This window comes from Impatiens glandulifera, chromosome 3, assembly GCF_907164915.1.
Source record: "Impatiens glandulifera chromosome 3, dImpGla2.1, whole genome shotgun sequence".
Lineage (NCBI taxonomy): Eukaryota > Viridiplantae > Streptophyta > Magnoliopsida > Ericales > Balsaminaceae > Impatiens > Impatiens glandulifera.
In genome coordinates, this window is record NC_061864.1 from 24,959,562 (window position 1) to 25,103,740 (window position 144,179).

The 144,179-nt window shown below is 32.6% G+C and overlaps 2 protein-coding genes, 18 non-coding genes and 3 pseudogenes across 23 annotated transcripts; 14 read left to right on the plus strand and 9 right to left on the minus strand.

The window, feature by feature from the left end:
- Nucleotides 1-15,788: 15,788 nt before the first annotated feature.
- Nucleotides 15,789-30,892, minus strand: LOC124931475 (transcription initiation factor TFIID subunit 2-like). 4 transcript variants are annotated; one of them, XM_047471944.1, is made up of 25 exons: nt 30,785-30,892; nt 30,229-30,562; nt 29,425-29,570; nt 29,267-29,333; nt 28,620-28,813; nt 28,384-28,537; nt 27,315-27,399; nt 27,145-27,236; nt 26,490-26,615; nt 26,352-26,405; nt 25,239-25,307; nt 23,989-24,086; nt 23,616-23,900; nt 23,449-23,536; nt 22,221-22,343; nt 22,075-22,131; nt 20,746-20,825; nt 20,627-20,669; nt 19,291-19,377; nt 18,283-18,372; nt 17,918-17,976; nt 17,744-17,834; nt 17,027-17,192; nt 16,747-16,936; nt 15,789-16,493 (listed from the first exon to the last, which is right to left on the minus strand). In XM_047471944.1, exons 1-25 carry the CDS (start codon nt 30,805-30,807, stop codon nt 15,932-15,934), a joined length of 3,363 nt encoding a protein of 1,120 aa, XP_047327900.1. In that variant the 5' UTR covers nt 30,808-30,892; the 3' UTR covers nt 15,789-15,931. The 4 variants fall into 4 exon arrangements, with proteins under 4 accessions (XP_047327900.1, XP_047327901.1, XP_047327902.1 ...); XM_047471945.1 differs by lacking the exon at nt 30,785-30,892 and having other exon boundaries at nt 30,000-30,369; XM_047471946.1 differs by lacking the exons at nt 28,620-28,813; nt 30,785-30,892 and having other exon boundaries at nt 30,000-30,369.
- TRNAN-GUU lies at nt 17,295-17,368 on the minus strand. Its single transcript has one exon. It is a non-coding gene; the product is annotated as a tRNA-Asn (tRNA).
- A 23,010-nt stretch (nt 30,893-53,902) lies between the features above and the next one.
- Nucleotides 53,903-54,046, plus strand: LOC124933232 (annotated as a pseudogene).
- A 35-nt stretch (nt 54,047-54,081) lies between these two features.
- Nucleotides 54,082-54,165, plus strand: LOC124933230. Its single transcript, XR_007098932.1, has one exon. It is a non-coding gene; the product is annotated as a small nucleolar RNA U36a (small nucleolar RNA).
- Nucleotides 54,166-54,191: 26 nt separating this feature from the next.
- Nucleotides 54,192-54,283, plus strand: LOC124933162. The gene has a single exon (XR_007098873.1). It is a non-coding gene; the product is annotated as a small nucleolar RNA Z223 (small nucleolar RNA).
- Nucleotides 54,284-54,334: 51 nt separating this feature from the next.
- LOC124933177 lies at nt 54,335-54,450 on the plus strand. Its single transcript, XR_007098887.1, has one exon. It is a non-coding gene; the product is annotated as a small nucleolar RNA Z278 (small nucleolar RNA).
- A 50-nt stretch (nt 54,451-54,500) lies between these two features.
- Nucleotides 54,501-54,607, plus strand: LOC124933205. The gene has a single exon (XR_007098912.1). It is a non-coding gene; the product is annotated as a small nucleolar RNA snoR97 (small nucleolar RNA).
- A 21-nt stretch (nt 54,608-54,628) lies between these two features.
- On the plus strand, nt 54,629-54,743 carry LOC124933176. Its single transcript, XR_007098886.1, has one exon. It is a non-coding gene; the product is annotated as a small nucleolar RNA Z278 (small nucleolar RNA).
- Nucleotides 54,744-70,948: 16,205 nt separating this feature from the next.
- On the plus strand, nt 70,949-71,092 carry LOC124933234 (annotated as a pseudogene).
- Nucleotides 71,093-71,127: 35 nt separating this feature from the next.
- Nucleotides 71,128-71,212, plus strand: LOC124933228. The gene has a single exon (XR_007098931.1). It is a non-coding gene; the product is annotated as a small nucleolar RNA U36a (small nucleolar RNA).
- A 19-nt stretch (nt 71,213-71,231) lies between these two features.
- LOC124933160 lies at nt 71,232-71,324 on the plus strand. The gene has a single exon (XR_007098871.1). It is a non-coding gene; the product is annotated as a small nucleolar RNA Z223 (small nucleolar RNA).
- A 53-nt stretch (nt 71,325-71,377) lies between these two features.
- LOC124933171 lies at nt 71,378-71,493 on the plus strand. Its single transcript, XR_007098882.1, has one exon. It is a non-coding gene; the product is annotated as a small nucleolar RNA Z278 (small nucleolar RNA).
- A 50-nt stretch (nt 71,494-71,543) lies between these two features.
- On the plus strand, nt 71,544-71,650 carry LOC124933202. Its single transcript, XR_007098910.1, has one exon. It is a non-coding gene; the product is annotated as a small nucleolar RNA snoR97 (small nucleolar RNA).
- Nucleotides 71,651-71,671: 21 nt separating this feature from the next.
- LOC124933172 lies at nt 71,672-71,786 on the plus strand. The gene has a single exon (XR_007098883.1). It is a non-coding gene; the product is annotated as a small nucleolar RNA Z278 (small nucleolar RNA).
- A 3,294-nt stretch (nt 71,787-75,080) lies between these two features.
- LOC124930060 lies at nt 75,081-75,599 on the plus strand. The gene has a single exon (XM_047470428.1). The coding sequence runs from the start codon at nt 75,081-75,083 to the stop codon at nt 75,597-75,599; it is 519 nt and encodes a 172-aa protein (XP_047326384.1).
- Nucleotides 75,600-85,741: 10,142 nt separating this feature from the next.
- On the minus strand, nt 85,742-85,815 carry TRNAN-GUU. Its single transcript has one exon. It is a non-coding gene; the product is annotated as a tRNA-Asn (tRNA).
- A 31,636-nt stretch (nt 85,816-117,451) lies between these two features.
- On the plus strand, nt 117,452-117,525 carry TRNAN-GUU. Its single transcript has one exon. It is a non-coding gene; the product is annotated as a tRNA-Asn (tRNA).
- Nucleotides 117,526-127,954: 10,429 nt separating this feature from the next.
- LOC124933174 lies at nt 127,955-128,069 on the minus strand. The gene has a single exon (XR_007098885.1). It is a non-coding gene; the product is annotated as a small nucleolar RNA Z278 (small nucleolar RNA).
- Nucleotides 128,070-128,090: 21 nt separating this feature from the next.
- Nucleotides 128,091-128,197, minus strand: LOC124933203. The gene has a single exon (XR_007098911.1). It is a non-coding gene; the product is annotated as a small nucleolar RNA snoR97 (small nucleolar RNA).
- A 50-nt stretch (nt 128,198-128,247) lies between these two features.
- LOC124933173 lies at nt 128,248-128,363 on the minus strand. Its single transcript, XR_007098884.1, has one exon. It is a non-coding gene; the product is annotated as a small nucleolar RNA Z278 (small nucleolar RNA).
- Nucleotides 128,364-128,416: 53 nt separating this feature from the next.
- LOC124933159 lies at nt 128,417-128,509 on the minus strand. Its single transcript, XR_007098870.1, has one exon. It is a non-coding gene; the product is annotated as a small nucleolar RNA Z223 (small nucleolar RNA).
- Nucleotides 128,510-128,534: 25 nt separating this feature from the next.
- Nucleotides 128,535-128,618, minus strand: LOC124933227. The gene has a single exon (XR_007098930.1). It is a non-coding gene; the product is annotated as a small nucleolar RNA U36a (small nucleolar RNA).
- A 35-nt stretch (nt 128,619-128,653) lies between these two features.
- Nucleotides 128,654-128,797, minus strand: LOC124933233 (annotated as a pseudogene).
- Nucleotides 128,798-144,179: the final 15,382 nt, after the last annotated feature.

A 144,179-nucleotide genomic window follows, 5' to 3' on the forward strand; every position in this document is an offset into this window, starting at 1 on the left:
TTTTCAAACTTTCTATGGCCATATGTAGTGGGTGAGACTTTCATTTGGGTTCGTGTAACGCATTACAAAATATCGATCAAATGTGTTTCTGGAAGAAAACCCATAATTTTTTGTTTTGAAAAATATTGATGGGCAAACAAGAGAAATGAGAATGAGATGAAATAAATATTCATATTTGAGGAATATTTTAAACATGAGTTGTGTTTTGGAATGTAAGGATAATGGAACAGATTCAGTGGTGTTTCGGCTAAAGGAAGGGATGATATAGTACAGACATCATAATGTAGGAATGGGAAAGTAAAAGTACTCAAAGACAAGGAATTACAATGAAGCAACCAAATTTGACTTTAAAATTGTTACTAACATACTTATAATTATCATTCAAAAAATAAAAATAGGTGAGGAAGGTCTTTTTAGGTCAAAAATATGATTATTTGTAAAAACAACATTATTTAATTATATTGCAAGAGTAACTCTGTCAATTTTATTATACATGTTTTATTTTTGGTAAAAAAATAAGCATTTTGTGTTAAAGCATCACCCAAGGGTGTGAATTTCATATTTAGTTTAATTGAGACATTTTATTAAGGAAAAGCTTGTTTTTATTTGGTTTATATAAATTATCAACTAATATTTTTATTAAATTATTAATTTATAGCTAAGAGACTAAAGTGTTATTTTTTATATATATTATAAATGTTTAAATTAAAGAAGGAGCAATATATTGATGTAATCTCGTGTTAACTTTCTTAAAATTTAGTTTATTTGAGAAACAATACTAAAGAAAAGCTTATTTTTATGTGGTTTATATAAACTATCAACTAATATTAATTTATATTAAATTATTAATTAAGATATTATTAATTTATACTTAAGAGACTAAAACAGTTAATTAGTTTGATACATATTAAAAATGATAACTGAATGAATGAAATGTCTTAGTTTATTTAAATGACCATACTAATAAAATTTTATTTTTATGTGGTTTATATAAATTATCAAATAATATTTTTATTAATTTATACCTAAGAAACTAAAGCAAATAGGTTTGATATTTACTAAAAATGATTTTAAGTTCGGAAAAAAAAAGGTAATTATAACTGAATATAAGGTCATTCTAACTCCCTTAGAAATTTAAAAATATTTATTTATTTTATTATTTTGAAAATTTTGAAAATAATATAATATTATTCAAAATAACTATTCAAATTATTTTTTTTAAATTATCTGGTTGGAGAAGAATCGTAAAACTTTTAATGACCGTATTCGTCTTATAAATATAATTCATAATATTATTATTATGATGCTTTTTAAGATTCGTTCAGGAAAGACAATAAAATTTGTCGGGAGTTAATCGTTGTTCTTGAAGATTTACAAGTTCGATAACGTATTAAGTACCCTTTTTTTCATGTCATGTTTTGTTATTTTGTTTAAACATTTTTTTTTTAATATACGTGGACCTTCTTTAAAAAAATTTATTCAAAATAAACCCAAACAACATTTCATTTTGAAAATGAAATCCCAAAATCAACCTAGCTCTAAGTTGGAGATAATACATTAAACCACTTAAATATTTAGGGTTTTGGTCAAAATAAATATAATTGAATTATTTTCAAATAATTCAAGACAAATAGGAGCATTATTGTATCATAATAAGTTTCATATTTAATGAAGAATTGATTAAAGAAGAAAGAATGTGATTAACTACGCCCATAGCTAAACCCTAACCCTAATTAAATTACCCTTGATTGTTTTTAAGTGATAAAGTTGGAATTTCGATGGAGATGAAAGAAAGATAACCGACTAAAATCTTCTTCATCTCCCCTGTTAATGATGAAGATTGTAAAAAGAGAGAGGGGAGAGAGAATGCGATTACGGCGATGATTATTCGAAAAAATCAATCTGCTGCCCTGTAAAGACATTGAATCCTCTCAAAGTTTCTTTCTCAGGTAACTATTTCTCGCTTCTATCACACAATGTATTTATTTCTTAAGATCCACATTTTCTATGTTAGCTAGCTATGAAAATTAGTTCTCTCTTGATCGGATTTTGATTCTTAATCCCGATCTGGACCAAATTGTATGTTTTGATGTTTTTAGTTTTTCATTTTCGAAAGATCTGACTTAAGTATGCGAGAAATCAGTCATTTATTCTTCTTCTTCTACTTCTTCATATGAAGGTAGATCGTTACATTTGACTGAGATGAAGAATATGGATGATAATGTTCTAAATTATTTTCATATTAGAGAGAGAGAGATAGTTTTTGTTGATTGGGATTCGTTGGAATTGGACCTAATGTTTCTTCATCAATAATAAGTGGTGGGTGAAGAATTGATGGTGGCCATTATTTCCACTCAGTTTTCTCTCTCTTTCTCTGTGCCTAAAAGCACTGGCCATGGCCATGGCCATAGCCAAGTGTCACTTTGTTGAGTATGGCCAAATTTTTCAGTCTTCAACATTTTAGGGTTCATTTTTATTAAAGGACATAAATTATAACCATTTTAGGGTTATCTTCTTTGTCCTTCATTAGACATACTTTCTACTTTTATTTATCTATTTATATCTACTATTTGTTTTTTTTTTTAAGAAATTTGACCCTTTGTATTTTACTTTATTTGAAAACCTAATTTTTTTTATCAATCTATTACAATTAAAGTTTTTCGACTATACATGTATTAATAACAAATTATGCATTCGAATATAATATAGTTTAAATGACAAGAATATATCTTTATTTCTCATAAAAAAACGTTCTGATTTGAAAGGTATGTTAACAATCCGTACTAAATCTGGGTCACAAAATAAAAAATAAAAAAAATAGTCTTCTCCAACAATAATGATTATAATATCCTTAAGGATTGGTTTGGTAGGAGGAGTCATGTTGGTTCAATTTCAATTATAGTTTGTTTTGAATTAAGTATGGTGATTAAGTTTTCAATGGTTGATTATATGAAGATGCCATTATCTGGGTTGATCAAATGTACAAATATTAAGATGGGTTGGTGATAGGTTGGCTGCAAAAACACATTAACTAAATCATTAAAATTAGTTGAAAATATTAAGATTAAGAGTTTGTTTTAAGTCATTTTAAATCAAATCATGCAATGTCTATCTTTTAGTTACTCTAATATCTGAATCTATTGAACAAAATAATTGGTGATTTTAGGTGGAGTTGGGATCCCCAAATTTTAAGGCTACTCAGTCATGGGTTAGGGTTTTAAAAGATATATATATATTTTTTAAGAGTTGCTTTTTTTTATATATTTTATTAAACACTCATATATTATATCTTATTTATTTTCAACTATCAAAATACTTAATTAATCAACTAAAATTCAACATCAATACAAACAATTTTGTTCCAACTATCAAATTGCTATTTTATAAGAATTTGTGACCCATATGTGATGATGATTGAAGACAATTGGACATATACTATATTCAGAGGTAAGTGGACAAGGTTCATCTAACTAAATGTTATGTTTGACATGAAAACCATTCCTTTATAGCTCTAAATTTGATCAAGTGGTTAGAATATGTTTTGAATATATTGATTTATTAGAAATTGTTGACTTTTATATATGTTTTGCCAACCTTAATTTTACTTTAAATATGAAGCCATGTGCAAAAATTGTTCATTTACAGTTTTCAAGACTAATATGGATTACAATTTATTAGTATGGTGACCTGTAATCATAAATTAATTTTATTTTAAAATTTTAGAAATCAACACATCTCCCAAAGTCAACTTAATTTAGATGAAGCAATTCTTTAAGCAAGTGAATTTAGATGAAGGAATTAATTTACTAAATCTGAATTTTTACTAATTCTTTCAAAAATACTAAATCTGTTTTGGAAGGGAAAGGAAACTAAATTAGATTTGAAATATATATTATAATTTGAATTTAAGAAAAGATTGTAAATGTTTCTAAATATATATAGCCTCACTGAATTCCAATTTAACATGATATAGTGAAACATATATTCAAAAGAAACCTTTTAGAATATATATCACTTCGCTATTTCGAAAAGCCACAATATTTTTCTAAATATATATAGCCACTTCTCAAAAAAAAAATATATATCACTTCGCTATTTCGAAAAGCCACAATATTTTTCTTTTAAGAGTGAGAAGCGGCTACAATAAATTAATATATATATATATATATATATATATATATATATATATATATATATATTAATTAAAGGTTGATAATATTGTTAGGTATATGATATCATTCACTAAAGAATGAATGTATAAACTTTACAATTAATGTTTGCATGGTTTAGGGTTTCTTTAAAGAACCCAGAAGATCAATTTTGAATGTGATTTATTATGCATTATTATTGCTGTCATATTCAAGACAAACTATCTTTTCCAAAAAAAAAAAAACTGAAAAACTCATCAAATCTAAAGCTTAAAAAATTAATAAAAAAAAAGGATAGGGTTTAAAATAAAGTTGTTACCTCATAACATATAGATTCAATCATCTCTCCAGTCTTATCTTGGCAACAAGCTGAAAATAAATTATTTTTTACTTTAAGACTTTCTTTATCTTCTTTACTATCATTTAGAATTACTACATTTAAATGAGTTATAAAAGTTTTTGAACTTATTAAGAACAATATAATTTAAAACTTATTACAAAACAAACAAAATAAAAAATAAAAAGAAAGAGACCGAACCTGAAATGTAATATTCTCTCTCTTCGTTCCTGAGTTTGATGAAGCATTTGTGGTATGTAATCTAATATTAATAGAAGTTTGAAGTTGAAAATATAAAATTTTATTTATTTATTTTTCATTTAAAAAAAAGAGGAACCGACAAAAATAAGGAAAAGGACAAATACGGAAAGCAACAAAATCCAGTGGCGAGATCACATACGCCTTCCTACTCTGCCGCTACACTACACGCTTGCCCTAAACCCTAATTCCCCCTCTCTACTTTACCTTTTTTATTTTTATTCAAATATTTACCTTTTTTTTGGATTGGTCAAGTATTATAATGTGAATCTTGTATGATTCAATGTTTTTCATTTAGATCCAATAATGGTAACTTTCCCTTAAGTTTGTTTGAATGGACTGTTATAAGGATGTGTCACTATTAGGGATGACTATTATAATTTGTCTTACCGTTTTCAATTCGAATCAACCGTTATGCCGGTTTTTTCCAATTTGTTCGGATGGGTATGGGTGGATAATATTTATGTCTTTTGTCTTTATTTCACTATTTTTTTTACCTAACTAATACAAATAAATATATACCATCACTAACATATTTATTTATTCTTATTTTATAAGATTTTTAAATTTATTTATAATAATATAAATTTGTAATATTTTACGGACAATAAAAGTAGAATAAAACGAAAATGGTAAATGCAACCGGTATCTATACTACCACTGTCATCCTACATCACAAGACTTACTATGGGGTTATTTCAATTTTCTTTTTCAAACCATTATTGGAATTTCATTTACAATCATTAGACCATCTTCAACCCACAAACCTATTCTCAAACCCAAAATGCAGTAAACGTCACATTAAATAGTAATTCATCTTCGACCCAAAAACTCATTTCCAAACCCAAAAAAATATTCTTAGAATATTCCTTTCTTACACAAACTTTTTAACCTTATTAATATTATCTATATATTTATCAATTTTACATATTTAATCCCAATCTTTTTTTATTCATTCCATAAAATTAAAATAAAATTAATTATATATCAATACTTTATAATAAATCAATAATATATTTAAATAAACGAACATATTATATAATAACAAACATTATTAATAAAAAAAATACTTATACACATAGATATAAATAAATTAGATAAATTTAAGTATAATAAATTTAATGATTTAATTATACATTTAAAAAAATATAATTTTGTATCTTAAGAGTAAAAAAAACATAAATTAAATAATTAATTTATATGTAAAAAAATTAGAAGTAAAAAAAAAAAAAAAAAGTGTGAGGGCTTTTTTTTAAAAATGGCCAAAATGGTGATAATGAACCGTCCAAATGCATATTTGCGTCTGAACCGAAGAGAGAAGGTTGATACGCATTATAGGTTTTTTTTTGGTGGGTTGGAGGAGAGTTGGTCTTACTCAATACAAAAAGATTGTTTCAATTTTCTTTAATTAAAAAATTAGCATAATCTAATTTATAGTTATATATTTCAATTCAATTTAAGGGTGTTATAAATGAGAATTTAATCATTTTGATTTTTGTGCATTGATTCCTATCTCTTGACTAGTGATCAATCAATTGTTTGAGTCTTACTTGCATGTAGATTGTAAGAATAAACTTATATGTTTTGTAAATGGAAGATCTAAATCATCAAAAACTTGATTTACCTACTCAACTTACTAGATTCATTTTGCACTCAAATTACACTTGTTAATTTTTTTATCTTTGTTAAGGATTGTTTGATCTTGGTTTATTTATTTGGTGGAGAGGAAGGATTTTATTTTTTATTTTTTATATTTTTTAATAAAAAATATGTAATTTGAGTTTTTAATTTATTGAATTTGTATAATTAATGACATGTATTTGAAATTTTAATTTTATTAAATAAAGTAAGGATTATTTAGTATTTTGATTGATAAATAATAAATTGATTACTTGTGAAAAAAAATGAATTTATATAAATTTTGAATAAAAATTTCTAAATAACCAACATCAAATTAACTACCTCTAATTTAAAAATAGAAAAAGAAAATAATAGTTTAACTAATTAAAAATAAAATAATTTATTAAACATTAATAAGTAAAAAAAAAATTAAAATTAATAATGTAGAGTTAATTTAAGAATTCAACATAGTTTAGTCAAGATATGTATGTCATTTGAATAGTTTTTAAAAATATAGCAAGCAGAAACAAATCAGATCTGTGTAATTGTTTTTTTTTTTTAGTTTTATTTGGGATTTTTTCAGAAACATTTTATTTGATTGAAAGTAAGAAAAAATTGGTTTTTATTTATTTTTGACCAAATTATCTTTTATCTCTATAATTTTTTATTTAATAATTAATTTATATTAAAAAAAAAAAGAGATAATTTTAGTATTTTAATAGATAAATAGATTGATTAAATTGTTAATGTGATGATTATATTTTACGATAAAAACTGTGTTTTATCCCAATATCCTATTTATCAAATAAACCCCGTGTTAAGAGAGTAAAAAAATTTATTTGATGATTAAGCTATTTGAACTCAAAATATTTTTATTTATTTTTTCATTAATCACATTATTTATATAATTGTTCAAATATTCAAACAATCTATTAATTTGTCTATTTTAATATATATATATATATATATAATTATATATCAATACATTTTAATTTGTAAATCAAATTATATTTAAAAATTTACTTACTTCACTCAGGTAATTCAAATGAAAAAGTGGTTCTTAAAAGTTTCAATTTTCACCAAGTACTCCATAAATAAAAGTTAAGTTGAAATAATGTGATTTGTAATGCTAGCCTTTTAAATAAATAAAAATAAAAAAATGTTTAAATAAAACTGAATCTCATTCCAGGCCCTATGTATGATCAAATTAAGCTATGTACTACAATGACAGTTGTTGCATTTTATAGGCCTATTATAGTTAGCTTGTAGAGCACTAGTGATGAACATAACCTATTGCCATTGTCAGGATATAACAAAGGGTTGAGGGTTTAATATTATAAGAAAAATGAGATGATAAAATGTGTTGATGGGCTGCGTTTGGTTTGATCTTGATTTCTAGGATTTTTATGAGTTTTGTCAAAAAGAAAAAAAAATGTGTTGATAAAAAATTAAGTTATTTGAGATTTATATTTTAAAAAATATATTTAAAATTTAAATTTAATAAAATTAAATTAAAGGTTAGAATGATATTAATGTTAAGGAAATTGAGTTCCAAAAAAATTCATACAAAATTAAAAAAATATTTATTTTAGAATCAGTAAAACCAATTCTATATTTTTTTTATAACACTGAATCTGAAGGAACTTGAGATCCCACCATTCTTGCACACGTGACATAAAATTGTCCTGGATCAACTACTTATTTTTTAATCTAAAAGGTATTCAACGTATAATATCGGAATTTATCGTTTGTTGTTGGAAAGTGTGGATAAAACGGTGAATTCGGTTGGTTAAAGTTGTTGGCTCATATCTTGTTTATCTTCTGGTGGATCATTTGGTTTAAAAGAAATCGTAGAACGTTCATTGATTGTGGTCGATCGATGCATTTAATATATAATTATATTATTATGACAATTGAGGTTATTTTATTGAGTAAACCGGTTGATGCGGTTAGAGAATTCATTGATCTTTTTGAGGACCTTCGTGATCCTTAAAATTATTATTTCTTTTGGTTTATTTATTCTTTGACCATTGTTAACATTTGTGTGTTGTGCTATTTTTTATTAGTTTTTTCTTTCCATTTTTTTAAATACTTTTGTTGTTGATTGCATTATCTTTTCAAAAGTAGCTCATCAGAGGAAATGAATTATTTATTTATTTATTTTGGAGGATTTTATTAGTTTTTTTTTTTAATTTGTTTGATAAACTAAAGAAATTAATAAGTATTTTGGGTTAATATACAATAAACATCATATATATATATATATATATATATATATATATATATTTCTCTATTCTTATTTTTTTTTTAATAAAGGATAATTTTTTGTATTTTAACCTATAAAATAAGTGATTATAGGAATGGGGTGAAATTAAATTTTAGATAAAAATTGTTAAGAAAACCTAAAACCTAATTACAAATATCAAACCAGCTATTCTTTTCTAAAGATACAGAACTACATTAATATTCAGATTGCATTAATATTTATAGTGCGAATTAAAAAGTTCTCTCTTCCAAAATAAAAATCAAAGTTAACCCTAATATGTAAGAATGTTTTTCTTGAAAAATAGTAATAGCTCAAATATAAAGAGTTTATAGAAAAACATAAATTTTGTTTTATTATTTTTTTTGTTACATCACTATAAAACATAGTAATTATTCTTCATTCTCCAAATCAATATTTCAATATTATTAGTTAGGAAGGATCAATATTTTTTTATTTTTGTATTTTTGAAATAGTTTGAATTAATTTTGGTTTAAATTTTAATTTTAATAAAACTGTTTCGCTGCTAAGAGATAGTCTAGTTTTACTCTACATAATTAATGATATACACCCTAATGTTAACACTCAGATCGGGACGAATCCATAATTTAGAGTTTGAGTTAAAAAAAATTATGGTGCATAAAAATATAAAATGATTTTTTTTGGATAAAACGAGTGAATAAAAGTAAGTTTTACAAATTTTTTAATAATTATATTAAATTTTTTTAAGAAATGAGGGTGCTGTTACATTTCTATATCGTAAAAAAGATTTTTTTTATTTTTGGGTGGACCAAGCCTCTATATACATCCGGCACTGGTAAAAAAATGACATTTACCGACGGTTTTTACCGAAGGTTTTGTAAAACTCTCCTAAATACTCCCAAGAGGAACAAATCCTTCGGTATAAAAAATAGATTCCGAGAGGGGTGTAAAACCTTCGGTTTTATTAATCATTACCGAAAGTTCTACAAAGAACTTTCGGTTTTTACATTCCCAAAAAACCCAAAAAAATTCTAAGTGTTGGATGTGGGTTAATTGCGAAGGTTTTTGTAAAAACCTTCGGTTTTGAATTCCCTTGGTTTTTTAATTACGAAAGTTATTAAAAGAACCTTCGGTTTTGCCTTTTTTGAAAAGTTCATTTCCGAAAGTTTTACAAATAACCTTCGGTTTTGCTCATTAAAAAAAAATTCTAAATTTGGTATTGGTTTTTTCCGAAGGGTCTTTAATAAACCCTCGGTTTTGACTAATATCAAAACCGAAAGTTTTATGAAAACCTTCGGCATCAACCTCTATAAATACAAACCCTAACCCTTCTCTTTTTCATTTCACTCATCTCTCCTTTCTCTCTCTTCCGCGCCGCCGCCGCCTGCTTCCTCCAAGCCGGTTCTTCTCCTCTTCTTCTCCTCTCTCGTTCAGGTAATTTGTTTCATTTGATTTTTTTTATTTTGTTTATTATAAGATTTAGATTTCTTAAGTTTATATATATTTATTATAGATCTAGATTTATGCTAGTTTACGTTATTTTTTTTATTAATATATATATACATATATCTGAAAATGCATTTAGGATATGGGTGATTCGACATGGAAGAGACTTCGACGTACACCGGAGAAACTGCATCCGTTTTACCAGAATCTGATAGCACAATTAGAAATTGCGGCACGTGAGGAAGAGGTAAGACAAATGACGCTGGAAATGGAACAAATCCGATTAAGGGATGCGGAAAGAGGTCGTTTGCTTAGTGAAATTAAAATGGACAGGGCCGAAATGGCCCAGAGATTAGAGAATCTCGAACAGGAACTTGTGGTGTTGAGGAGTCGACTGAATCAACCACCCCCTCCTTCCACCCCATCTAATAATTAATTAATTTCTAGATTTATTATGTTTTTATTAGTTTTTTCCGTACGAACGATGACAATATTTGTATGTGTTTTGTTTTAATATTCATGAATTATTAGTATTATGTTTGGTTGGTTTGGTTTGGTTTGAATATGTTGTTAATTAATTATATGTTCTATTTGTTTACTTTTAATCTTTAAAAAAAAACAGCATGGCCAAAACCGAAGGTTTATTTCAAAACTTTCGGTTTTGACCCTCTTTTAAAAAAATCTAAAGGATAAAAACCGAAGGTTTTCAAATAAACCTTCGGGTTTGCCCTTAGATTAAAAATATCTGAAAATTTTCTAAGTGTGGGGAAGGGTAAAAACCGAAGGTTTATTTGAAAACCTTCGGTTTTGACCCATGTATAAAAATATCTGAAAATTTTCTAAGTCTGGGGAAGGGTAAAAACCGAAGGTTTTCAAATAAATCTTCGGTTTTGCCCTTAGATTAAAAATATCTGAAAATTTTCTAAGTGTGGGGAAGGGTAAAAACCGAAGGTTTATTTGAAAACCTTCGGTTTTGACCCATGTATAAAAATATCTGAAAATTTTCTAAATGTGGGGAAGGGTAAAAACCGAAGGTTTTCAAATAAACCTTCGAGTTTGCCCTTAGATTAAAAATATCTGAAAATTTTCTAAGTGTGGGGAAGGGTAAAAACCGAAGGTTTATTTGAAAACCTTCAGTTTTGACCCATGTATAAAAATATCTGAAAATTTTCTAAGTGTGGGGAAGGGTAAAAACCGAAGGTTTTCAAATAAACCTTCGGGTTTGCCCTTAGATTAAAAATATCTGAAAATTTTCTAAGTGTGGGGAAGGGTAAAAACCGAAGGTTTATTTGAAAACCTTCGGTTTTGACCCATGTATAAAAATATCTGAAAATTTTCTAAGTCTGGGGAAGGGTAAAAACCGAAGGAAAAACAAGGGAAAAACAAGAATATTGCGTTATCTAAGAGACCAGCGGGGACAAGGATTCCTCTCACTTTTAGAGAGGTAGATGGGAGGCCGGGCGGTGTTGACGTTGGAAGAACAAGGTGGTCTAGACATGTGGGGTCGGTTGTGCGGGATCCCTCAGCCGTCTCGCACCGTCTTTTGAAGTGGAATGCATTAAGTGCTGACCAATTGGATTACATTTGGAATGCTGTGAAGGTAAAGATTAATTAATTATACATTGATCATTCAATAATTATTTTAAAACATTTGAATGTTTTTATTTTTAGGATCCGTTCGAGGCTATTAATGGTCCTATTGATTCTTTTCGAAAGACCGCAATGGGACACGTCAGACAGATATGGGATAGATGGCGCTCGGATTTGCACAAGGAATATATCCGCATCCATAAAGGAGACGAGGCCGCGGTACTTGACAATCCTCCACCAGACTACGATTGAGATGATTGGGAGTTTGTGTGTCGCAACCATTTCTTTACGGAGAAATTTAAGGTACGGTTTCATAATTCAAATAAAATATGATATTAGTTATTCTAACTTCAATTTTTTTATTTGAATTTCAGAAAAATAGTAGCACAAATATAGCTAACAGAAAGCAGCTGAAATTCCCGCATCATACGGGAAGTAGACCGTTTGCTCAAATTGAAGAAGAGTTGGTAAGATTGTTATGAGTTATATAATAACTTAATATAAAGATTGTTATGAGTTATATAATTTTTTTTTTCAACAGGCGATTGAAATGGGACGGGCTCCATCTGTCGTTGAAGTGTTCAAGAGGACCCGTACCCCAAAACCGACAAAAGAAAACCCAACTCCCGTCCCGGACGACCGCGTTCAAGAGAAAATTGTAAGTGAATTGAATTTAATTAAATTACTTATAACTAGTTTATAAATTATTATATAATTGACAAATTATTTCAAATTTGCATGTTGAGATGGAGGAAGTTCTAAGTAACGAACCGGAAATATCAGACTTTGAGTTGACGGAGAGAGTATTCGGACCCCAAAAACATGGGGGAGTATTCGGTATGGGATCAGGCGTCCGACCCACACACTTTCGTCAGGATCTACGAAGTTCTAACAATTCTCAACGAGCCACTGATCGATTGTTTGAGGAGAATCAAAGAATGGCGATGGAACTTGAGGAATTGAAGAAAAGGGATGAAGAAAAAACACAAAAGATTAATCAAATCCAAGCGGAAAAGGTAGAATTGATTTCAAGAATGGATAGGGAAAGTGCAAAACAGGAGAAGGAAATGTTAGAATTGAATGCAAGATTAGAGAGTTTTGAAATATTTATGCGGCAATATCAACCACCCCCTCCCCCCACCAGCTAGTTCTAAGACGTTTCGACTATATGAATTGATTGAATATGTTTAATGGTTTAATGTAAAACTTGTTGTTGGGATGATTGATTGGAGAATTTTGGAATGATGATTTTGTTTTATGAATTGATTGGTTTGGCTGAACAGGTTTAGGTTTCGGTATGGGGTTTCGGTTGAGCACAAAACAATAGGGCTATTTTGTAAATTTTTAAGAGAAACCCCGAAAGTTAAATGGAAGCTTTCGGTTTTTCTTTAAAGGGAAAAACCGAAGGTTAAGCTAATAACTCTCGGTTTTTCTTTAAAGGGAAAAACCGAAGGTTAAGCTAATAACTCTCGGTTTTTCTTTAAAGGGAAAAACCGAAGGTTAAGCTAATAACTCTCGGTTTTTCTTTAAAGGGAAAACCGAAGGTTAAGCTAATAACTCTCGGTTTTTCTTTAAAGGAAAAAACCGAAGGTTAAGCTAATAACTCTCGGTTTTTCTTTAAAGGGAAAACCGAAGGTTATGCTAATAACTCTCGGTTTTTCTTTAAAGGGAAAAACCGAAGGTTAAGCTAATAACTCTCGGTTTTTCTTTAAAGGGAAAACCGAAGGTTATGCTAATAACTCTCGGTTTTTCTCTAAAGGAAAAACCGAAGGTTCATTCAATAACTCTTGGTTTTTCTTTTGAGGGAAAAACCGAAGGTTAAGCTAATAACTCTCGGTTTTTCTCATTTGAAGAAAACCCGAGAACTAGAGGATATCTTTCGGTAAATACACAATTATTTTTAACGACGGAGTCAATACCGAGGGATGGCGACAGTTACCTTAACTCTCGGATTTTGGTCTATACCGAAAGTTATAGGCTCAAAACCGAGAGTTTTAACTCTCGGTTTTGACCATTTTTTACCGGTGCGGCCTTGTTCGCTCAAGAAGTGAATGAGACATTGAAATAAAATATATTCAAGTGATTATTTCTCCTCTACATAATGTACACAAAATAATATAAGTTGAATTTACTAATATTAATAAGTGTGAGTCTAACCCGAGAAACATTTTTTTTTTTTAAGGTATCTCTAGTTGCATTTTTTATTAACAAGTCTAACGAAAAATTAATTTATAATTTAAGTTTTATATTTTTTATATTATTTATATTTTAAAAAATATTTATATTTAATTATAAATAATAATATCTTTTTTTTATTTAAGATATCTAATAGACGATTCATATTTATCCCATCAACTCATAATGTTTTAACTATCATGCTTTTCATTTTAATAATTAAAAATTATAAATAAAAATCTCTTAATATCTTAGTATTTGTTTACAATAATTTAAATATTTTATTATTATTTTGTTTTATTCTTACAATTTACATCATGTTTATATTTAGTTTAATTAATATTTATACATAAATGTAATTTTTTATAAATTATTTAAAAATAATTCAAATAATTTACAAGCATATTTTATATATTTTTAATTGTAACATTTAAAGTATTTTATATTATATATTTATATTTTTTAAAATTATATAGAAACTTTAATCATTAGTTAATTATTTTATAATAAGTTTTTTTAGTTTTATAATTTAATATTAGTTTAATTTAAAAAAAATATATAAAATTAAAACATTTATGTTTCTTGTATATTTTATTTATAATATAATTACATTAATTGATAAAATAAAGTTAAATTTTAAATTAATTTAAATAAGATTATAAAAGAAATATTATTTATTTTAGTTTAAACTTAAATAAGAAAGTTCACAGGAAGAGATAGAGTATCATTTCACTCCTTTCTTATCTATCACTTCACTTAAAATATTAAAATATCCTATATTTTAAATTATTATATTTAATTTATTTATATATTAATATTCTTTACGTGTTTTTATCAAAAAAATAAAATAAAATAATAATAATCACTTTCAAATCATTAAAAATCATTATTCTTTTTCTCCCTTTATATTAAAAAAATAAAAAATCAATTCGAACAAAGCCATGAATTGATTCAAAAATGGTTTTAAATGCATACTTTTAGTGTAATAATAGGTGTTTTCTTAAGCGACATTTTGAGATATTATTTGAGAACCAAACCGTCTAGTTTTCAATTTATTTTATTGTTTGCTTTCAATAATTTTTATTTTTATGATGGGTGAGTATTTATTTCTGATTACTGTTTTATGAGCTAGTTATCCCTCGTTTTGTTTGAAGTGTTTGGCAACATCTTTTATTTATTTATTTTGTCGTATTTCCTCATTTATATCGTAAAAGTTATAAATAAAATATTTCTAAATGAATTTAACACTCTTGAAAGTCAGAAATTCTAATAACTTTAGATATAGCTATCTAACTATGGTGAATATTTAAACTTTCATTTGTCAATATCATAATCAAAGTTGTTACAAGTCATTACATTAATTATATATTATGAATCAATTAAATAAAAACACAATAAAATCTTTGTGTGGTACCAAGAACATAAATGATGATGAATTAAAAATTGGAGATATATAATATTTCAAAACTAATAAAATAAAAAAAATACATTGTTTAGGTTCAATATTCCGGACCTCTATTGACCATTAAATTATCTAATATATTTTTCTGAAAAATAAGGGAGTATGCTAGTTCTTGTAAAAGCATTGAAGCTATTTATATTTAAAACCTAAAATAGATCACATTTAAAAATAGGGTAAAAGTCAAAACCCTAAGACCTAGTTTGATGTATTTTTTTGAAATTTTTATTCAAAATCTTCAAATCAATCTACTCATCAACTATAAACTACTTAAATAACCTTACTTCATTTTTATAAATTTTAAATATTAAATATAAAATAATATTATAATAATTCAATCAATTAAAAAACCCAAATAACCTATATTTTCATCAAATAATTTTTTTAATTTATTTTTGATAAAAAACCTCAAATAACTAACATCAAAATATAATCTCTAATTGTTCCCTCTTAAATCCTAAAATGTAAATTTGGCAAATATGTGACAAGTCACAAATATGAAACACCAAATGAAGTAAGAATGACAATAGCTATAGGAGGCTCATGTATACAAGCAGTTAGTTAGTTAGTTCCTCTGTCACATTTCTAAAATGTTCAAGAAAAAAATATATGTACAAGAATCTGAAGCAAAAAAGACATGAACAAATTAAGCCTTATCTCTCTTTAAGTATAAACCGAATTTTGCGATATGAACCAGTCACCGCAGCATCGGGTGGTCTTGTTTCCGACGTCGTCGGAGGAGTAACCTCTTTCGTCGTCTCCTGTTTCTCTTTTTGGTCTGAAGAAGATGCCAACATTCTGCTTTCAGTTAACTCAACTTCTTGCCTTTCAATCTTCATTCGCTTCCTTTCTACATTGTAATCAGAATCTTTCTCTTCTCCACTTCCTCTGTTTTCATTCTTCTGCTCTTTATTGCGCTCAATTTGGGGGGCATAGAGAGCACTAAGACTTTTGAATTTCAACTTCGTCACACCATTATCAGAAACATTGCCATTACTGGATTTGAACTTAATCTTCATCTTTTGGTGACTTTCTGTCCTGACTGTTGAAACCGTGTCATCTTGTAATGGTGAATTTTGCTCCTGAATGGATAAATTCTGGATGACCAATGATTTATTTTCCTGATAATATTCTGCAAAAATGCTCTTCAATTCTCTTAGAATCTCTGTATGACATCTTATTCCATCTCTCGAAACTCCAAAAAGTGTTGGCGCCCTGTAATTTAGGAAGTTTTACATCTTAAAGTTAAGACAGATCCCACAAGAGACTTAAATCTGAAAGTTGAATTGATAAAATATGAAACTAATGTCGAAAAAGTACTTAAAAACTATTCTATCATTGCATTAATGTAATTTAACTAATTTTCAAGAATTAAAGTTGTCTTTTCTATGATGATAATATACTACAGAGTAGCTTACCTAGCTTAATTTGAGCTGATTAAATGATAAGCAATTAGATTTGATTTTACCTTCCTGCGAGAATTTGAAGAATGCAGAAAATGTAGTGTCGAAGAAACATATTGTTGAAAGACATGCGAGTTTGAAGCAGATGAATCAAGGCATTTAAGGTTCCAGCCTTTACATCATCAACAGGATCATGAGATCCACCACCTCTTATCTGACATAGCAGACTCATATGAACACTCAACTTCTTTTGCCCTATCATTTTTCACAAAAAATTATACGATTATTAATATTTTTTAAATACCAGTTTTATTTTTCAATGGGAATTGAATTTGAGGCCTAAACCTCTAAAGGTTGGTTCTTCTTTTATGAATTTCATGAATAACTGTAGTGCAGCATCAATTCCGTTATAGTGGAATTGAAGGTCAAGCATAGCTTTGCTTGCCACAATCCGAACAAACCATCTTCCCTTCAAGTCCCGAAATGGATTAATCAGTTCAGTCACTTGATCCTGCATTAGAAAAACACATGGAAAAAATAATAATTGAAAAACTTGATCCTGCATTAGAAAAACATATGGAAAAAATAATTGAAAAGGATAAAAACAAATTCACGCTAGAAGAAGGGGTTGAACCTTCGACCTTGTGGTTAACAGCCACACGCTCTAACCAACTGAGCTATTCCAGCTTGTGTTTAAAATATAATGAAAAGTATATAGCACAAAAAATCATTGAATTGTTCTATTTTAGTTTTTATCAAGTTCAGAGACCAACTCTAACTGAAATTAAGCCTCTGGAAAGAAAATAGGGCAATAAACAGTATAGTTATAAAAAAGTAAAGAAGAAAGTTAGAGTGAATGAGAAACAATCTATTTCTGGTTTGTGGGAATTTTTTATTGAGGTGAGTTGAAGCATGGCTTAATCACCAGCCCATCAAAAAGAATCCTATTCTATAGAAAGTTATAAGCTTATTATATGGTAGATATGATTAATTAAGTATAAGTTGAATAAGAATTGCTTCAGTTATGATTATTCCACAAAGAACACATATAACAACACTTACTATATTTATGTATTGAGAAAGCTTCATAGCAACTTGAGTTAATGTTCTGATGCAGCTGGTTGTCAGGATTGCATTATGGCTAGGATTAAACCTGATATATGAAATTTTCCAGATAAACAAACTTAGCTTAATTTTTCACCCCATTACATACAGAACAAATAATCAGCTCCATACCTGTCTAGTTGGATAATGTGGTCAATCCGCTTAAGAACTGATGGCAATAAGAAAATATTCTGCCACAAATTATGAAAACATGTCAAAATATGTCTAACATCCTCATTGGTTCATTTCTACAGTTGACGTGGTCTTTGTGTTCAATAGTTTCAACGAAGTTTATCTTTTCGAAAGACAAATATCCTCATACCCTCATACATATTAGAGAATTTAAAAGGCATTGAACCAATGAGTGAATGAGCTATGACTGCTAAAGCAACAACTTTTGGATGTCATATAGAAGCTTCATCTCTAGTCTTAAATAAATTGATTCCATAAAGGGGGATTTTTCTAATGCTAGATGGGAAAGAATAATGATTGCAAACCTGTTTCCCAAATTCAAGTTCACCCATTGACTGCACCAATGCAGCAATCCAAAACACATCAGAGAATGGATTTCCAGTGTTATCATTATACTGAATTGAAACAAGGAAAAGAGAACAAAACGTTAGAACCCCATTAATTTAAATTAATTTTCTTGCTTGCCTTATTTTTTACTTTATGAATCAGAGTCTAAATTGACTAGAGAGAGTTTTCAGATAACCATTACTCAGTTACAAAATACTAATGGATATAATCCAATGGCATGGACAATGTATTTGCTCCAAATTTATGCTAAGACAAACAGCCATAGAAAAGAAAGAAGGCCTAAAAAATAAGTACATATTGGATCATCATATGAATAACTTAAGCTTTAAATGAATGGTTTAAGAATTAAATTCTATGCTCTGAAGAAAATATGGGTTAACAATGTAGCAGCATCTTACAAGGCCAGGAAAATTCAATTAGGCTCAGCTTTATAGCCATCAGATCTCGAAACAAGAAAGCAGGTCAATTCATCAATGTGAAACTTAATTACCTCAATTTGTGTACACTTTTGTTTCTCTAATTGTATTTGACATAGAAACACCCACATTTGTTTTAGATATAACTCAACCTTTAGAAACTGATGACTAATGATCTCAAAACAGAAATTTAATAGATTAGTTATATTGCATTTCCGTAAATGCATCAAGTAAAATCATTTTTAAATTGAGGGGAAGAAAAGAAGCTAGTCATTTTCCAGATTCCCAATGCAGCTTTCCCCCATTTGGAAACATTTTTATTTTATCTTTGGATCCAGATAAAGAAATGTGTTGGAAACTATATTGAGTCAGAGACTTTATTTCTGTTTATGTATATCCAGATACAGAAACATATTCAAAATGTGTTTTAAAATCAAGCAAATCATTAAGATTTAATTAATTTTTAGTAGAAGAGCAAAACTTCAGCTAATTAAAATTTGCATGTGTGCTAAAACAAATGAGACGGAGCCACTGAGGCAGATTGCATACCTTCAAAAGTTTTAAAATGAACTTCACAGCCTCTGGTGGGCTTTTCTTATCTGCTGCTCTAACCATGGCAATGGCATTTGGAATGGCCTGCACAAATCAAAGATAAGACCTATACAAGGCAACTGAAAAACTCGCTTTAAACAGATAACAATTTTAGTCAGTTATAAAAGGACAAAGACTGCAGCCTACAGATGGCCACTAGTGGAACCCATAGATCACAACTGACAAGCACCATATACAACAATAATATATCGATCAGATCATTTGTTTTGCATAATGTCAGCTCAAATATGTGTCAATTATAATTGTTCTAGAACTAAGACTTCTTACAAGCATTGAATGAAGGGATTAACTTGGAAACTATGGGCCTTTTCAACATCTACAGAAATAACTAAAGGTTTTAAGGTTAGGTATTTAAGAGGGGAATATTTCTTGAAGATAGAATATGTAAAGTAGTCCTCTAAGTTATAGTTATGAAATAAAACGAGTACACAAGTTAGTTTGGGATACAATTGATATTCTTGATTAATGATGTGTTTTTTATTGTATTTTTTTCTGCAAACTGTTTAGGATCGTTTCCTGTGTTCCACTCTCGATTTCAATAAAAAGTTAACATCTTTACAAAAAATAAAAATGAACAAATAGGTGATGACAGACTAGTATAGAGTTTATGCATGAAATGATATAGAATGGAAAGTCATACTACACCCTCTCATCTCAATTCTCTATAATCTTTATCCCAATTCTTCCCTTTATTGAATCGTAATAGAAGATTTGAGCCTATTTGAAAAACTGATATTTTATCACTATTTCATGCAAAATCATGATCTTATTGAAAAATCATCAAAGTTAAAACTGAAAGTTATTTTTGGATCATGAGTCAAATTATTTTCTAGATCACAGTCCATATTATAATATATTTTTTATTTTATTGTTATAAAGATTATTTTGTGGATCATGATTCAGATTATTTTTTACATCATTATGATTTTTGGCAAACATAACAAATATAGATTCAATAGAATAATGATCCGGATAACAAAATTGGCCCCATCTTAAAAGATATTTGGCATCTTTCTTCTCTAGTGTAATAAATTTAGTTTTTAATCAATCACTTGTGATGTCTAATTTCTTGTACCGGACATAATTGTAAATCTTTCTTCTCTGAAGAAGCATGGAGGACTCCTGAATAACTGATGGGTAATTGAAATAAAATAAAATAAATAATGCATAGTCCATTTGTGATTATTTCTTCCCCAATTATTGGCTTTGCTTTTGTTTTGAAATGCTTATGGCATGAGACATACCCAATACCGATCCTATCTCATTGCATTACCTCAAGTACAAAATGCTCCGCAAAATCACTGAAGTCATTTGGCCTGTAAAACAAAGTCAATGTCTCATTAATTAAACAATTCTAGATACTGAGGATAGAAATATCAATGGAAAGCTCACTTTGGAAGTCTAATATAAGCATCAAATCGTCTACTCTTGTAGAATTCAATAAGATGAATTAATCCAGCCAAATCAGTATCCTAAAAACAATGTTAGAGATCATGTATGCATATACAAAGCATTTACGAAAAGTAGAATCTATAAATTTGCAGAACTATAGAGGGCAATCCAGTTTCTTTGATCTTTGTGAAATGCAATGCGAAGAAACAGAAGATATAAAGCTTCTAAATTTCTTTATGTTCAGAGATGAAGAGTCCTTAAATTACAACAGTACTTAAGCATGTTTCCTTTAGTCCCTTTGAACTTAGCAATCATTCAGTTTTTTTTTTTAAACAATTGGAACAAAAGCTATAAAAGTACAAAGTTTATAAAAATTGCCTTAGTTCATTCTAAATCAACAATGCAGCTTTTACCTATTCACAGTATTCTTATTACTTGACTCCAACCACTTTATTATGTGTACCATGAGATACATACCATTTGGGGATTGTTGTATGGTGAAAAGTCAAGAGTAGTGATCTACGACTTGTCATGTGTTAGGATGTTCCCAAGTAGATTTTCACATGGGAAGATGAAGATGTTTGGGATAAACATATGGAGAAGGTTGATCATGGTCAAAATCAGATTGAGCTAATTGATCATCAATTGAATCAAGCGAATTGATCATCAACTGAATCGAAATAAAAAACACTAGAGATGATGAAGCTGACAGAATTGGCTCTAGAGATGATGACTCTCAATGCAACAATTCACGTGTGGGGTTCTACCTCTGAATTGTAGTATTGGGGTAGTATGAAACGTTTTTGAAGAACGTATCATATATAGAATGGTAAAATTTCTTAATAATGGAATAGTAAGCACTTATAGAACTTGTATGGTGTGCATTACGCAGGTATGTAATTATCTATTTGGATTGAATATGAGGATGTTGTCCAACCTGAAAGAATTTAAAGAAGGTGGGAGGCAACTTTATCTTTAATTTATTGATTAATAGTATATCATTATAGAGAATAATATAATGATGTACTTTTTTTAGAGCTCCTCTTCCACTTTGTCTTGCTTGTTGTGTTTGCTTTTTGTTTTGAACTCTCTTGTATTTGGGGCTTTGTCATTCTTTGCTTACATGATCCTTTATTGCTTTTTTTACCTTTTTAAAAAAAAAACATATATATATAAACAAAATAATAATTTAGGAATTTGAGAATCACTTAATATCTTCCAAATCAATTACAATCAGTCAAATATTATTAGCCTAACTAATTATGACAATCAAAAAATGTTATCTAATCAATCAAGTATTAGGTTGATTCTCTACAGTAAGTATAATACCTTTATTGTCGTATTAGCCAATGCAACTGCTGCCTCGATGCGGACTCTCCAAAAGGCCTTGTCATCATTAGAGAAGAATCACGATCCAACAACATGAGATGTATATCAGCATCTTCAAAGTACATTCAGAAAGAAGAAAAACAAACCTCTGAATCATTGAGAAAAATACTCAAAGCATTCACAACAGAAAATGAGAGCGGCAGTGTCTCCAAGACAGCGATTGCCTGTGCCTCAGCAACTACATCTTTATCCTTACTCAGTTGATTTAACTGAAAATAACCCACATTCTTAAGTCAGTCAAGTAATGGATGAAAAGAAAGGGAAGACTGGTCCAGTGAAAAGGTTGAATGCATAATGATCATTCTGGCATCCGATACATAACAGAAATATACACAAAGACAATTAGCTAAAAAGTTCAGTTACATTTGTCCTCTCCAATTTCCGGCAACTGCGCACAAGGACAACCAAGGGAATTCACAGATTATCAACAACAACAAAAATTGTTCTCTCCAATTTCATGAAAAAATTTGGTCAGCTGTCAACAAAGGTAATTGAAATTGAAGATTATGACCTTGCAAGATCAAAGAATAAAGACTAGCTGTATTTAATATATTCTGGGATAGCATTACCATGAACTAGCATATTTATACACAAAAGAAAGACTAAGCAATAAATATTCCTCAACATTAATTCTTCAGAAATATTGTGTTTACTTTGCTGTCTTTCTGCTGTGAAAATAGTTTTCATTTGTCCTGACAGTTTGTTTTGATAATCTAGAAGTCACATTTGAATGATCAGTGCCACTAACTGAACCTTAATGAACCAACAAAGCAGGATAACCAAACAAGAGAAGTTGAGTCCACCAAAGTCCTCTAAATTTCAAGCCCATGGTTCTCTTTTGTTTTCTCATCAAGTTCTTGAATATAGTATGGCCTAGATTGTCTAATACTGGACAATACAACATTTACATAAATCAAGCTCAATAAAAATTGCACCATGACTAGGATGACGTTTCCTAACAACTTACACTGTTTGGACAAATGAGGGAATTACATTTCTGTTATAGATCCTAAGATTGGAGCTTGCAAATAGGGTATACTTCCGTATATTTTTCTGATAATTATCTCCAAATGGAACTAAGGTTGCATGAGAGAAAAGTTGTTTCTTTGATATCATTGCCTAAACAATTCAGCATAGAAGAACAAGATAATCCAATTCACTTGGTTCATTCCTCAATAAATTAAACTTAGATGGGTACAAAACCTTTAAGGGTTTCAAAAAAATCAATAATGTTTATGGAACAAACCCTGCGATGGATGCATGTAATAAATCATTTCCACAGTTAGAACACAAGAAGATCCAGATGATCCTTACCCACATTTGCACAGGTTGGTAGAAGTGAATTTCAGCAAGATACTCCATTTCTGGATCTGCTCTAAGCCAAAAAAATTGGGAAACCACACTGCAGAAACATTCAAAACCTCAATTTTACTTGTTCTTTAACAAATAACTTTATAGAAGCCTGTCAAGCAATTACATACTCAGATCCCTTATGTAAGCCTGGTAGGGCAACACCTCCATCGTCATATCCAACAGATTTTAAACTATTTTTTGTTGAATGACATTTTATTTCGAAGAGCTCCAATGTATCTCCATACATTGGTAAAATAGGATGATCATAATACATGCCATCTATGTCATGAACCCTTATGCTCATCATTCCAGGCCATTCTATATTGCTTTCTCTGCTCTCTGGTGGAGCTGTACAGCCACGCAATGTAGCTAATTTAATCATGATATTCCTTTTGCGATAGGAATATCCCATCCTAATTAGCAGGAAAAATGAATATAATGAGATAAATGTCTGCAACATTAAAGCACAAAAGTGCATCACATTGGCCACAAACATAGTACCTAAGCTCTGGACACCCACAACATCCCACCCAGCTATTAAAGAAGTCCTTAAGAAATGAACGATCCAAATTGCCAAACTTCTTGGCAAAATGGCGGAACTGCAGTTAACAAGTTAATGTAGAAAAATGAGCCTTTTGAACACTCAATTGTCTAAAGATCAAAACTATATCATCATACTGAAGAGTTTCAGTTGCAAGAGAGAGAGAGAACAGTTGATATGACTTTTGTTTTGCTAAGAGTTAATATGACTTGACTAGTTTAAAAGACATCAATCTCTAATTTTGAAAAGGACATGCCTCATCAGCTAACAAAACAAAAGGTTGAGAAGGTCACACCAAAATATTCTCTTTTGAAAAAGGTCAACTTTTATTAAAAAGAGCGCAAGATACGTTCAAACGTTACAAAAGGGAAGGAAAAAACAAAACAATAAATAAGATAACAACATTAGAATTTTAAATGCTAATAAGATCGAAAAATTCTCATCCCGTACAAGCTCCTCTTTTTCGGATTGAGGCGAACGCGTGTAACATAAATCCTTTGAGACGCTCGTATCCAAAAGATTCTCATTATACTGTTAAGAACATTATTTTCGTAAAAGCAGAAATAAAAGACAGAGAGAGTGCAGCTTTAAAATTCCCATACTAGTCTTGTTTCAAGCTACACTCTTGGTAGGAGAATATCATGGTTTATTGAGTAATAAATAGGATCAGAAACTACTGTAACCAATGAAAGGAAAACATTTACTGATTTTTAACAACAATAAGTTTTCCATTATTTCATGCTTTCAAGCAAGCACAATACATTTGTATAGAAAGTACATTGCCCCATCCTGGTGTTATGCCAGACTTTAAAGGCAGCAGAAGTTGAGGAGATTTTATCTCTGTCTGAGATCAAGTCCAAATTTAGAAATACTCTACCATTACTTAGCTGGAACAGCGAGCCACATATAAGATTATTTCTAAGGGTACATTTGTGACTAAGAGATTACAGAAGTATAGAGGAGGACAAAATGCATGTGAGTTAGACCAATACCTGATCATATCTGTATGAACAACTCTTTCTTCAAATAAAAGTAGATATATCATATAGAGCTGTCGGTATTACTGTGACAGCTTGACACAACAGAAACGCAATGCAGAAGATTAAATGGTTTCTCTATGATTCCAAAGGATGAATTGCTATTTTTAAAATACATTTCTAAGGTGATAGGAGAGGTAGGGAATTAATCATATTTAAGATAAATAAATCACCTCGTTTGTACTTAAAGTCCGCAAAGAATGGTTAGTCTCTGGTGATGGCAAGACAATTGTTTGCAAAATCTGCACATTGAGAAATTAAACCATCCACATGAAACAATTTTGCATGAACAAATAAAAGAGAGAGAAACAATTTTTCCATGTGCATGTTGATTACCACCCCATCACAGATTTATAAACAACCTTATTCACTAAAATGAAGAGAATAGTGAAAATCAAAATAGGAAACGCTTCTTCTTCTCATGACCCAAGAGCATACTAATGTTTTTACAAATTCAAGACATTGCTTGAGGTCTATCAAATTTGGGAATTCAAAATTCATTCTGAAAAATTAACTGGACCAACATGATTTGGCTGGCGTGTTTGATTGTGAAACACCTGCAACGAGCTGAGGAATAATTAATTTTCTTAGGATACATATGCAAATTCAATTAAAATAAAAACAGAAAAGTTTTTCAGCTCAGTTTCCATGAATCATGATGCCATATTTTAGTGGTTTTCATATGAATTCCTACTTGATTCATTTAAGGTTGCCACATTGTAGAATCTTGTAGGGAAGTGATTTTCTTCATATATTTTCATTGATGAACTATTACAAAGGAGACTATCATTTATAGGCAATATTAGAATAAACTAAATCAAATGATAAAACAGCTTCTTAGACAAGCATAAATGATTGAAGACAAACAATTCCCAACCACTTTCTTAGAAAAGAAAAGGTGTGCAATGGAGATATTTTCACACACACCCTTATATTAGGTGGTAAATTCAAGCATGAACGAAGAGGCCCGAAACAAATAAATGATAAATAACTTCTACAGTAATGAACAATTTCACCATGAAAGAATAAATTAGGAAGTGTTTTACCAAAAAAATTAAAAATAAATAAATCTGCAGCATTTATGTTTAGATATAAGAATACAAGAGGATAACACAACTTTTTTACGAGAAACCGTCAAATCCTGATACCACCCTAACTAAAACTTGCTAAGAAAATCCATCTCACAAAAACAAAAACAATTTTGAATATGTTGATCGAAAAAGGTACCTCGTTTGTAGAACATGAACAACAAATAGCAAACAGAACACCACTGAAAAGATTCTTACTTTACGAAAGGACTCAGGACCCATTTGCTTCTCTAGCATTTTAAGGACTGCCACCTACAAGCATAAATGAGTGAACAAAGTGAATAACAATACATGATAAGACAAAAAATGCAGAAGATGTTTGTAATATTCACTCACAGATTTCCATGATCTTATTTTTCCATAAAGACCAATGCATTGGGTTCCATGCAAATTCTGATAAGCAGCAGAAGAGCTTAAAATAGTTGCCCCACTATCATCAACTTTGCAGACAGCATAGTTTTCCTGTTAAACAAAAACCAAATTAATAAGTTTAAGACTCAAGACTAAGAAATGTGTTTATGATACTTAGGATATTATAAATTTCTTTTTAAGAATTTTTTGAATAAGAATTACGAGCTTCAGGAAGCCCCTCTTTGCATTTTTTGTGATTCACGTCATAAAGTTTATAAATGAATCGAACCCAATAACAGTTAAATGAGATAAAATTTTGCATTTTGGCTTAAATTCAATCCAACTCGAACACAATCAGTGAGCTCAAATCGCATGTAAGGCTTAATTCAAATACTAACAGATTTTACCTAAATAGATACAAATGCAAAGATATTGATTCAACTCATGTCAATATTCATAGAATTAAGTCTCAACAATGCCTCATAAAACCAATATTGGAATGATCATTCACAACTAACACTAAAAAATTCCTAAATTAACCATACAAGCAAGCTTAAATTACGTTCTTATTAGTATAATAGGCAGTGTGATATAGATCTTTCAATAAAATCAACATGTTTTGCAATGATGCCAATCAAACCTTGTAACGCCGGTAACGTGCTTCATTATGGCCAAGAAATTTTTTAACAAATGAATTAGTGAGGAACCAAGCAAGACCATCCAATAACCACTCTGCCAAAATCAAACAGCCCTATTAGACCTAACAACATTCAAGAAAAGATGCAGGACCAATATTTAACAGCAGCTCACCATCATTTGATGACTCAGCAGTGATATACACACCAAACCACTGTCTTGCCAAGGCATATGCAAGTTTGATTCTTGTCTCTATCACCTAGAATAGGAACACAAGCCAAAATTAGTGGGATAGACAGTAGAGTTCCATATAAATATACAAACATCAAATTGGCCCCATTTCGAAACAGCTTTTATTTTTGTTTTTGTATCCGAATCTGGATCAAAACATTTGAAAACTAAACTTAGTGTGAGAGAGATTGAAAAGTATTGATTGTTTCTCATCTGGATCCGGATTCGAAAAAATTGTAAGTGTTTTCAAATGGGATGTATCATGTATGTAAGAAAGCATTTTTTTTAAATGGTCCGAGGTGAAGATTTGAACCCATGACCCTAAGGACATGAGGTGTAAGAACGCATCTATGTTAAAGTTTTGAACATAATAGCATGCCCTATCTTGTTTTGCCAACATTTAGGTATAAAATGGGCATCTCAAGAAGCCTATTTAGAATTCAGACCATTTCTATTCTTTAACATATTTCTATATGAGAACCACCCAAGAATTCTCTCTTCTTCCCCATGTGCTCTCATTGCCTCACTATATTTTTCTGATGTCATTTAAACCAGGAAACATTCCATATCTACAGACCACTACCCAAACACCTTCAACTAAACAAAGGTCACTAGCATCAATGTAGTTCATTGTCATAAACATACACACGCATTTGACATCACAAAGAACTAATAGTAATTACAACAAGTTTTTGTAAACTCTAAACCAAGACATTCAGTTGAATTTGTTGCAACATTTAAATGCTTGTCAGTTGTCACCCAGACGAGAAGCAAGTTGCTTGAATGATTCTTAAACCATCACTACTATGAAAAGAAAGTCTGGAAGAAAAGAAACCATGAGGTATATACTGCAAGGTTTGGAAGTTGGTAAATTTCCTTTTAGAGATATTTTCAGTACGGGAGTGATAAGAAGTTCAAATAGATGGAAAGGGTAATAATGGAATAAAGTATCAAAATGAATCAGTTTTATATCAATCTCAAATTCTCAATAACAAGAATATTGAGAGCATACCTGATCAATAACCTTGTCATCAAACAAAAGATGAGAACTGAATATGGTCATTGAAGCTCCCAAACTCATGGAGGATATTGCCATCTCAGTAGGAATGAAAACTTGTGTGTAGGACCCCAAAGGAAAAGATGTTTTAAGGTACTCTTCATAGTGACTGAAAACAAGTGAGACTCAAGAGTAACTAACTTAACAACTTAAAAACTTGAATCAACTAGTATATCCATAAGAAGACAAACCTAAATGCACTATGGAAAAATTCAACAGTATTTTGCAACTTTGGCAGATTGCAAGGCATACAAAAATGAGACAGATTGTCATGATCAGCAAAGATTGCAAATGATGCAACTGCCAATGATATCCAACTAGCAGTGACTGGAACATTGAGCCTATATACATAGGTTGTACGTGGAGGATCATCATTGCTTAGAACCTGCAAAATAAAACTGATTGTGACAAAATATGGGCACAGGTTACTAGTCGGATGCCATGCCTTGAGCAGCAATATAGCTAATATCCGAACTTCCGCATGATGAGATGATATCTTGTACAATAATGGCTCATTAAAGAGCTTTTAATTATTCTTGCACTAAAAAGAACAATATTCAAATCAAAATCAAAACTGAAGAAGTGATTGTCTTGTACCGCCATGATAAAATGCAAGTCAAGGAAACATTTCCAGACAAGACAGATTGAGCTAAAACATACATCTTTAAAGACAGAAAAAAGTATCCAAAATGGTCTTCAATGGAAGCACTGACCACTAGTAGGAAAAGTAAGTGACGATGATCCACATACATAATGATCCATTAATCCTAAATGATCTATTAATTATTACCTAAATAAGTTAATAGTGCAAAGAAGATACAATCAGATACAATCCCACCTTAAATAATAGGTTTCCTGTGCTGATAGCAACAAGATTGCTAGCAACTGTGAACTCCATATCATAACTGAACAATGAAGACAAAAGAAAAAGGCTTTATTAGATATATATACTAATAGCATATGGTCAATTGCTGCTCCATTTTAAATTGGTCATACCAGCAACGTTGCGTACTGTCATCCATACAAGGGAACCAGCAGCCTGACCGCCTTAACTGATTATCAGTGTGTAGAACATTGTTCTCAAAATGGATTCCTGTTTCAGCCGTCTCCACTGAATAGTCAATATGAACAAGTTTCACATTCTGCACCCAACATGGCCTCTATGAGAAAACAGGCAAATAGATAGATTCATAACAAAAAAATGTTAAGAGTTGGCTCTTATTTCTTTCAATGCTTATACACGGATACAAAAGTGAACCGTGTCCAGTAGAACTTCCAAAAGCATTTGTGACATCTTGATCTTACTACTTACTATGAGAGGATTTCCCATGTGAGATCAGCCCAGTGTAACTACTTATTTTATAGTTATCATCTCAGCTACAAATACAAAATATTATGAACCATTTTCTCTAGCACTTTCAATAAAATAGTTCTATTGCATGTATATTTTATAGTTGGCAGTTTCAAAAAGCCCACCCAGTATAACAAGAGGCAAACTGTTACATTCTAAGAATGTAAATTAGTGATAGATAGAATTAAAGATGAGAAATAGTAAGAAGATAAGACTATACTTCATGTCATTACATTCGTAATTATTGTATGATATCATCCTTCTTGTAAAGAATACCCCAGATAACTTGTATTCTCTATTTGCACTCTAGTCGATACAGCAGGGACTAGTTTAATACTTTTCACAAGAATGTTTCTTGATCTCTTCTATTAGATCTCATTCCATCCTATGGTTCCCATCTTTAAATGAATCAAAGTTTTCTTTACAATTCCAAGAAACTAAACCATGACCTGCTTGGATTCATTCAATGGTTGCAGCTCATTCTCATACTGTTTTTGTCCTTTCTCTTCACTTGATGATTTCTCATTTCTGGAACACATGACAAGCAAATTGGGAACACATTCATATTCAAGTGTTGATATATATACTGATCCTGCGGCCTGTGCAGCAAAACTAGCTGAGGAGACAAAGCACTGCCTATTTTTATCTTGCAACTCATCATAATGTGGGTACATTTGAAACCTGGCCGGTTCTCCATCTACCAAAACATTGTGAATAACCAGATTGTCAGCATGTAGCCCAATAATCCCATTATCTGGTACAACAATCTGGAGCTCTGTAAATCTGAGTAAACAACAAATACATGATGAAAGAAGGTTAATAATGGAGAAAAAAGAAGGATGGGACTAAAAGCAAAATTTTCTTCTTTCTTGTTTTCTAATAACCAACAAGCTGTCCCAGATTATCAAGAAAACAATCCGAACGATAAACTTGGTGATAATGGCCTTTATAAAGAATATTACAGAGTTTTGAAATGAGAAAATGAAGCAGAAAACAGACACCAACCCGTAGATTATGCGCTTGTCCATATCGATTGCGAGGCATAGCTTTTGATGCCGGAGAACTTCTTCTGAAATGTCATCAGGTTTCTTCTGGTCTTCAGACTTACGATGCTTCACCAGGGAAATTTGATGGAATAACCCTCATAAGAGGGGAATTTCCACTTTTAACATGTGGTTAATAAATTTTTCATTTTTGACCTTTTGCCAAGGCAAAAGGTCACTTTTGCCCTTTACTAAAAAAAAAAAAAAAAAAATTTGATTTTCACCTTCTCCCCCGTCTTCCTTTCCCTCGAACCCAGTTCTCCTTTCACTCCCCCGTCTTCCTTTCCCAGTTCTCCTTTCACTCCCTCTCTCGTTTCCAACTTCGACGACGTCCTCTCCCTCAACCCTCCCTCGAACCCCGACGAGCTCCGACGACAAACAAGAGCCCCCGACAATCTTCCCCGTTTCTATCCTAGTTCTCCGTTTTATTGTTTAGGTTTAGTTTTGGGTTTAAAATGCTGGAAGGCTGTTGCAGGGTTTTGGGTTTATTGTCGATGGCGACGATGCATTTTCGCAGGCGACAGTGCATCTGTCGCAGACGACAGTGCATCTGTCGCAGACGACAGTGCATCTGTCGTAGACGACAGATGCATCTGTCGCAGGAAGAATAGTGTATTCTTCCTGCGACAGATGCATCTGTCGTCTACGACAGATGCACTGTCGTCTGCGACAGATGCACTGTCGCCTGCGACAGATGCACTGTCGCCTGCGAAAAATGTCATATTTCCTTTAAATTAATGGTATTTACTTTCATTATTCTGACTTATTGATTTTTTGCAGATGGCACCTGCTTGTTGGTCTTATGGAAAGGGCTATGAAGAGTCAAGTTTAATTATTCTGTCTGACTTGAATGTAAACCTTATGTATTTATTTTTGAATGTAAACCTTATGTATTTATTTTTGAATGTAATGTGGTTTGCTATTTTGAATTCAAATATAATATAGTATATATATATATAATTAAGCACAAAACATAAATGAAATGCATTTGTCGCATGCGACGGTGCATCTGTCGCAGGCGACGGTGCATCTGTCGCAGGCGGGAAATGCATCTGGCGCATGCACCAGATGCATTTCTCGCCTGCGACAGATGCACCGTCGCATGCGACAGATGCACCGTCGCATGCGACAAATGCATCCCTGCTACTTCTATTTGTCCTGCGACAGATGCATTCCTGCATTCCTGAAATCAATCCTGCTATTTCTCTTTGACAACACTTAAACAGATGAAATATGAAGATGATCAACACCCTACCCAAAAAACAGTTTGATCAACACCCTACCCCAAAAACAGAAGATCAAAACCCTACCCCAAAAACAGATGTTCAAAACCCTACCCCAAAAACAGTTTGATCAAAACCCTAAAACAGTTTGATGTACATACAATACAAAAACGGTTTGATCAAAACTCTAAAACAGTTTCATGCCAAAGATTGGGCACTTGATTGTGAAGGTTGTGTAGATTGGGCACTTGATTGTGAAGGTCTTGCAGTAGATGGTGCAGGCATCACTGCTGAGCATGTTGCTCTGTTATGACCTAGACCGCCACATGAGCCGCACCGTCTCCGTTCTTTACGAACCTCACCTTGTGATGATCTACGTTTTGTTGTTGGTCGTCCTTTCTTAATCTTCACGGGGGGTTTTAGGCAGACTCGTTTCTTGATATGTTCGGGAATGTCCCAAGCTTCATTATGTTGAAAAACTGGATAACATGTCTCCGCATAAGCCATGCACCATGATTCAGTTGAGTAAAACCTGCAAAATTAGACAGTGATAACATAAATTCAACATAACATATATTCAACACAACATAAATTGAACATAACTTATGGAACAAAAATTCTCTAACCTTGCGCACAACTCATATGGAACCGATTTCCGGAAACGGGCAGCAGCTAGGGCATGCGTACAAGGAAGACCGGATACATCAAATACCCTACAAGTACATGTTCGACCCTTGACGTCAACTTGAAAATCAAATTCACCGTCATGCACATGGAACTGAAATCGATTAAGTGGATAAACACTGTAGAATCTAGCATTTTCACCTTCCTCACGTAATAACTTTTCATAATATGGAGATAAATGTTCGTTGTGGTTGGATGATTTTTCTCTTCTATGATAAAACCAATCTTGTATTGTGAATCTTAAATAGTCAGCTAATGTTGTTATGGGATATTTCCTAGCTTCTCTGCACTGACTATTAAAACTCTCAGCGTAATTACTTGTCATTTGATTGTATCGCGAACCGGGGAAAAAAGCACGACTCCATCTCTCCACTCCAATTTGTTCCAAATATTGAGCAATCCTAGGGTCTTTAGTTCTGATCTTGTCAAAATGCTTCTGAAACGTGGTCTCGGTGTATGCACGAGAAGCCAAATCAAACTCAACATGACAGTTATCAGTTTTAAATTTGGCCATTATATTCATTTTGATGTGGTATGTGCATGCCCCGTGATGTGCTTCTGGGAAAACCGCGGACAAGGCGTTGGCAATACTTGGGTGTCTATCGGATATGAAGACGAGATCCGGGACTGATCCAATTGCCAACCTTAGTTGTTGCATGAAATATGTCCAAGAGTTATTATTCTCTGAATCAACGACACCAAAAGCAACGGGATATAGTTGCTCGTTCGCATCCAATGCTATCGCAACCAGTAGTTGACCTCCAACTTTATGCTTAAGGAAGCTGGCATCGATGCACAATACAGGACGACAACATCCTATGAAACCCCTAATTGAAACCCCTAAAGACATGAACATATACCTGAAGTGTCCTTCCTCATCCGTCTGGATGTCAGTTATGGTACCCGGGTTCTTCTTCTGCAACATGAACAGGTAGGATGGCAATTCACCATAGGAATCTTCCACAGTTCCTCGCACCGCCATTAAGGCCTTTTCCCTTGACCTCCAAGCCTTATTATATGTCAAAGTTAACCCATAACTTGTATGCATGTCTTCCATTATTTTTTTAGGCATGTGGTCATGGTGATGGTCCATGTATTTACGTTTGATGCACTCCGCAATTACCCATGATGGTGCTTGCCTCACATTGTCCTGTCTCGTCAAAATTGAGCATGTGTGTTCTTTTACAAATTTTCTGATCTCAAACATCTCCGAGAATTTTCCTTTCATAGCACGCAATTTCCACTTGCAGTTCTCAGCCATGCATTTTACAAACCAAAGATTTTTTGTTGACTTCACCACTTTAAGGACAAAGTGATTAGACATCGCATGTCTATGCAACCTCAATTGTATTTCTTTTTTGTTATCAAAGAACGTACCCACTTCCAATGAATTTTCAATTAATGGAGCAGGAGTTTCGATCTCGAGTGGTTCATATGAGAAGGATCGCTTGGTTCCCTCAGTATGGCTGAATGTATTCCTAACATGGGAAGTGCTTGGTTGACTTGGGAAGACATTTTGCTCCTCACATACATCTCTCTGCTCAAAAACATCTTGCTGCTCAAATATATCTCGCTGCTCAAACACATCCCGCTGCTCAAACACATGCTCAGATACATCTTGTTGACTTGGGAATACATCTTGTTGACTTGGGAATACATCTTGTTGACTTGGGAATACATCTTGTTGACTTGGGAATACATCTTGTTGACTTGGGAATACATCTTGTTGACTTGGGAATACATCTTGTTGACTTGGGAATACATCTTGCTGCTCAAACACATCTCGATGCCTTGGTAAGATATCTTGCTGCTCAAATATGTCATTTTCTGGTCTTTCACTTTGTTGAGTTGAAGATATTGACTTCTCTACTAAGGAGACACATAGAGGGGCGCGATGATTGGGCAGTGAAGACGAGAGTTCTTGTAAATAGAACGCCACATCGCTATCTCCAATGATTGTTGCAGGAGGAGAATTGATCATTAGCATATTATACTTTACCTTGAACACTAAGTCATATCTTAGTTTGTCCACACATGTAGCATTATAGACAATTGAAGCTAACTCTTCATATGTAGCATTTCGGGGTACATTCACACCACGACACGAACTTGAGACAAAAGAACTAACCCCACAATCATCAGTTTTCCAGTCTCCATCAAAGAGTAGAAAAACACCAACATTCATGTGATCTGCAATTGAAAAAAATTCAAAGAAGTCAGTGACAGTGACCAGGTAAAGGAGGAAAATGCAAGGAGGAAAATGCAAGGAGGAAAATGCAAGGAGGAAAATGCATCTGTCGCAGGCGACAGTGCATCTGTCGCAGACGACAGTGCATCTGTCGCAGGCGACAGTGCATCTGTCGCAGGCGGGAAATGCATCTGGCGCATGCGCCAGATGAACTGGCGCATGCGACAGATGCATTTCCCGCCTGCGACAGATGCACTGTCGCCTGCGACAGATGCACTGTCGTCTGCGACAGATGCACTGTCGCCTGCGACAGATGCACTGTCGCCTTCGTCACCTTCTTCGGATGTATATTTCACTGTAAAACATATCAGCCAAGCTCTAAAACCATTATTCCATGACATAACCTACATCCTAGACTCTAAACAACAAAACCCTAAAAGGACGAACGTCTAACCTGAATGTTGAAGACGATCGTCGATGATGATGAATGAAGGATCCGTTGATGATGAAGGAAGGTTGATGATGAAGAACCTTGATGAAGGAAGCTTGATGATGAAGAACCTTGATGAAGGAAGGACGGGGAGAAAGGACGGTTGGTGGAGAGGAGGGAAATGGAGAAGAAAGTGACATTTCATAACTGAAATGCGCACTCACTTACTGATTTTTTTTTTTTTTTTTTTTTTTTTTTTTTTTTTTTTTTTTTTTTAATAAAGGGCAAAAGTGACCTTTTGCCTTGGCAAAAGGTCAAAAATGAAAAATTTATTAATCACATGTTAGAAGTGGAAATTCCCCTCTTATGAGGGTTATTCCATCAAATTTCCCCTTCACCATCTCTCAATAACAGAAGAAGAAGCAGCTACATTTTTTTTCATTTTATGCTGAAAAACCAGTTAAGAGCTTCAATGGATTCTTTTTTAACAAACGGCAGTAGGCAAAAATTGAAATAGGAGGAATTTAATAACATTATTATTGTAACAAAAAAAACCTCTTATAGAGTTTTATCATATTTATCATTTATTTTCTAGTTTAAATAAATTTATTTTATATATTCGATTGACGATAACTTAGCAATGTCCTCTAAAAGCACATCGTTTTAACGATTGCTATCTAGAGAACATGTGAAACTTCTCTCTTCCTTGCCTTCGCACCGATCAGTCGTCATTCAAGTGCTTCTTAATTTCGGACTTGAATAAAAAGAATACTTTCACCATCCTGTTGAAAAGGTGCGACGGCAAGGAAGGGCAAGGGAGGTAACTCAATAATAATATCTTCGACCGACCTCATCAGACATTCTCATGCCCATTGTTCAGATGCACATATATCTTGTTCTCAATGTATTAGTAACTGATTCGTTTCATTTCATATCTTATTCTTCTTCTTTTCTATTATAAAATGTTGATGTCGTATAATTTAGTTTATAAGAAATTATAGTTCATTGTTATTTATGAATCTATAATGTTATGTTTATCTACCTAAAATGTTATATTTATTATTTTTATTAACCTGAAATTTTATATTTATTAACTTAAAGTGTAATGTAATTTAAACTGAAATATAATGTTTGATATATTGATTTGTAGTAATACACTGAATTGTAATGTGTGGTACATGGAAGTGTAATGTTTAATACACTGAAATGTAACGTCATTTAAACTAAATTATAATTTTTTTTATCAACTCAACTCTAATGCCATTATAATTGAGATTTAAATTCATATATACTGAAATATAATTTTTCTAAACTAAACATTAACGTATTTTAAAACTCAAATAAACTGTGTTTTAAACTAAAATTTAAATTCTTATATACTTAACTGTAATGTATTTTAAAACTGAAATGTAAATTTTTATAAACTAAAGTGTAATGTCTGATACACTGAGTGTAATGTCTAATACATTAACGTGTAACGTCATTTAAACTCAACTGTAATGTCTGATGAACTCAACTGTAATTTTATTATAACTGAAATTTAAATTCTTATACACTTAAATATAATTTCTTTTAAACTAAACATTAACATTTTTTAAAACTCAACTAAATTGTGTTTTAAATTGAAATTTAAATTCTTACATACTGAACTATAATGTGTTTTAAAACTGAAATGTAAATTATTATAAACTTTAGTGTATCAGACACTACACTTCAGTGTATCAGACATTACACTTTAGATTAATAAAAATAATATTTCAGATGAATAAACATAACATTTTAAGTTCATAAATAATAATGAACTGTAATTTGTAATCAACTAAACTACAACAACATTACAATAGAAAAGAAGATAAAAAAATGAAATGAATCAGTTAGTAATAATTGAGAAAGAGATTTATGAGTATTTGAAGAGATTTTAGTTGGCTTTTGATGAGAGAGATCTACACAATGGGCCAGAAGAATGCCTAATGAGGTCAGTCAAAAATATAATTATTGAGTTTCTCCATTGCCCTTCTTTGCCGCCACGCCTTTTCGACAAGTTGATGAAAATCTTATTTCTCTTCTAGTTCGAGATTAAGAAGCACTTGAATGACGACTAATCGGTGTGCGAATGCGAGAAAGAGAGAAGTTTTGCCTACTTTTTGGATAGCGGTTGTTAAAACGGAGAGAGAAGGTTGAAGGAAGGAGAGAAGACAAAAATAGAAAGAGAGAAGGAGACTAGGGTTTGGTGGAAAGGGAAGATGAATATAAAGAGCCGCGTTGTTTTTGTAAAAAAAATATTGATTTTTTTTTGCTTTTCCAACGTACAGCCACGTGGGGAGTAATTGGGAAGTCGCTCCCTATTATGCAGTTGTATAGAAGTATTACTAACTTAACTAATCCCAAATGACATTGGTAAAAAAATCTTAAGAGTTCGAACTTATAATGAAAGAAGACATAAAAAATTTCAATTCTTTGATGAAGGCTCCACTAGGGATGACAATGGATACCCGTATACTCGATACCCGTAGGTACCCGATGGTCGGGTTCGGGTTCGGGTATTTTAAATCGGGGTCGGGGTTGGGGTCGGGGATGAGGACTGAAAAAGATTACCCGGTCGGGTTCGGAGATGGGAGTGTGCAAAACTCAAACCCGATACCCAATACCCGAAATATTAATATTAAATATATATATATATATATATTAAAAATTAAATTGACTTTTCAATTTAAATCAATAGCATCATTATAAATTTATATTAAATATATTAATTAATTAGTAATACCAACACTCAACCACCCACTCTCCACGCCATAATTAATTTAATTTATATTCTTCATGATTCTTAATCTTCCTTTATTTAATAACAAAAATTTTTCCTCTCTATTCATTTCTTATTTTCAATATTAACATCTCTTATCTCTCTTTTGTTTCAACATTTTTTCTATTTTTTGTTAAACTTCTCTCTAATTCTTGTCGAAGTTCATATATGTATATTGTTACTTCTACGATATAACTATACAAGTAAGTAATATTTTCATATGTATTTTTAATATTTAGTATTTAGTATATTTAGAAAATAATAAATAAAAATTCATATTTTAATCGGGTAATGGGGTACTCGTCGGGTATCGGGTACCCGGTGAATCGGGACTGGGGATACAAATAGATATACCCGTCAAGTTCGGGGTCGGGGAAGGGTAATAAAATAAAAATCGGGTTCGGGGATGAGTACTTCACTATCCGACGGGTAGGGTACCCGTTGTCATTCCTAGGCTCCACCATTTCATGGATTCTGTGGAAGAAAACTCACAAATTCTTAACCAAGAATCAAATTCACATACGGATCAACACTTACTTTGGCTAAGAGATACTTTTTTTTTTTTCAAATTATCCATGTCATTTAGTGTAGCCACTAATTCATCTCGTGAAAACTTTTCTAAAGAGAAATTAAATACCTCGAATTCCTCATAATCTTTTTCTTCTCTTGCCATGAAGCAAGCAATCTCTTCATCATCATTTTCGCTAGATGATGAATAGTCTGAGTTGCTTTGCATCCACTTGGCATTTCTGTCAGCCGCCATGAGGACCTTCAACTCGTTTTCGTTATCTTTCTTCTTCTCATCACGTTTCGGCTTTTTGCACTTCGATTTGTAATGACCTAAAATACCACATTTAAATCATTTAACGTTAGCCTTAGATTTAACTTTATCATCATTGGTATTATTTGAAGAGCATGAGTTAGAATTGTTATTCTTCATGAATTTGCCAAATTTCTTCACGAGAAGAGTCATTGCGTCACTGCTGAGCAGCCGTCTTTACTTCGGTGGCAACTGGTGACTCCTCGGTAGTCACCAAAGCCTTGGTTATGATGGAGGATGTGGGGTACTCCTATTCATTCCTAGAGTTCAACTCGAACTCATAGGCCTTTAGATCGGCAAGCAAGTTGAAGAGCTCCATCTTATTAAGTTCTTTAGACTCCCTCATCGCCATAGTTTTGATGTCCCACTCCCTGGGCAAAACTCGCATGACTTTAATTGCAACCTCTATGTTGCTGTAAGTCTTGCCCAAGGTAGAAAGAGTAGTGATGACCTGGCTGAATCTTGCATCGAACTCAGACATCGTCTCTCCAAGACGCATCTTAAAGTTGTCGAACTGCTGGGTGACAACCGTAATCTTGTTTTCTTTGGTTTGTTCGTTGCCTTCACATAGTTGAGTGAGTCTATCCCAAATTTCTTTGACAGACTTGCAAGATATGATGTAGTTGAACATGATATCGTCAAGAGATATGTACAAGATATCCATGGCCAAGTTGTCAAGGTTGTTCTTCCTCTTATCTTCACTTGTCCATTCAAATTTGTCTTTCTCAATCTTGATAGGTCCTTCGATGACAACACTCCACATGTCATCGTGTAAGGAAGAAAGATGAGCACAAACTCTTTTCTTCCACACCATGTAGTTTTCTTTTGAAAACATGGGGATCTTGGAGGAGTTGACATCTTTAGACATGATTCAGGTTCTTTAGAGGCTTGAGAATAGAAAACGAGGCTTTAATACCAATTGATAGGATCGGTGTAACCAATAGAGATTAGGGTCTGGCTATTGATAACAACTTATGACAAATGATTTGATTTAACTTTGTTAGAAGTTAAAATCTGTTTTTATTCTTCACAAATCCTTCGAACTCTTGAAACGGTTTCAAGTGCGGAAGTGTTCGTCGGATTTAAAGTTTTGAACCAATAAAAGATGAATGACAGAAAGTAAAGAACACATGGAGTTGTTTATGAATGTTCGGAGCAAACCCTCCTACGTCACCCCTTCTTCCATAGCCAGAAGGATTTCACTAAATTCTTTGAATCAAATACAGTTTACTAAACTAGCTAACACTCTATTGAACAGAACAACCTCTGTTCAATTTACAATATTATGAACAATATTCTCACAGCTAGACAGTGTTTTGATTCTTTCTCTCTTGAGCTTGAATGATGTAAGAAATTAGTAAGTGCAAGAGTAAGCTTGTAAGATTGATAATCGGTTGGATAACTGATGATTCATCTGTTGTCCTTGGGCATCTATTTGTAGTAGAATGACACTAACGGTCGAATCTTCTTCATGGACACGTGGCAAGCGTCCATTGGAAGGCCGCCCATAGTACAAGAATATAGTAGACTCTGAGCAAATGGACCGTGGCTGTACCGAACTAATAGTGCACTAGATATCCTCTTTGATATTGTCTTGTACTGGAAAAACCGTTGAAAGGACATTTGCGTACGTGGCGTTCGTTCATTAGATACAATTAGTTGGCTTGCCAAACTACACAAGAGTGAGTGGAGAAAAGTAGCAGACAACTAATTGATCGTGGGTAGACATATGCTAACTTCAAACGACTGCTGAAGCGAGACATTAGACGTGCTCCATTAGACTGTCAAGTTTAAGGGAGTTAAACGTCAACGTCTAACTACGTGTTCCATTAGACTAACAAGTCTAATGAGTTAGACTACAACGTCTAACTACGTATCACTTCAGACTTGTTTGAAGGAGTTAAACGCCAATGTCTAACTACGTTTCACATTAGACTACCACGTCTAATGGAGTTAGACTTCAACGTCTAACTACGTTTTCCCTTCAAACTTGTCTGAAGGAGTTAGACGTCAACGTCTAACTACATTTCCCATTAGACTACCATGTCTAATGGAGTTAGACTTCAACGTCTAACTTCGTAACACGTCTATTTAGCCTACTTAGACCACGTCTAATATAGCACAGTCTTATGCACCTGCACAAAACAAATAGACAACCTTTACTTTATTCTAAATGAATATCTAGCTTTATTCACAACTAAACATCATCAAAATTCCGTAATGTTCATAACTAAACATTATCAAAATTCCGTTATAAACATTATCAAACTTATGTTGTTTAATGTTTCACTTGTAAGTTAATTACTTCTCACTTAATTAACTTTTTTCTTTATTTTGATTTTACTTTTTCCCAACACAGGCTGTTGCCCATCTTATTGAGTTGGCAAACTTATCTTTTGAAGAGAAACGGCTAATGACCCTACGTATTGTTGAACAGACATCGGTCTTGGTTCAACTTGAAATCAATTTGGAAGAAGAAGAGGTTGTTGTTGAAGCTCTTCAAACGCATATTCAACAGAAGGAGACATCTGAGGTGGCTCCTCCTATTCTTGAAGAAGAAGAATCTCCGCTGGTTGAGGAAGAATCAGCAAAGATTACTGATCAGTCTCCTGAATTAGAGGCTAAGGGGGACCCCTTGAAGGAGGCAGATTCTGAGAAGATTCCCTCTACTGAAGGGGAACAATCTGATAAAGATGAGTCTTCCTCATCCTCATATTTGTTACACCGATCCTATCAAACTATTTTGAACAAATTGATCATCAGTCATGTCGATTGATAACTTAGGGTGATGTTCTAAATGTTCTTGGAAGCTTTGTGAAGCTACCCGCCTTGGATCGAAGAATCCAAGTCTCCATTAAAATTGTAAAATCTAGAATTTTGATGTTCTTGAGGACCGAGAGATCCAACCAAGAAAATTTAACCTAAGACCAAGAGGTCTGACCGAGGCTTGTTAGCCATGACCAAGAGGTCTGACTGATTTTCTTCATCTAGGACTGAGAGGTCTAACCGAGAATTTTTACATCCGACCAAGAAGTCATACTTATAACCGAGAACTCCCGAACCTAGGATCGATGGCTTCCACCCATGACCGAGAGGTCCGACCGAAAGATCAAACCTAAGATCGAGGAATCTCGACCATGGCTGAGAATTCCTAAACCTATAACTAATAGAGTTAGCCCAGGTTTAACCCTTGGCCGGTAGTTTTTACACCCGACCGATAATCTCTGCCTATAACCGAGAGTCATTAGCACCTCGGTCAAGGCTTCTTATCCTGGACCGATGGGTCCAACCGAGGGTCCTGGACCCCGACCGATGAAAACAAACCCAAGACCTATGACACCGGTCCTAAGTCTTATTTGGTTCCTTTTCCAAAATTCCAAAATTATTTTTATAATTTTGGAGCCTTAAACAATTTTCTAAAAATCCTGAAAATTTAGAAAATACTTTCAAAATATATTTGGAATATTTTCAAAAAAATATTTTGATGAATGTTTGTTTGGGATTTATGTTTAAACCCAGTGCCTTTAAAATGACTAATGTTCTTTAGGTACTTTTCTCCTTAATGTCACGTCCCATTTTTATGGGGTGCAAACATCGAGCCACAAGGTGTACTTCCATGATATTCCAGAATGCAAGTCTATGTAATCTGTGCTCAAGGGACTTGTGCACAGATACGAGGGACCGTGTGGGGAATGTTTCAAGGAAGAGGTTGAAGAGTATCATGCCAAGGTCGAACCAAGGACGGCCACGACTAAGGTGGGGGAGTATGTCACGGCCCATTAGAGTCACGACCCAATCCCGGGGGATGTCGAGGCTCATTAAAGTCTTGGCCTGATAGTGCGCTAATCTTCTTAGCCAAGGAGAGGCCCAGTTACCTACGTGGGCCCAGCGAATCTTCTAATCAAGGAAGAGATTGGAAGATAATCTAATTAAGGAAGGGATTGGAAGATATATTCTAATCAAGGAAAGGATTATAATATATATTCTAATTAAGGAAGAGATTACAAGGGATATTTTAAATTAGGTAGGGATATTCTTGTTATGGAAGGAATATCCTAAATTAGTGTAATTAAATTGTAATTAGACGTAATTCCTAATTTAATACGTGTAAGTCCTATAAATACCCTGAAGGTATTTCATTGTAATTATCAAGCATTCTTTCAATATATTCTTATTCTTAAGAGTTTTCTCTCTCTAAGTCCTTTCTTACGTTTGAGTTCTTCTTGCATTGTATTTAGAAAGGCTTTCTAAGCTAGAATTATGGTCGATTTAGCTTAGTGCCGCACGGGTCGAATTTTAGCCCGTGACAAGTGGTATCAGAGCAAGGTTGTATTTCCGCATTCAAGCTGCAAGAAATGGATTCACGAACTACCGTCACTAAGGTTCCGACCGGCCAACATAAGAACAAGGGATCCAAGAGGGATAAGTCCGTCGAGAGAGGTGCTTCCATGGAAGCGCGGGTGACCCGGCTTGAAGAAGGCATGAGCGATCACCAAGAAGCTCTCGAAGTGTTTAGCGCGGTGGCCGAGAAGGTGACGATGTTGGACGAGGGTGCTGAAAAGTTGGAGAATGAGTTAATGGGGATCATTAACGGTTCGAATCGTAGCATTCGTGACGAAGTTCTAGGATTGGTTCGAGGGAAGGTTAATGACATCTGCTAGAAGGTGCTTGATCCAATCCGGGGAGAAGTCCATGCAATGGTTGAGACTCTCAAGAGGGAGATCTTGGAGAGGCTAGAATCGATGGAAAGACGGATTGCGATGAATGGAGGGGAACATAGAGGTGCGGCACCTCAACGGATGGATGTTCCTAAGCCAACTTCATTCAAAGGATCGAGGAGTGCAAGGGAAGTGGAGGACTTCCTTTGGAACATGGAGAGGTACTTTCGAGCATCAAGCATACTTGATGATCATGACAAGTTGGAGACAACACATTTCTTCCTACAAGAGATGGCATTGCTGTGGTGGAGGAGGCGAGAAGGAGATATTGAACGAGGGACCTTGAGGATGGAAACATGGGAAGACTTCAAGACCGAGTTCAAACGCCAATTCTTCCCAGAGAATGCCGAGTACGAAGCTAGGAAAAGGTTGAGTCAACTTGTGCACAAAGGGACCATCAAGGAGTATGTGAAGGAATTCCAGGAGTTGATGCTCGAGTTACCCAGTCTAACAGAATAGGAGGCACTGTTCGCGTTTGTTAACGGCCTAAAGACTTGGGCACAGTTAGAGCTGCAAAGGGCCAAGGTGTGGGACGTTTCCGAGGCAATATCGGTTGCAGAAAGACTGATAGAGCTCAAAGTGTCTGTGGACAGGCCAAAGTTCATCAGGTATGATGAGGAAGAAGGTGGGGGAGACCGCCCACAAGACCAGGAGAAAGGTGGGGGAGACCGCCCATCTAAGAAGGGGCATGCACATAAAAACTCAGGGAGGCAAGCCGATGACTCGGGTAAGACAATAACCTGTTATATTTGTGGTGCTCATAATCACATAAAATTTATGTGCCCGTTTAAGGGGGAAAAGGTTGCAGCAGTTAAAGGAACTGAGTCCTCTGATGAGGAAGAAGAGACTCAAATAGGATCCTTAAGACTGCTCAATGCTGTGAAGACTAGTGTTGCGAAGCCGGACAAGGGAACAAGGATGGGCTCTTTGTTTGTGGAAGCTTGGATCGGGGAAAAACGCATCAAGACACTAGTAGACACAGGGGCTACGCACAACTTCATGCGAGAAGGAGTAGCCAATGTGTTGGGTCTGCGGATCAGCCCAACAAGAGGGACGGTGAAGTCCTTCGATGTAGCCAAGCCGGTAAATGGGGAGGCTAGGAGAGTGCACACCAGGATCGGATGCTGGAATGGGACAGTCTCATTTACCTTGGTCCCAATGGAAGACTACGACGTAGTGTTGGGACTAGAATGGTGCGATCAGGTACGCGCTTGCATAATGCCTTATTCCGATTCTTTAATCATTTTGGATCACGGGAAGACTAACGTGATTCCAACAAGGAGAGAATCAGAGGTAATAAGCAGGTTCTCAGCGATGCGATTCGTTCGAGGTCGCAAACGTGATAAAGAGACATTTGCCACTTTTGCCAAGATGGATGATGGGGACGGGTCCAAGGGAAAAGAGGAAGTACCCGAGGAAGTCCAGATAGCGTGTGTCGAAGCCTTCGAGGGGCTCAAGGCCAAAGACAGCACACAACCATTAGATCCACAAGGTTTGGCCACAGGCAACGTGGGCCAAAGTCAGTCTGCCTTCACTCGCACCAAGTCCGTGGGAAAAGAAGCAGATCGTGCTCAGGCATATTTAGAGGGAGACACCAAGAATATGAAGAGAAGGGCAAATCTAAGAGGGTGTGCAGTTAAGGAAGGGGACGATGGAAAGAGGGAAGTTTCCCCCGCAACTGTTGAAGTCTATGCGGTATGTGCTCAAGGGGCTTGTGCGCAGATTCAAGGGACCGTGTTCAATCGAGAGATGTGTGGGAAACGTCTTATATCGGTTAAGGCTGGCGACCATAAGTGCACCCAATGCCGTGACGTGCAAAGGGGGAGGAAAAGCGCTCAGGAGATGCAAGAAAGAAGATCACCATGCACCGGTCTAGGGTCGTGCCGAGGACGGCCACGACTTAGGTGGGGGAGTATGTCACGTCCCATTTTTATGGGGTGCAAACATCGAGCCACAAGGTATACTTCCATGATATTCCAGAATGCAAGTCTATGTAATCTGTGCTCAAGGGACTTGTGCACAGATACGAGGGACCGTGCGGGGAATGTTTCAAGTAAGAGGTTGAAGAGTATCATGCCAAGGTCGAACCGAGGACGGCCACGACTAAGGTGGGGGAGTATGTCACGGCCCATTAGAGTCATGACCCAATCCCGGGGGATGTCGAGGCTCATTAAAGTCTTGGCCTGATAGTGCGCTAATCTTCTTAGCCAAGGAGAGGCCCAATTACCTACGTGGGCCCAGCGAATCTTCTAATCAAGGAAGAGATTGGAAGATAATCTAATTAAGGAAGGGATTGGAAGATATATTCTAATCAAGGAAAGGATTATAATATATATTCTAATTAAGGAAGAGATTACAAGGGATATTTTAAATTAGGTAGGGATATTCTTGTTATGAAAGGAATATCCTAAATTAGTGTAATTAAATTGTAATTAGACGTAATTCCTAATTTAATACGTGTAAGTCTTATAAATACCCTGAAGGTATTTCATTGTAATTATCAAGCATTCTTTCAATATATTCTTATTCTTAAGAGTTTTCTCTCTCTAAGTCCTTTCTTGCGTTTGAGTTCTTCTTGCATTGTGTTTAGAAAGGCTTTCTAAGCTAGAATTATGGTCGATTTAGCTTAGTGTCGCACGGGTCGAATTTTAGCCCGTGACATTAAGCTATCATCAGCAACATGTACTAGCATTTAAATAATTGTTTTTACAATTCTTTAAATAACACATAAACCTTATACATGGTTAGGATCTAAAGAATAATCGGTAAAATAAAACATTATACAACCAATTTTTAAAAGTCAAATTAATAAGTAGAGACCATTTTCAAAACGGGTACGGAGAATGAAGCGTCAAAGCCATTTCCCGAGACGAACTAAAAGAAACTATGGCCAATACGTTTGTACACGTACGCTATTTTTTTTATTAATTTTCAAAAATATATTGGAGAATTTGTTTCAAATAAACAATCTTTTAAATTAATTATTTCTAATTAATTTAAACAACAGATTTTCCAAAAAATCAAATTGTAATTTGATTACCGCAAATCCCCAAATTATTTAAAATTGAACCCAAATTAATTATTTTTAACTAATTTCAAAAGTTTTTAGGGATCATTTTAAAACCTTTTAAAAATAATGTTTTAAAATAAGATTTCTAACACGCAAATCGATGTTGAAATTTCTCGAACCTCGAGCTTTTTCGGGTCAAGATTTTTCTGGGGATTACAACTTTCTGGTGACTCTGTTGGGATTAAATGTTTAACTCAAAAACAAAAATTTGACTTTTGAAGTTTTTGTATCACATTTTTAATTTAATAGGCTCGTCTTGAAAGGTACAACACCTAAGAGACACATATGTTTTATCCTATTAAATGTCTTTACATGTAAATTGTACATCACCCTCTTCTTACTCGCAAAGAAGTACACGAATGTGATCAATATTTCTACACCTATGTGCAAAGATTGTCAATGATAAATGACAACTTGTTACAAAATGAGTGAGGTTGCGAGAGTAAAAACTAGAATCCACGGTTCGTTGTTCGTCAAGGCGTTCGCGTCATAGCCCGACGATGTCTTCCATGTGTTTGTGAGCTCCAACTATGCTTTCGCTGCAATGAGAGATAGTCTGGAACTCGTCTAAAGAATTGGTCGATAATTCTTCCTCCGAAATAACTTTTGGTAATCTATCAAAGCATTACCTTTCATTTTTTTCCATAACAATGCATTTAACTCTCGCAAACATTGATTTTGTCACTTTAACATTCATCTATGTCTTACATAATTTGCCAAGAACATATAGTGTAATTGAAAAACTTATCTTAATTCTTTCTTCAAATTTGGAGGCAATGAATTTAATGGTTATTAAAGCAATTTTGTAAACTATGTAACAAATATGTTGTGATTGAATTCTCTTGATCATCCAAGTGTTATTTGTGTTGTCTTTGTTAATAAACATTGTCCAATGATAATTTCCTTTATCGCATATTGCTTTTATTTTCCTGTTGTCAGCCATACTTAGACTCTATTATGACCAATCTTATGTCTTCCTTCAAATTGAAAGTCATACCAAATTTAAAAGTGTATTACCATTACTGTAGGGATTATATGCATAACCTCGACTTAATTTTCTCACTAGTTCATTAACAAATCTCTCAATATTCAAATTATCAAAATTCACTTTTACTCAGGGACGAATTGAAGTGTGAGCTGAGGTGGGCTTAAGCCGATCCCTAAAAAGAAAAAATATATATATATATATATATATTTTTGTTAGTTAAAAAGCTGGGTGATGGCCATGGTGTCAATTATAGGCTGTGATAGAGAGAAGAAATCGAAGAACATGACCTTTATTAGTTCTCATGTATCTCTGTATATCATGTCAAAATATAATTTACTATTTTCTACTTTACTCTTATTCTATTTTTTTTACTTATTTTTACTTAATATATATTAAATTTAAATGTCAAAATATAATTTACTATTTTCTACTTTACTCTTATTCTATTTTTTTTACTTATTTTCACTTAATATATATTAAAGTTGATAGTTTATTCAGATAAAATATATATAAAGTAATTGAATTTTTTTTAATTGGTTAACATGATCCTTATAGAAATAGTGTGAATAATTTTTATTTTCATACAAATAATGTTTTAGGTGATAAATAAAGAAGTAAACAATTTTATTTTACTTTTGTAAAAACTTAATATGTTTAGAGACAAAAATAATAATTGTTTATTATCGTTATAAAATATTTAGTCTACTTATTTATAAATTTAAAAGTGTTAAAGTTTATTTTATTTTATTTTATTATTATCATCTATATTTTTCTATAAGTTATGAGTTTGTTTTATGCCAATTTTGTTTATGTGACTAGGTGGTATTTTAAGTATTCTCAAAACTTTTGTTTGTGTATCAAAATTATAATTTGATTAAGAAATGTTGATTATTGAATTTCACAATTTCACGAACGTAACAACATTTTGATCGAAACATATCATAGTTGTCGTCGTTCCATCGATGCACATTACCTATCGCGATATGTTTAATGATTTTGATTTATTTAGTCTTTATTATTAAAAAAATATTAATTTGGACGTTATCATTGGGTGGATATAGAAATAAACTTTAGATAATATATATAGTTTAAGAATTTATTTAAAAATTTTAATTTAATTGAAATGTTGTTTAAACAAGTTTTTTTGTGTACGATTTATCTTTTAAGAATTATTATATCACATTATATTAATATATATGCTATAGATGAGAATTTTTTTTCTTAAATTCATGAAAATTTCTTTAACTAAATGTAATATTTTTTTTAGCAATAAAGCAATTGAAAGTTTGCAATAAAAATAAAATGGAGGTATAAGATACCTCTTTTGTTAATTGTTTGACATTTGTATTGAATTAGATTTAATTAAAAATTTAAATTATTTAAACTTTATATATATCATTTTAAGTCCACCCCAAATCTAATTTATGGGTCCCTGCTTCTACCTCTATCTTCATACATGAAGCTCTCAGAATCAGAATAATTAAAAAAATATTCACTTAAGATTTCACTTACTTTGTTATCAAATTTTTTTTTTTTTAATAATATTTATGTTTTAAGGTTAAATTATGTTAATACTAAACTCATTTTGAATAACACAATGCTATACAATAATAATGTGAAAATTGGTGCAACTATACACCAAATCGGTGGTTGAGAATCACTTAAAATGTTTAGAAAATAACCAATCTTAACGTATTTGTCTTAAATTACAAAATTAATATTTTTATAATACATGTGCATTTCAAAATTAAATAGACAATAATATGTCAACAAAAGTTAACATCACAAAAATTATCTCGATCCAACATTTGATTTTAGAGAGTCGTTTATAATTTTTTTTAAATAAAAGATAATACATATACCATTTTCTTATTACTCCTCACACACAAAGTTTTGTAATTACAAATGAAATACTTATTCTTTAATAGTATCACTAACCAATTTTATAATCTAATTCACTATATAATATACATTACATTGAAACTCCTTTCCAAATATAAAAATTATTTATAAAATTGACATGGTAAAATGAATATATAACAATTCAAAAAATAATTCATATATATAGATTTACTCAAATTTTAAATATAATTATAATTTTTCTAATTTAAATCTTATAATGTTATAATATTGGTATATATGTTCAGATCTCTCAAACTCTCACCAACATATACCATTATAATTTTGCAATTTGTATTTTTTTTGTTTCTTCTATTTAAACTACTAACATTAATTTACATGAAAATTTGATAAGATGACCCTAATAATTGCCTTAATTGTATAGATAACCAGCACTTAATAAAAATTGCGCAAATGACCACTTCCTACTTTTCGAACAAAAATACCTCCGTTTGCGACGACACGCTCGCACTGTCGCATCTCTTGACCACACACTCGACGAATTAGGGTAGTATTTTTGTCATAATAAGAAATGATCATTTGCACAATTTTTATTAGGTGGTGATTATCTGTGCAATTAAGACAATTATTATGATGATTTCATAAAAATAAAAATAAAATTAAAAAAAATAATAGAATGAAAAAATAAAATTATAAATTGAGCCCATTTGATAAGCCTCTTTCAATTGGATGGTTTAAGTTTATATTGGAGAAAATTGCTTCCCAAATTTTATTTGTCTAGGTTTGGATGGTTTAAGTTGAAAGTGGAGTTAGAAATTCCAGTTCTATAAGAATCAGAATTGAATTAAATTCAATTCCAGTTCTAATCCTTATTTTAAATTACCAAACAAACAATGTCTCTTTGTTTTAAAAAAATATTGATTTCATTTGGTATTTGAATTATATTTTTGATATGTATTGTACTTATAACTTATGAGTTGAATTCTGAGTTAAAAATGAACAATTTCAATTTTCTAGCATATGAAAAAAATTAAAAATATGAAAAAAAACCGGATCAGCGGGTATCCGGCTGGTCGATCCGATCTTGTGTTTTCGGGTCGGATAGTGGTCGGATACCGGATCGGATACGGATCGCAATTTTTGAAAAAAATAGAGTCGGATATCCGATCCGAAATACCGAATCAGATCGGATCGGTAAGTTTGTCCACCTGGGTCCAACTGAGGGTCCTGGACCCCGACCGATGAAAACGAACCCAAGTCCTAGGACACCGGTCCTAAGTCCTATTTGGTTCCCTTTTCAAAATTCCAAAATTATTTTTGTAATTTTGGAGCCTTAAATTATTTTCTAAAAATCCCAAAAATTTAGAAAATGCTTTCAAAATATTTTTGGGATATTTCTAAAAAAATATATTTATATAAAGGTTTGTTTGTGATTTATGTTTAAACCCTAATGAGTTTAAAATGACTAATGTTCTTCAGGTACTTTTCTCCTTAAGCTATCATCAACAATAGGTACCAGCATTTAAATAATTGTTTTTACAATTCTTTAAATAACGCACATACCTTATACATGGTTAGGACCGGAAGAATAATCGGTAAAATAAACATTATACAACCGATTTTCGAAAGCCAAATTAATAAGTAGAGACCATTTTCAAAAAGGTTACGGAGGATGAAGCGCCAAAACCCTTTCCCGAGTATCACTAAACTACGAACTAAAAGAAACTATGGCCAATACGTTTGTACACGCACGACATTTTTTTTATTAATTTTCAAAAATCTACTGAAAACTCTGTTTCAAATAAATAATCTTTTAAATTAATTATTTCTAATTAATTTAAACAACGGAGGTTACAAAATGAGTGAGGTTGCGAGAGTAAAAACTAGAATACACGGTTCGTCGCTCGTCAAGGCGTTCACGTCATAGCCTTCGATGATTTCTTCCATGTGTTCGTGAGATCCAACTATGCTTTCCCTGCAACGAGGAGACAGTCTGGAACTCGTCTAAATAATTGGTCAATATTTTTTCCTCCGAAATAACTTTTGGTACTCTATTGAAGCATTATCTTTCAATTTTTCCATAACAATGTATTTAACTATCGCAAGCATTGATTTTGTCACTTTAACATTCATCTATGTCTTACATAATTTACTGAGAACATATGTGTAATTGAAAAACTTATCTTTATCCTTTCTTCAAATTTGGAGGCAATGAATTTAATGGTTACTAAAGCAACTAGCATGTATCATGTGCATTTGTACGAGTAATAATATAAAAAACCGTGAAAAAAATATTACAGTAAAAATGTTTATGGGCGGGTCAATCCACAATCCGACCCATGTATCCATTTACTCTCACATATATCCAAATTAACCACAGCTCTCGACTCGACAATCCGGACACTTTAAAAATTAAGCATCATTATCTATATATAGATTAATTAGTTAAAAAGTTGAACTTATATTGTTAAAATGTCTCGCGTTCATCAAATTTTGTGTTGAATTTAAAATATAAAGTGTTATTAGTCTAGTTGGTTAAAGAGTTATAATTGTTTTGTTATGTTGCAAGTTCGAACCATACCTATAGCATTTTTAATTTTATTTTTAACCGTTTTAAGTTTATGGGCAGGTCAACCCACAATCCAACTCAAGTATCCATTTACTCTCACATATACATCCAAAATAACCACAACTCTCGATCCGGCAATTCAGACATTTTAAAAATTAAACATCATTATATATATATATTGTTAACTATATAACAAATATGTTGTGATTTAATTCTCTTGATCATCCAAGTACTATTTGTGCTGTCTTTGCTAATAAACATTGTCCAATAATAATTTCCTTTATCGCATATTACTTTTGTTTTCCTGTTATCAGCAATACTTAGACTCTATTATGACCAATCTTATGTCTTCCTTCAAATTGAAAGTCTTACCAAATTTAAATAGTGTATTACTATTACTGTAGGGATTATAGGCATAACCTCGACTTGATTTTCTCACTAGTTCATTAACAAAGCTCTCAATATTCAAATTATCAAGATCCACTTCTACTCTATCTTCATACGTGAAGCTCTCAAAATCAGAATAATTGAAAAAAATTTCACTTAAGATTTCACTTTCTTCGTTATTAAAACCTATTTTTTTTAATAATATTTGTGTTTTAAGGTTAAATTATGTTCATATTAAACTCATTTTGAATAACGCAATGCTATACAATAATAATGGAAAATTGGTGCAACTATACACCAAATAAGAATCACTTAAAATGTTTAGAAAAAAACTAATCTTAATATTATTATAATGATACATATGCATTTCAAAATTAAATGGTCAATAATATGTCAACAAAAGTTAACATCACAAAAATTATCTCGATCCAATATTTGGTTTTAGAGAGTCCATTTTAATTTTTTAAAATAAAAGATAAAAACTCTCTCAATTACATATACCATTTTCTTATTACTCCTCTTAAACACATAAAGTTTTGTAAATACAAATGAAAACTTATTCTTTAATAGTTTCACTAACCAATTTTATAACATAATTCACTATATAATATACATACATTACACTGAACCTCCTTTCCAAATATAAAAATTATTTTTAAAATTGACATGGTAAAATGAATATATAACAATTCAAAAAATAATTCATATATATAAATTTACTCAAATTTTATATATAATTATAATTTTTCTAATTTAAATCTTATAATGTTCTAATATTAGTATATAAGTCCAGATATCTTAAACTCTCATCGTTTTTTCTATTTAAATTACAAACATTAATTTACAGGAAAATTGGAGGTGATAACCTTAATAATTGTCGTCGCGAGACGGAAATATTTTTGTCCGAAAAATAGGAAGTGGCCATCTGTGTAATTTTTATTAGGGACTGGTCATCTCCTGCTCAATTAAGGCAATTATTATGGTGATTTCATAAAAAAAAAAAAAAAAAAAAAATCAATTTACATGAATTATTTTAAAATCTAAAAAAATAATAGAATGAAAAACAATATAATTATAAATTGAGCCCATTTGATAAGCCTCTTTCAATAAATTTAAACTTCTCAAATGGGCATGCCGCTGTTCTTCTACAAAAGTTGCAAACCCACCGCCGCTAGGGTTTCTCTAGGTTTTCACAATCATCCTTATATAAACTCGCTATCTCGTCTTGAAAGATCCAAGCCTCCGCCTTTCTTTCTCAAACATGAGGTATATAATACGTATTAATGTTCATCTTTAACATTCGATATCAATTCTTCCGTTTTTGTTTACTATCGTTATCTCTGCACGATCTCTCCCGGGCTTCTCAGAAAGATTTTGTATTGACGATGTAAGCCCCAATGATTGTGCTAGATCTATTGCCGTCAAGTGTTGCAGTTTAGCATTTTTTGAATTGCTAATTTTGTGTCAAATCGACTGCTACATTTATATTTATTCAAACCTATGATCTTTACATTTTCCTTGGCTATGATTCAAAACTATCCGCGCTTCTGAGAGTAATCAATGAAGCATAAATTACAATGGTTGAATTTCTTGATATGAGCCAATATTTTTTATTGATTTTGTTTTTGAAATTGCTATGATGATATATCTTCAGCTTTAACGCCAGTTCTGCTTCAGAAAATTCGTGATTGATAGAGCTGCAAAATATACCTGAGTTTATTTTGTTTTTCAAAGATACTTCCTTTCTATATTTGTATTATCATCTTCTTGTTGCCCTTGATGATATAATTCATGTTTTTGAGGTGCAGAAGATCTAGGACCCTGTTTTGCAGGGAGAACCTCCTTAGTGAACCTATATTTAAATGAGATTAGTGAATTTAACTGATGATTTTTTGTTGTAATATTTGTGAATTGAGTTTTACTATACTCTTAATCCTTTTGAAATGGTGGATATAGGGTCTGAATAACTCATAGATTGTGTGTTGTCTATCAGCTTTTACCCTCAAATTTTCACGGGTTTTGAGTTAAATAACAGCACTAGATTTCTTAGTTTTAAGATTAGTTTTGCCAAGGATGATAGAATTCATATAATTGAGGTGTTGATGATCCAGGACCCTGTTTACAGGGAGAACCTCCTTGGTGAATCTACATTCATATGATATTACTGAATTTTACTGAGGCTTAGACATTGTTTAGAACAATTTCTAGAATCTACAGAATGATAGGTTATTTTTCAAATTTTGTTAATTTCATTTAAATGTCTCAAAATTTTGTTTTTATACTGAATTCAAATGAAACCATATCATTCTGCTTGGAAATACCATTCTTTGGTGTAGTTTCAAATGGTCCTGGATCTGATGTTACATTATGTGTGCCCTCAAATGATCAAATTAAGCTATGTACTACAATGACTGTTTTTGCATTTATAGGCCTTTTAGAGTTAGCTTGTAGAGAACTAGTGATGAACATAACCTATCAAAAAATAACTAAAACAAAGGGATTAGGGTTTAATATCATAAGAAAAATAAATTAAATGGTATTAAATAATTTAATGGTTAGAATTTTATTAATGTTATACAGATTAATTTAATAAAAACTTCATACAAAACTAAAAAATATTTATTCACGAATTAGCCAAACCAATCAATTGAGACCCCACCATCTTGCATTCCTTAATCAAAGACTTATTCTCGAACCTAAAATGCTTATACTCCTATGCTCTAGTAGAATTGATCGATGATCTAAACAATTCCATAGAATGAACTTTTGAAAAATATTAGTCACGCCAAAATGGCAAAATTTGTTTACTTAGTTCAATAAACTTATTAATCGAGTAGTGGAATATAATGAAAATCAGGTATACGAGAAGAATAAATGTTAAAGAGTTTTTTTTAGAAAAATGTTGTGTTTCGCTTTTGCTTTGGGAGGATGGAGATATCAACATTTTATTCGTTAGGCTAAGGAATGCTAAAGAGGTGAATCATTTTTCGTGTGATATTTTGCGTTGACAAAATATTTATAGTTTTAAGGTTATTCATTGTTACTCTTTAATTACGGAAAAATCTCCCTATGATCTCATATGGGAGAAGTTACGGGTTACGGGCATAGTTTTGAAATCCAACTTGATCTTCAATCCGCTGAACAGATTGAGTTACTGAATTACTAGTTCAATCGGTGGGTCAACAAGTTCAACTAGTTAGTTTTATATAATAATAAAATAATACAAAATAGCAAAAATTTATCAAATTATTTATATAATAATAGTCAAAGTAAAGATACAAAATTCAAAATATTATTACATACTTGGTTTTTTTTATGAAAATTATGATTATATTTATAATTTTCATAAATAAAAGAAGAAAGTATGTTCGGAGCAAAATTGATCATCTTAGATAAAAATGCGCACTCTCCTGAAAAGTGGTCAATGCTTTCCTCTTTTATTATGCAGATTGAGCAATTGACGTCTATGTAATTGTATCTCTTGTTGTAAATATTTCCTGAATGTCAGTAAAAAAATGAATTTGTTTCGATTTATAATTAGAAATTCAAAATATTATTACCTACTTTGTTCTTTTTATTTATTTATGAAAATTATGATTATGATTATATTAATACATTTCATAAAAAAAATATAATAATATTAAGCTAACAAAAATAGAATTAGAATAATATCTAAACAGTTATAAAAACAAATATGACTAGAATGATTAGTAAACTAAACTCAAGAATTATATATATATATATATATATTTGTTTATTTATTTTGAGAATGTTGGGTTATGTTTCTCCATTAGAGTGCGAATAATTATCGCGGGTTAAACACATAGCTCGCAAATACAATGAACCATTTAATCAGGCGCATCATTTGAGAAAAAAATATCTTTATAGGCCAATGAAAAAAATCTTAGATTTACCCTTGATGGTGAGTCATTGTAGAATGCAAGTGTCATAAAAAGGCAGAGTCATCAACTCACTTGCTTTTATAATGTGATTGAGTGGTTGCGATTTAGAGTTTATTATGGAACATGACATATATTTAGTGGGTTATGCCGCAATATATCGTTAATTGTTGGGAATTGTGGATAGAGATGATGAACTCAATTGGTCTAAATTTTTGGACTCTTATCCCGCTTATATTTTAGTGGACTATTTGGCTTTAAAGATATCGTAGAACGTTTAGTAATCATTATCGACCGATGCGTTTAATACATAATTATATTATTATGACAAATGACAATTAGGGATATTTCATTGGGTAAATTAGTTGAAGGGTCATGTAACTCATTGATCTTCTTGATGACTTCTGTGCTCAATAAAATTTATTTTTTTATTTTTTTACGATTTGAACATTTTTGTTTTCTTATATATATTTTTTCTAATAGTTTTTCTTTCTAAATATTTAATGCGTTTGTGTTTATCTTATCATTTTTATAGATATTTTAAAAAACAGAGCTCTAAAATTATTTTATTTTTTGAATTTTATAAAAATATAAAATTGGTTTGATAAAATTTTATAAAACCATTTGATTTTTGGATTAATATACCAAAAAATCTATATTTTGTTTTTTTTCTCTTCTTTTTCTTTGGATAAATAAAAGGTATTTTGGTGAGTGATTATATGGATAAAGTGGATTAAATTATATATAAAAATTCTTAAAAAAACCTAAAATCTTAAAAATATCAAACAAAGCTGTCTTTATCAATTAAATATAATATTAACTAAAAATATTTTATCCTTTTTTTTAAATACATTAATATTTATAGAATTTTAGCGCCAATTGAAAAGTTCTCTCTTCCAACAAAATTCAAAATTACTATTAGTCCACAATGAAACTCTAATATGTAAGAAGGTTTTTCTTGAAATAGTAATAGCTAAAATATAATGAGTTTATATAAAAAACATAAGATTTAGTTTTATTAATTTTTGTTTTATTAAGATTTAGTTTTATTAATTTTTGTTACATCATATAAAACATAGTAATTCTTCATTCTTCAAATCAATATTTCATTGTTATTGTGAATGATCAATATTAATTTTTTTATTTTATTTTTGAAATAGTTTAAATTAATTTTGGTAATTTATATTTTACTTAGAACAAAACTAAACTGTTGAGACTCATACAAAACTAATGATCTACACCCTAACGTCGAGATTCAGATTTAGAAGTTAAGGGACATTAAATATAAGACATTCAAGTGTTTATTTCTCATCTACATTACACAAAATAGCATAAATAAGTTGAATTTATTAATATTAAGTGTTAGTCTATATGAGAAATAAAAAATAATTATTTTTTTCTGGGAAAATAGTTTAGTATCACATTATAGCCTCCAAAAAGGGAAAATGAGTTTCAACAAACAAAACTAGAAAAACCATAACTTTGTTGAAAATATAAATGAGTTTCAAACAACTGAATTTCAGAACAAACAGAACAACAAATAATTGAATTATAACAAGTCATCAAACAAGAACTATTTGAACATTCATTTCATTATAATGATTTTATAGAGGATATTTCATTTTTGATTAAGTTTCCAACTGTTTTCATTAATCTGAATTCCTATCCATGTATGTATAAGAGCGTTGTCATCAGAAACAATATCATCCCAAACTTTTACTTCTATCTTCTTATTCGTGTTATAAATTCTTGTATTTCTTTCTCTCCAGGTATTGTAGACTAGAGCTCACAAAGAAGTATTTGAAAACATTCGCGTAAAAGCTATCGCCCTTAGCCTTTTTTTTACAATCTCTATGATTTCGTTCTATTATCTGAAAATTTAGTGATATTCATGTTTTGAGCAAAATTGTTCCACATATTGAATAAAAATGCGCACTCTCCAGAAAAGTGGTCAATGCTTTCGTCTTTTACTGCGCAAATTGGGCAATTGACGTCTAGATAATTCTATCTATTGTCGCCAATATTTTTCTGAATGTCAGCCAAAGAATGAATAGTTTCGATGTATAACCCTTGAAGATCAGACTACTTCATGCTAATCGACCACCACCTTTGTCTAATAAAAAAATAACCTGTCAATCTATATATGGTTACATTTTGTATGAAAAGTGTAACCGAAATTTTTTAATCTTAATTTATAAGTTTGGTTTGATATGTTATATTAATTTTATATTTATTATATTATTTATATTTTAAAAATATATTGTTATTTTTTTAATTAAAAATAATATTATATATATTTTTATTTAAGATACATAATACTACCATTCATAATAATTTAAATATTTTATTATCAATTTTATTTTATTCTTAGAATTTTCATAATGTTTATAATTACTTTAATTATTTAATTTATTTAAAATTATTTAAAATAATTTACCAGAACATTTTATATATTTTTAATTATAACAATTAAAATATTTTATATTATTGTAACGTCCCAAAAATGTGCATCTCCATCTCCTGATCCCATAGCTTAGCACGCGCCGTAGTGAGGCGGACACGTAACAATATGGGTTTGATGTGTTTCAACCTTAGTTTGCGTGTCAAATATCTTTTAAAATGAAACATTTAGTTTTTACAAGATTTTGATAATACCTAAAGTGGAAGAAATTAATTATGTAAAAACAATTAATCTTTTGTTCAAATTTAAATAATATGGGAGGCTAAATAACAATTTAACCTGAACCTAGTTTAAATTAATCAAACATAATTAATTTAAAGATTATTTATTTGAAATCAGAGTCACCAAAAGATTTCATGAAAAATTAATAAAATGATACGTGTAAAAAAATATTTATACCAGAGTTTCTGAAAAAGGGTGGTTCGTTGTTTGTTTACGCTCGAGAAAGAGCTCTCGCGCTATGTCCTCCGTGCCCGTCTAAGGACGGTTTAAAAAATTCTTCTAAAATAAACAAAGTCCGACTTTTATAAATCCAATTATAACATTTATTACCTTTAATTAGTATTTTAGGGGTCTTAAGCAAGGATGAGCTTTAAATAATTGTACAAAATTATTTAAAAAGGGTGTGTACTTGTTGCGTTGATATTTAGATTTAACAAAACCTAAAAATATCAGAGGAGAATGTTAGAATTTAAACATAAATTCCAAACGGGGCCATAATTTAGGAAATATCTCGAAAATATAAAATTATCATTTTCTGACATTTTGGGATTATTTGAAAATGGATTCGGTTTCCAAAATTAAAAATAATTTTGGATTTTAAAAAAGTGGAACCAAACGGCCTTGGGACCGGAGTTCTAGGGTCTAGGTTCGATTTGGCCGATCTAGGCTTGGTCGGGCTCAGTTAGGATCGGGATGGTCTGGACTAGGGTGGTTTGGACCAGGGTTCGGTTGCATGGGTCAAGGGACCAGAGAGCTCGGTCCTAGGCTCGGGAGGCTCGGTCCCAAACTTAGGTGGCTTTGTCGTAGACTTGGGAGTCTCGGTCCCAGGTCAAGTCTACTAGCCTAGGTGCTCGGTCCTAGGGTTAGATAATTATTAGTCTTAGGTCTAGGGTTATGGTTAGATTTATCGGTCCTAGATTAAGTGAGGGCTCAGTCCTAGGGTTAAAAACATCGGTCCTAGGTCTAGGGTTAAGGTCAAGTTTATCGGTCCTAGGTCAAGTGAGGGCTCGATCCCAAGGTTAGAAATATTGGTCCTAGGTCAATTTTCTTGGTTGGCTTCCACGCTTATAGGTTCGAAAAACTAGTCCTAGGGGTTTAGTCAAAAATAAAAAACACCGGTCCTAGTTCAGATAACTCGGTCTTAGGTTTTGATATGGAATTTGTTTTCTCGGTCTTTGCTAAAGAACATGACCGAGAATCACCAGTCCTAGGCTAAAACCTTAGGACTGAGTGTTCTTGTTTTGGTCCAAAATTTCAGAAGTCCATAATTTTTTATTGTGATCATGAAATCATGACCCGTAAGCTACAGTAAGTTCATATGATCACGAAGAACAAAAACCATAACATAAATCACGATTTTGATGTCCTTACAATGATCAATTTTAAAATACCATTTCTAAATTAAATTTTGGGATCTTTGACATTAGGCCGTTTCAAGGTCTGATTTTTATTCCATTAACTTTAAAATGATGAATATATTTGATCTTAACCAAAATAAGAACATCATTCAAACATTAAAAAAGTTTTTGAAGATTGAATCAAAATTCCAAAATTTTCAAAAACATAATTTGATCAAATATGTTCAAATTGATGAAACAGTTACTTAAAATTCATCCGAACATGTTAACAACATGTATAACAACTAATTGAATTAACAAATGTGGAATAAAAGCAAGAACACGAAATTTTTAAAAAATCCAATTTTAGGCTTAATTTTAAAAAATTTTAGTTTGATCAAACATGATCAAAACATTATTACAGTTACATGGGATTCATTCTAGCATGTTAACAAACATGTATACTAACTGGATAAAAAAATTCAGATTAAAACTAAGAACACAAAGATTTTAAAAATCCAGTTTTCAAATCAAAATTTTAAAATTTTTGATTCAAGTCGATTTGATCGATTCTCTTTCAACAGAAAGTTCATACATGATATAACAAAGAAATCACATAATCAAAGCTTAGAACATATCAAACCCAATGAAAGTAGGAAATTTGAAAAAATTCAAATTTTCAATTACAAAATAAAATACAGGGCTTCTGGATTCAAACCAACACTTGGAGAACACTCCTGGGATGTGTTGATGTCTATCTAGAAGCCTAGATCGAAGCTGAGATCACCAGAGGAACTTTTGACAAAATCTATTTGTGGCCGGAATCTTTAAGGCTTGATTCAATGTGTAATTCGTGGTTGTTCTTCGATGATTCACTTCACAGAGTAATGAGGAGTATTTATAGTACTCATAGTTCAATCGGGGAGGGATAATTCAAGATGAATTTGACCTTCGTAGATCTTATCTTCAAAGTTCTATCCAGTAGCTGACAGCCTTACCTAGAGAAGGATAAGGTTGGAGGATAAGGGCGAAACGTATGCATCGATGAGAGGAGCACGTGGCCGAAAAAACCAACAGATTTGATCGCCTGCGGAGTAAGCTAGAGCTTTTGGAAGATCGCACACCAATAAGTCGCGAGTTCCAACGAAGGAGACTAAAACAACATCGTTTCGTCTGACGTCGTCCGCGTTCCTTCAGCGATTAATGGTCTTGACTAATAGGGTTAGTCCATCCCATTAGTTGATCGGGTGTGGGCGCTCGCGCGTTTGATCTGTTATAGTGGGGGTTTAGTGTGAGATGGAAAAAAGACCAAGAAAAAGAAAGAGAATCAGGGTTCATACGCGGTTTGCTTTTGACTACGCATTGTCTAGAAGCATCTTTATCTTTAAAAAAGCGATGAAGTGCTCTAGGCCCCCCCTCTGTCTGTCTTATAGCTGCGTGAGAAGGGCTAACGAAGAGAGAGGTTCTAGGCTGTTGGATGAGATCTGGGCGCTCATTTGATGGTCCAAGATCCTGCTGCAAGGTTTAAAAAAAAAATCCTACTACACAGGATCATCCAATTTTATTTTTATTTAAAAGGTTTATTAAAATCGTTTTTAATTCTTTTTAAATTCATTTCTTACAACATATTTCATAAAAAATATTTCTGGAATCATAATTTTTTTTGGGGTATTTTTTGGAATTATTGGGTATTTTATTTAATTGGCTTAAGTCATGAATTAAACATAAATCATGATTAAATCACAATAAAATATTTTCATCCTCTTCTTTTGTCTCATTTGGGTAAAATAAATACAATATCTTATCCTCAAATTATTTTTGGAATTTTGAAAAATTTCCTTAATTAGAGTTTAATTATCACAATGATTAACCCTTGATTATGATTTAATTTCTTCTTTAAGTTATTTTGAATATAAAATTCAAAATATTATTTTAATATTATAAAAAACAATAATATTATTTGAAAATTAGGGTAAGTCAAATTTTCATGCTTACATAATGCCCCTCTCTAGAGGTGTTCCTTATTTGGTCTAAACCGAATATCCGACCGAATTCGAATTCCCCGAATTCGAATAAACTGAATTCGAATTATATTTTCGGTTTTCGAATCGAATTTTAAACCGATTCAAATTTAAATACGGTTTTCGATTTGGTTTTCGAGTTTAAGTTTCAACTCAAAAACCAAACCGAAAACCGAATTCATTTTTATTATATATTATATAACTTATTACATATTATATATTAAATTATCATGGGCCTCCTACTAGATCCCTAAATTAAATCCATAATCCCTAATTCATTTTCCCTTTTCTCTAGCTGTCCACACCCCTCAACCGCCATATATTGTCGTCGTCGACACTGTTTTACTTTCGTCGTTCAATTGTCGAATATATATTGACGTTAGTCACTAAGCTAAGTTTGCGTGATTTATATTTTTTTTATAATTTAAGTAAATAAGATCTCTTTAACAACTTATTTATTTTGTTAACTCTTTAAAAAAAAATTATAGGTATGTGATGTTCTGTATTTGGTCTAAACCGAATATCTGACCGAATTAATTTGAACCGAATTCGAATTCACCGAATTCGAATAAACTGAATTCGAATTTATTCAAATCGGTTCGGTTTTCGAATTTGCTTAAAAAAAATAAAAATTCGAAGAACCCGAACCGAAAACTCGAATAACCCGAAAACCGAACCGATGAATACCCGAATTTGAATACAACAAACTTAATTTTTGGAAAACGTGGGTTCGAAGTTATATCATAAAAATTTGTACTCTAACCTATAGTGAGATAGAAGGATAAAACCTAGATGGCATCGGATACTAGTGAGGATTCATAAAAATGACTCATGACTGGGGATATCATGTGATTTTCCTTCTCATGTTGACTTCTGTCGGGGATAGACTATCATAATTGTCTGATCATGCGCTAGGAAGACAATAAAATGTTGCTAGGGATGAGTCATGAAAATGGTTAATTTCTCCTTTATTGAATCTTGTTGAGGATAGACTAATACAATAGTCTTACCATGTTGAGGAGTAATCAAGACTCCGATTGGGGATGGATTATCATGATAATCATGTCCTAACAATAACCGATGGTGCCTATCAACAGATAGGGCTCACTTGGGAAGTGAAAAGAACTCTTTTGGGGGAGGAGTCGCATGCCAAAAAGACTATCTATCAAGAGGTAGGACTCTCTTGAGGAATGCTCTCCTGAAAATAAAATCTCATGGGGATAAAGGTAAAACTCTTGGGGATAGTGATAATAATCATATCGCGTCCATCAATAGATGAAATTCACTACTAGAGATTAGTCAATACAATGACTCTCGAAGATTCTTGTAATGTGATATGACTTATTGTAGGAGATGACATCCACAACTAGGACTTTTCTAGGGAATGAAGAGAATTCTCTACAGAGGATGAAGATAGATCTCCTGGGTAACATAAAACAATCACATGGGTAGTGATAACAATAATATTGTGTGAGTAATGTAGAAATAATCGCTCTGTGGGGATGATAACAATCGTGCTGAGGATATAGGTTATAACAATCACTCTGATGGGAATTGGTCATAATGATAACCAATATAGATACCTATCCGGAGATAGGGCTTACTCTAATAGGGGATAGGTGAGAACACTCACTTTGAGGGGATATGTTATAACAAGGGGATAAGCTATAATAATAACCTATATAGATGCCTATTGAAATATAGATTTAGAGAGGTCTTGTACAAAGTAACCTTCACTGCTGATTGAAACGTCATGCTTCCATTGGGGATTGTTCATGATAGGAGTCGTCCTGATGGACAGCTTATCGTTTCTGGATCTGACAAAGTGTCCTTCACAAATAGTTAAAACTACTGCCTTTGTTGGCATTTTAACCTTTAGGAAACTTTCCTATAGAGTTTTCCCCTTAGTCTTGCAAAGTTTCCTTCACAGCCGGGTGAAGTTGTCGACTCTTTGGGAATTTAGGGAATATTTCAAAAAAATCTTTTTCCCTTCGGCTTACAAAGTACTTTTCACGACTTGGTTGACACATCGACTATGCCGTGCTTTCAAAACTATACAATTTAGGGTTTACCAATAGGAATGATTAATATATTTTTTGGGAAATAATATTATTTCAATTCCTATTTTAAAGAAAATAATTTTATTTCATTATCTTTTATTAAAATTTATTAAAAGAAAATTCGGTAAAATATTTTATTTTTGGGAAAATAATATTATTATTGAGGATTATTAGGAAATAATATTATATAATTATTTTATTTGAAAATAATTTTTTTTTATTTAAGGATTTTTAAAGAAATAATATTCGGATAAAATAATATTATTCAATTTAGGATTTTTTAAGAAATAATATTATTTAATTATTTTATAAGAAAATAAAATTTTAAGAAAAATAAAATTTTGATTTTATTTTAACACAGTTAAGTTTCTAAATAATATTATTATTTATTTACTTAAATTAATATAATAAAGAGTCGAACTCTCTTAATTTTATTTAAGTTTTAATCTTATTAAATAATTCAACGGATTCTTCTTTATTTAAATTAAATAAGTTAAGTTATGACGTCACCAAAGTGACCTCTCTAATTTAGTTTGTTTAAGTTCGAATTTTGAATGTTTGTAATGGTGAATTTTAACTTGACTAAATAATCGGCCAAAGGAAGGTTACTAGTTGACAGAAGTTCACAATTACCTGTGATAATAATCACGTAACAATTATAAAGATTTTTACATGAGAATATCAAATCATTCCAAAGAAAGGTTTGTTATTTGTCATGCATTATTGTTAGTGTTTGATTATTGCAACAAAATATTACTAGCAGTTAAATTTCATTGTCAAAAGACTTGAATTTAATGGTGCACTAGATATTTTGGATGGGATTTGCTGATTATTTTAAATTTGATTGAAAATTAAAGAGTTGAGCATGTTAGTTACACTTTAAAATATGTTTTCATCTAATGTTGCAAATATTAATGCCAACTTATGTTCAGTCCCAGTCCTTAATGGCTCTAACTTTAAGGATTGGAAGGAGAACATTCAACTGATAGTTCTCGGTTGCATGGACATGGACCTTGCGATACAGACAGAGCAACCCACTACTCCTACGGTTATTAGCTCTCCTGAAGAGAAGACTAAATTTGAGAAATGAGAACGCTCTAACCGCATGAGTCTTATGATCATAAAGCGTGCAATTCCGGAGGTGTTTAGGGGTGCTGTGTCTGAAGACACCACCAATGCTAAAGATTACCTTGCAGAAATTGAAAAGCGCTTTGTTAAAAGCGATAAGGCTGAAACAAGCACTATTCTTAAGAGCTTGATTTCAATGAAGTATAAGGACAATGGTAATATAAGGGAGTACATCATAGAGATGTCTAATCTTGCATCAAAACTTAAGGCGCTAAAGCTTGATTTGCATGAGGATTTACTTGTGCATCTCATTCTGATTTCTCTTCTAGTTCAATTCAACCACTTTAAGGTCAGTTTTAACTGTCAGAAAGAAACGTGGAACTTGAATGAACTAATTTCTCATTGTGTTCAAGAGAAAGAGAGATTAAAGCAAGAAAGGACAGAATGTGCTCATCTGGCAAGCACCTCTAAGGATAAGGGAAAGAAAAGAAAGAATGTTGATGCTGCTCAGGGTCCAAAAGCAAAGAAAAAGGTTAACAATGACTATTTCTTTTGCAATAAGGCTGAACATCTAAAGAAGGATTGTACTAAATATCGTGCATGGCGCGAAAAGAAAGGTACATTTCTTAATCTGGTTTGTTCTGAAGTTAATTTAGCATCAGTACCTGGAAATACTTGGTGGTTAGACTCCGGTGCTACTACTAACATCAGTATTTCAATACAGGGTTACCTGAGCTACCGAAAGCCAAGTGATGCTGAAAGACGTATCTTTGTGGGCGATGGAAAATCAGTAGAAGTTGAAGCAATTGGACACTTTAGATTGTTGCTTAGTTCTGGTTTCTATTTGGACTTAAAGGATACTTTTATTGTACCTTCGTTTAAACGAAATTTGGTTTCTATTCGTTATTTGGACAAACATGGTTATTCCAGTTTGTTTGGAAATGGTCAATTTAAGTTATCTATTGGTACTTCGGATGTTGGAACCGGTTCATTAATGCATTATTACAATCTTTATTTAATTGATAAATTGCTTTATATAATGAAACCCTGAATGTGGAATCAAGGGGTACTAAACGAAAGCTAAATAATAATAAATCGGGTACATTATGGCACAAATGCTTAGGTCACATCTCTAGAAATGGAGTTGAACGTCTTGTGTCAGATGAGATTCTAAATTCCATTGATTTTACGGATTTTAATGTCTGTATTAAATGTATTAAAAGAAAACAAACCAAAGATAGAAAATTGAATACATATAGAGCTACAAAAATACTTGAGTTGATACATACAAATTTTTGTGGGCCATTTCCGACTCCGTCTTGGAATGGTCAGCGATATTTCGTATCATTCATAGACGATTTCTCTAGATATGCATACATTTTTCTTATTAAAGAAAAGGCTCAAACATTGGATGTGTTCAAGTCATTTAAGGTTGAAGTTGAAAATCAACTCAACAGAAAGATAAATAAAGTTAAATCCGATCGTGGTGGTGAATACTACGATCGGTATGACGGTTTAGGTGAACAACGTCAAAGACTTTTCGCTAAATACCTAGAAAGACGAAACCGTACTTTACATGATATGGTGAGGAGTATGGTTAGCCATTCATCCTTACCAAAGTCACTTTGGGGTGAAGCACTAAAGACTGCAGCATACATTTTGAATAGAGTGCCAACAAAAGCAACGACTAAAACCCCTTATGAGCTTTGGTCAGGGCAAAAACCCGGTCTAAAACATTTTCATGTTTGGGGATGTCCAGTAGAGGCAAAGCCTTATAAGCCTCGTATGGATAAATTGGACCCCAAAACAGTTAGTAGTTACTTTATTGGCTATTCTGAATGATCAAGGGACTATAAATTTTATGATCCCAACTTAAAGTCAATTTTTGAGACAAGAATAGCTGTATTCTTTGAGGATGTTGAGTTTGGGGTGAAGAATCAAATAAAGGATTTTGTCTTTGAAGAAGAGTCAACTTCTAATTTGGTTAACAAGGAGTTGACTCCTATTCCGATTTATATGGACAATGATCAAGATTCTCATCTGATCATTGATAATATTGGAATAATTCCAGAAAATCAAGACGATGTTGATCTCCTAGAGGTAAAAACTCAACAACCTCAAGAAAAAAGTATTATTGAAGAACAAGTGCCATTACGGCGATCCACAAGAGTAAGGAGAAGTACTATGTCGGATGAATATGTATTTCTCAAGAACATGATGACAATCTTGGCATTATGGAATATGATCCAATAAACTTTCATCAAGCCATAGATAGTTCTAATTCAGCAAAGTGGATTGATGCAATGAATGAAGAGTATAAATCTATGCAAGACAATAAAGTTTGGGAACTTGTCCCATTACCAGAAGGGGTGAAGCCTATTGGATGTAAATAGATTTTTAAAACCAAACGGGATTCTAAAGGTAATGTGGAAAAGTATAAAGCACGTCTTGTGGCTAAATGTTTTACTCAAAAATACGGGATTGATTATAAAGACACTTTTTCTCCGGTTTCAACTAAAGACTCTTTTAGAACAATCATGGCACTCGTTGCACATTTTGATATGGAGCTACATCAAATGGATGTAAAGACAACATTTCTCAATGGAGAAATTGATGAAACAATTTATATGGTGCAACCAGAAAACTTTGTGTTAGGAGATTCAAGGAATATGGTTTGCAAATTAAAGAAATCCATCTATGAGCTCAAACAAGCGTCTCGTCAGTGGTACCATAAATTTCATGAGGTAATTCTCTCATTTGGCTTTGGAGGGAATTTAATTGATGATTGTGTGTATCACAAATTCAGTGGGAGTAAACATATATATCTAATTTTATATGTTGATGACATGTTACTTGCCTCAAATGATATAGTCTTATTGCACCAAACTAAGACTTTTCTATCGAGAAATTTCGAGATGAAAGATCTACGTGAGACCTCATTTGTATTAGGGATCCAAATACATCAAGATCGTTCTCGAGGAATTCTTGTATTGTCACAGATGAGCTATATCAATAAAGTACTTAAAAGATATGGCATGCAAGATTGTAAATTAGGAAATACCCCGGTCGCTAAGGGAGACAAATTTAGTCTTCAACAATGCCCTAAAGGAAATTTGGAAATTCAAGAAATGCAAAAGATTCCATATGCTTCGGCAATTGGAAGTCTAATGTATGCTCAAGTTTTTACGCGTCCAAATATTGCGTACATAGTTGGCGTATTAGGAAGATATTTGAGCAACCCAGGTTTGGATCATTGGAAGGCAACTAAAAGGGTTATGAGATATCTAAATAGAACTAGAAGTTACATGCTCACATATCGGAGGTTGGATAATCTGACTCTTATTTTGCGGGATGCCAATATAGTTTAAGATCCACTTCGGGCTATGTATTCTTGTTGGCTGGTGGAGCGATCTCTTGGAAGAGTTCCAAACAGGGACTTACAACTTCCTCCACCATGGAAGCAGAGTTTGTAGCATGTTATGAGGCATCAAATCAAACAATATGACTAAAGAATTTTGTCACTTAGTTGCGTATTTTGAAAAGGATTGAAAGACCCCTTAGGTTATTTTGTGACAATAATTTAGCTGTGTTATATTCGAATAACAATAGGAGCTCGACTAAGTCAAAACATATCGATATAAAGTTCCTAGTTGTGAAGGAAATGGTACAAAGTTGTCAAATTTCTATAGAACACTTGGGTACAAACTCCATGATAGTTGATCCCTTGACAAAGGGTCTGCCGCCTAATGTCTTTCATGAACACACTACTAACATGGATGTTTTAGAGATGGATGATCTCTAGGTTAAGTGGGAGTTTGTAAATTTAGTTGTCTTTCAATTTGTTTTATGGATATTTATGTAATTCAGTTTCTGATCAGATAAAGTATTGTACGGTTTATTGAATTTTGTACAATAAAGTTAAGGTAGAACCAGTTGAAAATTGACATTAATAGATCACCTTGTATGTAATTTTTCATGCCACAAATTCATGATTAATCTATGTCATTTAGTCATATTGATATTTGTGAGCATTGAAGGTTTAGTTGTGATTGATATAACGAAGACCGCCTTGATCCTTGTTAATATGATTAATGGACGAGATTGTTAATGTTCTCGAAATCGATGACAATACTGTGCACAATAAGGATATATTATTCATTTTTTTTAAATATATATGTCCAGTGGGAGATTGTTAGAATTTAAAGGGACATTTATATATTTAAATGGATATATATGGTCATTGATTATAATAATTCAATATTATGTGATCTAAGGATGTTTGAGATTTGACTTAAGGACGTTATTGTTATGAATGTTAAATTGTGGATACCTTGCGGTATTTCTAATTTGATGAGGGGCCAAATTAGAAATTAGCATAATAAGACAGTTATGACGGTTATGGTCCCCAAAAGGCAGAAGAAATTATAAAAGGGAGATTAGTTGATAAAAAAAATAAGAACAAACTTATTTTTATCATACTCTCTCTCTCTCTGAATCCCCATCATCGGAGAAATAAGACTAAAGGATTTCTGCCATTTTTAAAGACAATCTCATCTAATCATGTCTAAGGAACCAGGGAACCAGGTATATATATTCCGCTTTTGTCTTTCATATCTCAGGAACAAAAATGAAGATCTAGGGTATTATAGTTTATGATTTACGTTTATTATGGAATTATTTTAATTAATTCCAACAGCTCGTGCTTATGGCTGTGTCGTTGTGTACGAAATGAGCACCATCGCCTCGATCGCTCATGGTTGTCTTCGTCGTTGTGTGGTTGTTTTCGCCGTTGTGTGTTAGGGTTTGAGTTTAGAAAGAAGGAGGAGAAGACCGAGAAAAAAGAGAACTAGAAAGAAAAAATGAGAAAAAATGAGGAAATTATAATAAATATTAAGGGTATTTTTGACTTTTCACGTGGCGTTGCGTGCGTCACGTGAAGGGGTATTTTCGTCCAAAAGGATATTTTTGCAAGGTTTGTGGGGGCACTTGTCATTTCCCCTGATTAAAGGCATTATAAGATCCTTTCATCAAATTTCCCATTTGATAAGGCTATTTCAATAAATTTAAACTTCTCAAATATTATAGCTTATCAAAGTAACGCATGCCGCATTGCCGCTTATCTTCTACAAAAGTTGCAAACCCACCGCCGCTAGGGTTTCTTTAGGTTTTCACAATCATCCCTATATAAAGTCGTTATCTCGTCTTCAATGATCCAAGCCTCCGCCTTTCTTTCTCAAACATGAGGTATAGAATACATATTAATGTTCATCTTTAACCTTTGATATCAATTCTTCCGTTTTTGTTTACTATCGTTATCTCTGCACGATCTCTCCCGGGCTTCTCAGAAAGATTTTGTATTGACGATGTAAGCCCCAATGATTGTGCTAGATATATTGCCGTCAAGTGTTGCAGTTTAGCATTTTTTGAATTGCTAATTTTGTGTCAAATCGACTGCTACATTTATATTTATTCAAATCTACGATCTTTATATGTTCCTTGGCTATGATTCAAAACTATCCGCGCTTCTGAGAGTAATCAATGAAGCATAAAATCACAATGGTTGAATTTCTTGATATGAGCCAATATTTATTATTGATTTTGAAATTGCTATGATGATATATCTTCAGCTTTAACGCCAGTTCTGCTTCAGAAAATTCGTGATTGATAGAGCTGCAAAATGTAACTGAGCTTTATTTTGTTTTTCAAAGATACTTCCTTTCTATATTTTGTATTATCATCTTCTTGTTGCCCCTGATGATATAATTCATGTTTTTGAGGTGTAGAAGATCTAGGACCCTGTTTTGCAGGGAGAACCTCCTTAGTGAACCTACATTTAAATGAGATTAATGAATTTAACTGAGGCTTATTTGTTCTAATATTTGTCAATTGAGTTTTACTATACTCTTAATCCTTATGAAATGGTGGATATAGGGTCTGAATAACTCATAAATTGGGTGTTGTCTATCAGCTTTTACCCTCAAAATTTCACGGGTTTTGAGTTAAATAACAGCACTAGATTTCTTAGTATTAAGATTAGTTTTGCCAATGATGCTATAATTCATTTAATTGAGGTGTTGATGATCCAGGACCCTGTTTACAGGGAGAACCTCCTTGGTGAATCTACATTCATATGATATTACTGAATTTTACTGAGGCTTAGCCATTGTTTAGAACAATTTCTAGAATCTACAGAATGATAGGTTATTTTTCAAATTTTGTGGGCCCATATAATGTAAATGGTCCTGGATCTGCTGTTACATTATGTGTGCCCTTAAATGTTATCTCTATCAAATTGAGCTAATAATTTACACATAAAATGTGGTTTGGGTCACCCCAATTTTTTTGTATGTAAAATAAGCTCACTTTGATGCCCTGTAAGCAGATCCTCTTCCGTTTCAAATAGCCTTTTTTCAGACATTGGATGTTTGCTGTTACATAATTAAAATTGCTTAATGCCAACATCAGACAAGTGTTTCTCCAAAAGGGTCACATCTGAGGGCACACATTTGTCTAACCGCAGATCCTCACCCGTCAGACATTGGAAGCTTGCTATTATGAATTAAAATTGCTTAATGCCAACTCTTAAAGTGATAAGTGAGCAAGCAATTGACTCAGGCTTTGTTGATTCTTAAGAATTACCCAAAAGATTTCATTTTATGCCTACAAATTGTGCTGAGAAAGTTTCCTAAATGCAGAGAAAAGATTAGATGCAGACAAATTATTACAAGAATGTTTTGTTGGGAAAGTATTAGTGACTGTAAACAAGTTGATTGATCTTAAATTTGTTGTTTCCATTGTGAAGGATTGGACAATCTATTGTACAAAATCATATTAATGTTTTTCCAAAAAAATCATATTAATGCAAGGCTACACTTTCTCCAAATTCTATATTGATGCCATGAGCCGAGATTATTCGAAAGGAGAAAACATAACTAAGGACTTTACAGATGAGACAAGCCAAACATTTTGGAAAAACGAACGAGAAACCGAGTGGCCAAAGAGATGAGCCAAAATTGATGGAAAGTCGATAATAAAATATATTCGATTTCTAAAGAGATTATGTAAAAGTGAAAAATTAATAAAAAAGGAAAAGAGTCTATTGGAGGAACAATGAAACATATTCCAATTGTAGCTAAGAAAGAAAAAAATGAAAGTCGACGAAGTAAATTTAACTAGAAACGGGTTAGACTTCCAACCGACGTTCATGAAGACTATCCCGAACATCAGCTAAGGGGGCATGAACGCCACAGCCGAAAGGACGAAATATTTAGATCCAAGTGCCACAAATGAAGAAGATAAACGCCAACATCTCCATCTGGTAGATACTCATGTATTCAATAGAGAATCGTCACACAATCCTTATACAGTTGAGCAAGGAGAATGTATCAGCAAACACGACTCTAGATGAATTGGTAGCCATGATCACCAAAAATGCGGAATGTCTAATGGACGGCTTCAAAGATATTGACTTATCAACATTTGGATCAAGTCACGCTAAAGCATTGTACATCTTAATTCACATAGAAAGAAAGACAATTTCGATGTCTCTAACTGAAAACGGATAAACATTGAAAATCTATCCTTGGAAGACATTATAGCGCATTTCAGTTCAAAAGGATAGAATCACTCTTTCTGACCTTTGCGTACGTGGATTCGATAGTTCGTAAAGGGAATTCATGAGAAACTTAAGAACAACCATCAAAGTGAAAGGTGTGCCTTTTGATACCGTTTTCTGCTTGATTGACATGCAACCCTCGTACAATGTAATTTTGGGTTGACCCTAGCTTCATCAAGCCAAAGGTGTCATCCACTCTACATCTAAAAGTGCGCTTCTACAACAAAGATAAGATAATCACTATAAAAGGAGAAGTGTATGTGGTTGAAGGACTAGGGGCATCACACGTAGGGTCAAATGTTGAGCTGAATGACTTTGAGATCAGCTCGATATTCATGACATGTAAGAATACTTCATCAGCTACCAATTTCCATATTTTTCGTTTTCCGATATGCTGTATGATGCGTAAGATGAATAATTTTATGGGAATGAGTTTATGTCCAAATGGTGAAGGCATTCCCACTCCGATAGACTTTGGCGTGAATAAGGAAAAGTTCGGACTCGAATACCAACAAACGAAACAAAGAGAACAAGGAGATGTAAAGCACTTGATCCGCATATTCCGATCTCTCCCATACTTAATGGTCACTTCGTTAGGGAATGAGGAGATATGTTTTGTTTTAACTTCCCCGAGCCTTTCATTAACCTTTTTTCTCTTAAACATTATCCTGCTTTTGAAATCTTTTCTGATTTCCCTTTTTAAATATAATCTCTATGCTTATGTGATTAGGAAAAAACTGGCGGACTAGAAGGACACGATCGAGGACCTATCAAAGCTCTTCGTGGAGGAAAAACCCAACCTCAGAGCAACAAAAGGAAGAACTAAGGAGGTTTCACCCCAAGGTGCCCAAGGGGAAACTCCAACAACATTAATACTCACTAATTCAGATGTTTTCGACGAAAAAGAAGATACTCATGCGTCTAAGAGAATATCCGATGGTACGAAGGCTTGCATTTTTTAGAGAGGAGGGATAATTTTAGAAGAGATTGTCTTAGATCGCTTATTTAAAAAAGTCATTCCTCTCTACCTCTTTCTAATCATGAACTTATAACCGATAATAATGTTTTTGTTAATGAAGAATTTGTTTATGAGTATACGCTTTGTTATAATGCATCATCTTATGGCCAAAGAAATGTCTTTTGAAATGAAACGTTATTTAGAAAATGAAAACGAAGTTGTCTCTTCAACCAAAAATCATTGAAGTCAAGCAAAAACTTTGACGCATGATAAAGAACTTGTTGATAAAGTGAAAGAAGAGGTGCAAAAACAATTGGACGCAGGATTCCTCGAGGTTGTCGAGTACCCCGATTGGGTTGCTAATGTCGTTCCACTAGCTAAAGAGAATGGGAAAATCCGAGTATGCATTGATTATCGTGACCTCAATAGGGAAAGTCCAAAAGATAACTTCTCATTACCTTACATCAATGTGTTGGTCGATCACGCAATCGATCATAGACTATTGTCATTCATGGACAGGTTCTCTAGATATAATTAAGTACTAATGGTGCCAAAGGATAAGATAATTACCACATTCATAACTACTATTCCTACATCGAATCATGAAATATCAACTACTATTAAACCCCAAGAAATGCGCGTTCAGAGTAACTGAGGAAAACATGTTAGGTTTTTAGATCACTCAAAGAGGCATATAGATAGACCCTGGAAAAATCGATGTCATCACAACCATGCAAGCTTCACGAAGTGAAAGAGAGGTTCGAGGATTCTTGAGGAAGATTTAGTACATCAGTTGGTTCATCATTAGGTTGACAATGACTTATGATCCATTGTTTAAGTTTCTCAAAATGAATCATGTGTTCGTTTGGGATGAGGCATGTCAACATGCTTTCTAAAGGTGAAGGATTACCTCAAGTCACCACCCATTTTTATGCTGCCAAAGTTGGGAGTGCCATTAATCTTGTACCTAATGGTAACAGAAAATGCAATGGGAAGCAAGCTTGCCCGAGAAAATAAGGATAAAGTCAAAGTGGCGGTCTACTACGTAAGCAAGAGGATGACGGCTCATGAACTCAATTGCTCATCAGTTGAAAATATGTGTTGGGCGCTTGCATGTGTAACTAAAAGACTAAAGCACTACATGCAAGCACATACGATCAAACATGTGTCAATGCTTGATCTGATCCTCTTTGTATTTCAACGAACTGCTATCCCAAAAATTAGCCAAGTGAATGATGATGATCTTAGAGTACGACATCACGTACATAGTGTGGTAGCTGACTTTCTAGTCGATAATCCCATTGATATCGAGGAAGAGGATGATTTATCATTTCCGGATGACGAGATTATGATAACTGAAAATGACTCATGGCGGCTCATGTTCGACGGAGTTTAAGGCAAACAAGGGTATGACATCAGAATTCTTCTCATAGATTCATCCAGAATGTATAACCCTACTTCGATAAAGCTTGAATATCCGATCACCAATAATAAAGCCGAGTATGAGGCATGCCATATAGGGATGAAACTTGCATACGAGAAAGGAGCCAGGGAATTAGAAGTGATCAATGATTCTAACCTTGTCATATGCCAAGCAAACCGTGAATGACAAGTGAAAGGAGAGAACTTGAAACCGTACCATGAGTATTTAATAAGATTGATCGGTAAATTTGAACAAGTTACTTTCCCTCACGCCCCGAGGTGTTAGAATCGATTCACAGATGTTTTGATTACACTTGCCGCTATGACCCAAATTCCTGAAGGAGTTAAGATCAAGCCAATCAAGATTTGTCAAGAGATGAAAAGGGCATTCTAGAAGAAGCTAATAGCCAACAACGATGTAACTACAGAAGCATGGTATAAACCACTCCAAAGGTACATCTAATATGGAGAACATTCGCCTCATTTCTAGAAAAAGGAAAGATGAGCCTTGCGCCAATACTCCACCAACTATATTTTCATGGAGGAGAAACTCGTTAGGAAATGATTCGACGATCAGAACATGCTTTGTGTGGACCAAGATTAGTCAAAGAAGATCATGAATGAAGTGTATGTAGGCACATGTGAACCACATATGAACGATTATCCTTAGCCAAGAAGATACTTCGTTTGGGTTACTATTGGTAGAAATTGGAACTCGATTGTGTGTCATATGTCAAGACTTTTCATTAATGCTAGATATATGCCAATTTGAAATATACCCAACGTCATTGTTATACAACATGACATCACCATGACCTTTCTTGACATGGGCATAAACATTATTGTCAAGATATTCCCACACGCCTCAAACAGTCATGAATTCATCCTTGTGGTCATAGACTACTTTACTAAATGGGTCGAAGTTGCCTCATACAAAGTATTGAAGTCATCACATGTAGCCAAATTCATTCGAAACAATATCATTTATTAGTATGGTGTGTCGCACTCTATGATCTAAGATAATATACGACATTTTCAAGGAGGGGTGTTAAAGGTGCTTGAAAGAGTTCAAGATCCAACACCATAAGTCGTCACCCTATAGGCCACAAACAAACGGAGCAACTGAAGCGACCAATAAGAATATGATCACGATCATCAAGAAGATGACTCATAGTTATAAAGATTGACATGAAAGCTTTCGTATGCTCTTTGGGGTTATCGAATAACGGCTAGAACGTCAACCGATGAAACACCATTCTCCCTTGTCTATAGAATGGATGTCGTCCAACCAATCAAGATCGAACTTCCGACGTTGAGGGTGCTTCTAGAAAGACATATTGTCGAAGAAGATTAGGTTAAGGCTCATTATGATCAACTGACATTGATGGAGGATAAACGCTTGAACGCTTTGTACAAAACGCAGGCTTATCATAAGAGGATATCAAACACATTCAACAAGAAATTAAAGCCTAGGAATCTTCGTGAAGGAGATTTGGTTTTAAAAAAGACACGAAAATTGTTGGATCCAAGGGGAAAGTTCCAACCTCAATGGGAAGACCCATTCATGATGAGGAAAATATTATTTGGGGGCGTAGTCCACATCGCCACGATAAATGGAAAAGATTTTTCTACACCAACCAATGCACTCAAAAAGTACTTTGCTTAAATACAAACGAGAGGGGTATGATGTGAATATGTTGGAGGATCAAGAACTAACATACATGTGTTTCACCATTTTCTAAAAAAAAAAGCCTTGAGGATCTTCCTAAAATGTCTAAATGATTTAAAATAAAAAAGAGAATAAAACCCTAGTTCACACTAGGGGTATTAAAAAAATAAAAAACAAAAGAATAACAAAAACAAAAAAAACTAACAAAAAAGAGTGAATAAAACCCTCGTTCACACTAGGAGCATTTTCAAAATAAAATCGACATTCTTGTGCTTTTGAACTACGTTTCGACATGATTCCTCTCTCAAGAGGATACATAGGCAGCCTTGTCTTGAGGACCGGTTATAACCATTTGTTTTTCCAAAAAATATAGTGTCAAGAAAGGTCGTCAAGATCCCTCTCTCAAAAAAAGGAAGACAAGAAAAAATAATAAAATGAATTTTAGAAAATAAGTACGAGTCGAGTCGAGATGAGTGTGTTCCTTCGACGATCATTCCAAAAGTAACTCTCTAATTTCCTAGATTGTTCGATGAAAGGATATCTAATTGAATTGTTTCGTGTACTCACGATTAATTCCAAAAAAAGAAAAAGAGAAACTTGTGGAAAAAATCAAAGTTAAAGCTCAAACCGCGTGAATAAAGAATATTGTTTTGCTTCCTAAAAGAAAAGAAAGAAATGTTTCAAAAAATGGGAGATAACTCGAAACTCTAGGCTTGAGAAAAATAATAATAAATGAGTCAAAGTAGTTATCAAGGTTGACACTTTGAAATCACCACTGTGTGTTCATCTAGACTCTTGTCTTTATTGCCCAAAAGCAAGTGTGAGTGTATTGATTCTATCAGATATACTAATGCTACTAAAAAAGAGAAAAAAGAGCTTCCTTCATTATTGAGATTTATCTCACATAGCTCGTCTTTAGACCATAAAAACTTGAGATCAATACATCGTATTCATCAATCTACATAATAATGAAAACATTTTGGCTATCTCACACAGCTGGTCTTCAGACCATAATAGCCTGAGCTTAATACATCATTTTCATCGGTTCGAAAGATGGCGCAAACCTCGTGCAACGTTTCATAATGCCTTGAAATCCATGCCTAGATCAGACACTTGCATCACCATTCAACACCTTGATTAGAGTTAAATGTCAATCCTACCATGTTTCCCAAACGAAGAACGGCGAACATATTTCAAGATTCAAATCCCTTGACAAGGAAATTAATGAGCAAGTGTGAGTGTATTGATTCTATCAGATATACTAATGCTACTAAAAAAGAGAAAAAAGAGCTTCCTTCATTATTGAGATTTAAAATCATCACATAATGCTCACCCAAACTCTCGTCCTGATTGCTAAAATCAAGAGCATATGTGTATCGATTCTATAAAATATACCGGGTCGCTAAAAAAACAATATATATATATATATATATATAATACTAAAAGTGGACGAGACATTGAAATCATCACTCAATATTATTTAGACTCACGTCTTGATGTGCCTCAAAAGTAACACGAGTGTACCGATTCTATCAAATAGTATCCCTAGTATAATGAGAGTTCTCTAAAGCCGAAAATGATGAAAAATCTCTCAAAAAAATATAATAAAGGAAGCGGGATGAAATTCCAAAGCACGTGGCGCAGCGTAGAAGTTTGATTAAAACGTCAAAAATGATATTTGGGAAGAAATTTCTCTTTCACAAAAAAAACTTTTCAAAACGTGAGAACATGGATTCGATGGCATTATTGATAACATTCGCGTTGAACAAAAATATAAGAAAAATTGGCCTCCTTTTGAGACGGTCCAAAATCGACACTCGTAGTGAGACTCCAAACATGTTTTGATTCAGAATTTGTTCTAAAACGAGAGAGATCAAGACACTCCTTAACTTGCAATAAAAAAGAAAAAATAGTGAAAGATCGTAGACAAGTGCTAGGGCATTTTCCAAAAATCATAAAAAGAGAAAAAAAATGTGAAAAAAATACCCTTAGACAAGTGATAGGGGAATTTTCTAAAAAAAAAAAAAAAGTCTTGCACTAGGGGAATTTTTTCCAAAACTGAAAAAAATGAAGCCCTCAAATCATTCACTAGAGAAATTTTTCAAAACAAATGAAGAGTCGAAGTCTTCAAAACAAAAGCAAAAAGAAAAAAAACCTAAAGTCTTTCACTAATGGCATTTTCAAAAAAAAAAAAAGAATCGAAGTTTTCAAACAAAAATAAAACCCAAAATCATGATTAAAAATGTTTCCTTCAAAAAAAAAAATAAAGTGGTCACGACCCGAAAAATTAAAACAGATGATGAACAATCTGAGACATTTTTTTTAGGATTATACGTTCCGAGTTCCTTGTTTCTCAGCTTTTATGAGATTTGTACACCAATAACCAATAAAAGATGTCTTTGTACAGAAGCGCCCCCGAGGCATGAAGTAGTTAGAAGATTAAGCAGTAAATCACTCATTGTGAAAATGACGCAACCTAAACCACCCTTGTGTGATCAGGCGCTTGGCTCCCCGAACTACGCAATCACAATAAAATAAAATTGTTTTGACATCAATCTACCAAGTTGACACAAACATCTGACTATCTCATGAATTCTGTCACGTAACTTGAACTAACTACTCAGACTAATTAGATACACATCCGATTGTGATGTTAATATGATGTAGTCGCCCATCTGAGGAAGGGCGCCCACCCTCTGGCTATCTACACAACTGGTCTATAGACTATAGTGGGGTACGGTTAATATATTTGGTTTTCCAATCGATTAGAAAGATGATGAAAACCCCATTGACTATTTCACCCAGCTGATCTACGGACTATATATAGTAGCGTGAACTTAATGTATATAAGACATCCACCCGCACAAGGATACAAAACTTTTTGACTATCTCACATAGCTCGTCTTTAGACCATAAAAACTTGAGATCAATACATTGTATTCATCAATCTACATAATAATGAAAACATTTTGGCTATCTCACACAGCTGGTCTTCAGACCATAATAGCCTGAGCTTAATACATCATTTTCATCGGTTCGAAAGATGGCGCAAACCTCGTGCAACGTTTCATAATGCCTTGAAATCCATGCCTAGATCAGACACTTGCATCACCATTCAACACCTTGATTAGAGTTAAATGTCAATCCTACCATGTTTCCCAAACGAAGAACGGCGAACATATTTCAAGATTCAAACCCCTTGACAAGGAAATTAATGAGCAAGTGTGAGTGTATTGATTCTATCAGATATACTAATGCTACTAAAAAAGAGAAAAAAGAGCTTCCTTCATTATTGAGATTTAAAATCATCACATAATGCTCACCCAAACTCTCGTCCTGATTGCTAAAAGCAAGAGCATATGTGTATCGATTCTATAAAATATACCGGGTCGCTAAAAAAACAATATATATATATATATATAATACTAAAAGTGGATGAGACATTGAAATCATCACTCAATATTATTTAGACTCACGTCTTGATGTGCCTCAAAAGTAACACGAGTGTACCGATTCTATCAAATAGTATCCCTAGTATAATGAGAGTTCTCTAAAGCCGAAAATGATGAAAAATCTCTCAAAAAAATATAATAAAGGAAGCGGGATGAAATTCCAAAGCACGTGGCGCAGCGTAGAAGTTTGATTAAAACGTCAAAAATGATATTTGGGAAGAAATTTCTCTTTCACAAAAAAAACTTTTCAAAACGTGAGAACATGGATTCGATGGCATTATTGATAACATTCGCGTTGAACAAAAATATAAGAAAAATTGGCCTCCTTTTGAGACGGTCCAAAATCGACACTCGTAGTGAGACTCCAAACATGTTTTGATTCAGGATTTGTTCTAAAACGAGAGAGATCAAGACACTCCTTAACTTGCAATAAAAAAGAAAAAATAGTGAAAGATCGTAGACAAGTGCCATGGCATTTTCCAAAAATCATAAAAAGAGAAAAAAAATGTGAAAAAAATACCCTTAGACAAGTGATAGGGGAATTTTCTAAAAAAAAAAAAAAAGTCTTGCACTAGGGGAATTTTTTCCAAAACTGAAAAAAATGAAGCCCTCAAGTCATTCACTAGAGAAATTTTTCAAAACAAATGAAGAGTCGAAGTCTTCAAAACAAAAGCAAAAAGAAAAAAAAACCTAAAGTCTTTCACTAATGGCATTTTCAAAAAAAAAAGGATCGAAGTTTTCAAACAAAAATAAAACCCAAAATCATGATTAAAAATGTTTCCTTCAAAAAAAAAAATAAAGTGGTCACGACCCGAAAAATTAAAACAGATGATGAACAATCTGAGACATTTTTTTTAGGATTATACGTTCCGAGTTCCTTGTTTCTCAGCTTTTATGAGATTTGTACACCAATAACCAATAAAAGATGTCTTTGTACAGAAGCGCCCCCGAGGCATTAAGTAGTTAGAAGATTAAGCAGTAAGTCACTCATTGTGAAAATGACGCAACCTAAACCACCCTTGTGTGATCAGGCGCTTGGCTCCCCGAACTACGCAATCACAATAAAATAAAATTGTTTTGACATCAATCTACCAAGTTGACACAAACATCTGACTATCTCATGAATTCTGTCACGTAACTTGAACTAACTACTCAGACTAATTAGATACACATCCGATTGTGATGTTAATATGATGTAGTCGCCCATCTGAGGAAGGGCGCCCACCCTCTGGCTATCTACACAACTGGTCTATAGACTATAGTGGGGTACGGTTAATATATTTGGTTTTCCAATCGATTAGAAAGATGATGAAAACCCCATTGACTATTTCACCCAGCTGATCTACGGACTATATATAGTAGCGTGAACTTAATGTATATAAGACATCCACCCGCACAAGGATACAAAACTTTTTGACTATCTCACATAGCTCGTCTTTAGACCATAAAAACTTGAGATCAATACATCGTATTCATCAATCTACATAATAATGAAAACATTTTGGCTATCTCACACAGCTGGTCTTCAGACCATAATAGCCTGAGCTTAATACATCATTTTCATCGGTTCGAAAGATGGCGCAAACCTCGTGCAACGTTTCATAATGCCTTGAAATCCATGCCTAGATCAGACACTTGCATCACCATTCAACACCTTGATTAGAGTTAAATGTCAATCCTACCATGTTTCCCAAACGAAGAACGGCGAACATATTTCAAGATTCAAACCCCTTGACAAGGAAATTAATGAACACCGAAATCGGGGTATCATCGATCATCGATCATGTGATTGTCAACTTTTATTTAACCATCATTTTAATACTTTCTAAATAAATATATAAAAATGAGTCTCAATGAGATTATAAATTAGGTTATTTATAGCGTTGGGGAACAGACAAACAAAAGGGGCTCTTGCGCTCGCCATTGACAATAGGCAGTACCATTCTTCGAGCCTTTGCTACTCGCTCACATGTATTAGCATTTTATTTTATTTCATTACATTTTAGATTTAGGAACATGACATAAATGCATTTCTTAGGAACATAATAATACATAACTAGACACATGTTTATGTATGGATTTATCTTTAGACGAATACCCTAAAATTGAACAAATAAAGTGTAAAATAATATTATTTTAAATGACCAAAAGTTTAAAGTAGAGACTGTAATGTGATAGGCGTGATATATAGCGTGAGACCCATTTCTTACGTGTAACCAAGCACCGAACCATTAACAAAATCTCTAAAATGCGTTTGAACATGTAAAATATTTTTCTTTCCTAATTTCTCGAGTAGTAAATTAGGTGACGACTCTAAAATAGTCAAAGCTAGTCTAAATCGATATTTTTAAATACACACTAGTCAAGTCTACTATTTTGGTTCCTCATCTCTCTCGAGACTAAAGAGGAATGTGAGTTATAAGGTGCGACTATCGAGTAACGAAAATTCTTTTCTCGAGAAGGGTCGATTTTTGGCATTACGACAATGATACAAATAAATGAAATAAACTAAATGTATACAAAGAATGAAATCACATAATTTGATGGTTGATTCAAGGCATGTGTTAAACACATTTCCCTTAAAACAATATCATCGTCTTCTCTTGTGTTGAAGCTTATTGCATATGGCCGTCTCCCAAAATAAAATGAATCTAGTAATGATTATGCACTAGTATCACTACGCATTGAACATGACCAATGTACCTAAATTAGCACCAAGTTTAAACGGAAAATATCGAGCGAAAACTCGAAAAACACTCAGAAAATTAAGGAAATGACTTTTGGAATTCTAGAATGAGAAATAAAAGATGATCTAGTGAAAGAATTAAGGTAAAGTGATATATATAGTTGGAAATTAAACCATCAAAATGAATCCAACAATTATTAATTCATCATCCAACGATTGACATTTCTTGCCTCTTCACAAAGTTTCAACTGGTAATAATTATCAATTGATAGAAACAATAAACTCATAATTGTTATAATTAAAATTAACAATATTAAATGTATTCAATATTTGTTAATTAACATTCAAGGAATTATTGTTAATTAAATAATTAACAAATTTATTTTTATTTGAATTAAATTTGTTTAAATTCTCATTTTTATTTAATTAATTGAATTAGTTTAATTCCAATAATCCCTACATTAATAGAAACTGGAAGATTAATCTGATGAAATGTTCAACAGTTAAATCTTACATAAGATAGGTTGATGTAACCCTTTGAACATTCACTTATGAAATCATATAACTTATGAAATCATATAACTTTACTGGCTGGTTAGGAGACACAATATCCTTAAACTATTTTGAGTTTTGTGTAAATGATTACACACTTTCACATGGAATTCTTTCTGATACATGACAAACTCTCATGTTTGTGTTCATTTTAGCCATGGAACACACATATGTTTATGTGGAGAGCATCTAGAATTAAGTCGTGCAATTCCTTCAAAGTGGCCTCATGTCTCCCTCTCATAGGTGATCTCTTTGTTCATAAAGAATCATTAAAAACAATTTGCTTATCCTCGTCAAAATATATATTCTTTATATGATTAATCCTCAATAATAATCTTTCAAGTCAATACAATTATGTTGCCTCAATGAACCTAGTTCCTAGGATCTTCAGTCTTCATACATTGTATTTTCTTTCATACCAACTTATAGTAGGCTCATGTCTTAAAAGATTTCAAACTAACTATATATTAAATAATTTGATTAATGGATCCACAATAATATATTTGACTAACATAATCAAATAATGATAACTCTATTAGAGATTATAGTTTAATGACATTATGTCTAAGACGTTTATGTCTAGTTGTCATTTACTCTAAGTTTGTCTAATTTCAAATTATTATCACAATAATTAGAAATTTTTGTTGATACATTCTTAGAGACTCTTAGAATATATTCTAATAAGAAGTATAGTCATTTATATATGATTATCATTTAAATATTCTTTTATGAAAATATATATTTTACTTGATTAATTAGTAGAAAAAATATTCTGTCAACGTGTAATAATTATATATATTTCATAGAAATATTTAATTTTTCGACAAATATCAAAAAGTTATTAATATAAATTATATCGTTTAATCTATCCATCATCCTTAGAAGATTTTTATACGTTTATTGCACTTTCAAGTGTAAACATATTCACTTGTAGAAGTATTGTATTTCATTTAATAATATTAATATATCATTTGATAATATCATGATATATTGTGTAGTGCAATTCACATCCTTAATTGATTTAATTGTTTTTTTATCGTACCTTCTAACGATAAAAATATCATACAAAAAGACACGTAATGAAATAACCACTTTTATTTTCTTTAAGATATTCACAATTGTCACATATTGTTGTCTTTTCTATGATGATAATATACTATCGAGTAGCTTACCTAGCTTAATTTGAGCTGATTAAATGATAAGCAAATAGATTTGATTTTTACCAGAATTTGAAGAATGCAGAAAATGTAGTGTCCAAGAAACATATTGTTGGAAGAGATGCAACTTTGATGCAGATAAATCAAGGCACAACATCAACAGGATCATCAGATCCACCACCTCTTATCTGACATAAAGGCTCATATGGACACTCAACTTCTTCTGCCCTATCATTTTTCACAAAACATTATCAAATTAGTGAGATTATTAATAGTTTTTTAACCAGGTTTATTTCAATGAGAATCAAATTTGAGGCCTGAACCTCTAAAGGTTGGTTCTTTCTTTATAAATTTTTGAATAACTGTAGTGCAGCATCAATTCCGCTATAGTGGAACTGAAGGTCGAGCATGGCTTTGCTTGCCACAATCCGAACTAACGACCTTCCCTTCAAGTCCCGAAATGGACTAATCTGTTCAGTCAATTGATCCCGCATTAGCAAAACATATTGGAAAAAAAAAATTGTGGATGAGAAATGTAGTATAAATATCATTAATGTATAGAAAGTTATAAGATTTTTTTGAAAAATAATTAAAATAAAACGCTAGAAGAAGGGGTTGAACCTTCGACCTTGTGGTTAACAGCCACACGCTCTAACCAACTGAGCTATTCCAGCTTATGCTTAAAAATATTGAAAAATATTAACATACAGAATCATTGAATTGTTTTAATTTAATTTTTAACATGTTCAGAGACTAGCTCTAACTGACATTAAGCCACTGGAAAGAAAATAGGGCAACAAACAGTATAGTTATAGAAAGTAAAGAAGAAAGTTATAGTGAATGAGAAACAATCTATTTCTGGTTGTGTAATTTTTTGTTGAGGTGAGTTGATGCATGGCTTAATCACCAGCCCATCAAAAATAATCCTATTGTATAGAAAGTTATAAGTTTATTATATGGTAGTTATGTTTCAGTTATGATTATTCCACAAAAAACACATATCACAACACTTACTATATTTATGTATTGAGAAAGCTTCATAGCAACTTGAGTTAATGTTCTGATGCAGCTGGTTATCAGGATTGCATTATGGCTAAGATTAAACCTGATATATGAAATTTTCTAGATAAACAAACTTAGCTTAATTTTTCACCCCATTACATACAGAACAAATAATCAGCTCCATACCTGTCTAGTTGGATAATGTGGTCAATCCGCTTAAGAACCCCATTAATTTCCAGTGTTATCATTACGCTGAATTGAAACAAGGAAAAGAGATCAAAACGTTAGAACCCCATTAATTTAAATTAATTTTCTTGCTTGCCTTATTTTTTACTTTATGAAGAGAGTTTTGAGATCACCATTACTCAGTTACAAAATACTAATGGATATAATCTAATGGCATGGACAATGTATTTTCTCCAAATTTATGCTAAGACAGACAACCATAGAAAAGAAAGAAGGCCTAAACAATAAGTACAAATTGGATCATCGTATGAATAACTTAAGCTTTCAATGTATGGTTTAAGAATTAAATTCTATGCTCTGAAGAAAATATGGGTTAACAATGTAGCAACATCTTACAAGGCCAGAGAAATTCAATTAGGCTCAGCTTTATAGCCATCAGATTTCGAAACAAGAAAGCAGGTCAATTCATCAATGTCAACTTAATTAACTCAATTTGTGTACACTTTTGTTTCTCTAATTGTATTTGACAAAGAAAACACCCATATTTGTTTTACATATAACTCAACCTTTAGAAACTGATGACTAATGATCTCAAAACAGTAATTTAATCAGGATCCGTAACCATATGAGAAACATAGAAAATACTGTTTCCAAATAGATTCGTTATATTGTATTTTCACAAATGCATCAAGTACAATCATTTTGAAATTGAGGGGAAGAAAAGCAGCTAGTCATTTTCCAGATTCCCAATGCAGCTTTCCCCCATTTGGAAACATTTTTATTTTATATTTGGATCCAGATAAAGAAATGTTTGGAAACTATATTGAGTCAGAGTCTTTATTTCTGTTTATGTATATCCAGATACAGAAACATATTCAAAATGTGTTTTACAATCATACAAATCATTATGATTTGATTAATTTTTAGTAGAAGAGCAAAAACTTCAGCTAGTTATAATTTGTCTGTGGACAGAGCCACTTGAGGCAGATTGCATACCTTCAAAAGTTGTAAAATGAACTCCACAGCCTCTGGTGGGCTTTTCGTATCTGCTACTCTAACCATGGAAATGGCATTTGGAATGGCCTGGACAAATCAAGTTGTTTCTTTGATATCATTGCCTAAACAATTCAGCATAGAAGAACAAGATAATCCAATTCACAGGGTTCATTCCTCAATAAATTAAACTTAGATGGGTACAAAACCTTTAAGGGTTTCAAAAAATCAATAATGTTTATGGAACAAACCCTACAATGGATGCATGTAATAAATCATTTCCACAGTTAGATCACAAGAAGATCCTTACCCACATTTGTATAGGTTGGTAGAGGTGAATTTAAGCAAGATACTCCATTTCTGGATCTGCTCTAAGCCAAAAAATTTGGAAAACCACACTGCAGAAACATTCAAAACCTCAATTTTACTTATTCTTTAACAAACAACCTTTATAGAAACCTGTCAAGCAATTACATATTTAGATCCCTAATGTAAGTCTGGTAGGGAAACACCTCCACCGTCTCCAACAGATTTTAAAATCCTTTTTCTTGAATGATATTTTATTTTGAAGAGCTTCAATGTATCTCCATACATTGGTAAAATAGGATGATCATAATACATGCCATCTATGTCATAAACCCTTATGCTCATCAATCCAGGCCATTCTATATTGCTTTCTTTGCTCCTGGTGGAGCTGTGCAACCACACAGCATAGCTAATTTAATCATGATATTCTTTTTGCAATAGGAATATCCCATCCTAATTAGCAGGAAAAATGAATATAATGAGATCAATGTCTTGCTTTAAAATTCCCATACTAGTCTTGTTTCAAGCTACACTCTTGGTAGGAGAGTATCATGGTTGCAAATTATTGAGTAATAAATAGGATCAGGCACTACTATGACCAATGAAAGGAAAACATTTACTGATTTTTAACAACAATAAGTTTTTCCATTATTTCATGCTTTCAAGCAATCACAATACATTTGTATAGAAAGTACATTGCCCCTTCCTGGTGCTATGCCAGACATGAAATACAGCGGAACTTGAGGAAATTTCATCACAGGCTGAAATCAATGTCCAAATTTAGAAATACTATACCATTACTTCGATGGAACAGCGAGCCACATATAAGATTATTGCTAAGAGATTACAGAAGTATAGGAGGACAAAATGCATGCGAGTTAGCCCAATACCTAATCACATCTGTATGAACAGCTCTTTCTTCAAATAAAAGTAGATAGATCATATAGATCTGTCAATATTACTTAAAGGATGAATGCAGAAGATTAAAAGGTTTCTCTATGATTCCAAATGATGAATTGCTATATTATATTCATTTCTAGGTGATAGGAGAGGTAGGAAATTAATCAAATTTAAGATAAATAAATCACCTTGTTTGTACTTAAAGTCCGCAAAGAATGGTCGGTCTATGTTGATGGCAAGACAATTGTTTGCAAAATCTGCACATTGAGAAATAAAACCACATCCACATGAAACAATTTTGCATGAACAAATAAAAGAGAGAAAAACAATTTTGCCATGTGCATGTTGATTACCACCCATCACAGATTTATAAACAACCTTATTCACTAAAATGAAGAGAATATTGAAAATCAAAATAGGAACGCTTCTTCTTTCTCATGACCCAAGAGCATACTAATGTTTTTACAACTTTAAAACATTGCTAAGGTCTATAAAATTTGGGAATTCAAAATTCATTCTGAAAAATTAACTTGACCAACATGAGTTGGCTGGCGTGTTTGATTCTGAAAATTTTACACCATGATCGAATAAAATAGGAAGTGTTTTACCAAAAAATTTAAAAATAAATAAATCTGCAGCATTTATGTTTAGATATAAGAATACAAAAGGACAACACAACTTTTTTACGAGAAGCCATCAAATCCTGATACTACCCTAACTAAAACTTGCTAAGAAAATCCATCTCACTACAAACAAAACAATTTTGAATATGTTGATCGAAAAAGGTACCTCGTGTGTAGAACATGAACAACAAATAGCAAACAGAACACCACTGAAAAGATTCTTACTTTACAAAAGGACTCAGGACCCATTTGCTTCTCTAGCATTTTAAGGACTGCCTGCCACCTACAAGCATAAATGAGTAAACAACAAATACATCATGAAAGAATATTAATAATGGAGAAAAAGAAGGCTGGGACTAAAAGCAAACTTTTCTTCTTTCTTGTTTTCTAATAACCAACAAGTTGTCCCAGATTTTCAAGAAAATAATATTAAAGAGTTTTGAAATGAGAAAATGAAGCAGAAAACAGACACCAACCCGTAGATTAGTCGCTTGTCCATATCGATTGCGAGGCATAGCTTTTGATGCCGGAGAACTTCTTCTGAAATGTCATCAGGTTTCTTCTGGTCTTCAACCTTGGGCTTACAATGCTTCACCATCTCTGAATAACAGAAGAAAAGCAGCTACATTCTTTTTCATTTTATACTGAAAAACCAGTTAGACTTACGAGGGAAATTTTACAAATGTCACTAATAATTACACTCTCTAGGTAAATAACGGGAAATTTGAGGGAATGACACTAAAGAGGGGCCTAATTACGGATCGTAAGGACTGATAATTTTAATAGCGCTGGTGATCCCTATTTTTTTTTCTGACGAAAATGCTCCTATTGCGTCACGCACCCTCCAGTTGCGTGACGCACCCGAGGGCATTGAGAAAAGTCCACAATGCCCTTACTATATAATTAAAAAAAATCCAGTTTTCCCCTTTCTTTTCATTTCTTTCTTTCTTGTTCTCTTTCTTCACTTCCCTTTCTCCTCCTTCTCTCTAAAAAGGACAACCATCGACGATCCCCGACGAAGACGGCGGAATCCCAACGAAGGAGATGTCTCTTTCTGCTACTGATATTCTTCCTCCTTCCTTTATTTCTCTCTTTCGACGCTTTGTTTGTTAGGGTTTAGTGATTAGGGAATGAGTAGGTGAATGTCACCGTTGCAGCGGAATTCGGGTGCGTCATGCAGTTGCATAACGCACTTGCGTTACGTAGTTGCGTTACGCATCTGCGTAACGCACCCCAGACCATTTATAGCTATTACTTGCATTTCATTGTTACGGTGTCTCTCGATTGATACTATCATTTTTTTCAGTTGCAGCTGAAGTATTTGCTGACGTATTTGTTGTGTACAATGGAGAGTGGCAAATTGCAGTCAATGGTACCAGGTCTTTCTCTGCACAATCATGCAAAACTATGGATATACCCCAATGTACTACATTTGCTGAATTAGTTGATATAATCTATGAGACGATTAACGTGCAAAAGTTTGCATATGATTTAGTGATTAAAGTCATGTATGATCCTTCTGCAAAACTTCCCCCTGTTGTTATTGAGGGAGATAAAGACGTGGCCATGTATTTATCACGGTTGATATCGGGTCGAACTTCGTCATCTTCGTCACCACTTTGTGTCTCATTAGTAGAGAAGTACCCAAGTCAAGATAGTACACTACCAATCATTACTTAAAAACTATACCTAGCGTTGTTTCTCGAGTTGTTTCTTAACAGATTTTATTTGAAAGTGAAAATGAAGGAGGAGGAGAAGAAGATGAACGGGCTCATCATGAACTGATTAATTATGAACGGGTTAGTGACTTCCAAGCTACTACTAGTCCTGCATCAGCAATTGCACGCACGCCGCACCGGTCAATACCTACACCATCTAGCGCAAGAGCGTCAATGAGTACACCATCTAGTGCAAGTGGGTCAATGGGTACACAATCTAGTGCAAGAGGGTCAATGGGTACACCATCTAGTGCAAGAGCGTCAATGGGTACACCATCTAGTGCAAGACCATCAATGGGTACACCATCGATAGACCCGACAGACGTATCACCGACAGACCCTTCATTTGCATTGGCGTTAACTAGTGAAACCGTATTGGAAGTCGGTACGTTATTTGATACTAAAAAAGAACTTCAACTGACGCTATATAAATATGCGATAACTTATCATTTTGATTCAAAGTGAAAAAGTCTCGAAAACATCTTTGGTATGTGAAATGTATGGATGAGACATGCAAGTGGAGCCTACGTGCTGTGAAAGGTAAGTTTTCCGAGATGTTTGAGATTCGGAAATTCAATCGACAACACTAATGCTCAGTTTTGTCGAGGCCGGAGAAAAAAATGCAAACACCGGCATGGGTTATTGGGCAGTGCATGAAGGGTAAGTACATGGACCATCACCATAACCACTTGCCTAAGAAAATAATTGAAGACATGCAGTCACCTTATGGGATGTTTTTGACTTATAATAAGGCTTGGAGGGCAAGGGAAACGACTTTAACGGCGGTGCGAGGAACGGTAGAGGATTCCTATGGAAAATTGCCTTCATACCTATACATGTTGGAGAAGAATAATCCGGGTACCATAACAGATATTCAGACAGACGAGCTCGGCCACTTCAAATATATGTTCATGTCTCTAGGCTTCTCAATTAGGGGTTTCAAAGCCTTCTGTCGTCCCGTATTGTGTGTTGATGCAAGTTTTCTCAAGCACAAGGTGGGAGGTCAACTATTGGTGGCTGTTGCATTGGATGCCAATGAGCAACTGTATCCTGCTGCATTCGGATGCCAATGAGCAACTGTATCCTGATGCCAATGAGCACTTCAAGGTTTTCACTACGTGACGCAGTTGCGTGACGCAACTGCGTGACGCAACTGCGTGACGCAACTGTGTAACTTAAGGCATTAAAATAATTGTGTAACATGGTTTACATTAGTGCAGAACCTATTACAATAACATATATAACATCAACAACGTTTGATATCATTAAATCAACCATATTACAAAGGTTTGGGATTAACATTACAAAAATTTGATATCAGTACAAAAGTTTCATAAATAACACCTATGGATCTACAAGTCCATGAAATAACCTCACCGTCCACTTTTCTCTCCAAACTTTCATCTCATTTTAGGTCACTTCTGCTAGATTCAGGTTTGCAGTCAAGTACTCTATATACATTAGTACAAAGACACCACAATCTCCACTCTTAGTTGCTTTGGGAACTTCTGACTCTGGAAGTCTTGTGTATGGCAAAACGGAATCAGGGTTAAGCAGAGGAAATCTTTGTTTATCTTCAAGAGGCAATGCCTTGTCAAATATAACCGGAATCATTTCTCACATCGGTAGCACAAATTCATCAAGATTAGCATAACATCCAGGATCGCAGTCATATACGTCTACGCGCCATTGCTGTAGACGGACAACACAAAGTATCCAGTGGACGTCTTTGATGTTCAAAGGAATATATATATCATCGCATACTTTCCAACTATTCATAAAGTTGTTTTCATTGCCCCAGAAGAATTCTAAAAAGTTTTCAATGTCATACTCAATACGACTTTCCTGAAATTTAGGGTAACCAGCAGTGAACCTGGTGTGGAACCAACAATCTCCAATAAAGAAGTTCTTCTTATATGTCTTTGGATATAGCCAAGATCTTCTTCTCAGAATGAAGCAGCCTGCATCGATTTCCTACACGAGATAAAAACATTCAAAATACAATATGCAAATGTGAAATTATTCTAACATGAATATTACTTACATCATCTTGCAGCCAGGTGAACCTTTTTAGCACTCGGCGAAATAAGTCCTTATCACCTAACGTAGTATGGAGCTCAATTTTTGTGCCGTCAGTGTTTGGATCTTTAAGCCATGTTTGCAATTGATGAAGAAGTTGATCGTCATATTTTAGAAGTGGATTGACAGTGATAGGATCTTTTAACTTGGGCAGTTTCAGATTAGGGTTGGTGAAATCTGGATCATTCTTCGGCCTCCTATTCCTTCTCGTGACCAATATGTCTTTCTTAGGAAGAGGAGGAGGAGTATTCATTATTTTTAGTTCATCTTAATCATTTTTCTCTTTCTTCTTCCCCACCTTCTTCTGAAAAGTCTTCTGTATAGGCTTTCTCTTCACTGGCTTCTCCACTTCTTCTTTCTTCTCCACTTCTTCTTTGTTCTCCCCTTCTTCTTTGTTCTCCCCTTCTTCTTTGTTCTCCCCTTCAATAGGATCAATAGGATCTTCAACAAGGTTCTCAATAGGATCTTCAACAAGGTTGTCAATCAGATCCTCAACAACCTTATCATTCTCATTCACTGCCTCTTGAAGAATGTTCTCTATCGGCGGATCCTCAACAACCTTCTCATTCTCATTCACTGCCTCTTGAAGAATGTTCTCTATCGGCGGATCATTCTCATTCTCAATCTTCTTCTGCTCCAATTCAACACTGTCCTGCAAAATGGCTCCATTATTAACCTTCTTATTCTCCTTTTGCTCCTCTTCTTCATCGAGAATGTCATTCAGACCAATGTCATTCTTCTTTTCTTCCTCTTCTTCGTCACGAATGTCATTCAGACCGATGTCATTCTCCTTTTCCTCCTGCTACAAAATTGAAAAGAATTTATATTCAGGATGCGTCACGCAGTTGCGTCAAGTAGATGCGTCACGCAAGATGCGTCAAGAAGCTACGTCACGCAAGATGCGTCAAGCAGCAACCAAACAGAACCAAACAATAACCAAGATGCGTCAGACATAAAGTAGTAAAAATAATTAGTAACTCCACTCCCTTTCCTGGACATATATACGGACCTGTGGTGTTTCATGTCCTGATCAAGACCCCTCATGGTGAATCTAAAGGACAACTTTCCCCATGGAAATCGGAGGAAATCTTCACCATCTTCAACCATATGGATGATTTTGAGATTTAAATTCCGTTTTAGGTCATATGAGAAGAGGAACTGGTTAATCAAGCAGATCAACCCGATCTTCCATGCGTCTTCCTTATCGGTGCATTTCATAAAAATAGATTTCAACTCCTGCATTCGAATTGACGTATTCCTTTTGAAATATTTAATCAGCAATGGTGGACAACCTCGGCATTCATCTTTGTATATAGGCAATCTGTCGAAGTTGAGGCCTGTAATCAATGCGTACTCTTTCATACCAAAAGTATATTCCTCCCCATTCAAGTTGAAAATCATCCTATTCAAATTGGCCTTAACCTTTCGAAGCAGCAATTGATGTAAAATTGTCCCTGAGAACAACAAGTCTGGGACTCCTTTCAATAAATACTGAAATTGGGAATTTAGAGCCCTCTCCATAAGATCTATCGCTTCAAACCTATCAGATACTTTTTCAGGGCTAGGACAGATTTCAATGAAATCCTACCAGGAAAATCATAAACCGTGAAGTCTTCCATCTACAAAAAGGAAAACAAAAACAACAATGTTTATGAAAACCTTTCACAACAAATATAAACAAACGAGAAGAAAAGCAACCGTCAAAATAGCTAGAAACAACTGTCACCTGCGATACGCAGCCTGCGTGACGCAACCGCAAGACGCAACCCAACCCATAAACCATGCATGAACCATTTGCAAGCAAGAAGCAACCTACCCTAAACCCTAACATAAACCATGCATGAACCATTTGAAAGCAAGAAGTAAACCTAAACCCTAACATAAAACATGCATGAAACATTTGAAAGCAAGAAGAAACCCTAAACCCTAACATAAAACATGCATGAACCATTTACAAGCATGAAGTAACCCTAAACCCTAACATAAACCATGAATGAACCATTTGCAAGCAAGAATTAACCAACCCTAAAACCTAATATGAGCATAAATCATGCATGAACCATTTGCAAGCAAGACGCAACCCTAAACCATACTATAAACCAACATAACTAAAACTAACCTGATGAAGTCAATGAATGAATGAGAAGACAAGCAGGAAGAGACGTCGAGGCAGGTGCGTCGTCGGGTGCGAGAGAGAGAGAGAGCATGAATAGTGGTTGAGGCTTATTTGGGTTTTTATATAAAATAAAAATAAATGTGACGCATCGTATCCTACTTGACGCATCCGACTTGACGCATCCGACTTGACGCATCCGACTTGACGCATCCGAGTTGACGCATCCATCTTAACGCATCCTACGTGACGCATCCTACCAAACAAACAACCTGCATTCAACGAATCAGGGCGAATCAATGAGGAACGTTCTGTAAAGGAAATCAACACAAACTGTATAGGAAATCAACACAAACAATCACGAAATAAACACAAAATATAAACGAATATAGTGGAATGGTCGAATGAAATGTCAATTTGTTCAAAATCCTCCGCGCTGTGCAAACTCGTCTCCGTTGGAAGTTCTTCGCAGCTATAGGCCATTGAATATGGTGGAATGGTCGACGGTGCCTCTTCGATTGGTTCTTCGGCGATGAAAAAGAAGAGAAAGTCTTCTCCGCCACCATTAGGGTTCACGACAGAGAAGACGGGGAAGACATGGATGAGAGAGAAAATGAATCGAAAATAAAAAAAATTATGACTTTATAGGGTTTAAGGTGCGTCACGCAGCTGGAGAGTGCGTGACGCAGGGGTATAATGGTCATTAAAAAATTTGGGGGTCACCAACGCTATTAAAATTATCAGCCCTCACCATCGGCTATTTGACCCCTCTTTAGGGTCATTTCCTCAAATTCCCCGAAATAACTCAGACATAATAAAGTTTGAAAAAAAATTGACCCTTTTTGAACGAAAATACATCTTTGCTTCCACTCCCTTGCATAATGTTTATAAAATGGGTCTTTTTGCCCAGCGAAAAGTCTATAATACTCATCGCACGCCTGATTTACTGCTCAATTACGAGAAATATCATTCACGCATTTTTATCTAAAAAGCGTTAGTTGATTAACACGTTTTAGATGAAAATGCGTGAATGACATTTCTCGACTTTCCATTTACAGGAAATGTCATTCACGCATTTCATCTAAAACGCGTTAATCAACTCACGTTTTTTAGATGAAAATGCGTGAATGACATTTCTCGTTTTTCATCGCATATATAATTTTTTTCCCCTAATGTAAAACAAAACCGATTCATGAATATCTATCGACTCTCTCACTTTCCCCACCCCGACTTCCAAAACTTCATCTTTACAACTGTTGACTTTCCATTCCAACTTCATTCCACATCATCGATCAACCTCGTTCAACATCATCGTTCTTCGTCCGTCCGTCGTCCGTCCGTCCGTCTCTTCGATATATTTAGGTGAGTTTAGGACTTAGGGTTTAGGTTTAGGTTTTGGTTTTGTTTTAATCTGTAATTTCTTCTTCGATGTATATTATGTCGTTTATATTGATGGATATTGGTGTATTTAGCTTTTAGGGTTCATGTATCTTATATTCGTTTATGTGTGTATATGTATGTATTTGCTTTTAGGGTATATATGACGAGTATTATATCAGTGTTCTTATTCTGCATGCATGCATTTCTCGTTTCTCGTATATCAGTGTTCTTAACAAACGTGAAATGATATTTGTTATGTTCTCGTATATCAGTGTTCTTAACAAACGAGAAATGTCATTTGTTATGTTCTTGTTAAGAAATGACATTTTCGTGTATTCTTTGATTAGTGTATTTAGAACTGTCAATTTGCAAGCATTTCTCAATGGTTAATTTTATTAGTAATTTTATATTATTAAAAACTAATAAGACAACTAGTTGTAACATGATTTTGGTTGCCTTACATATAAAAATAATTCATGTTATTTCAGATTGCGGTGAGCTTTTTGGTGGTAATATGGGGTCTTCGTTTAAGAATCTTTTTGTAATCTTACTTTTCTCTTGCTCAAGATGACAAGAATTAGTCTTATAACATGTAGTTTCATCTTCATACTTCATTTTTTTAGGAATATTATAACATGGTAATAATGACCTTTATAAAGAATATTACAGAGTTTTGAAATGAGAAATGAAGTAGAAAACAGACACCAACCCCTAGATTAGGCGCTTGTCCATATCGATTGCGAGGCATAGCTTTTGATGCCGGAGAACTTCTTCTGAAATGTCATCAGGTTTCTTCTGGTCTTCAACCTTGGGATTACGATGCTTCACCATCTCTGAATAACAGAAGAAGAAGCAACTACATTCTTTTTCATTTTATATTGAAAAACCAATTAGACTTACAAAGGGAAATTTGACAAATACCACTAATAATTACTCTTTCTTGGGAAATAACTTAGACATAATAAAGTTTTAAAAAAAATGACCCTTTTCGACGAAAATACATCTTCGCGTTACGAAGTCCCGAAGCCCCCTCGCGTTACACAATAGCACCCTTCACGTTACACGACAACACTGCGAGGTCATTTTTGCAAACATTATCAGACCACATCTTCGCGTCACGCGAAAGGTGCTTCTCATGACGCGAATGAGTATTTTAGACTTTGTACATACCGAAAAGGTCATTTTTGTAAACATTATTAGGTCTGGGTTATTTTCCAAAATGCGATCATTATTATGGTAGTCAAATTCCCCCTTACGAATTACTTCAATTAATTCTTTTAACATACAGCGGTGGGCATTCCTTTGCAAATTGAAATCGGAGGAATTTAATAACTTTATTTTTGTAACAAAAAAAAAGAACTTTTTTTAGAATTTTTGTTGGAATTTTAAACTAATTTATAAATTTCATTAATTAATGAAAATTATAATTTGGATAAATAAAATCAAATGAAATTCAAACGAAATTCAAACGTGAATTAAAGTGAAATTTGATTAAAATAATTAAATTATTATAATTAATTTGTTAATTATGTAATTAACATTTAATGACTTTAATAACAATTATCAAATTAAATCTATTTAATTTTGTTAATTGTCATTGTAACTTTCATGATATCATTGTTATCAATTTATTAGCAATTTAGAAAATCATGTAACATGTATATTCTAATGGAAAAAAATGCAAAGGGTAATGAAGAGAAAATCAAGGTCAGCCATTGGATCAAAATTAATGGTTGATTTTATTTTATAAAAAATTATCTTTTCATCAATATAAAACCCCTCATCTCTAATCTCAAACCACTTCATCCCTTATATTTTTTCACTCTAGAATTACAAAAGTCATCTTCTTATTTTGTGAGTGTTCTTCGAGTTCCTCGATATTTTTCATTGAAACTCGGTGATAGTTCATGTACATTGATCAAGTTCAATGCGTAGTGATTTCAGTGCAGAATCACTACTAGATTCATTGTACCCTATGAGACAGTCATCTGCGATAAGCTCCAGCACAAATGGGAGACGATAAAACTACTTTAAGGGAAATGGGTTAAGCACATGCCTCGAATCAACATCTCAATCGGTGATTTCGTTCTTCGTATATTTAATTTAATTTTATTTATTTATAACATCATATGTATATATATTTTCTTTTATTTCAAGACAAGAATACTAACAATCTTTTTTTTTTGAAAAAACGGTTAAAACCATTTCATTAAAATCCCCAAAGTAGGAGGGTCAAGAATCAAAGCTAGACAAATCTCAGTCATGATTAAATGATAACAATCAAACCACTCTAAAGAACCTGATTAGTAGTAATCAATACATACAAGAAAAAGAGATTACAAATAAAGATTACAAACTGTATCAAATCCTAATTATCCCAATCAAGATTTTTATTTCCATACCAACCTGTTGTTTCAACCGGTTGTCTTCCTCTTCCCTTTGTCCTTCCTCTTCCCTTCCCCTTTCTCTTGCAATAAAAGGGGGATGAACTAAAGAGGTTGAAATATTTAGTAGTTTGTTCTATCGAAATTTGTTGTCTTTGATGTTTCAAAAATATGAGTTAATGATGTTATAAAAGAGACGATGAATGTTGCTTGAAGGATGAAGCTGATTCTAAATCATTTAAAAAGAGTTGTAATTGGTTATTGTTTAATAACGCTAAACTTAAAAAGGGAAGTATCTTCTCTTTTATATTATATATATAATGCTAAGATAATATTATATATATTGGAAAAAAAATGGATAAAAAAATAATAATTTTAATTATTTGATGACAAAAGGTCGTAAATAATGGATAAAAAATAATAATTTTAATTATATAATGTTTTTCTTAATAAAGAAAACAAAAGGTCGTAAATAACGGTAGAACAATTAAAAGACGCATTGGTAAAGTGGTTTAAAGTTCAGATGCATGGGTGTGATGTGTGATAAAATGACTTTAGAAATTTCAGACTAGTTAAAATGACCTTAGTCATTTCTTATATAAAAATTTGATTTGTCAAAATGATTTTAACTATGGATGTTAGAATCATTATAATTTATTGTGTAGAAATGAAATGAATTGGGGCAGTTGACAATTTCTTATGTAGAAATTTAATTTGCTAAAATGACTTTTTCATTTATATTTTGAAGCTTTTTAATTTCTTTTATAGAATTTGTGTGATTAATTATTTGATGACATAAAATGAATGTCATTTGTGTTAGAGCTCATTATATTAATGCGTTCAAAGAGACGACATGTAAGTCAAAATATTTTCGCAAGAATTATCTCGGTGAGAAAGATCCACCTAAATTTGTTTTGAGCATTGTCGCTTCATGTGAATTAACGGTAAAATACGATAATGTAATTGCTTCGATTAAGACATCATAAGTACATTTGTAGTTATATATTGTGTTGCTAAGTGATTGCTTACATATATATAAATGCGTATTAGCTAATCTATATATATATAATAATGCTTAATTTTGAAAATGTCTGAATTGACGGGTCGAGAGCTGTGGTTAAATTAGATATATATATGAGAGTAAATAGATATTTGAGTCGGATTCTGGGTTGACCCGCCCGTAAACTTAAAACAGTTAAAAATGCTATAGGTATATTTCGAACTCGTAACCTAACAAAACAAATAAAACTATTTAACCAACAAGGCTAATAAAACTTTATATTTTAAATTCAACACCAAATTTGATGAACGCGAGATGTTATAACAATATATTTTTATCCGTATGCATCGCACGGGGATCTTCCTATTATATATAATGATGTTTAATTTTGAAAGTATATGGATTATCGGGTCGAGAGTTGTGGTTAATTTGGATATATATGTAAGAGTGAATGAATATTTGGGTCGGATTCTGTGTTGACCCATCCATAAACATAAAATGGTTAAAAATAAAATTAAAAATGATATAGTTATGTTTCGAACTCACAACCTAACAAAACAAATAAATTTTTTTAACCAACTAGGCTAATAATATTTTAAATTTTAAATTTAACACCAAATTTTATAAACGCAAGAAATTTTTAACTAACTAATATATATATAATGACGCTTAATTTTGAAAGTGTCCGGATTGCCAGGTCGAGAGTTGTGGTTAATTTGGATATATATGTGAGAGTTAATGAATACTTGAGTCGGATTCTGGGTTGACCCGCCCATAAACTTAAAACGGTTAAAAATAAAATTAAAAATATTATAGGTATATTTCAAACTCGCAACCTAACAAAACAATTATAATTCTTTAACCAACTAGGCTAATAACACATTATATTTTAAATTCAACACCAAATTTGATGAACGCGGGACATTTTTAACTAACTAATCTATATATATAATGATGCTTAATTTTGAAAATGTCCGGATTGCCGAGACAAGAGTTGTGGTTAAGTTGAATATATATGTGAAAGTAAATAGATATTTGAGTCAGATTCTAGGTTGACCCCCCCATAAACTTAAAACGGTTAAAAATAAAAATAAAAATGATATAGGTATGTTTCGAACTCGCAATCTAACAAAACAAATACAACTCTTTAACCAACTAGGCTAATAAAACTTTATACTTTAAATACCAAATTTGATGAACGCGAGACGTTGTATCAATATATTTTTATCCGTATGCATTGCACGAGGATCTTCCTAGTATATATAATGATGCTTAATTTTGAAAGTGTCCGGATTTTCGGGTCAAGAGTTGTGGTTAATTTAGATATATATGTAATAGTAAATGAATATTTGGGTCGGATTCTGTGTTGACCCGCCCATAAACATAAAACGGTTAAAAATAAATTAAAAATGATATAGGTACGTTTCAAACTCGCAACCTAACAAAACAAGTACAATTATGTAACCAACTAGTCTAATAATATTTTATATTTTAAATTCAATACCAAGTTTGATGAACGCGGGACATTTTTAACTAATATATATATATATATATATATATATATATAATGACGCTTAATTTTGAAAGTGTCCGGATTGTCGGGTCGAGAGCTGTGGTTAATTTGGATATATATGTAAGAGTTAATGGATGCTTGGGTCGGATTCTGAGTTGACCCGCCCATAAACTTAAAACGGTTAAAAATAAAATTAAAAATGCCATATGTATGTTTCGAACTCGCAACCTAACAAAACAATTACCACTCTTTAACCAACTAGGTTAATAAAACTTTATATTTTAAATTCAACACCAAATTTGATGAACGTGGGACGTTGTATCAATATATTTTTATCCATATGCATCGCACGAGGATCTTCCTAGTATATATATATAATGATGTTTAATTTTGAAAGTATCTGTATTGTCGGGTCGAGAGTTGTGGTTAATTTGGATATATATGTAAGAGTAAATGAATATTTGGGTCGGATTCTATGTTGACCCGTCCATAAACATAAAACGGTTAAAAATAAAATTAAAAATGATATAGGTATGTTTCGAATTCGCAACCTAACAAAACAAGTACAATTATTTAACCAATTAGGCTAATAATATTTTATATTTTAAATTCAACACCAAATTTGATGAACGCGTGACATTTTTAACTAACTAATATATATATTTAATGACGCTTCATTTTGAAAGTGTCCGGATTGCAGGGTCGAGAGTTGTGGTTAATTTGGATATATATGTGAGAGTTAATGGATACTTATGTCAGATTCTGGGTTGACCCGCCCATAAACTTAAAACGGTTAAAAATAAAATTAAAAAAGTTATAGGTATTTTTGAACTCGCAACCTAACAAAACAAGTACAACTCTTTAACCAACTAGGTTAATAACACATTATATTTTAATTTCAACACCAAATTTGATGAACGCATGACATTTTTAACTAACTAATCTATATATATATATATATAATGATGCTTAATTTTGAAAATATCCGGATTGCCGGGTCGAGAGCTGTGGTTAATTTGGATATATATGTGAGAGTAAATAGATATTTGTGTCAGATTCTGGGCTGACCCGTTCATAAACTTAAAATGGTTAAAAATAAAACTAAAAATGCTATAAGTATGTTTCGAACTCGCAACCTAACAAAACAAGTACAACTCTTTAACAAACTAGGCTAATAAAACTTTATATTTTAAATTTAACACCAAATTTGATGAACGCATGACATTGTAACAATATATTTTTATCCGTATGCATCACACGGGTATCTTCCTAATAATATGATAACTTGTGTTAATTTATAATATGTATCATTAACTTGTTATTTATATACATACGTGAATAAAGATTATTGTATATATATATTTTTTATTTTAATAAAAAATACTAAATTTTTTCATAAAATTATTGTGTCTTTTCGTATATAATAACTCATGTGAAAAGTTAAAAGTCATCATTAATTAAGAAATTGAAGAATTGATGATTATAATAATTAGTTATTTTATATTTGATTAAAGATAAATGGTCAATTATTGATGTATTTTAGAAAGTTATTTGTTTAATGATATATGAAGTGATTATAATATATATGCCATATCATTTGATTATGTTATTCGATTATATATTTATTTCATAACATTATTTCTATAAAAAAATTATAATCTTTCAAGCATCTTTGAACGAAGCCGCTTAAACATTTATATTGGTGGTACGTTTGCATCCCATAATATCGGCACGTTTGCCACATTATTTCTCAAATTAAACACAACTTTTCTTGTAATTATTAGATTTCAAAACATCAAATTAAACAAGTCTTTGTATGACTTATAACAATTTTTAATAATGATATGAAATTTTGATCATACTTTGATTAAAAGTGAATGTGACAATTACATATATCATGAAGACAATGTAAATTATTTCATTACGTGTCTTTTGTATGATATTTTTATCGTTAAAAATTACGATAAAAATGATTAAATTCATTAAGGATGTGAATTGCACTACACGAAATATCATGTTGTTATCAAATGATATATTGATATTATTAAATGAATGACTTTACGTCAAAAAGTGAATATGTTTACACTTAGAAGTACAATCTACGTATGGAAATCTTCCAAGAAAATTATGATGGTAGATTAAACGTTATAATTTATGTTTTTGACTTATGTCGAAAAATAAAATATTTTTATGCAAAATATATAATCGTTTACACGAAGGCATAATAGTTTAAAGACATTTTGTCTACTACTTAGTCAATTAAACAATATTTTCATAAAAAATATATTAAATGATAAATATTTACGAATGACTATGCTTCTTATTAGAAGATGTTCCAAAGTTAACTAAGAATGTATCAACATAAATTTCTAATTATTGTGATAGTAATTTGAAATTGAACAAACTTAGAGTTAATAATAAGTCTAGACATACACATCTTAGACATAATGTCATTAGACTATACTCTTTAATGGAGTTATCAAATTTGACAATGTAAGTCAAAGATAACATTGTGGATCCACTAACCAAATTATTAAATAGAGAGTTAGTTTGAAAGTCTTTTAAGACATGAGCCTACTATAAGTTGGTATGAAGGAAAATCCAGCCTATGTAGACTGGAGATCCCAAGAACTAAGTTCATTAATAGGACAACCTAATTGTACTAACTTGTAAATTTATTGTTGAGGAATAATCCTATAACGAAACAATATAAATTTTGACGAGGATAAGCATATCACTTTTAATGATTCTTTGTGAGCAAAGAAATCACCTATTTGAGTGAGAATTGGGGCCGTTTAGAAGAAATTGCACAACTCAATTCTAGAACCACTCATTGAACCAGACACGTGTTCCATGGCCAAAATGGATACAACCATGAGAGTTTGACATGTATCAGGGAGAATTCTATGTAAAAGTGTGTAATCATTTACACAAATGGTAGAATAGTTCAAGACATCGAGTCTACTAATCAGCTAGTAAAGTTATATACTTTCATAAGGGAAGGTTTAAAGGGTTACCCCTACCTATCCTATGTAGAATTCAACTATTGAACTTTTCACCGGGTTAGTCTTTCAATTTCTATTAATGTGGGGGATTGTTGGAATTTTAAACTAATTCATAAATTCTATTAATGAATGGAAATGAGAATTTGGGTAATAAAATTAAATGAAATTCAAACGTGAATTAAAGTGAAATTTGACCAAAATAATCAAATTATTATAATTAATTTGTTAATTATGTAATTAACATTTAATGACTCGAAGAAAAATTATCAAATTAAATATATTTAATTTTATTAATTGTCATTGTAACCTTCATGGTATTATTGCTATCAATTTATTAGCAATTTAGAAAATCATGTAACGTGTATTTTTTAATGAAGAGAAAATGCAAAGGGCAATGAAGAGGGAATCAAGGTGAGACGTTGGATAAAAAATTAATGGTTGATTTTATTTTATGAAAATTTATCTTTTCAACAATATAAAACCCCTCATCTCTAATCTCAAATCACTTCATCCCTTATATTTTCTCACTCTAGAATTCCAAAAGCCCTCTTCTTGTTTTGTGAGTGTTCTTCAAGTTCCTTGCTCGATATTTTCCATTAAAACCCGATGATAATTCAGGTACATTGATCAAGTTCAATGTGTAGTGATTTTAGTGCATAATCACTACTAGATTCGTTGTACCCTAGGAGACAGCCATCTGCGATAAGCTCCAGTACAAATGGGAGATGATAGACTGTTTTAAGGGAAATGTGCTAAACACATGCCTCGAATCAACATCTCACTCGGTAATTTCGTTCTTCGTATGTTTAATATAATTTTATTTATTTGTAACATCATATGTATATATATTTTCTGTTATTTCAAGACAATAATACTAACAATTTTATCATATTTATCATTTATTCTCTAGTTTAAATAAATATTTTTTTTATAATTTTTTGCAAACCCACAAAAGTATGCAGTTGTATAGAAGTATTACCAACTTAACGGTAAGGAATTCTCTCCTGATCAATCAAAGAACTGATAAATTTAACCGTAAACAATCAGAACGAGAATACAACACAAGATTTAATATCAAAGTTCGACCCAAAAATGGTCTACGTCTCTGTCGAGTTCTATTATGAACTCGATTTCACTATCACAATCAAACGTTTTAATTATACCCTTGTTCTTTATATATATCACTCACACATATATGAAATCTCAATCTATTACACTTGTGTGAATTAATATATATATATATATATATATATAAGCAACTTGTTCTAACTAACTTATAACATAAGGTTTGGACACTTCATTTAAATTGGGCATGACCCATCAACTCAATATCAACAATCTCCCCATTGGGTTGACGGTTGTTCTCCTGTTCTAGTGAGATATAATATGTTCATCACTTCTTTGCTCGAAGCATTTTTTACACTACGTCTCTTGAACTCTAAGAAAATCCAAACAATGTTTGAATTTACTTAGAGGTAGTACCTTAGTTCCAACATCAGTCGGGTTATTTTTTATTCTAGTCTTGCTTATTAAAACTACCTCATGTGTTACATTCGGTTAATGCATGTAGACCAATCATATAAATTAACAATAAAAAAATTAATTTAAAAAAAATATTTCATCAAACTTTGAATTTTAGATCAAATTACCAATCAAATTATATATTATTTTATTAAGGTCTCATATTCTTTATTAATATATAATTATAAAAAAATAAAAAATATTAAAAAATTATCAAAATAATTCATTTAAGTTTTTTTATAATTTTTATATTAATAATAATTTTGATTATTTAATAACCAAATTTAATAAGAATTGATATTTATCAAAAATAAAAAATAAATAAATTGAATATAATAAATTATTTAAAAATAAATAAATTAATATAATAGATAATTAGACAAATATAAAAAATATTTATAATTAATATATATATATATATATAATTAAAAATGTTGTAATAAAATTGTTTATATATTCTTTTAATTTATTTTTTATAATAATAAATTATTATAATAGATAATTAGACAAACATTATAATTTAATTAAATTAATATAATATAATAATTAAATAAAAAATACGTGCTAATAAAATTATCTTAATTTATTTTTATAATAATAAATTATTAAAAATCATTAAAATTAATATATATGTATATATAGATAGATATATAAATAATTAAATAATTAAATATATGTGATAATATAAAAATATTCTTTGAATTATCTTAATTTGTTTTTCATAATAATAAATAAGTTTCAAATATATTTCACAATAAATTAAAACTTAAGATATTTAGTTAAATATATTTTAAATTTTTTTAATTAAAATATTTAAATAATTTGTTTTACACTTATTTTTGAATTTTTTTCGTTAATTCTAAAACATTATTTAAGGTATATAATGTCTTATATTTTTTTTATAATTATAAAAACTCAAAAAAAAATTGATTACTTTAAAAAAATTGACATATTTAGTTAAATATATTTTTTAATTTCTTTTCTAATTTATATATTTTATACATACAGGAATATTATAAATTAAAATAATAAATATTTATTATATTTTATGAATTTTGTATATATATATAATAATTTTAATACTAAAAAAAAAGAAATATGCATTATAAAATATCTTGCACCCATATATATCATCTAAATTATCTTTCAATGATGCACTATTAACCCTAACCATTCTAATTCTCACCATACTTAAACATTCGACTCACCCCTTGTGAAAAGAACTTTGCGGTCTTCAAGTGTGCAATCTTAAACATTCTATTACACCTTTTAGCATGATCTTAGGGCCTGAATCACCCTCCGTGGACGAACCTTTAAGTTTTCTCACAAACGTTTGCATTACTCAAGTCGATATTCCCGATATCAGATTACACCTTTCACCATACATTCTCGAATCCACTAAATCCTCACTTCCGCTTCATCTACCAATGTTCGTGCACCCACATATAATAATTGCTTTTAGAGGGATTCAAACCCCAGTCTTAAATATTAAGTATGAAGTATTAAGTATTAAAATAACATAAATTCACTTAAATATTATATATTCTTATAATAAAAATAAATATATTATATAAAAATTTAGTTTAATATATATCTATTAAAATCGTAAATAAAATTAATTCACTATTTAAAAAATAAAATAAATTATTCATAAATTTATTTTATTACATATATTTGAATTATATATAATAATTAAGATTGTACGTAATTAAAAAAAAAGAAGTAATAAAAACAATTAATAAAAACAATTATATAAATAAAAGAATATTTAAAGAGATATGTATTTTGAATTATATATATATATATATATATTTTTTTTTTTTGAAAATATCCATTTAATAAAAAATCGTTTAAGCATAACGATAAAAATATAACATGAAAAAGAGTTATATACAAATTGAATACATTGGAATAATTAATCGACTCAAACATCTTCAAGGAGAACAATAACATATCCACACAAATCCACAAATTTTCCGTATCTAATATTCGACATCGTTATGATATTGGCATTGTGAATAATACTTAACGACCTATTTTCGTTGTTAAAAGTTTTTCGATTTCTTTCCAACCAGATAGTGCACTTAAAAATTATAGGGATAGAGACCTATCTTCTAAGTTTCGCATTTTTAGTCGTCCAATCAATGTCTCCCAATAGTCACTATCGGTTTCTAGCATAACCCTTTTTATTCTAGTTAAATTCCACAAAAAAACTACATATACTTGCAACAACGTGACCATATAAAAGTAGATGAGAAATTGTCTCAATCTCTTTATAACATATATGACTCACAATAATAATGTCTTTTCCATACATCTATCGTCAGTGAGAATTCGTCATGAATAACACTTCAACCAAAAAAAGAATATCTTGGTAGAAATCTTAGACTCCCATAAATTTTCCCAACAAACATCAATTGGCTAACTTTATTAAACAAAGTGTAACAATGTCCCACATGGAAGTTATTCAGATCACGCCACCGCATAGAATCTTGAGAAGACAGATTTAACCCCTTATTTTTAACCATGGACAAAAGTCTATCATCGGACATGCTTTCCTCATTGTTTAGTCTTCTTCTATATTTGATACGGTTAGAAAAACCACTAGACCGAATGTCAAACATATCTTTTACCGATGCATCTCTACAAATAGAATTAGAAGCAATCTTGGGGAAAACTTCTCCAAACATTTACCACCACACAAAGTGTTCCCAAAACTAATCGAACTTCCATCAACCACAATAAAAATTGAATGTCCCCGATAAACCTTCCACATGGCATAAATATCACCCCAAATGTTGCATCCCATGGGTCTATAAGAATTATTGGTGAACCAACTAGACTTATCCTGACCATATTTATATTTAATCAATTTAGCCCCAAGTACTCTCCTACTCAGATGCAAATATACAACACCATTTGGATAATAAAACTTTATTAAAAGAAACAAGATCGAGAATTCCCAATCCCCCAAATCTTTTATTAATTTAACCTTCTTCCAACTCACTAAATAAAAATGAGGAATCGGACGATCCCCATAAGAGTTTACACATAATTATCTCCATCTTCAAGGTCACACACTTTGGGAGAATAAATAGATACATCATAAAAGTTTTTATTAAAGAAAGAGCGTTCTTGATAAGGACTAATCCCTTAGAAATCATCTTACTTTTCTAAAGGAGAAGCTTTCTCCATCTTACTGATGATCGGTCCCAAGAAGCATTGAATTTAACTTTAGCCTCTAAAGGGAGCTCGAAATACGTAGACGGAAAAATTCCAATTTTAAATCCCATAATACATGACAATTTAATATTTCTTCTAGATAAAACTAAATTATAAATAAGATATCAGACTTACCAAAATTAACATGTAGTCTTGAACACGCTCCAAATAACCAAAGAAATAATAAAGGTGCTTGACATTTCTCTTAGTAGCCTGAATCATACAAAGAGTGTCATCTATAAATAATAATTGAGACATAGAGAACGAAGTTTGTCTCACACCGCACTCCACCCCACGAACCAAACGTGCATTTTTGGCAAACGACATCATTCTACAAAGGCCTTCCATAACAATAAAAAATAAGAAATGTGAAAGAGGTTCCCATTGTCTTAAACCCATTGAACTCTCAAAGAAACCATGAGAACTCTCATTCACGATAACATAGAGTTTTTTCGTCGATACGCAAAATCTAATCCATCCGATCAATTTCTCCCCCATACCCATTCTACCAATAATATCAAAAAGAAACTCCCATTTAACATGATCAGATGCTTTATTGACATCAAGTTTGAAAAAAAACACATTTATCGCCTTTAGAGTTAGCCGAATTGATACACTCATTGGCGATTAGTGTTGCATCAAAAATTTGATGGTCTTTGATGAAAGTCATCTAATTGCCATAGATAATTGTACCCAAAACTCCACGCATTATGTTTTCCAAACATTTCGAGATAATCTTATAAAATGATATAGCTAAACTAATGGATCAAGAAATTTCACGTCTATAGTTCTGACTACCTTTCGAATTAGGACAACCAACGTAACATTCCAACTTTTCTCAAAAGATGAAAATCGGTATAAATGATTCATAGCCAGTATAATATCATTATTAAGGAACTCCTAAGAGTTTTTGAATAAACCCAAAATAAAACTGTCACTCCCGAGGGACTTATCACTACCACAATTCATTATTGTCGCCTCCACCTCCTCGATAGAGAAATGAACTTCCAACATGCATTTCTCATTTGCATCTATAGATGCAAAATTGATGTCATTTAGCTTTGGTCTAACCTGAAATGGTCCCTAAAAAATTCTTTGTAAAGTTGAATAATACTATTAGATATAATTGGTTCGTTCTTATTCACGACACCAACAATGAATATTGACTTAATATCGTTATTTATCGTTGTGCCTTAGAGATGCCATGAAAATACTTAGTGTTTTTATCACCTTCCCATAACCAAATCGCTCTACTACGTTGTCTTGCCTCAATTTCATCCTCTTTACATAGTTTAAGAAACTCCCTCACTAGATGAATCTGTGTAGAAATTTATGTAATAGAGAGATCAAAAACTTCCTCTGCGCCATCAATTGTTCAAATTCACAGCTTAATACCTCAACCTTGGAAGAAAATAATGCACGATCTCCCACTAACCAACTTTTTAGGAACTTTCATAGATTTTTAAGCTTAATAAATAGTCTAGAGAATGGGGAGCCAAACACAACCTCACTAGCCCACCACTCTTTCACCTTTAAGATAAAACCATCCCGAGTTAACCACTTGTTCTCGAATATGAAAGGCCGGCTAGTTGGAATCACCTCCTTCTACTCACTAACGATAGGACGATGATCAAAATAACTTTACGATAAAACATTTAGAAATATACTAGATACACCACAAAAAATCAAGTCACTCATAAGAAATATATCAATGCGGGATTGCACACTCCCACAATGTTTGTTATCTCCTTTAAATGTGAATTTCTCTCCTTCCAAATGCAAGTTACGAGTCCTAGATTTTCGATTGTCTCGGAAAACTCACGCATATGCCTTGTGAGTCTATGTTCCCTTTTATTGGTAGGAACCCTAACTTCATTCATATTCCCCGTAAAAATAATAGGTAGATCGATCCCAAATACTTGCCACTTCTACAAGCTCATTGAAAAAATAGACTTAAGGTTGGAAAGAATAGGTTTGTACATCGCATAAAACACCCAACGAAAATTATCCATACGGTAGACCCTATGATTGTTTTAGTGTTAGTTTCGTTGTTGATTGTGATAACTTAGTCGTTGGCGATGAAATTGAGCTTTTAAATCATTAGTTTGATTCATCCATGGCTTCCTAATATAAAGTTATAGGAAGGTTGCATATGTTAATGACATAAAAGTCAACTTGAAAGGGTTTGTTGGCCACTTGGACGGTAAAATTGAGGCAACCCATTATCTCACGACTATAGGTGTTGAAGCCTCTAACACATAGGTCAGATGGTATGATCTTGTCTCAAGATACGCAAAATTTCTCAAAAGTCAACCAAGGACATATGTTAAGAGCATATTCATTGTCTATTAAGACCATTGGAACAGTCTTTCCCTCCATTCACACAGAAATGTATAGGGCTTTATCATAGTTTGATTCGGCTGATAGAAGATCCTTGTCTAAAAGTCGATCATATTATGTTTCAAACTAACATATATGATTCCTACTAGTTCTTTTGGGATGATGTTAGAAGAGACATTATCCTTGCTTAACTCATTGAGAACTGCTTTCCTGTGCTCGATAGAGTACATCAGGATTTCTTCAAATGAAAATGTTAGCATTTGTCCTTTTTAGTTGACTTAGGAGACTATCTCCTAGGTTAAGAACTCTAGGCTCGTTTTCTCTTCTAGTCCCTACGGGCGATTGAGATGTGGATGGCACATTGACCGGTGTGGTTTTCATAAACTGGGTTGGTGATCACTTTCTAATCAATCAAGTCCTAGAATAGATGTGTGAGGTCACTATGTTGTTGGTAGTGTGGCACTTTGCTTGGTGGTAGTCGCACCAAGCATTCTCATACTTTCCCAAGAATGGTTAGTTTGTTCTTAGGGAGAGGGGTTTGATGATATTCTTTTCTTGGAGAATCTTCATCGCTTGATTAAAGGCATTCCTAGGCTGTCAAATACTCTAGAAGGTCTAGGTGCCTTTATAGGTGTGGTTTTGGTAGAGGTGGATGCACTTACCTTAGATTGTGGTAGGGCTGCAAATGAGTCAAGCTACTCGTGAGCCACTCGCGAGGCGCTCGGTCAAAGCTCGGCTTGAGCTTGACTTTAACCGAGCTCGAGTCGAGCTCGAGCCGGCTCGTTTAAAATTCAAGTCGAGCTCGAGCTCATATAATGCTTGCTAGATGGCTTGTCGAGCTTTTTTCGAGCCTAAGTATATAATATATATATATATATATATATTTATTTAATATTAAAACTCAAATAATATATTTTTTTCCCTCTTTTTTTTTCAAAGCCCAATATGAGGCCCACAATCCATAAGTAAAACCCTAATTTCTAACATATCTACGACTCTTCATCTAACCTAATCTTCTTCATCTAATCGCATCTTATTTCATTCTCATTTAACCTATTCTTCATCATCAAATATAATCGCCTCTTCTTTCATTCTTCCTTCATTTTCTCTTCCATCTTTACCATTTTTTCTCACTCTTCATCGTTCTTTCACACTTAATTTTTTCTTCATTCATTCTACACCATTTCTTTAGCTCATAATCTCTTATTCTTTAGTCTTCACATATTTTTCATTCTTCATCTATTCATTTTCTTCTTTTTTTCGTCTTCACATCGATCTCATTCAGAATATTCATTTTCTTCTTTTTTCGTCTTCACATCGATCTCATTCAGAATAGGCTTATAAGTAATTAAATTTATTTTCACTTTTATGATATATATTGTTTTTGCTTTTTATTTAACTTTGATTTTTTTTTACCTTAAGGAAATCCAGCAACAAAGAAAGGAAAAACTATTTTATTGGTGAACTCAGTAGTAAGGTAAGTCTTGTTCATCTATATTTATTTCATGTATTAAAAGAAATTTATGTTTATATATCCTTTTTTTCATGTATTAGGATAAACTTAGACTTCGATTATTCTATACATGAATATATAGAATAACACTGATTGGTTATTATATATAATATATAGAGAAAAAAGATATATATATATATATTATATATAATATGTTTAGAGAAAAAAAATTATAAGATTAATAATATATATTATAATATATATAAAAAATAATAAATAGTTGTTATAAGTTAGATTCTTCCTATCCTATAATGTTTGAATCTTGTTATACTTGCACCCAAATAATTCTTATGTTACATATTGAACTTTATCACCTATTTAATAAATTTTTAACTTTTTCAGAAAGAGAAGATATATCAAGAAATTTTGTTGCAGGTATCTACCTCTTAAAGTAAGTTAAATTTTAGTTATTTGTTTTAATATTTATTTTTTATATTAATTATTTTTAAGATTAAACATTTCATATTATTGAATGCAGGTAGTTGTGTAGTTGTACGTGTGCTATGATTGAAGAACATGGGTTAAAAAGATTAATATATTGAATGTTTAAACAATTTTTATAGTTTTGTACTTTAATTTTTGCATTTTATGTTTAGAATTTTGATTAATAATTATGATTTAATGTTTTGAATTATTATGTTTTAAATTTTTGAATAGTTATATGATTGTTTCATATTTTAATTTTGAAATATCATGTTTTAAATTATTAATATGTATGAAAGTTTGATATTTTAATTTTATAAATAAATTTGGTTCGAGTTCGAGCTCAAATCGAGTTCGAATTCGAGCTCGAGTTTGAGCTTGAAAATTAAATTTTTGTTCAAGCTTTCGAGTCGAGCCGAGCTTGTAGGTAATATAGTCGAGTCGAACTCGAGCTCAAATTTATAAGATCGTTCGAGCTCGAGTTCAAGTCGAGCTAATAAATACTTAATCGAGTCGAGGTCGAGCTTCAACAAGCTTGAGCTCGGCTCGGCTCATTTACAACCCTAGATTGTGGAGGCTTACTTGGGCTCGTCTTTTGAGGCGATTGCCTCGGGTTTCATTTGCCAATTTCTCTTCTCTTTCTCTTTTGTTGGATCGCGGGTATATCTGGTAGAATCGGTACATCTTTTCCATTTCCATAGCTAGGGGTGGCCAAACCTACGGTTCGAATACGATCCGGTATTTCGGATCGGATATCCGCCTCTATTTTTTTCAAAAATTGCGATCCGTATCCGATCCGGTATCCGACCACTATCCGATCCGAAAATATCGGATCGGATCGGTCAGCCGGATACCCGCTGATCCGATTTTTTGTAAGTTACAGCAGCAGCTCCAGCCTCCAAGCTCCAAGCTCCAAGCTCCAGCAACTTCTAATGATGACGATTTGAGAAACAGACAGAGAAAGGAAAATGTGAAGAAGAACAACTCCAGCAGACGATTTGAGAAACAGACAGAGAAAGGAAAATGTGAAAAAGAAGAAACGGATCTGAAAAAAAGGTAAGAAACCCGTTTGATATGGGTTTGTAAACAGACAGAGAAAAGAAAAAGAAAGGTAGAGAGAGATATATTTAATTATTTTATAATATTTTGTTTTTATATTTATTTATTTAATAAATTTTAAATATCATCGGATCGGTTTCGGGTATCCGATTTTTTTTGCCCAATTCGTATCCGATCCGAAAATCCGGTAAAAATATCGGATCGGATCGATATCCGAATCCGATCCATCGGATACAAATTTTTTCGAATCGAATTGGCCGGATCAACGGATCGAATCTTTCGAATCCGATTTTTTGGCCACCCCTACTTCTATATGCATCTAATCTGTATATTGCTTTTGTGGGTCTGCAAAATGTTTTTAAAATAATGTTTATTTAAACTAGAGAATAATGATAAATATGATAAAACTCTAAAAAAGGTTCTTCCTTATTTTGGTGAAGCATCGTAAGTTGCTTCTTCTGTTATTGAGAGATGGTGAAGCATCTCGTAAGCCCAAGGTTGATGACCAGAAACCTGATGACATTGCAGAAGAAGTTCTCCGGCATCAAAGGCTATGCCTCGCAATCGATATGGACAAGCGCTCAATCTACGGGTTGGTGTCTGTTTTCTGCTTCATTTTCTCATTTCAAAACTCTGTAATATTCTTTATAAAGGCAATTATCATCATGTTTATCGTTCGGATTGTTTTCTTGATAATCTGGGACAACTTGTTGGTTATTAGAAAACAAGAAAGAAGAAAATTTTGGTTTTAGTCCCAGCCTTCTTTTTCTCCATTATTAACCTTCTTTCATCATGTATTTGTTGTTTACTCAGATTTACAGAGCTCCAGATTGTTGTGCCAGATAATGGGATTATTGGGCTACATGCTGACAATCTGATTATTGACAGTGTTTTGGTAGATGGAGAACCGGCCAGGTTTCAAATGTACCCACATTAGGATGAGTTGCAAGATAAAAATAGGCAGTGCTTTATCTCCTCAGATAGTTACACTGGGCTGATCTCACATGGGAAATCCTCTCATAGTAAGTAGTAAGATGTCACAGATGCTTACATTCTTTTGGAAGTTCTACTGGGCATGGTTCACTTTTGTTGGAAGCCAACTTTTAACATTTTTTTGTTATGAATCTATCTATCTGTCTGTTTTCTCATAGAGGCTATGTTGGGTGCAGAATGTGAAACTCGTTCATATTGACTATTCAGCGGAGACGGCTGAAACAGGAATCCATTTTGTGAACAATGTTCTACACACTGATAATCAGTTAAGGCGGTCAAGCTGCTGGTTCCCTTGTATGGATGACAGTACGCAACGTTGCTGGTATGACCAATTTAAAATGGAGCAGCAATTGACCATATGCTATTAGTATATATATCTAATAAAGCCTTTTTCTTTTGTCTTCATTGTTCAGTTATGATATGGAGTTCACAGTTGCTAGCAATCTTGTTGCTATCAGCACAGGGAACCTATTATTTAAGGTGGGATTGTATCCGATGGTATCTTCTTTGCACTATTAACTTATTTAGGTGAGAATTAAAAATGGATCATGATGTATGTGGATCATTGTCACTTACCTTTCCTACTAGTGGTCAGTGCTTCCTTTGAAGACCATTTTGGATACTTTTTTCTGTCTTTAAAGATGTATGTTTTAGCTCAATCTGTCTTGTCTGGAAATGTTTCCTTGCCTTGCATTTTATCATGGCGGTACAAGACAATCACTTCTTCAGTTTTGATTTGATTATTGTTATTTTTAGTGGAAGAATAATTAAAAGCTCTTTAATGAGCCATTATTGTACAAGATATCATCTACTCATGCGGAAGTTCGGATATTAGCTATATTGCTGCTCAAGGCATGGCATCCGACTAGTAACCTGTGCCCATATTTTGTCACATTCAGTTTTTTTTGCAGGTTCTAAGCAATGATGATCCTCCACGCACAACCTATGTATATAGGCGCAATGTTCCAGTCACTTCTAGTTGGATATCATTGGCAGTTGCATCATTTGAAATCTTTGCTGATCATGACAATCTGTCTCATTTTTGTATGCCTTGCAATCTGCCAAAGTTGCAAAATACTATTGAATTTCCCCATAGTGCATGTAGGTTTGTCTTCTTATGGATATACTAGTTGATTCAAGTCTTTAAGTTGCTAAGCTAGTTACTCTTGACTCTCACTTGTTTTCAGTCACTTGAAGAGTACCTTAAAACATTTTTTCCTTTGGAGTTCTACACACAAATTTTCATTCTTACTGAGATGGCAATATCTTCCATGAGTTTGGGAGCTTGAATTTGGGAAACAGGTTTGCAATCATTATTCTTTCTTGTCTAGCATTAGAAACACCCCCCGCGCCGAATGTAGAAATGAACCAATGAGAATGTTAGACATATTTTGACATGTTTTCATAATTTGTGGCAGAATATTTTCTTATTGCCATCAGTTCTTAAGCGGATTGACCACATTATCCAACTAGACAGGTATGGAACTGATTATTTGTTCTGTATGTAATGGGATGAAAAATTAAGCTAAGTTTGTTTATCTGGAAAAATTCATATATCAGGTTTAATCCTAGCCATAATGCAATCCTGACAAGCAGCTGCATCAGAACATTAACTCAAGTTGCTATGAAGCTTTCTCAATACATAAATATAGTAAGTGTTGTTATATATGTGTTCTTTGTGGAATAATCATAACTGAAACAATTCTTATTCAACTTATACTTAATTAGTCATAACTACCATATAATAAGCTTATAACTTTCTATACAAAAGGATTCTTTTTGATGGGCTGGTGATTAAGCCATGCTTCAACTCACCTCAACAAAAAAATCCCCACAACCAGAAATAGATTGTTTCTCATTCACTCTAACTTTCTTCTTTACTTTTTTATAACTATACTATTTGTTGCCCTATTTTCTTTCCAGAGGCTTAATTTCAGTTAGAATTAGTCTCTGAAGTCTGAACATGATAAAAACTAAAATAGAACAATTCAATGATTTTATGTGTTATCTAATTTTCATTATATTTTTAAAAATCAAGCTGGAATAGCTCAGTTGGTTAGAGCGTGCGGCTGTTAACCACAAGGTCGAAGGTTCAACCCCTTCTTCTAGCGTATTTTTTGAAAAAAATCAATTTATATTTATACTACATTTCTCATCCACAATTTTTTTTCAATATGTTTTTCTCATGCAGGATCAATTGACTGAACTGATTAGTCCATTTCAGGATTTGAAGGGAAGGTGGTTTGTTCGGATTGTGGCAAACAAAGCCATGCTCGACCTTCAATTCCACTTTAACGGAATTGATGCTGTACTACAGTTGTTCATAAAATTCATAAAAGAAGAACCAACCTTTAGACGTTCAGGCCTCAATTTCGATTCCATTGAAAAAAACCTGGTTAAAAAAATATTAATAATCTCAATAATTTGATATTGTTTTGTAAAAAAATGATAGGCAGAAGAAGTTGAGTGTCATATGAGCATGTTAAGTCAGATAAGAGGTGGTGGATCTTATAATCCTTGTTGATGATGTAACGGATGGAACCTTTAAGTGCTTTGATTCATCTGCTTCAAAGTTTACAATATATTTCTTCGACACTACATTCTGCAATCTTCAAATTTTTGCAGAAATGTAAAATCAAATCTATATGCTTATCATGTTAAGTCCAGCTCAATCAATTAAACACTTAATTAAACAAGTAAACCCTAATAATGATAGAACTGTTAAAGAGATAACATTATGTTAAGAAAAGAGGAAATATAGGAAGAATAGAGAAGGAGGGAGTAGCGATCTCCTTACATTTATTAACTTTAAGTTTCAATTTCTTGTTGTCTTATATCTAGACTAGCTCGAATCTAAATAAAATTGGTTTTCTCTGTTTGTATAACTCAGATTTGAGTTTAAAGTTGAGAAAAACATTTGTATTCGTTTCTTGTTTATATTGAAATTTGTCGTTGGCCTAAAGGGTTTTACCCTCCAGATTGAGAGGGTTTTCCACATAAATTTGGTATTGTTTTTATTGTGTTTGATCTCCTATTTTAGATTTGGATAACCTGTGCATTTACCCATCTCACATCGATTGATTACAGTATAAAAATATTCTTCATTTCAAAATTTCACAACAAGTGGTATTAGAGTTGTTAGGTTTATTTTTTTGAAAATGTTTTTGTAAGTTGAGATGGAAAGCAATAATATAATGATCAGGATGACAAGTAATAACTGACAAATTTGGAAATCCAAAATGGAAGATATCTTTATTATAAAGATTTGTATGAGTCGATTGAAAGAGATAGTGCGAAACCAAAATATATGTCTGGCGTTGATTGGACAAAACTGAAATGAAAAGTAGTTGGTACAATTAGACAGTGACTTGATAATAGTGTATACCACCATGTAGCAAGTGATAAGAGTGTCAATGAATTGTGGAAGAAGTTGGAGTTATTGTATGAGCAGAAAATAGCAAGTAACAAAGTGTTTATGATTCGAAAGTTAGTAAATCTGAAATTTAGAGAAGGTACATGTGTTGTTGAACATTTAAATGAGTTTCAGAGATTGATTAATCAATTGTCATCGATGGAGATGACCTTAAATGATGAGCTACAAGCCTTATTGCTCTTGGGATCATTGCCCGACAATTGAGAGATCTTGGTTACGATAGTCAATAATGCAGCTCCGAATGATGTGCTTACTATGAGTATAGTTACTAGCAACTTGTTTAATGAGGAGACAAAAATAAGTCAACTAATACAAATAGTGCACCGACCTTAGTCACAAAGAAAAAGGAAATAGCTAAATACAGATAATAATCAAGAGGTCATAGCAAGTCCAGAGGCATATCAAAATCTAAAGGAATATAGTGTTATCATTGTGGTAAAGAAGGTCAGATGAAGAAAAATTGTAGAGCCTGGAAAAAACTACATAATGAAGGAAAAAATCGGAAGAAAGATAATGAAAACAAAAATACCACAGTCACAGTAATTGCAGATGATGTAGTGATTCTTTCTTGTAAGCAAGAACAATATTTGCATGTTGAAGGTCATCAAGGAGTTGAGTGGATAGTTGATATATGTACTTGCTATCATGCTACACCGAATAGAGAGTTCTTCACGACTTATATGGCTGAAGATCTTGGTATAGTGAAGATGGGTAATACTAGTCACTCGAGCATTGTGAGTATTGATGATATTTGTTTGCAGACAAAGTTGGGACATCAGTTAACACTAAAAGATGTGCAGCATATTCCTGATTTGCGTCTAAACTTGATATCAGGTGATGCATTAGACAAAGATGGATTCAAGCAATACCTTGGTGGTGGAGAATTGAAGCTCAGTAATGGATTAATGATTGTAGTAAAAGGGAAGTCGTGGCACTCCTTATACCGAACCCATGTCAAGATATTAAAAAATGGACTGTATATAGTATAAGCTAAAAGCTCTCTAAATATGTGGCATCAACGTCTCGGCCAAATGAGTGAGAAAGGGTTGCGAATTCTAATGAGGAAGCTTCACATTCCCTCAACCAAAGACGAGGTTCTGGATCTATGCGACTATTACCCATTTGGTAAGAAACACATAGTCTCTTTTAGTCAAACATCAGAAAGGAAACATAATGCGTTGGACTTGGTTTATTTTGATGTGTGGTCCTTTTGAGGAGGAGTAATTGGGTGGCAATCAATATTTTCTAACATTTATTGATGATGCATCTAAAAAGGTGTGGGTTAATTTTATGAGAACGAAAAATCAGGTATTTAATTACTTTCAAGAGTTTCATGTCATGGTAGAAAGAAAGACAAATAATAGGTTGAAATGTCTTTTCTCTGATAACGGGGGAGAATATACCTTAAAGGAGTTTAAAGCATATTGTGTTAAATATGGAATTCGACATGGAAAGACAGTGCATGGAACTCCACATCACAATGTTGTGGCTGAGAGAATGAATCGCACCATTGTAGAATAGTTTAGATGCATGTTGTAGATGACAAAGTTTCCAAAACAATTTTGAGAAAAAGCAGTTCGCACAACTTGCTATCTCATAAATAGGTCACACTCTATTCCTTTGAAGTTTGAAATATCAAAAAGAGTATGATCTAAGAAAAATATTTCATACTCACATCTAATGGTATTTGGATGCAAAACATATGTTCATATTCCAAAGGAACAAAGATCCAATTTGGATGATAAAGAAATTCCATGTATTTTCCTTGGATATGGAAATGAGGACTTTGGGTACAGATTATGAGATCCGAAAAAGAAGAGAATTGTCAAGTGCAGAGATGTTGTGTTTTTAGAGGGTCGGAATGAAATAAATCTGGAAATCAACTAGAAGTTAGAGAGCGTTGATGAGTCCATAGAACTCATACCAATTCTTTCACATGTATAGTCAACAGTAACAAATGAAGTTTAACATAATGAAGAAGTCACTAAGGAAACTTCTAACATGAATAGTAGTAATAATGATAAGAATGTTTATGATGCTCCTAAGTAGGGGGCAACATCATCAAGAGGAGTCAGAATAGCTCCCAGTAAGAAGGTCTGAAAGAGAGCATCAACCTTCTAAAAGATACCCTTCTTCAAAGTATATCCTATTGACAAAAGAAGGAGAGACAAAAAGTTTTCGAAAGTCACAAATTCATAAAGACAAACCTAAGTGGCATAATGCAATAAAAGACGAGATGAAGTCATTGCAAGAAATTGGCACATATGAGCTGGTGGAGCTTCCTAAGGGCCGAAAGACATTGAAAAAATAATGGGTGTTCAAGTTAAAGAGAGATGAAAATGGAGAAATTATTAAGTATAAAGCCCGACTGGTTGTAAAGGGTTTTAGATAGAAACAGGGCATCGACTTTGAGGAGATTTTCTTATCAGTGGTAAAGATGACATCCATTTGTATAGTGTTAGGTCTATTAGTTAGCTTAGATCTTGAGCTTGAGCAATTTGATGTAAAAACTGTATTTATTCATGGTAACTTGGAAGAAGAGATTTACATGGTGAAATTAGAGGGAATTGAAGTGAAAGAAAAAAAGAACATGGTTTGCAAATTGAAGAAGAGTTTGTCTAGTTTGAAACAAGCTCTGAGACAATGTTACAAGAAATTTGACTATTTTATAATGAGTCATGTGTACCAGAGAACCAAGGCAGGTCTGTGTGTTTACTTTAAAAGATTTTTTAATGGAAAGTTTCTAATTCTTTTACTTTATATTGATGATATGTTGATTGTAGGACATGATGCTCAGATAATAGTTATGTTGAAAAATGAGATATCCAAAACATTTGACATGAAGGACATGGGCCAAGTGTGTCAGATATTGGACATGCAGATTACTCGTGACCGAAAGGCCAGGAGACTTTAGTTGTCACAAGAGAGGTACATTTAAAGGGTTTTTGAGAGATTCAACATGCAAGAAATAAAGGAAATAAGTTGTTCCATTTCCTAGCCATTTGAAATTGAGCAAGAAGATGTCTCCATCAACAGAGAAAGAAAATGATGAAATTTTAAGTGTGTCATACTCCTCAATTGTAGGGAGTTTGATGTATGCAATGGTTTGCACTAGGCTAGATATAGCGCATGCAGTCGATGTGGTAAGTAAATTCCTCTATAATCCAGGAAAACAACATTGGGAAGCAGTAAAGTAGGTTCTTAGATATCTAAGAGGCACTTCCAATTTATGTTTAAGTTTTGAAAATGATGAAATTATGTTAGAAGGTTACACATATACTGATATGGCTGGAGATCTGGATCATAGAAAATCCACTTCTGGTTATGTGTTTACTTTTACAAGGGGAGTCGTGTCATGGCAATCCAAGTTGTAGAAATGTGTGGCGTTGTCGACAACAGAAGCATAATACATTGCATCAACTAAAGTTGGTAATGAGTTATTGTGGGTGATTAGATTTCTCATAGAGCTTGGTATGCAATAAGAAGATACAATTGTTTTATGTGATAGCTAGAGTGTCATAGATTTGAGAAAAAATGATACGTATCATTTTAGAACTAAGCATATTGATGTGAGATTTCATTGATTAAGAGATGTAATAGAAAATAAACAAATGAAGCTGAAAAAAATTCACACAGATAAAAATTCGTCATACATGTTTACGAAGATAGTTCCAAAAGATAAGATCGAACTTTGTTGTCGGCTTATCGACATGAATACCATGTGATGACTTAAAGATCGGTGTGCCTCTCTCCGTGGGAGATTGTTGGGTCTTGTGAGTTCAATCCAGTTAGGCACTTAATTAAATAAACAAAAATGTTATTCATTCTATTCTATCACTGTTAAAGAGAGAACATTCGAGTAAGAGAATGTCTTTACGATTTTGAAGATGCACTGCTCAAAAACTTTTATACAGATGGCTAATTTTTTCAGCAAGATATTAGATTCAAATTGAACCTCCTTACGCTTTTGAAGATGGAGTGCTGCAATAAATTATATATCATAAAATCTTTTATGAATCCAGTTATAATAATTGTATCTATAATTTAATTATAAAATTTAGAAAATTAGAACGGTAGTAATTTAATAGGATTAATATATTCATAAGTGATTTTATCCAAACTATTAGGGTACGTATTAATCTGAAATATTCAATTCAAATTTTAAAATACACATTTAGATTAGATTGAGTTCGAATTGAATTATTTGGATTATTCAAATAAGATATAATTTTATTATTTTTTAATTTTACCTAATATTAAGACAATCAATTTCATTTTTAATATATAATTTCTTTTATTATTATTTTTTATTTTATTTTTTTTGTTAACTATAAAAAAAATATTATAAATTAATAAAATAAAAATAAATAAATTTATTAAACAATTAAATAAAAAAAATAGATTATCAAAATCATAAATTTAACTGTTTTATTCAAACAAGAGGTGACTCTTGAGTATTTTAATTTCTCTGTTTCTCTATTCCTTTCCCTAATCATAACAAAAAAAAAAGTACCATTTTTTATTTCATTGAATGTGATTTTATTAAAATGAAGTTTCTTGAACTTTGATTCTATGCAATATATGTGAATCTCATTTATACATAAACATAAATCTCATCATATTAAATCATTATGAATGAAATTATGATCAATTCTAAGACAAAATTATTTCCAAAATAAGTTTTTTTTCTCCGACCCACGCCTAAACCAAAACCTAAAATAGGTTAATCCTCATTTTCTCTCACATAAAAACGCAATTTTGCGTATATACGGTTTACATACTCAAATTTTTTTACATACACAAAAGAGTCAATAATCTTCTAAACTTAAAAACTCATTTTCAAACTTATTTTAGTATAAATGTCACATTAATCCGCAATTATTTTACAATCAAAAAATTTATTCTTAAACCCAAAAGTATATTATTATAATATTATTTCTTATATCAACTTTATAACTTTTTAATATCATTCATTATTTTAAATTTAATTTTAAATTAATTATAAAAGTTCAATAATACACAAAATAAATATTTTAAAAATAAACATTATACAAAATAATAATGTTTTGATAAAACAAACACAAACATTATTAAAAAAATATTAAATATTCTTTATTATTATAATTTTTTAATATTATTATAATTTGTTTTAAGATTATTATAATTCTTTTAAGATTAGAATCAATTTATGTAATATAAAAAATATTATATAAATGAAATAAAATATATAAATAAATTATATTAATAAATTTAATTTATAAAATATATCTAAATTAAGTCTAGGAGTTCAAATAAATTGAAATTAAGAAATAGTCCAAATTTGCGTTTATAAGAGAGAAAATTGCTGAAAACCCATTTTGGGTTTGAAAATAAATATTGGTTGGGTTTAAGCATGGAACTCAATTGGAGATGATCTAACTAATATTAATAGTTAATTTATATATTTAATATTTTATATAATTTATTGATATGTTTTTCCTATTTAATTTTATCTTTTATTTTTTTTAAATATCATAAATATATAATAATCAATAACAATAATAAAATAATTTTTAATAATATTTGTTTTAATATAATTTTTATTTATTTATGTAATTAATATTTATTTAATAATATTTAATTTGATATTTTTTGTATAGTATAATTTATATTTATTTATTTAATAATGTTTAATTTATTTTTTATGTGTACAAATTATTAATTTATAATTAATTTTATTTAATTTGTGTGAGATTGAAAAAATATTGAGGTTAAATTTGTAAATATATAAATAGTATTAAAAAAAATTATAAAAAATATTATTCCAAAAATATTATTTTAAGTTTAAAATTGAGTTTTTGGGTTATAAATAAATTGTTTTGACGGAAAATTACTATTCTAAGAATAAAAATTCTTTGAATTAAAATACAAATCTTATCAAAGGAGTCTAATTTCATGAGATCTAATTGATGATCATTTCATTTAAAACTATAATTATAGAATTTTGAGAAGAGTGTAACTTTACATTAATATTGATTTTGTACAATAGATTGTCCAATTCCTTCACCATGGAAAAAACAATTTTTAAGATGAATCAAATTTAGTCACTAATACTTTCTTTCCCAACAAAACATACTAGTAATAATTTGTCTACGTCTAAACATTTAGGGTGTGTTTGATGATGGGGAATTGGAATTGGAATTGGTATTGGAATTCTAATTCCAATTCCATGAGAATTGGCATTGAATTACAATTCAATTTCTATGTTTGGAAAAATGATAGAATTGTAATTCAATTTCAATTCCTATGTTTGGGAAAATGATAGAATTGTAATTCAATTCTAATTCCAATGTTTGTAAAATAAAATATCGGTTCAAAATGTTAACTTTTAAAATATGATTTGACGTTTTGACACGTTTAATACGTTTTTGACATTTTTTCACATTTCACACGTTTTTCACGTTTTTCACACGTTTTAACACGTTTTTTATATTTTCACACATTTTTCACGTTTTTCACACATTTTTTCACGTTTTTCACATATTTTTCACGTTTTTCACACGTTTTTCACGTTTTCACGCGTTTTTTACACGTTTTCACACGTTTTCACGTTTTTTACACGTTCTAATACGTTTTCACGTTTTTCACACATTACAACACGTTTTCACGTTTTTCACACATTATTCACACGTTTTTCACGTTTTCACGTTTTTCACACGTTTTAACATGTTTTTCACGTTTTACACGTTCTTCACGTTTTAACACGTTTTTCACGTTTCAAACGTTTTCACATTTTTTATACGTTTTAACACGTTTTTCACACATTTTCACACATTTTCACACGTTTTCACACGTTTTTCACGTTTTCACGTTTTTCACACGTTTTAACACGTTTTTCACGTTTTTCATGTTTTTCATGTTTTTCACGTTTTTCAAACGTTTTTCAAACGTTTTTCACGTTTTCACACGTTTTTCACGTTTTCACACGTTTTTTACACGTTTTCACACGTTTTCACGTTTTAATACATTTTCACGTTTTTCACACATTACAACACGTTTTTCACACGTTTTTCATGTTTTTCACACATTATTCACACGTTTTTCACGTTTTCACGTTTTTCACATGTTTTAACACGTTTTTCACGTTTTCAAACGTTTTCACGTTTTTTACACATTTAAACACGTCTTTCACGTTTTTCACATATTTTTCACGTTTTCAAACGTTTTCACGTTTTTTACACATTTAAACATGTTTTTCACGTTTTCACACATTTTCACACGTTTTTCACGTTTTCACACATTTTCACACGTTTTCACACGTTTTTCACGTTTTCACGTTTTTCACACGTTTTTCACGTTTATCACATGTTAAACGTGTTAAAACATGCTAAACGTGTTAAATGTGTAAAAAATGTGTCAAACGTGTCAAAAACGTAAAAAACATGTGAAACGTGTCAACGTGTTAAAAATGTTTTAAACGTGTTAAAAACATGAAAACGCGTCAAAAATGTGTTAAATGTTCCAAACATGTGAAAATCGTGTTAAACATGCCAAAACGTGAAAAACGTGTCAAAATGTGGTAAACGTGTCAAAACGTAAAAAAAGTGTTAAATGTGTTAAAAACGTGAAAACATGTTAAACGTGTCAAAAACGTAAAAAATGGGTTAAATGTGTCAAAAACGTGAAAACGTGTTAAACGTGTCAAAAACGTGTTAAACATGTGAAAAACTTGTTAAACGTGCCAAAACGTGTTAAATGTGTCAAAAATGTGGTAAACGTGTCAAAAACGTAAAAAAATGTGTTAAATGTGTCAAAAACGTGTTAAATATGTGAAAAACTTGTTAAACGTGCCAAAACGTGAAAAACGTGTAAAACGTGTCAAAAATGTGGTAAACGTGTCAAAAACGTAAAAAAAACGTGTTAAATGTGTCAAAAACGTGAAAATGCGTTAAACATGTCAAAAACGTAACAAAACGTGTTACATGTGTCAAAAACATGAAAACGTGTTAAACGCGTCAAAAACGTGTTAAATATGTAAAAAATTTGTTAAACGTGCCAAAACGTACAAAATGTGCCAAAACATAAAAAACGTGTCAAACGTGTCAAAAACGTGTTAAACGTATTAAAAACGTGAAAATCATGTTAAACATGTCAAAAACGTGTTAAACGTGTCAAAGACGTAAAAAATGTGTTAAATGTGCCAAAAACGTGTTAAACATGTCAAGGACTGAAAAACGTGTTAAATGTGTCAAAACGTGTTAAACGTGACAAAAACGTGTTAAACGTGCCAAAAACGTGTTAAACGTGTTAAAAACGTGAAAATCATGTTAAACGTGTCAAAAACGTGTTAGACGTGTCAAGAACGTGAAAAACATAGTTAATGTGTCAAAAACGTGTTAAACGTGCCAAAAACGTATTAAACATGCCAAAAACGTGTTAAACGTGCCAAAATATGTTAAACGTGTTAAAACCGTGTAAAACGTGTTTAATGTGTGAAAAACGTGTTAAACATGTAAAAAAATGAAAAACGTGTTAATTTGGAATTACAATTCCGACCTAAAAAGATAGGAATTGAGAACTATCAAATTATACTATATTGAATTCCATTGGAATTCTAATTCCAATTCCAATTCTTAATATTAAAGTGTCTAACAAACATAAGAATTGGACCCTCCAATTCCAATTTCAGGGAACTTTCTCAGCACAATTAGTAAGCATAAAATGACTATCTAAAGCAATTTAATTCATAACAGCAAACTTCCAATGTGTGACGAAAAGGATATTTGAAACAGGAGAGAATCTGCTGTTACACAATACGTGCGATCAGATATACCCTCCATCAAAGTGAGCTTATTTTTCATAAAATAAAAAATTGAGTGGATCCAAACCACATTTTTGGGTAAATAAGCTCAATTTTGATGGAGAGAACATTTGAGGGCAAACATAATGTAACAACAGATCCAGGACCATTTGAAACTACACCAAAGAATGGTGTTTCCAGACAGAATGAAATGGTTTCTTTTCAATGCAGTGTAAAATCAATTTTGAGACATGTAAATGAATTTAAAAAATTTGAAAAATAACCTATCTTTCTGTAGATTCTAGAAATTGTTCTAAACAATGGCTAAGCCTCTGTAAAATTCAGTTATATCATATGAATGTAGATTCACCAAGGAGGTTCTCCCTGTAAACAGGGTCCTGGATCATCAACACCTCAATTATATGAATTAAATCATCCTTGGCAAAACTAATCTTGATACTAAGAAATCTAGTGCTGTTATTTAACTCAAAACCCGTGAAATTTTGAGGGTAAAAGCTGATAGACAACACACAATTTATGAGTTATTCAGACCCTATATCCACCATTTCATAAGGATTAAGAGTATAGTAAAACTCAATTGCAAAATATTACAACAAATAAGCCTCAGTCAAATTCATTAATCTCATTTAAATGTAGGTTCACTAAGGAGGTTCTCCCTGCAAAACAGGGTCCTAGATCTTCTACACCTCAAAAACTTGAATTATATCATCAGGGGCAACAAGAAGATGATAATAAAATATATAGAAAGGAAGTATCTTTGAAAAACAAAATAAAGCTCAGGTATATTTTGCAGCTCTATCAATCACGAATTTTCTGAAGCAGAACTGGCGTTAAAGCTGAAGATATATCATCATAGCACTTTCAAAAACAAAATCAATAATAAATATTGGCTCATATCAAGAAATTCAACCATTATCATTTATGCTTCATTGATTACTCTCAGAAGCGCGGATAGTTTTGAATCATAGCCAATGAACATGTAAAGATCGTAGATTTGAATAAATATAAATGTAGCAGTCGATTTGACACAAAATTAGCAATTCAAAAAATGCTAAACTGCAACACTTGACGGCAATAGATCTAGCACAATCATTGGGGCTTACATCGTCAATACAAAATCTTTCTGAGAAGCCCGGGAGAGATCGTGCAGGGATAACGATAGTAAACAAAAACGGAAGAATTGATATCGAATGTTAAAGATGGACATTAATATGTATTCTATACCTCATGTTTGAGAAAGGTGGAGGCTTGGATCTTTCAAGACGAGATAGCGAATTTATACAAGGATGATTGTGAAAACCTAAAGAAACCCTAGCGGCGGTGGGTTTGCAACTTGTAGAATTACTTTGAGTTGGTTTAGATATTTTTTTTTACAAAGCCCAATTAAGAAGTTTAAGTAATAGGCCAACCTCCATTGTTATCGAATGGGCTCAATTTATAATTTTATTGTTTTCCATTCTATTATTTTTTTAGATTTTAAAATAATTCATGCAAATTAATGTTAGTAGTTGGAAAGTCAAATTTTTATTTTTTTTTAATTTTGGAACCGAAGGTCCCGACCAAAACGAACTCAAGGCCTAGGACACCGGTCTTAAGACTTGTTTGGTTCCTATTTCCAAAATCCAAAATTATTTTTGTAATTTTAAAATCTCAAACTATTTTATAAAAATCTCGAAAAATTAAAAAATATTTCAAAATATTTTGGGATCCACAAAATAATTTTTGATAAATGTTTGAATGAGATTTATGTTTAAACCATAATGTTTTTAAAATGACTAATGTTCTTCATGTACTTTCCTCCATAAGTTATCAACAACAACATGTACCAACATTTAAATAATTGTTTCTACAATTTTTTAAATAACGCACAAACCTTATGCATTCTTAAGACCAAAAGAATATTTAGTAAAAATAAAATGTTATACAACCGATTTTTAAAAACTAAATTTATAAGTAGAGACTTTTTAAAACGGATACGGATGATTAAGTGTGAAAGTTATTTCCCGAGTATCACCAAACTACGAACTAAAATAAATTTTAGCCATTTGTACAAGTATGTCACTTTTATTGATTTTCAAAAATAATTGGCGATTCTATTTCAATAAATAATATTTTAAATTAATTATTTCTAAATAATTTAAAACCAAGGATTTCTAAAAAAAATCAAATTGTCATTTGATTACCGCAAATCCCCGGATTATTTAAAACTGAATCCCAAATTAATTATTTTTAATTAATTTCAAAAAGGTGTCAAGGATCATTTGAAAAATCTTTTTAAAATAATGTTTTATTTTAAAAAAAATTATTGACACGCAAACGATGTTGAAATTTCTCAAACATCGATCTTTTCCGGAACAAAGGTTTTCCGGGGATTACAGCTTTCTAGCAACTCTATTGGGATTAAATGTTTAACTCGAAAACATAAATTTGGATTTTGTATCACATTTTCAACTTAATAAGCTTGTCTTGAAGGTACAACACCTAAGAGATGCATAAATATTACCCTATTTAATAGCCTTTACATGTAAAGGGTATATCACCATCATCTTACTTGCAAAGAAGTACACGACCGGATTGATACTTCTATCTACACTTATGTGCAAAGATTGTTAATGAGCAATGACAACTTGTTACAAAACGAGTGATGTTGCGAAAAGAAAAACTAGAATGCACGGAATCGACTTCACCATTTGGCGATAAGTCGTCCGATAGGACGTAGGCATTGTGGATGTGTGGGAAATTCCCAATTGAGTTGATATTCCCTAGTTTATGGCGGCGGTTTTACCCCATCCACTATTAGTGAATGATACTATCTTATAATTCCCCTTAGAACAAAAAACCTGGATACTATCACCAAGTCGATTGTTTGTCGTGCCCAAACAACCAAAATCTCGTCACTATAACTTTTTCGTGACTATTATATATGTATTATGTGTATGCATGTATAGTCTAAGTGAACATCTCAAACATGTTTCATTCTTTTTAAAACAAATGCATTTTTGTAAATGTTTTGAATTTCTAATCACAGACGATGTCCATGCTTAAGAATATCGCATTGTTACCATGGATTGATAATTTCCACACCTTCATGATGGAAATTCAAAGAAGGTGAAACCCCATAAAACGGGCCTACTTCATGGGATAAAGGCACATTTGTCCGACCATAGAAGAATTCTGAGTTATCATAATGATGGACAACAAGAATGTTCTAGATCTGAAAACATTTATAGAATTATTGTCCCTAAGGAAGCTCTTGCAAGAAGAATACAGATACTCTAATGTAACATTTGATGTTATCCTCGTAAAGACATATATCAAGTTCCAAACATGGACTAAGATGGAAGTAAGGAATGGACAAATTCCATTTACTTTAAGATCTTCCATGATAACAATGACAATCCTACTAGCTCATTTCTTTCTAACGCCAATAAATGGTAAACCCTCCTCAAGAATCATAGAGGTAGCATACCACCTACGTAGGGGAAACAAAGACCCCTCAAGTATCATTCTAGTTGAAACGTTGATGGATTTGAACAACTTATGCCTAACTTCCACTATGAGCAAAAGAGTCTCACCTTTAATTCTCTACATCTGGCTGCTCGACAAGCTTAAACGTTTGTCGCTAGTATGTCCTAAAAACATCATGTCCCATTCTCTTCAGTATCGAAGAATGAAGGAATCTTTGCACTGGCCCTCTTGTATAGAGTAATGACAAAATCAGGGAAATACTCTCATGATATCCCATTAAGAAAATGACATTCATGATGGACGACAAACCCATAATTATAATTATAGGCTTAGAGTGGGTTACCTGTTATTACACTCATAACTTGTTCAAGCAATTCATCTATAGTTACATAGAGGTTGCTTTCTCTATAGACATGTCAATCGACCACAAGGCTTATGTGGGATATCTAGAGAAATGGCACAACGCCTTCCAAATGAATATCCTAGAAAAGCGAAGGAAGTATCTAGATGTCATTCTCCAAGAATACGAAGGTCTAGGAAAGTGAAGAGGAGTAAGTTTCTAGTGTGGTAACATGCTACAGTTGGACTTAAAGCCTATTACTTCCGTCAACACTTTTTTCCCTATTAGAGAGCTCTCTTTGTAAAATACCAACAAGAGAGCTTGGTTTGTAAGAAACTTAATGAGTATATTTGTATAACAACTCTATGTTTGTTTTTGGAATCACAAAAGAGATGTTCACTCTGTAGGATTCATCTTATGTGCATATGCATTGCATTGTACTTTGTTATAACTGCAAACTCTCACCTCTTTCTTTTTGCAGCAGTCCACGACTATGACAGTCGATACGACCCCCAAAAAGAGATACCTAAAAATTGGATGTGTTATATGCCACCAGATGACCGAAGAACTCCCATTACCTGAAATGGTCTTTGTGACTGAATTTAGTGAAATGAAGGTACCTTTGCAATATGTAACAGAATAACCTGCGTTGATCACAACTTCTTAGTTAATCAGAAAATCTTGTTTACATTCCAAAACATAACTTCTTTCTCTCGATTTCCTACCTAAACTATTCCGGTTATGTTCACACTCATTAACTCCCGACCTATTAGTCAACAAGCTCAAAAGGAAGTTTCTCTATATGAAGACTCCGAAGAGGATATCGACCTAACAACACGAGTACAACATGAATAGGTAATCAACCCCCTGGGATCACAGAAAAAACAAATTCCAATGGATGATCAACCACCGCTAACTGAATATAAATGCCAAATGGCTCAAGTTCAAGCCATGCAGATAGAGGTATAAGCCCAACTAAATAAGATGGCTAAGGGAAAAAGCACTTGAGAACACTATGATTGGAAAGATTCTATGAAAATTGTCGAACGAGCAATTATTTATTTAGGCGTAAAGCTTCCATCCATATCTAAGTACACCGGAAAAAGCGACTCGTTAATCTTTTTCAAAATGTACACTTCTACAATGACCACATTGCGACTTAGAGAACCAATTGTTCTCTACATATTCCCTAGTACCTCGATGATGATGCTCTATGCTGGTATCACCAACAAAAGATAGTTTATCTACAGAGCACAAAGGAACCATAAAAGAGGTTGAAGAACATCAAATGTGGAGAAAATGAGAAATTCTTCGTGTTTATCAAAAGATGGAAAACTGTCACCGAGGAAATTAATTCCCTCCCAAGCGAATATCATAAGATCGATATGATATTGGAAAGCATTAACGAATGATATTATGTAAGATTCGCTATCAAAATCTTCCAAAAAGCAGCACCTGAAGCTTTAATAATAAAAAATGGAAAATTGGCTATGGAGATTCCGCGCAGTATGAAATTAATACAGCGGTATTATTGGAATGATCTTTTGGTGGGAAATGTTCTTTATTTTAGATAATGAAAGCATTCCATTACTACCAACCCAAAGATTAAGAAGGCCCCTTTTTTTAGTAGATGAGATTATAGGATGAAAGGTATTATCTCAACGCTTCTTTTCCCTAGCTTGGTATACCGCTCCGCGAACAGAGCGAATGAACGAAAATCTAACTTATGTTTCCACTTAATTTTCATTACGAAGATGTATCACATATGAAGAAATTGCTGAAAACTGGCAATAACTTCAATGACGCCATCGAGAAAAAATGGAGAAAGTGAAAAATAATCAAAGTTACCCCATCTCCAAATCATTTCCCGAGAAAGGAAAAGACATAAGTACACCAGGTAACCACTACCTAGCAGGAGTAATCGCCTCAAAAGACGAGCCCAAGTAAGCCTCCACAATCTAAGGTAGGTGCATCCATCCTTACCAAACCACACCTCTAAAGGCACCTAGACATCTTAGAGTATTTGATGATCTAGGAATTCCTTTAAGTCAAGCGATGAAGATTCTCCAAGAAAAGAATATCACCAAACCCCTCTCCCTAAGAACAGACCAACCATTCTTGGGAAAGTATAAGAATGCTTGGCGCGACTACCACCAAGCAAAGGGCCACGCTACCGACAATTGTAGTGCTCTCAAACATCTATACCAAAACTTGATTGATTAGAACGTGATCGCCAAGTTGAAAATAACAAACAATCTTCTATCAGATCATAAGTCAACATGCTCACAACTAACGAAGAATCCGTTGACGCCGACACGTTACTAGACCTGATCCATGTGCTAAACTAGAAATCAACATGATTGATCCTTAACACGTCTGTTTCTAGTAAAATTTATGAATAATGGAAGTAAAAAAACGATTGCCCATATCTACGCCTTGATAGATATCACGACAGTACGTGGTGGAACAGATTTTCAACCCAGTTTTATGAAAAACCATACCGACCAATGTGCCATCCACATCCTAATTGCCCGTAGGGACTAAAAGAGAAAACGAGCCTAGAGTTCTTAACCTAGGAGACAACCTCCTGAGTCCACTGAAAAAGGACAAATGCTAATATTTCCATTTGGGAAATTCTGATGTACTCTATCGAGCATAGGAAAGTAGACCTTAATGAGTTAAGAAAGACTAATGTCTCTTCTAACACCATCCAAAAAGAACTAGTAGGGATCATATCCGCTAGTTTGCAACATAATATGATCGACTTTGAGGACAAGGATCTTTAATTAGTCGAATAAACCATGATAAAGCCCTCTATATTATGTGTGAATGGAGGGAAAGACTGTTCCAATGGTCTTAATAGATAGTGGATCCGCTCTTAACATATGTCATTGGTGGACTTTTGAGAAAATTTGTGTATCTTGAGACAAGATAATACCATATAACCTGTGTGTTAAAGGCTTCAACAACTCTAGTCGTGAGATAATGGGTTGCCTCAAGTTCACTGTTTGAGTGACCGATAAACTCTTTCAAGTTGACTTTTGTGTCATCAACATGTAACCTTCCTATAACTTGATATTTGGAAGGTTATGGATGCATCAAGATAAGGATTTAGCCTCTACATTGCACAAAAGCTCAAGTTCATCACCAACAACTAAGTTATCACCTTCAACAACGAAACTAACACTACAACACTCATTGGGTCTACCTATATTGACACCCTAAGGTTGAACTTAGTGGGTTTGAGATATGTCCAATCCTCTTAAAAGTTACGGACTCTTCTAAACACCCTGAATTTAGTACGTTTAGTCTCCCCTCCATTAGAATGATGCGCAAAATTGAATATTTCTCTAGCATGGGCATAATCCCGAACGCAATGGCATGCCATCATTCCTACAACCATGTTGCAACATGGATTGCCACGGTCTAGGAAACATCCCTATAAGATTCGAAGAAATCCATAAGGAAAGGATATCCAAACGACGCATAACTGTTCCACCAACTTTGAATAGACATTTCATCCGCGAGGAACAAAGCACTCTATGTTTTGACTTCCCCTAACCCTTTACCAATCCAAATTTATAGAGACATTTTCCATGTCTCAAAATATTTTCAGACTGTCCTTATAATCCTAACTCTTCTGTTTGCATGATTAAGAAAAGAACAGACTATTGGCGCGACTTCATGGAAAATTTGGCTTGGACTCCAAAGATAGTTGATCCAGCTTTGGAAGCCAACACTTCCCTTATTCAAGGAATCGACTCCATTTCATCTGTCGATAGAAAGATCGACGAAAGTAGAACTCTTTCTCCTCTAATGTGGTAGAGAGTTATTAAATATTTTACATTGTAAAAAATCTAAGAACAATGATTTTGTTAGATCATCTTATCTTATTGTAATAAACCCTCGATATAACATATGAAATAGACTTCAAATCTATGAGTAAAAATAATATTTCCTTTTACTCTAACTTAAACATCAAAACCAAACACTTCTTAGAAACTGATGATGAGATTGTCTCCGTAGAAAAAAAGACAATCAAATCAATTTAAACACGACCATCGATCCTCAAATTGTACTAATTGGTCAAACTTTATACTCACGAGAACATTTGGAGTTAGTTGATTTATTAAAAGCCAACAAAGAAGTATTCTCTTGTTCATACAAGGACATTCCATGATTTGATTTAAAGATCACACGCCATTATATCCCTTTATATCTTGACGCCAATGTGCCATCATTATGTGTGATCAAAAAGAGAACCTGAATAAATCCTGAAAATCTCTAAAAACATTGATAAAATGTTTTTGTGTTGGTTGAGGTATTGAAATCATCATTATGTGTTCTCACTTAGACTCTAGTCATAATTGCTACGAAAAAAACAGAATGTATCGATTCTACTAGATATACCCCGGAAATGAAAAAATAAAACAACTCAAGTGGTTGAGGTATTGAAATCGCCATTCGTTGCTCACTTAGATTCAAGTCTTGATTGCTATGGATAGGGGTGGCCAAAAAATCCGATCCGAAAGATCCGATCCGTTGATCCGGCCAATCCGATCAGAAAAAATACGTATCCGATGGATCAGATTTGGATATCGATCCGATCCGATATTTTTACCGGATTTCTGGATCGGATACGGATCGGGCAAAAAAAACCCGGATACCCGAAACCGATCCGATGATATTTAAAATTTATTACATAAATAAATATAAAAACAAAATATTATAAAATAATTAAATATATCTCTCTCTACCTTTCTTTTTCTTTTCTCTGTCTGTTTACAAACCCATATCAAACGGGTTTCTTACCTTTCTTTCAGATCTGTTTCTTCTTCTTCACATTTTCTTTTCTCTGTCTGTTTCTCAAATCGTCTGCTGGAGTTGTTCTTCTTCACATTTTCCTTTCTCTGTCTGTTTCTCAAATCGTTATCATTAGAAGTTGCTGGAGCTTGGAGGCTGGAGCTGCTGCTGTAACTTGCAAAAAATCGGATCAGCGGGTATCCGACCGGTCGATCCGATCCGATCCGGTATTTTCGGATCGGATAGTGGTCGGATACCGGATCGGATACGGATCGCAATTTTTGAAAAAAATAGAGGCGGATATCCGATCCGAAATACCGGATCGTATCCGATCCGTAGGTTTGGCCACCCCTATATAGAAGTATTACAAATCCAACTAATCCCAGACGGCAATGGTAGAAAAGTCTGAAGAATAAAAAAAAGGCATAAAAAATTTCAATCCAGTCTATCTCTTTGATAAAGGCTCCACCATTTCATGGATTCCTTGTGGAATAAAACCCACATGTTCTTACCCAGGAATCAAATTCACATATGGATCCCCTAGACTTACTTTGGCCAAGAAGTACCTTTAGCAACAAAAATCTATACATATATTAATTCATCATTTTAGGTATCTGTTTTTAAGATGGATGATCAGTTTGACAGATTAGATGAACCAATCTATGTTGAGAGTTATTTGAGCAATTTGTCATCAAAGTTCTATGGAGAAGTTACTCAATAGATGCTCAAAACATGCTGATTTTTCGAAAAGTAACAATGATATTAGATTTTTTAAGACTATTGTCGGCTTGAAGATCAAAGATCTTTATGAACAAATTGTTGCCAGTAGAACTTCTACACATGTTGAAGTTAAAGCTTGAGAAAGGAGGATGGAAGAATTTTCCACCATCTTCTTTTTTTGCTTTTTTTTTTTGCTTTTTTTTTTTTGTTCAGAATTATATTCTTTTAATTTACTCAGCTGGTTGATATTAAGAGATAATATAATATATGAGAATACAAAAAAAATGATTTTTTTTCTCCACTATTTTTATTTATTTTGTTTTTCTTACACTTACATGAGGTAAATGTTAGTTTGTTATATTAGAAAAACCTAAAACAAATTTACAAACATGGATTTAATGAAGAAAACAAACCCACGGATAAATCAAATAAAACTTCAAATTAAACTTAAAGTTAAATTTTATTTGTGAATTAATGGATAGTGAACACGACCAGTCTTTTGCCATTTGGTTGCGTCATGGTTCATAAGTGAAACCAAAGCATGAGAACTTTTTTTTAACGTATAAAGTCTCGACAAAATAATAATCTAAATAGGCATAAAATTAAAAATAACCAAAAACATTTCTATACAGCAACATAAAGTTCTAGAACATGGATCTTCTAGCAATAAACCTAGCCACTATATACACATTAAAATTCAATGAAAATGAAAACAACATACACATGAAATAATCATATTCTCATACACCATCAACACAATAACAGTCATATAATTATAAACCAATCATATTTCTTCCATGTTTCGCCTAATTACTCTTCAAATCAATCAGGTGAGAAAGATCACGATCCTGGGAAAGATAACTCGTTTTCCTACCAGCAATTCTAGCACTAGGTCTAATCGAGCTCTTCGAAAGTGGATATTGAGACATATTCATTGTGCAACAAGAAGGTTGTCAACCGTAAGCACATATATACAACATTCATGAGCAATTCCTGTACACAAACCATAAGGGGAAGAAATCTATACAATTAATCTCAGGAGAATATTCTTTCTCTAAATTGTTGTGCTGGTTCAAACAATTTATTTTGATCAAACACTTGGTGTGTGCAGTTTCTTTTATTTGATTTTGTTTTGGCAGGTTTATGATAAGATCTCATCATCATAAATATTTTATTAGAGAAATGATTTGGGCAACGAAATTACAGCGAAAGAAATGTTACAAATTCGACGTTGTCTGCCACATGAAGGAGAGAAAAAATATTTTATTTTTTTTATTTTTCTCACCGCCTTTTCAGCTTCTTCTTCTTTAGTTTCTTCTTCCGCTACTTCGGTGATTTCGGCGATTTCTTCTTCCGTGACTTCAGCAATTTCTTCTTTCTTCTACGACTTTAGCAATTTTTTCTTTCTTTCGCGTTTTTCTTCAGCTTACAAGTTCGAAAATGGTAAGCCTTCAAGTTTCCGAACATGATTTGAGTAACACTAACATGGCACTAATATCTATCGTCTATTCGTTTCTTTTACTTTTTAGAAGAATGAGATTCCTACAACTGCATTTAAATCTGTCGAAAACACTCAAAAGTAAGTTCCGGAACATGATTTATTTTTAGTTAAATTCATCCTGAACATGCTCCACTTCTAGTTAGATTTAGTATAAAAAACAAAAAAATTATGTTCTTCACAATGATTATTCAAACCTTGATCAAATTGTGTGATGATTATTTCGAAATACTCATAGGAACATATAGAAACTATTTACATCAGACTTTTTTTCGGGGGGGGGGACAGCTTAACGCTATTTCATTAAAAATCCCAAAAGTGGGAGAGGGTCAAAATCAAAGTTAGACAATCTCTATCTTTGATTAAAGGATGACAAACAACGACCCTAGAGTAACTGATTGGAAACAACAAACAAACAAAGATTACAGTAAAAAACAACAAAAGCATACCAGACCTACAGTTTTAAAATTTTGATTTTGTTGTGAACTTCCTCTTTGACTACTCTTACTCTTCTTTAGAATCCCAATTTACATTTTTCAAAACCCAATTTGCTTTCCTTGAATTCTAGCGATTATATTTACGTCGCATCCTCACATGTTTGGCTCTAGGCTTTACTATTGGTGATTGAACTGTTGCATATGATGATGTTTGTTTGTGAGCTGCGCATTGCTTGAGTTGTTTCGATTTACTTTAATAGTCTCCTCTTAACTTTCCTCCATTACTTTTCTATCACTTCCATCTGTTAATTTTCCATTGCTTTCATCCCCCGATTCTTCACATTTTTCTTCCTCCAATTCTTATTCATTTTCACACTCTAATTCTTCTTCTTTATCTGATTCTTCATCTTCTCATTCCTCTGATTTTTCATCTTCTCCTTCTTCTGAATCCTCAACATTTTCATCATCTGCTTCTTCATCTTTAGTTTCCTCTAGATTCTTTCCAGTTCCTGATTCTTCAGTTTCATTTTCCTGGGGGTTTTCTCATTCTGCTCCTGAACTTTTAGGCTATCCTTCTGTTTCTGAACTTTCAAGATTTCTTGTTGTTCTTCAATTGTTTTTTCACATTGATTACTGACATGTTCAAAAGTATTGCAGAATGCACATCTGTTTGGCCTCCATTCATATGAAATATCCATGACTGTGGGCTTACCTCTTCTGTCAATAACTGTCATTTTTGTTGGTAGAGTACTTCTATGGTGCACTTCAATGTTTATCCTAGTATATGTGATGTGTTCTCTTTCTTTCGTGATTGGGTCCATATACAATGGTTTTCCTAGTAGACTATCAAAATGACTAAGTGATTCTGCATTGTACATATGAGCCGGAATGTTCCTTAGTTTGAACCAAATTTGAGTCGTTTCTTTCGGTTTGTTACGTAGGTTCAATCTTTCAGACCATCTTTTCAGCTTCATGCAGTTTGACCCAACATAAGTATGCCCCAACTTCAGAATATTCTCCAAATTTGTTCCATGCTTGAACTTTAGGAAATAAAGATCATTGATATTTGCAGATACCTTTTCCAATCCAATGTGCTCCCATTGCTTTAGCAAAGCATCCTTAGTGACCAAGAAAGATACACATTTTTTTCCTATATAGTTACCAATAACTATATATTCCCACTCTTTAATGCATTTCTCTTCAACTTCAAGGGGTAATTTAAACTCAAAAGGAGATTTAAGAATCTCAACATTTGGTTTAAAATTCCCAAATCAATTTTGCCTTTGTATTGTACCTGAGTTTCAGATTTATGTTAAATGTTTTTCTTCACGACTTCATTTACTTTCCAACTGGAGTTACTTCGGATTGTGTAATTCTTGGTTTTTGGGCACTTCATTAGCTCCCGCATTGTCTCTACAGACCAACAAACTATCTTATCATATTCTTCTTTTGGGAGTAAATTCCAGTTCTGAAAATAGTGAATATTAAGTTGGGCTATGAACTGTTGAGTTTTTTCCTTGCTAAGAACAATCTCTTCTTTCTTCACTTGAAGTAGCAATTTCGAAATTTGATTCTTTAGTACGTAGAGATTAGCCCTTTCATTATATTCAACCCTCCATTTTACATATTTGTTGACTTCTGCCTGAATACTTTCTGTCATTTTAGTTTTTTTCTGAGAATTTTCTCTATTTTCCTTCTGCTCTATTTCAGCATTCTCATAACTCTATTTCAGCATTCTTATAACTCTGTTTTTGCTTTGTTTTAGTCATCACTTTCTTGCTTGTATCAATTTCCCCGAATTCTTTTCCTTCTTTTGCCTTATTTTTGTTCTTTTTCCCCAATGTTGAAGAGAAGAACACAGTAATAAAGAAGAGTAAATGCATAAACAGGGCAATTTCGAAACTTTAAGATTTAACGACTAAATCGCTTCGAAAGACAACCTTCCGAAAACACCCAAGATCAGAGAACTAATCGACGCTCGCAACCAGGAAACAAGCGTTCAAAAAAGATGTCGATGCAATTCTAATAGATTTAGGGTTAGCGTCACTTACTTCGTGAATCATGTCGTATGTGCCGATCGTGTTGTTCGTGCCGATCGTGTCAATCGTGCCGATTGTGTCGACTGTGCCGATCATGTTTCAATCGACGAGTGACTATCTACATTAGACTTCAGTTGTCAATCTTGAACTAGAGCTCAAAAACAGTAAGATTTTTTTTTTTAATTGGGACATTTTTGTCTCGAACATGGACATGTTCTGGACATTTTTTTCGAATAGTTTGAGACAATTATGAAATTTTATTATCTATCATTGTTTAACCATATTTTATTATAATCTTTATTGTCATTAAATTCTATTATTTTTTACACAAATGAGGTGGTGATAATTTCTATAACTCACAATTATATTATGTTATTTTTCTAACAAGTCATTACATTATTTCTTGTAATTGTAATAATTAATTCGTAATTTATTAGGCATTTACTTGACTATATAACATCATGAAGAATTAAGTACTTTCATCTGATTTTTTAGAGTATATAAAAGGAGCCATCGACCATCGACAACAGTTTTTTCACTATTGAACACAACAGATACAGTTGAAGATTAAGGGTGTGCATCTCTCCCCAAACAGACCAACATGTAGTCACAACATAATTTTTTTTACTAGGACCTTGTCAATGGGCTTTTACAATCTAATTAATGTTGGTGTTCCTTGCCATTGCGGGCGGGTTTTAAATTCCAGGTAAACGGGTCAGGGTTTTCTCTTATGAAAACGGATTAGAGTATAAATACTTTTTTTTGGGTATTTTTCTCATAACAGAGCAAATAGAGAGAGAGTGAATTACAGATCTAGGGTTTTCTGGTTTCCTTCTTCTTCTTGTTCTTTGGTTGATCCAGAGTGAGAGATTGGGGGAGCTTTTGATTGTGGAGTAGTCCAATCATTCCTAGTGTAATCACTTCTTTCATTTGAGAGTAGGGCATGTAAGTTTCTACTATTGACATTTGTTTGATTTAGTGAAACTTATCCCTCCCGTGGACGTAGGTTGATTTTGACCGAACCACGTATATTGTGTTGTCGTTTATTGCTTTGTGCTATTTCAGTTCTTGGTAATCTGTTTATCGTCATAGACGATTTGGAATCTGATTTGCTACAGGTTTTGATTTCTAAGAAGATCCATAGTTTTGTTGTTGCAAAACCCAACAGTGGTATCAGAGTAGTATTAATTGGTTATCTGTTTTAACATTGGAGCAGAGTGCTTTGCTGGTTATTTGGCGAAATTCATAGAAGGGATCAACTGGTTTCTTTGCTGGTGTTTTTGTCAGTTGTTAAGGCAGTAATAATGGGGAAATCTAGACCTGATATGGTGGGTCTGAATGGTACAAACTACAGACAATGAAAACTGATGATCAGTGATCTGTTAGTTTCAGATGATTTGAATGAAGCAATTGAAAATGAGGGTGTTAGACTTGAGACTACAAAAGAGGCTGATTGGAAAAAGATAGATAGAAAGGCCTACAGCTTTATTCGTTCCTGGGTTGGTGTAAATGTTGTGCACCATGTTGAGAATGAGACTACAGCGTATGGTGTATGGAGCAAACTTGAAGCTCTCTATGCTGGGAGGTCAGCAGGGAATAAAGCAGCACTGGTACGAATGCTGGTGAATCTGAAGTACATTGATAATAAATCAATTGCTGAGCACTTGAATGAATTTCAAAATATTTTGAATCAACTGAGTAGTATGAAGATAAACTTTGATGATGAGGTGCAAGCACTTTTAGTCCTTGGATCTTTGCCTGCAAGTTGGGAGACACTTATTATCACTCTGAGCAACTCAGCACCAAATGGTAAAGTCAACATGGCATTTGTCACCAGTTCCTTACTTGATGAGGAGAATCGAAAGGGGGGTAAACCCTCTAAGTCTGATATGTTGGTGGCTGATAGAGGAAGATCAAAAGATATTAGAATTGGTTCGAGCAGGGGAAAGTCTAGAAGCAAGTCTTGAGCTCCAAAGAAGGATGGTGTTTGCCATTACTGTGGAAAAATGGGTCACTGGAAAAATGAGTGCTGGAAATTTAAAAATGATAAAGCGAAGGGTACAGTGAAGCCCAGAGAAAAGAAAGAACAGAGTGCAGATACATCTGCTTATGCTTCAGATGGTGAACTGACATATGCTTCTAACTGTCAAGACTCCTGTCTTAGCACATCTTCAAATGAAACAGCATGGATTGTTGACACAGGTGCCTCATTCCATATAACTCCACACAAAGGTTACTTCCAGTCCTACAAAGCTGGTGATTATGGTGAGGTTCGCATGGGTAACAGTGGTGTGTCCAAGATAGTTGGTCTGGGTGATGTTAGAATTGAGACAAACATGGGCTGCTTCCTGACATTGAGAGATGTAAGACATGTTCCTGATTTGAGAATGAATTTGATTTCAGCAGGTAAGCTCGATGATGGAGGCTACCATAATGTTTTTAGTGGTGGAGCATGGAAGCTAAGCAAGGGTTCATTGGTTATTGCACGAGGTAAGAAATGGTGTTCCTTATACAAGACAAATTTGAAAATTGTCTATGATGCGGCCTATTCTGTTTTAATGGAGTCATCCTCTGAGTTGTGGCACAAGAGATTAGGTCACATTAGTGAAAAGGGGCTGAATGTTTTGATCAAGAGGAATGAGTTGCTGAATCTCAAGGATGCTCATCTTGAAAATTGTGAGCATTGCTTGAAGGGTAAGCAGAACAGAGTCTCCTTTAGTAAGTCAAAAGTTGAACTGAAAAAGAATGTCCTTGAATTGGTCCATACAGATGTTTGTGGTCCTATGAAGATTAAATCCATAGGCGGTGCTTCCTATTTTGTAACCTTCATAGACGATGCATCTAGGAAGGTTTGGGCTTATGATATAAAGTCCAAGGATGAGGTTGCAGCAAGGTTTGAGGTCTTTCACAAGCTGGTTGAAAGAGAGACAGGAAGAAAACTGATGAGGGTGCGGTCAGATAATGGGGGCGAGTACATAGGCTCATTTGATGATTATTGCAAAGAGCAGGGTATTCGACATGAACAAACTGTGCCCAAGACTCCACAACAAAATGGTGTGGCAGAGAGGATGAACAGAACAATGTTAGAACGGATGAGGAGTATGCTCTCTCATGCCAGGTTGGCTAAGCATTTCTGGGCTGAAGCCATGAGCACTGCAGTGTATGTGATCAACCATTCTCCCTCCAAGCCATTAAATAATAAGTGTGCAGAAAGCGTCTGGTCAGGT

What these genes read in the sequence shown, in the direction of transcription:
- LOC124931475 (XM_047471944.1), bottom strand. Translation starts at nt 30,807, where the DNA reads ATGGACAAGCGCATAATCTACGG. An exon ending in GACAAGCGCATAATCTACGG is followed by an intron (nt 30,563 to 30,784) that starts GTTGGTGTCTGT and finishes TTGTTTACTCAG; the next exon opens with ATTTACAGAGCTCCAGATTG. An exon ending in TTTTTCTCAATGATTCAGAG is followed by an intron (nt 22,132 to 22,220) that starts GTTTGTTTTTCT and finishes AATGATGACAAG; the next exon opens with GCCTTTTGGAGAGTCCGCAT.
- LOC124930060 (XM_047470428.1), top strand. Translation starts at nt 75,081, where the DNA reads ATGTCAACATGCTTTCTAAAGGTGAAGGATTACCTCAAGTCACCACCC.